This window comes from Amphiprion ocellaris, chromosome 10 (genome assembly GCF_022539595.1).
Source record: "Amphiprion ocellaris isolate individual 3 ecotype Okinawa chromosome 10, ASM2253959v1, whole genome shotgun sequence".
Taxonomy (NCBI): domain Eukaryota; kingdom Metazoa; phylum Chordata; class Actinopteri; family Pomacentridae; genus Amphiprion; species Amphiprion ocellaris.
In genome coordinates, this window is record NC_072775.1 from 19083678 (window position 1) to 19211040 (window position 127363).

At 39.7% G+C, this 127363-nt stretch overlaps 7 protein-coding genes across 10 annotated transcripts; 3 read left to right on the forward strand and 4 right to left on the reverse strand.

The window, feature by feature from the left end:
* Positions 1–45644: 45644 nt before the first annotated feature.
* mylk4a (myosin light chain kinase family, member 4a) lies at positions 45645–57007 on the reverse strand. 3 transcript variants are annotated; one of them, XM_023270480.3, is made up of 15 exons: positions 56170–57007; positions 53495–53632; positions 52933–53029; positions 52148–52586; positions 51000–51352; positions 50559–50664; positions 49969–50062; positions 49490–49599; positions 48985–49126; positions 48805–48875; positions 48566–48694; positions 47982–48134; positions 47809–47887; positions 47428–47482; positions 45645–47207 (listed from the first exon to the last, which is right to left on the reverse strand). In XM_023270480.3, the coding sequence occupies exons 1-14, from the start codon at positions 56698–56700 to the stop codon at positions 47429–47431; spliced, it is 2496 nt and encodes an 831-aa protein (XP_023126248.2). In that variant the 5' UTR covers positions 56701–57007; the 3' UTR covers positions 45645–47207; position 47428. The 3 variants fall into 3 exon arrangements, with proteins under 3 accessions (XP_023126248.2, XP_023126249.2, XP_023126250.2); XM_023270481.3 differs by having other exon boundaries at positions 51000–51349; positions 56170–57006; XM_023270482.3 differs by lacking the exon at positions 53495–53632 and having other exon boundaries at positions 56170–57006.
* Positions 57008–68206: 11199 nt separating this feature from the next.
* On the forward strand, positions 68207–75954 carry wrnip1 (WRN helicase interacting protein 1). Its single transcript, XM_023270484.3, has 7 exons — positions 68207–68829; positions 70307–70501; positions 71356–71594; positions 72780–73003; positions 74430–74585; positions 74970–75049; positions 75177–75954. The coding sequence occupies exons 1-7, from the start codon at positions 68236–68238 to the stop codon at positions 75456–75458; spliced, it is 1770 nt and encodes a 589-aa protein (XP_023126252.2). The 5' UTR covers positions 68207–68235; the 3' UTR covers positions 75459–75954.
* Positions 75940–78627, reverse strand: LOC111568709 (chymotrypsin-like elastase family member 3B). Its single transcript, XM_023270485.3, has 8 exons — positions 78527–78627; positions 77662–77750; positions 77332–77414; positions 77001–77126; positions 76660–76796; positions 76365–76507; positions 76117–76269; positions 75940–76014 (listed from the first exon to the last, which is right to left on the reverse strand). The coding sequence occupies exons 1-8, from the start codon at positions 78564–78566 to the stop codon at positions 75997–75999; spliced, it is 789 nt and encodes a 262-aa protein (XP_023126253.2). The 5' UTR covers positions 78567–78627; the 3' UTR covers positions 75940–75996.
* A 6009-nt stretch (positions 78628–84636) lies between these two features.
* dhx30 (DEAH (Asp-Glu-Ala-His) box helicase 30) lies at positions 84637–93613 on the forward strand. The gene is made up of 19 exons (XM_023270479.3): positions 84637–85442; positions 85644–85780; positions 85875–85985; positions 86095–86349; positions 87112–87261; positions 87347–87499; positions 87940–88410; positions 89169–89552; positions 89665–89743; positions 89857–89961; positions 90064–90239; positions 90368–90574; positions 90667–90748; positions 90837–91030; positions 91556–91715; positions 91844–92001; positions 92302–92405; positions 92482–92621; positions 93268–93613. Exons 1-19 carry the CDS (start codon positions 85199–85201, stop codon positions 93525–93527), a joined length of 3570 nt encoding a protein of 1189 aa, XP_023126247.2. The 5' UTR covers positions 84637–85198; the 3' UTR covers positions 93528–93613.
* On the reverse strand, positions 91439–99312 carry LOC111568712 (alanine aminotransferase 2-like). The gene is made up of 11 exons (XM_023270490.3): positions 99148–99312; positions 98959–99048; positions 98760–98868; positions 98081–98214; positions 97739–97982; positions 97567–97646; positions 97334–97470; positions 94761–94935; positions 94506–94661; positions 94265–94377; positions 91439–94093 (listed from the first exon to the last, which is right to left on the reverse strand). Exons 1-11 carry the CDS (start codon positions 99250–99252, stop codon positions 94003–94005), a joined length of 1434 nt encoding a protein of 477 aa, XP_023126258.1. The 5' UTR covers positions 99253–99312; the 3' UTR covers positions 91439–94002.
* Positions 99313–101662: 2350 nt separating this feature from the next.
* On the forward strand, positions 101663–112230 carry LOC111568702 (ranBP-type and C3HC4-type zinc finger-containing protein 1-like). 2 transcript variants are annotated; one of them, XM_023270472.3, is made up of 9 exons: positions 101663–102126; positions 106573–106747; positions 108132–108227; positions 108327–108468; positions 108569–108659; positions 108737–109022; positions 110566–110666; positions 111197–111304; positions 111398–112230. In XM_023270472.3, the coding sequence occupies exons 1-9, from the start codon at positions 101863–101865 to the stop codon at positions 111446–111448; spliced, it is 1314 nt and encodes a 437-aa protein (XP_023126240.1). In that variant the 5' UTR covers positions 101663–101862; the 3' UTR covers positions 111449–112230. The 2 variants fall into 2 exon arrangements, with proteins under 2 accessions (XP_023126240.1, XP_023126241.1); XM_023270473.3 differs by having other exon boundaries at positions 111200–111304.
* Positions 112231–113340: 1110 nt separating this feature from the next.
* On the reverse strand, positions 113341–118394 carry gpaa1 (glycosylphosphatidylinositol anchor attachment 1). The gene is made up of 13 exons (XM_023270476.3): positions 118312–118394; positions 117846–117969; positions 117546–117725; positions 117290–117401; positions 117037–117184; positions 116830–116931; positions 116505–116701; positions 116186–116382; positions 115899–116052; positions 115696–115767; positions 115402–115595; positions 114357–114527; positions 113341–114259 (listed from the first exon to the last, which is right to left on the reverse strand). The coding sequence occupies exons 2-13, from the start codon at positions 117917–117919 to the stop codon at positions 114016–114018; spliced, it is 1845 nt and encodes a 614-aa protein (XP_023126244.1). The 5' UTR covers positions 117920–117969; positions 118312–118394; the 3' UTR covers positions 113341–114015.
* Positions 118395–127363: the final 8969 nt, after the last annotated feature.

The following is a 127363-nucleotide window of genomic DNA, read 5'->3' on the forward strand; positions in this document are numbered from 1 at the left end:
ATTATTTTTTCAACTCCTTACGGGCCTTTTTTATTCTATTCTGTTGGCAACAGAGTCACTGCTTTAGTTTGTCTTAAAATGAAGCAGCCATAAAAGAGTATAATAGTTGGTCTGATATTAGCAGCGTTATCATTAAGTCTGGAAATACTGAATCACAAAATAAGTAAACATTAAATTTTAGCATCTGATGCTAAAACAATCGGTGGCTTTCTCTGTGTGCCAAAAACTACCACAAAGAATATATTAAAAGTCATAATATACCTGCAAGAACATTGTTTTACTGTTGTTTCTCACTTTGCTTCCCCTCCGTGTTTCTGAAAACACGTTCACAACAGCATATTGGACGGACCCAGGCCTAGCAGTGCAGCACCCTGTCCATTCAAACAGAAGGCAGGTTGGTTGATATTTAAATGGCCTCTGTTTGTTTTTCTTCTGGTCCCATGTGTGCATGTGAGCCCAGTATAAAGGACCGTGTCCTTTTGAAGGGGATAGCACCAGGAAAGTGAGGGGGAAGGAAGCTTTGCTTTGGTGTTTTATATATCAACGGAATGACTTCCCTCAAATAAAGACGTGTTCCATTCTGCCGCTCGGCCTGGAACAAGCTGCTCGTTTCCTGTCCTGAAAACTCTCGGTATGTTCGAACAATGCTGCAGGCCAGAATAGAGGAGATGTCCCGTCTTGAAGATCTGGTGTGGTGCTTTTGTTTGACCGCAGGTTCAGGCTGAATCATATGTTTACAGTATTTGTGACATTTGAATGAACCGACACAATTGTGCCATTTGAATTAATATAAATGCTGAAACAATAGATAGCAGCTTTTGAACTGTCGTCTGGAGCAAAAAGGCAAAGATGAAAGTGTTTCCTCTGAGGCTGTAAAGTCTCTTTTTAAACTCACTTTTGAAATTGTAGATGCACAATAAATCTAATGATGGGGATGAAGATGTCTCTGCTCATTAATAAATCCTGGATCAATTGATCTTTCTCTAAATATTCACATTGCTTCAAACTGCAATGTCCACACATCTGACAAAGGCTTCTCTTTGCGTCCGTCCGCTGGGATCTCGCCATGCAGAGTTTCTCACTCTGCGCAGCTCCCTCATCAAATTACAGCCCTGCTCCCTCCTGTCATGTTGGCAAACAAAGGTCTTAAAGCGCACTCCCAGTGTAATTGCCTCTAATCTCAGACATAATGTGGTCTTTCATGTCAACTGGTCAGAGAGAAAAGGGAGCTGTTGTTCTCCCTGCCTCCTTTTTTCACCCCTTGTGCTCACCCACTTTCACTTTGAGAGGAGCAGTTTAAAAACTGTTTTTCCTCTTCTGCTTTGTTACGAGGAAGGAGAGTTTTATTCTGACATAAAAACATTTTTGATAAAAAGTATTCAAAACAATCTTGATTTTTTTAAAACTGAATCTTGGTGAAAATAAGCATTAGATTGACGGAAAGGCAGAGAAATGTCTATGGCAGTGCAGTAGTTCTTGGTGAGCTCCTCCACCTTTGGCCTGAATTCTCTCCGTGGTGAGCATCAGGCAGTCTGCAGCTGGAAGTGTTTCTGCGGTTTGGCCAGGTGTCTCTCTGCGCTGCCTGGGACAAGGCCTCAGCGGGGCCTGGGACTGGAGTCTGGGAGCAGGCTGGAGGCACCGAGCGAGCTGGCTGCCCCTCCGTGATCTAAAATGTCCCGCAGACCCACCTGACTGGCGGTCAGCTGTAATTGATACAACACGATAGCAGCGCTGGAGGGGGAAAAAGAGAAAATTAAGATGTGTGTGAGCATGTGGGGAGGAGATGGGGAAACATAGAGGCTGTGGAGAGCAAAAAAAAAAAAATGCGAGAGGAGGAAAGAGAAGGAGAAAGTGGAAATTTTGGACAAATTCTTCAACTAAAGAGGCCTGTTGGTTGAAAATATGGAATGCGGACTTTAATATGGTTTCCAGGGGCTTTGGCAAGCAAAGATGAACATATCAAGTGAAAAACACAGTATCTGATATCTGTGCTGTTCTCAATGGAGAGCGAGCGCAGGGTAAGAGGAGCTGCAGTGTTTCGAAAATCTTTCAGCTGGACTTTTTTAAGGGACCCAGCTGTGCGCCCTGGAGGTCCTGAGCTCTAACTGGGGCAAAATCAGCACAGTGAGGCCAGGCTGCAGCCTCAGAGCCTGCTTAGCCATGACCTGATGTTCCAGGAGCCTCAGTGAATTGATGGGCCCCAGGAGAGTCGTCACAAGGGCCAACGAACAATCACCCATTCATCCCAGCAGCAGCAGCAAGAGGGCAAAACGCTCTGCAGCCTCGCAAATCTTCCAAAAAGACTTTTTAATGCAATCTAGTGATATATGGCATTTTTTTAATTCCTGAAATGTTGCAGGAAATTTTTTTATTTTTTGGTTTACTTTAAATTTCATGAAATATGCTAATATTTCTGCAAGAAGTAGGTTATGTGATAGCCTACTGGGTAAAAGTTTTACCCATTTTCATTTTGAATTTTTAAGAACGTTTATATTATCCCGTGAATAAGCAGGTATATTTTTGGATTCTGTGGCTGAACTGGCCTCATCTGCTACACACTGCTGTTACATAAGACAGCTGAGCCAGTCCAGACATCTAAACTAGTCCTTATGTGGACAAAATGGGTGTGTTCATTATGCCCCCTAACCCAAATCCATTTACTACGACTGGATCAGCCAACTTTTCTCCAGCCTCGGTTGCTTCGTTTTCAAAGTCTGTGTCAAAGATGAAAGGGGCTCGGAGGTCACTGGCGCATCAGTTACATTTTTCTGTGACTTATACCCGTCAGTTATTTATAGAGCAAGAACAAATATACAATGGAAGGAGAGTAGTGGTTTGGGTAGGAGGAAGGTTAAACCCAGGAACATCTGTCCTTTCAAAGGCATCTCATCCTTGGTATGCTCACAATCCACTCCAGGAGTGTTGGCGCTTCACTGGCAGTCAGAGAGCTGGCATGCTAGTCAAAACATAGCTGAAAAGGAGGGAGTGAAGAACCTCATCCAGGCCCAATCTTCCATATCAGCAAGTACAATACATGTTCCCAAAGTCACCTGACTCTTGACAGTATAAGTTAGGTCATACTGAACACACAACATTCTCCTTTCTCAGGAAGACACTCGTAACACAACAACAGAAAAAGAGCAAGAAGAGAAATGACAGTTTAATGCAGTCAATACCTGGACAAACAGTGCATGTAGCAATACATAAAATATGATTCATTACAGGATTTATCATTTTTATGTGCCTTTGTTTTTCCTTTGGACAGTCACACGAGGTGTTCTCAAGGCCAGAGCAGGGCGGAGGGCAACCTGAAGAGGTGTGTGTGTGTGTGTGTGTGTGTGTGTGTGTGTGTGTGTGTGTGTGTGTGTGTGTGTGTGTGTGTGCGTGTGTGTGTGTGTGTGGGCGTGTGTGCATGTCATTGTGTGTGTGAGAGGCCAACACAGTCTCTGTTTAGTCTGTCTGCGTCAGAGATGCTTCATTACACACTTGTAAATTCAACCGACACTCCCAGTCCGACCTCTCACTTTCTATTGCTCTAATTCTTTCTGACATGTGTGGAAACAAACACACACACACACACACACACACACACACACACACACACACACACACACACACACACACACACACACACACACACACACACACACACACACACACACACACACACACCGACACACACACACACACACACACACAAATTTACTCCCAAGCACATGGCAGGACCATGACAACGTCTTTGTGTATGTCTTATTTTCTGATGAAAAGGGGATCATTACATTGCCGATAATTTAACAACCCTTTTGGACACAGTTGGAAACTCATAGGACAAAACAGTCATTGTACAGTACATCAACATGACACAAAGACATCATAATTTATCAAATATCAATATCAATATCAAAGGATTATCAAATATATATATCAAATAATATTTCTTCTCACAAATGTATCAATTTCAGCTTGTAATGGTCAAATTCCATCCTCAGACTTAATTGAATTAAGTATAAATAATGTCTGTTGTATTCATATTATAATTATTAAAAATAATAATCATTGTAATTTATGTGATCAGCTGTGCAATCATAGCTTTTTAATTTTGTGTATGAATTAGTGAATCGGGTAACAATAAAACTGAAATAGCAGAACGGTTAAAAAGAATTAATTGAAGGAGGGGATTTTCTTTTCTCCTTGTGGTCCTGCTGTGTTTTACTTTCTCAGTCATGCATTGCAGAACAAATAAGAAAACTGTGAGGATGAATAGCAGACTAAATAAACTCACCGAATGCAGCAATATCACATACTTGAACTGGCTGAGAGATGGATCATATCTGAAACTGTGAACTCTTTAACTCTTTAAAACCTCTGTGAAGCCTTTTCCCTCAGCCTGATATCATAGACACACCTACACTATCCTTCAAAAGTCTGGTGTCAACCAGACAGTTTCATGTTTTCCATGAAAACTCACATTTTTATTCAGGTGCTAACATAATTGCACAAGGGTTTTCTAATCATCAATTAGCCTTTCAACACCATTAGCTAACACAATGTAGCATTAGAACACAGGAGTGATGGTTGCTGGAAATGTTCCTCTGTACCCCTATGTAGATATTCCATTAAAAATCAGCTGTTTCCAGCTAGAATAGTCATTTACCACATTAACAATATCTAGACTACATTTCTGATTAATTTAATTGAATTAAAAAATGCTTTTCTTTCAAAAATAAAGACATTTCCAAATGATATATATATATATATATATATATATATATATATATATATATATATATATATATATATATATATATATATATATATATATATATATACATATATATACAAAGAAGTGATGGGAAACCGAAAGCAACATTGGCTACATGTTAGAAACACAGGAAAAGAAGCAGGACACTTTTTTTTTAGTTAATTTGATGAAACTGATCGTGTTTCTTTTTATTCTTCTTGTATATTTTGAAGATATATAATTTAAATGTTTTTGTAATTGTCCCATCTATTACAAAGTGGTCATCCATTGCAAATGTGTTATAGGACAGCAAAGAACTTCCCATATGTAGGGATCCCCATATACCAGTATATTTATAGTATAGTATAGTATAGTATAGTATATATTTATATACCAATATATTTTTGAGCCCACATCTAAACTTTTCAGAGGACAAGTAACCTGTTATGTATTTTTTCTGAGTAATAAGAATAATGGCATTAATTTATTTATACAGTAATGATTGTGGATTAATGTGACGTGTAGCTTAGCGGAGTTTCACATTAATGAACATCTTAAATTGGGCGTGGATATTTATACTGACGCATATAAATTAACTACAATCTATTTTCCACAAATTTCAGCACGCATTTCTTAATTTAATAAATGACTGCTTTAATTTTTCCAGTCAGATTATACCAGCGGTTTCAATAAAAGGGTTAGTACTTAATAAAGGTACAACCCTCAAAATCTAATTAACTTAATCTCCGATCTACCTTCCTGTGTTTTTCTGCGCGGTGCTGCGAGCTGCTGTTCCCATGTGTATTAAAGACAGTAGACGCTGCTTCCTGCTGCTCAATTGTTCTTTCTGATCCCGGTTTGTCAGAAGTGACAGCAAGAAGGAGAGGAGGATGGATCTGAGTCTGAATGAAGTCCTGATAGACGGACCTCTAAAATATCCGCACACATTCCGCTTTCAGGTGTGACCTCTGTGGAGAGAGCTCCTTCATGTACACACCGTTTTAAAAATGTAATAAAATACGCTTTTAAAGCTACAGCGGGACTTATAGAGGGCTGTGTTAAATTATCCGAATTAGTGAGGAATTGATCAATTCATGACATTCTACATAAATAAATAAAAGAGGGCTTCAATTTTTGGTGAGCTGTTGAATTTTTACACAACTTTCTTGTAATATTATTGTCAAAGAGGGCAACATTAGCTTTTAATCGTTCATGTCCACTGCACAAAAATACTTAAAATTGTTAGTTATTATCAATACAGACTGATTATGCATAAAGCACATGTAGTAATTCTTCAGGCTAAAATCATAATATCAGATGCAGTGCATGCTGGGTAATCTCACCCTACAACAATGTTTTTTATATGCTGTTTTAAGCATGTAGACTTGATCTCCAAATTTGTAATTTGACAGAACATAGATGCATAATCCATAATCTCATTATATTTGATAATACGTTTCATTATATTGCACAGTATACAGATGCTGTTTGAAGATAATTTATACTTTTATACTCTGTGGTGTTCAAAAACAATACAATTTGTGAGTTTCTATATTAAAAGAAATACTGTATCAAGTGTGTAAAACCAGGAACGATGTAAAACATTAGGTTTAACTTTTCAGTATTAAAGCATCATGTATCAATGTATCACGAAAAGAGGAAAGTTCAACAAAGTTGTCAAATGCATGTGCAGGAAAAGAATCCCCCTACAATTACATTTTAAGAGCAGGGGAAGCTGTAGGCCTGAGCCCCGTCATTTAACCGGCATTAAATAAGCACAAGCCCCTTCACAGTCAGATATGCCCTCACACTGTTGCACACTAAATGATGACTTTCATGGCCGTGAGCACAAAAATCCGGGGTCATGATCAGGGTACGTGAAGAACAGTCATGCTATTGAAAGCTGATATATTAAATGCGGGTTAATTATTAAGAATGTAGCGTATTATCACTCCAATCCACATTCACCTCTGCTAAAAATATGAAGAACAATCTTGAAGTATGGCGCAATCAATAAAAGATGCGTATTTTTCAGCATGAGGAACAACCAAGGAGCAGCGTGTTGTTACTTGTTGGGCAGTGCAACACAACGTAATATCAGACTGTGAATGATGGCAGCTGATTTTGTTACAATATATACATGAGAGGTGACTTCTGGATTAAAACATATAGCTGCTGAGAGTAAACAGTGGTTTTAATTGGAGGGAGTAATGTGTAATGTTCACGGAGAGGTTTGCAAGATTTCCATTGAACTGGAATGTGATATCTAACATGTCATGGAATTGCTATTCTTTATCTGCCTCAGCCTGCCTTTGATGCTGTGCCAAATCTGTCAGTGTAATAAACCTCTAAGAACCTACGGAGATATGCATTACTGAGGTATTACACTGATTCAATGACAAACAATTATTGTGAGGGATTTTAACATCAAAAGCCAAAATGTGTTTGACAGTAGAACACCAGCATCAGACTGTGACTCTTCATTTTCTGGATTAATAATTAATTCATCTTTTTAAGTACTCTTTTGTTTGGTGACAATTTTTTTTATGTTGTTGACCACTATTATCCATTATTTTTAGTCCATTTTCCCTTTAATTTCTAATCTTAGCATTTTTTTTCCACAACTGAATATTTATTTTCTGCTCAAACACACACCCTGATGAGGTTTGACCCACTCATGTTGCAGCTTAGAGATTTAGGCTGAACTTTAGAACCTTAAGGTCAACATCAACATTGTTTTAAGGCGGCAAAGTGTGGGCAAGCAGCGCCGAGGCTCTGTGACACAATAATGAATTTTGAAACACTGCTCATCAAATTGATAATAACTGAGGTTGTGACCTCAAAAAAGTAAAAATAGAACCTTCTCATCCTCTGTTGTTGCTTTATCATATATTATTGTTTTGTCTGCAAAGGTGTCATGGAATAAGTCCTTTGCCAACTATATAGGAAAATATCCCTCTATGCCTTCAGATCCTACGCTTATGGTGTCAACTGTGCAACGCACCAAATATTTAGAGTAATAGCTGGTTACTGTGCTATCACGAGCACTACGAGCTGTCAATCTCTGCCCCGGAGCTAATTAAAGAGACTGTGGCGTTTTATTTGTTTGCATACACTCTGAGGGCAGACTGGGAACAGTCAGGCGTGGGGGCATGACAAGCACGCCATGCCTCCTTAAATCACTCCCCTGTGCCAGAATGCTGACACCACACCGAGAATCCTGACAAAAACATTTGCAGTGTCCCCATTGTGGGCAAGACACACACAGAGAGAAGGAATCCCGATAGAGATGATTTATAGGCACTTTATTTAACGAGAGACTTCAAATTCATGCTCCTGTTTGCTCCTCCACTCCCGTTTTCTGTGTAATATCACACAGATTGACGATTGAGTCCCCTTGCTTGTACCCCCTCTCCACATAATGATATGTCGACAGTAGAAATGATGTAAAACATTATCAAACTACTTACAGTGCTGTCCGGGGCCTGCATCTCATCACCTACATGTGTCTGTCCTCGTCCTTTGCATTCTTTGTCTTTATGTGTCACTTGTGCCGTTGTTCATGTGCTTTTCTACCTTCTGGAAGTCCTGTGAAGTGACACTAAGATGGAGCTGGCATGGATTAAAAGACACACACATTTTAATTGTGTTTGCAGTGGACCCTGGGGCATTAGCTGCTGTGGCCTCATGGCTCTCTGCTGCCACCTGTCTGCTTCTCAAGGCGCTAATAGAGTGCTGATGTTAGGACAGCCTGCAGAAAGTGCTGAGTAATGCGAAGAGATCTCATTAGCTGTTTGCTCTCTTTTTCTGCTATCAAATTTTAGTCACTAGTAGGAGAGAAAAAAGAAGAAAGCTTTTCTCTTTTTTCAAGTTTCTACATTTCAGAAACTTATAAAATTTAAAACTGGCACAGCTTCCTTGCATAAAAGCACAGTGTGCTTTACTCAAATTTTATGATTAATCGTATAAAGACTATGACTGCACATTAAGTGAAATATTTATCTTTCTTACTTTTATTCCAGCATGAAAATCAAAATGCTAAGTAACCAGACTTACTTCAGATAAATAATGTGATTAACTCTCCAGAGAGCAGCAGTAAAATTGTCTCGTTACTGATCAAATCTCTATAAACGAGTGTTTGCAGAGTGAAACGCTGCTTTGCATGATTTGATCGCCCAACAGGAAGCCACTGAAACTCCAACATAAATAGTAATCAGGCCATGAGTAAACCAATCAGCAGCGTTGTTTCAAAACATGCACCAATCAATTAGCAAATGGATTTCCTTTCAAATGTACAGACCAAATCAAAGCATCTCAGGAAACAAGTTACGGGCAATCTACAGTTTGTTTTTCGTAACTGAGGACCTCATGGCAATTTACAGCCTCAACCTTGTGGAGTTTTATTCACTTATAATGTGTTTACATTGCAGAGATTGTAATCATTTGATCAATCATACATACATCCTGTTTATTGAGAGTTTTCAGTGCGTACCTTACTTTTTTACAGCCACCACCTGTTGAGCTTGTTTTGATCTGACATTTTATGTCTTGGCAAAATCTTGGTGTACACTGTGCAGATTGTAATCAATAGCTGATTACCAGTGTTTAGATTTAAAACAATGTTCACTTTCTTTACAGGGTTGTTTTACAAGCTTTTAAAGACAGCCTGTCGGCCTCATATGTACTCCAGTTCCACTCACACAGCTGTCTTCCAGGCTACAAGCAGAGCTCCATCACCTGCGTCCAGCTGCAAACCACAAACAGATTGCAGTATTCCCCTCGAGGGGGATTTTATGCAGTCAGGTCATCATCTGCACGGAAGATGAAGAGGCAAAATATTAAGTAAAACCTCGCTGCCCATCAACAATGGGTGGTTTGCCCAATTTTAAGCCTCTGTGCCAGTGAGGACTGACACAGTAGTAGCTGAGAATGTTGTCTGAGCATGTGACAACATTTCCCAGACCACTAAACATTGAAAACAGACCAACGAGGCAACATATTGTTTTGATTTAGTCATTTGACAAATAGCTTTGGAATGAGTATCCTCGTCGAGTCGTTTGTGAGCGGTTGCCATATAAGTAGTGGTTAAAAGGAAACATGGTTTCTTATTTTAAGACCAGGAAATGAGACAATGACAGCAGACAAACTTATCACATATTGAGATGATTGTGGGGACCGTGGAGACAAATATTTTGTGGTGGCTGATTTTATTGTTTCTCCGTGCTAAAGTCTTCTTGTGGTCATCCCATTCACAAGATTCCTCATACATCTGCTGCACTGCGGCACTTCATGTCCACATGTTTACAGGACAGGATCTACTCAGCTCCCATTAGCATTATTTTCACTCTTTTCTGACTGTGATTTTCTGTAACATGTTGTGTGTGAGTCCATAGTTATTACTGGAGTTATTTTGGATGTAGGAGGAGCCATATGAAATTTTTGAGTGTCGTCGTCAGCTTTGTAAAATTTGTAAATTGCACTGAATTTTATATTACACCTCACACACATTCCCTGATGTGCAGTATGTGTGAACACTTATTTTAATTAGCTACATTCGGCACCTGGGCAGAGTTTTTCTCATCAAAACAAAGTTATTACCCTCTATGTGATTTTCCTAAATCCTGCAAACTCCAATATGGAACTTCTGTCAGCGAGGGTGGCGCAGTTGAGTAAACAGGATTACTTGCTATGGCAACACCTGCAAGCAGCACGTGCAAGCAGGAGAGAAAAATGATCCTGGTTAACGGCTGCAGATAATGACACCGCTATATTTATATTTGTCTTTGGCAAGAGACAACTCTGCCATTCTACTACCAACCTCAGACAGCTTTTTTTGTCCAAGCCTGGCCAGTATGCGACTCTTAACTCAGCGTTAGTATTTTGAAACTCTCCAGTTGCACTTCACTCTAACAGGGTCAGCGGTGTCAAGAGTTTAAAATTACTTGAATGAGAGTTTGAGCTCCCTCACTGACAGAATGTCAGTGTGTAAAAGTAATAATGTAGTTGGCACATACAGAAACACTGGTGATGACAATAGAAAGTGTTTCATTATTTAAATGACACAGATTAGTTCATGTACTCCTCCTAGAGGACACATTCCTTGATGATATACCACTTCCAGAACATCATGTTTGTGCCTAAGCACACTGGTTCTGTTTTGCACATTTAACAGTGCGGCGAAACGTTGAATGACATTAATTCTAGATTTATATGTTACACTGACATTTTCCTGGGTGAGCACCGAGCGTAAGAAAAGCTTGAAAGCCAGGAGGTGGCTGCCAAGTGTGTGGTTGCAGAGAAAGACCTGACACACCAACGGAGAGTAAAAGGAGTTTACAAATGCAGGAACGCTGTCGGATTTCCTCAGAGCCAAAACAAAAAAATATTTTGTAGATACATTAAAGGAGTTTGTCTTTAATTAATGGAGGAAATTGTCAGTGTGTGAAGAAAACCATAAAAACACACACCCTCAAAAACATGTTTCTATTTCCAGTGAGTAAAATTAAAAGTAAAGCTCTGCAGGTCCAATCAGTTTTATGACGCATTTTAGGGGCTTTTAGTTTATTGTTTTGGCTGTTCATGCGACAGCTTTATTGTTTTAGTGCACTAATCAGCCTCATTTCCATCAGCAACAGGTAGCTATTATGACAAAAAAGAGTGAAAGAGCTCAGTTAGTTCCCTGGAAAATCACTGAAGTATCACACGTTTGTCCAGACGACGATCCTGATTTATCCATCATCCCCGTCAGGACTACTGATAATGCCTGTCCCTCCCCTCCCAGGCCTCAGGTCACATTCAGGTGGAGCTTCTGTTTGACGCCACAGGGCCACGATCCCAACTCAGCAAACTTCTTTTTTTAATAGCTGTGTGACCCAGAGGCCCCAGACAGTACGCCGGACTGTGTACCGGGCCGCTCTGCTTTTATAGAGGCGTTTCCGGTCCCTGACTGTACGCATTGTGCCAAAAAGATGACTACTATCAAAAGAGACGGGGAGTCTGAGGTGAAAAAGGGCAAAGAGATGGACAAACAAAGGGAGTGAACAAGAGATAAGGTGTCAGACAAAGAGATAGCGAGAGCAGCAAAGTGAAAAACGTGTTATCGCCCGGCCTGTTCATCACACACTCAGGTCAGAGGGGTGTGAGACATGAGTTGGCAGAACTAAGAGCAGGGGCTAGTTGGAATATGTGTGGGGCCATAGGAAGTGCTGTGTGGAGAAGATAACAGTGCGTGAATGTGTGTGTGTGATGGAGAGGAGAGGAGGCAGTGGAGGTGGGGGTGAGAGAGAGTAACAGTGTCCTCAGCCCTGCCCTGCTTTCCTCTATTCACTACCCGCATCCTGTCTGTGTGCTGCTCCTTAATGGCGTTTAATGAGCCACCGGTGAATCCTGCTCCTTCCTGCCTTCACACAACATGCCAGGCAGAGCGAGTGAAAGGAAGAGAGTGAGAGGCAGAGAGAGAGAGGGAGAGCTGTACCATCAACATCACAGGCTCCAGTGGTGGTCACTTGTTCACCTCTACAGGTCTGCAAGGAAACACAACCATCCATTAAGGTACCGTGATGACTGAAGTGATACAGGGAGGTCACGATGAGGGAGTCCCGCCCTGAGAACTGTGACTATTAGTCTTAACTTATGTTTACTTTGTGTCTACTTGTTCTGATAAATAAAAAATGTATTTGTGTTTTTCCATCTTCCAATTTTTCCATTTTAAAAACCGAACAGTTATGTTCATACAATTAAATTTGGTAAACTGATTGTCTTAATGTAAGCAAAACAAAGATTGACTAGTTCACAATATTATATTGCATTTTGACAAAAAGTCATTTTCAGCACCTTAAAGTCCCTCTCTGTTCATTGATTAAACCCTTTTCCATTAAAAGTAATCCTATCAAGCTTTAAAATATCTTAGACTACACTGTACACTCTACACTGTTGCTTTGTTTAGAATCTGTGTTTAAAATAGATCCATAAAGTCCCTGTTTCTCTCTCTTTACCTACTCCTGACCTCTCACTGCAGCTGAGTACACCAGCTCACCTTGATACTTATAAAAAAAAAAACTACTCCGTTACACGATGGCGAGTTGTAATATTGGAGTGATTCAGTCTTACACATTTATTCAGAAACCAGTTCTGAAGACAGATGAAGTTCCACAATGTAGAAAAGATTAGTTTGTTTCATTTAAACATTGCATTGAAACCCGAATCCCTGTTTTTGAGACCGCAGTTTCAATTTGGAAACACTCAGCCATGGTGTTGCCATTCATTATATGAATATTTTACCCCTGATATCTCTTCTAGCATATAATAAACACCATATGAACATGTTAAAAGGAGAAAAAAAAGTTGATCTTGACTGAATTGGGTCTTTAAGCCAATCCCAGCGATTGTGGAAACAAATGAATACAATCATATAATCATATAGCATATTAGTCCAAATATATGACAAACAGCTTGTACATTGCTTTCAGTGTCATCCATGACAATACCTTTCAGTACAATGGTTTAAGGCAGGGGTAGCCAACACGGTGCCCGCAGGCGCCTGGTTGCCTGCAGAGATCATGTGAGTTGCCCGTGATACATGTTCTAAAAATAACACTAGTCACCATGAAATTCCTTATAAAAAAAATATAGTTGTTTTCTTTTTTAAATCAAAAATACTTACATTAATGCAGATTTTAAATTACAATATTTATTATAATTTAAAAAGAAAACAAAAATGTCTTCGGTGTAAATGAACTTTCACCTTGTCCGAGTCAAAGTTCACTGCGCATGTCAAACCACCACGTCATTCTTTGCTGAAGCTTCCGGGCGCAGACACTTTGGGAAGCTGGATGTGGTTTTTACCCCCAAAACATGACAGAGAAGTGAAAGAGAAAACACTATTTTCATGATGACTGGGAGGAAGAGTTCTTTTTCACGACAGTGAAAGATAAATGTATGTGTCCTATTTGCGGGGCGTCTGTTGCGTCGGCAAAGCGGCACAATGTGGAGAGACGCTACTTTAGCCGCTACATAGCTTCCATGCTAACTAGCCACCTGGTAGCGCACATAGACTGTATGCGCACTACGGACAGGAAATGCCCGGCGGACGGGTTTCGGATGTACAGTAGTGCAATTGAAGTTTTCCATACGTGTGTGTGTGTGTGTGTGTGTGTGTGTGTGTGTTTCCTACCGTCATTGTTGTGGAAATCGTTATTAATAATTATTGTAAGGAATAATTAACATAAATGTGATCAGACAGTCTTTTTACATATTATTTTCATTATTATTATTATTATTTAAAGATGATGGCACAAGTTTGCTATTGAGGAAGTTTGTATCAAACAAGGTGCCCTTCGTACTACTCAGTACCCTTGAAGTTGCTCTCAGGTTCAAAAAGGTTGGTGACCCCTGGTTTAAGGTGTAGGGCATTTGGACCTGGTTGCTGAAATCTGCAATGGATGATAAATGGCCTGCCAAAATGCAGTTGTAAATAATTAAATCATAACTGATACATGTAAATAGTCAAGTCGACTAATTAGAAGACCGTTCTTAGCTTGCAAGTGCATTCTGTGGAACATAATGATCACACCATTCTCCTATGAAGTGGACAAAATATGGACAGGGCTAAGCAAAAGCTTTGCCTTCAATGCTCCTTCAAAATTGTGATGAATGAAATAGTTTTGCAGGAACATTTGCATTTCAGGTAGACAGACTGTCATTAAAATGAATAATCCACTCATTCAGGGCCATGTTACTGCACAGTCATAGCTGATGGAGATACCAGACAGGAAGGACAAAGCAGCCTGAAATGATCAGCCAATGACAGGCTTATATCCACACTCTACTTTCAGTGAATCCTAGCGATTCAAAAAGTTTTGTTTTTTCCAAAGTGTCCAGGAACACCAAGTTGCCAGTCCGATTTGCTCAAGCGAACTTAGTTTTATACGTATTTGATGCACAATGAGTACATCACTTAAATTATATTATTTGAGTCAACGGTCAGTAAGAAACAAGTAAAGTGGAAGCTAATGCACTTCAAGTAAGGATAGGTGTTACCTTTAATGGTCACTTAATGATCCTATCATCATATTTTATTAACATAGCATCTTAAAATCTGTTTTCAAGTCATTGTCATCGACTATGTTGTCCACAACTACTAACTGAAGTATCTAAAGAAAAGTTTGTGTGTGAGTGATAATGAATGTTTAACTGAGGAAAAGTCAACAAACATTAACGTACTGACGTGTGATACATCAGACACACATTGTACAGGTGTAACATTTGCAATTGCTTTCTCACGTACAAAGGTATGAAGCACTACTCTCATTTGCTGCCTCCCGACGCTAGACTTTCCCATTGTGGCTGGCAGGATTTCATAGCTCAGAGTTGTGTCTCGTCGTTGCGATAGATGACAGGTGAGAGGGTCCCTCTGATCCCTCTGACACTCTGTAATCGAGTTAAGAATGCTGGATTAGAGGCTCCTTTTGAAAGGGGCTGAGGTCAGCTCTCCATTCTGCCTGATGGATAGCTTCAGAGAGCAAGAAAAGGCCTGACATTAATTGCAGGAATGTGCATGCATGTGTGTTCGAGAGGCAGAGGGGGAGAAAGGGAGAGGCTCACAGTTGTAGTTCATGTGGAGGAGATGGTGTGTAGCCTTGAGGCTGCTCTTATGGTCAGGACTGAAGCTGAGCCCCGCCCACCTCAGTTACTGTTGCTATGGCTTCCAAGCTTTCCATTTTCACTGTGGCACATCAGCAGTTAGGAGGGATAAGGGTGGCAGATTTACCACTATGCACATGCTTAAATGCCCCGGTTAAAATGTCAGCATCCTCATCAGATGATAATAAAAAGCAGCGCTGTGTGTTGCAGCCTGTTGCAGGGTTGAACTATTTAGACCCAGTTTTATGGCATTGTCTTATTAAAAAAGAAATATTACATCAAAAGCACTATAAAGAAATGTATTGGAATAAGCAACATAGTTATATTTATGCTTCGTTGTTTGTAATTGGAGACACTGCTGCACTTTAACAAGAGAAAAAGATTACAAGTTGAAGAATAAATAATGATCTGGCAGCTGTAATGATGTCTGTTTTTAGTTGCTTTGTAAACATCCCCAACCAAAAAAAAAAAGGGACTGAGCTACTTATTGTTCTGCTCAATTCTTAGGCATCACTACCCGATGGCACAAAGGACTTTTGTTTTTGGCTCATGCTTGAAAGCTGTGACTTGGTCTACTCCCTAACCTGGTGAAGCTCTGCTGGCCAACCCCACCCAGTTGATAATGATAATTGCAGGGATATCCACGCCCAAAAAATGGAAAAGCTCTGTACTGTGGGTGACCTGTGCTGAATGAAACAGTTCAAGTCGCATCAGTCAGTCAGTGACAGAAAATATATAGCTCATTTATAGCTCACTGTTTGACAGTTTACTAAAATCCATCCACACTGTTTCAGCTTTCTAGACTTTTAACCGCATTTGAGTAATAGAAGGAACAGTTGTCTTTTCATTCCTTAAAATTCATTTCTTTGGGAAGAACTTGAAAACAAATGACACAGACTTGCCAAGCTGGTGCTATCGTGTTGACAGCAGCCAACAGATGGTGGTTAGTTTAACATTAGTCATAATAGGCATGATGGTGATGATGATGACAATAATAGCTCCAGCAGCAGACGACGACTGCAGTTGCAGGTGGGGATACAAGGATGTGTCTCTATGTATGTGTGTGTGTGTCCATGCAAACACCTGAGTGTCTTGGCAACCCTCAGAGGAAGGGTCCCGGTCATCGGACATCCCTGTTGCAGGGCCCCCTCCCTGCAGCAGACCCCCTAATCAGTGGGAACAAAGGGGGGGGGGTATGTAACAGCTCCAAAATAGCATGAGGAGTAGGAGGAGTGGAAGGATGTAGGGAATCTGATCCAACGCTTCATAGTGCATGTTTTAGCTGTAGCTGAAGTAGACTCAATAAACAATATGCTTAATTTTTAATTGTCATGCAAATGCTTCATGTATTGGAAGCCAAGAGAGTAAAGGAGAGTAAAAATGGAGGAAGTAAAATTAACAAAATGTTCACTGTCATGTGTGTTGTTATGTTTTTCTAGTGTTGGGTTATTTGAATCTGAAAGGGTAAACTAATGCTCCAAGATATGAATGTAAGTCAATGTAATGTCCTCTGAAGAAGTGGAAACGCTACTCTGTGTGTGTGTGTGTGTGTGTGTGTGTGTGTGTGTGTGTGTGTGTGTGTGTGTGTTTGTGACTTCCTCAGCTGTTCATTATGAAGTGACAGCCTGACAAACTGTGGCTCTAGTGGTTGCATCAGCTTCCTGACCCCACAAGCCACAGAGTTTTCCTTGATTGACTTACCTCTTAGACGCCACACAAGATGAGAAAGCAGTGGTTTCTGGGGAGACTTGCACCGCTCGCTGATCTTGACATGAATCTGTTGTGTTAACAGCATGTGCACGCAGATGCATTTTTGCAGACCTGGTAGGTGTTTGCAGAAATCCAATTTGATGATACGTGCAAGCCTATATGAAATGTATTCCAAGCAGCACGCTTTGTCTCCTGTGGGTCTTTTTCATGATAAGTCTCTGTCCATATGGAGAAAGGCCCATCAAAAGCAGGAGATGATAAAGTGGACAATAAGCGGGGGCCACCAGGTACCCCTCCTCTTGGGGCCACAGATTAGGCCTCCTGCACTTCCTTTGGAAAACAGGCACCGGACCCAGAGGAAGCTCCTGTCAGCTGTGCTCCCTCACCTCCCTGGCCTCTCTCGCTCTTAACTCCTAACTCCCTTTCTCCACCACTGTCTATCTTCCTCATTCTCTCCCTCTTTGTCTCTCTCTTTCTCTCGCTCTTGTTCTTTCTGTCTCAGAGATGAAACGCAGGCCTCTCCATCCACAACTTGCCACCGTACTCCACCCGGATACCACAGGCCAAGCCTCATCAGGCTACTGCAGCATGTCACACTGTCACTGTTTTTTTCCTCTCTTTCATACTGCCACTTGTGGAGCAGTAACTGAGTGTAAAAATGGATCGCTTTGTAGATAGAATTCATTAATATATCACAACGGGAAAGAGGGAAAGCGATTACAAAGGAGCTCAAATCTGTAAATAGAAGCTCCTGCTGCGAATATCCTGTGTTCTGTTCTCTGGTGGAGGTCAGGTGGTCAACACTGATGGACACTCCCTGGACTGCAGAACCAAGTCACAGTTCAAGTCATCAGAGCAGATAGCCCTTTGTGGCACCCCGCCTTCTACTGTCTTGATTATGTTAGGACTGAGTGATTCTTTGTCTGTTGCCATCACAGTTTTTGGTGGTATGATATAATAGCTGCAGCATATTTGAAATTAATCAGTCTGGATTTTTGGTTGTAAGACTGTGCAACTTGAAAGATGCAATAACAAAAACTGTGGATTTGTATGCAATAACTACTGCAGCATTTAGCCATGTTAGACAGAGAGAGGCCATGCATGTAAAAAGTGCATGCAGAAGGAGACTGATCAAACGAAAAAGCACATCATCTGACAAGCAAGTTGACATGGAGGTCTCAGTGTTTGCTGCGATGCAATGCAACATAATATGACAAGATGCAGCATTGATCAGTAAAATACATTACTAACAGATTATTTTGCAACATGAACATACAAATATACTTAAATGTTTGTCCTTATTTCTTTGCAAGGACAATATGGCCGTCCTCACAGCACAAGTGGCAGAAGCAGCCAAAAGAGTCCTTCAGCTGTTGTCCCATTCACCTTACTCCCCTGATCTGCACCATCTAACTGAAATCCAACTTGCATAGTCACCATTTTCAGAGTGATGATGAAGTCAGTGCTTTTGAGCAGCATCTGGAGGCTTAGGATGTGGTTTTCTTCCGTAAGGGCACAGCCAAACTTGAACATCGGTGGACCAAGTGCATTGAATTCAAAGGAGACTATGTTGAGAAATAATGCAAGAACAATTTTTCTCCTGTAATGCTTTTTTGTGTGAGAGACTGAGAACTCTCTGAAGTAATCTTGTATCTGTACAGAGCTTCTGTAGCACAATAGAAAACATGTCTGATCACACAGTAAATACCAGCTTGCTGTGTATCGAGCTGTATAACTGCATACTTATCAGAGTGCCCCTGATGACCTCTGTCCACCACTGAAAGTTCCTACAATGGGCACTTAAGCCTATTCAACCATGGACCATGCAGCAATAGAAGAAGGTTACCTAGTCTGATGAATCCCATTTCCTTTACCATCAGCTCAATGGTAGCAGGATGTACTGTGGAAAGAAGACGAGCTAGTAGAGCCATTGTGATGATCTGGGCGATGTTCTGCTGGGAACCCTTGGTTTATGGTGTTTATTTGGATGAAAATATTGCTACAGACCATGTACACCCTTATCAGTAACAGTGTCCCCTGATGGCCTTGTACAACTTGCAGGACTTATAAAATATGCTGCTAACATCTTAGGGCCTGACATTACAGGACACAGTCATTTTTCTTCTTTCAGTTCTGATAACCTTCGTCTAAAACCTCACTTAATTTCTTAGTAGGAAGACTAAATTAAATTATTATCTAAACTCTTTGCTGTTAGCATCCATCATAAATTACAGTCCGACCTCTTGAATCAGTTTGACTCACTATTGCTGCCATCCCCAGTGTTCCTTTGCAAAGACAAATTATTAAAAGTATTTTGGGTGAAACCATGTCAGGATTGCCTACAAATAAAGCAACTCAGATAATCAGGTTAAACTGTTGGCTTGCTTACAATGCGTCTGATAGCCAGACTGCTTGTGTGTTCACATTCCCACATTGCAGCAATTACTTTGATGAGTACAGACTTATTATTACCAATAAAACAGATGGCCTGAGCTACAAAAATAGCACACGTGTTGCAGTCAAGCAGTTTTCCTCAAAGCATATGAGTTAAAGTTGGTAATTTTGTTGAGTTTGCAGTGTCTTAACCTTACACATGAACACACTTTCACTGAACCTTGCAACTGTGCCTGAGTCTAATTCCTGTCTGGTGCGGACAATGCCAAAAATCCTGCTGAAGTCGCAGGCTCTGGTGATTGACATGTTTAGTGTCACATGTGTGGTTATTCTTCCATCCAGGGGTTGCGTTCTGGTCTTTGTAGACATGACAGGCATTTCAGAAGACTGCGGGACTGTAGATTTTATTTCCAGCAGAACCGCCATAGGCAATTTGGATCTGGAGCTGGCCAAGTAGCGCGCATGGTGTGGCGCACATGGAAAGCCTAAGTAGGTAACTCTGTCAGGCTTCCCTTCAGACCTGGTGGACAGTGATGGCTGGCACACAGTGCCCTCTTCACCGCAAACACTGCCACAGGTAATGTTTTCCTGAAGTCATGCCAGTGTTTTAAGAATTTCCATGCATTGAGGAAAAAGACCCAGGCTTGACTCCTGAAATACAAGCAGTCTTTTCAACCAAGACCGACACTAATGTAGTCTTGCTGTTACAGACAGCAAGCAGACTAAAGCTCTCCTGTGTTGGGACCAAAGAGGTGAGAGGATTAGGGCTTGCCACAACATTTAATGACACTGAACCTTGTTTGATTCAATCAAGCGTGGTAAAAAACAGACACAGACAACTCTGACCGACACCTCCTGCTTTTGACCCTGCCATGCGATGTGTGGTTGTGTTCATTCTCCGAGTGTGTGTGTGCGTTCTTGCATAGATGTGTCTGTGACTTCTGGCATCTTGCCACACCGTCAGCAAGTTAAGACAGATTGATCTCGAAGCAAATTTCATCATGTTTTCCCCTGACAAATTTGACAAATTCACAGGAAAATCCCATCATTTGCAATCAACATGCCACTCGGATGAGATTAAAGGTGAGACACTGGTCCTTTCAGAGAAGCACTTACTTAATGTCTGACTCCTGAACAGCCCAAAAAGTGACTAAACAAAGTTTTTAAAACATTATGCAGTAACACTATAAACGCTATGCCCACTGTGCTATTTGTTACTCAGCCAAAAACTCTTGCCACCTTTTGCACACATTTCCAATCTATGACAAAATTAATAAAATGACCCTACAGCTACAGTAACGTGCCAACTGAGTATGAACTCCTGACGAAGATATGACCCGCTGCCATTCCTTCCATTTAATACGAGCCAAAAGCCAGACCTCAGCCAGACACCAATACATGTTATTCCTCTGGAGACCAGTTCAGTGATTTGACAGGGTCTGGGACTCAGTCTGGTCAGGCCACAGTGGAGCGAGCCACAGAGGAACCACATGTGATAAACGGGTCTTATCTGGAGGTTGTGGCGTTGGGAAGCTGACTCTGTTTCCCTCCGATTACATTAGCAGGCAGGAAAATGGGACGCAGGGGGAATGGCTGGAATTCCATAGAATGAGAAGTAGACACTCAGTTTCACTTGTTTGCCGATTGATAAAGAGACCAGAAGGAGGCTGGAGACAGAGTACTAGACCCTCTCTGGTTACATATAAGGGCTGATCATTACGACTTAATGGTTTTAATCTGATAATGCATAGTGTGTAGGGAACTGTGAAGAGGAAAGATGAAATGCTAATTCAAGTTCAGCTCATCCTGCGTACACAACCCATTAGCTTTTATTTGTAAGGGCAGTTTTTGTAGAGGGGGACACTATATATGCTGCTATCTGCTGACCTTAGTTCCTGGTATAACTCTTTAACTGTTTAGAGCCAATATCCTGGTGCCCCCACAGGTCCATACTGGGTGATTCATTACTAGGACACCTGTGCCACTTCACTGCACTTGACTGGATTGTTTCCTAGCCAGACCTCTGCAGGGGTGCACAAACTGGGGTGTCACAAGGTGGTATATCAGCAGCACTAGCTCCCACGATAGAACAGACTTACAGTAATGTAGTTGCACACAATGGACTCTTAAGTAGTTTTGGCTACTAAAAATCATTGTTGCTGAAGTAGAAAAACATCTCTGTTTTCAGGAGTAGGTAAAACTTCTTTCATATACATGGAGACAAAGATTGAAGTCTAGTGGAAGCACTGATTTATAAACCCACTGTGCAGAGGCAGTAAAACCACAACAAGCAGCTTGCGTTGATTATATTAGGCATGATACAATATTTGGTAATTACACAGCAAATTGCAACCAGCATTTGAGCATCAAAGTTTATCCTTGACCTCAAAGGTTTGAAGAAAAGAATCTAATTCCAGATGTATTTACTAACTCTTTCAATCACGTATTCCAGTCTTCGTCCTCAGATAACATTTGAGATCAAGAAGTTGCGGCGCAAAGTTGGGATTTAATACTGTAAACACTTCACTGAGTATGCATACAGTATAATTCAGGATTTTTTATTTTAGATTTTATTTTTTTGTTGAGCATATGTGCAAGTTTCAAGTTTCTCACTTCAAGAAGACCTGTGCTTCAGCTGTTGTGATTGGTTCTTAGAAGGAGTGACATTCTTTCAGGATTTTTGATATAGAAAATACAGATATATAGTATGATATTGAGGGAGAGGGAGAAAAGGGAAGAGAAAGCAATTGTGATAAGAAGTAGGCAGCAGCCCAGACAAACATGGCGTGGCCCTTCCTTACTGACATCCTGAGGAGGAAGCTGCGCTGCTCTGGCCCCTCTGCTGCAATCCCTCAGAGACAAGCTCCTCCAACGGGTCATCGAAGCGAGCCAGGATCAACGCTTATTAACACTTTCCCTTCCGCTTTTTCTCTCTCTCCGACTCTATCGCTGATTCATTTTTCTATTGAACTCAACCTAAGATCAACATGTACGTGCCGTCCGCCTTTCTGAGCGTCTAGATATCTTGCTATCAGTATCGCTCTAGCTTGCCGCTTTTTTGCTCCCACCATTGTCTCGTCTCTGCAATCTGTCTCTTTTTCCATCATTTCCATCGACCCCCCCCTTCATTCCCTTCCTTTCCACTCACTGCATCGCTTATTTTCCACACCTGCTTGTCATAATTCTGAATGTAAATCATATAGCAAATAGCTGCAGATATCCACCAGACAGGAGAGCAAGTAGAGGGAAAATCCTACTCCTGGCTTCATAAATCACTATTCAGACAATCAAGCTAATTGCCGCCCAAATGGGTCCTAACGAAGCTCTAATTGAATAAGGTGGCTGGTGCGTTTAAGCAGCGCAGTAAGCTGAACTCTGGAAAGGATATCTTGGAGTGTGTGTGTGTGTGTGTGTGTGTGTGTGTGTGTGTGTGTGTGTGTGTGTGTGTGTGTGTGTGTGTGTGTGTGTAGGTGTGTGTGTGTGTGCGCAGACCAGGCCTGCTGGCACCAGACACAGTGGTAAACGGCTCAGTTTAGCATTACAGTGGTGACTCCCTGCGGGCCTGTCCTCTACTGTAGCAGCAACCTGAGGAATTGCAGGCTCTCGGAGAAAAGGCTGGAAAATAAAGAGTGAGACCAGAAGAGAACCAGGCTGTGCCAGTAAAATATGTACACTGCAAACACCCAAGAGTAAGCCATTCACACACAAATTCAGTGCATTTTTACTGCAAAATGCAAACGTTTCTGTGCAGTTTAAGTCATAAGTGTATGTAGATTTGATTTGATTTTTTCTTTGTTTTGCAATGTGTTCCCAGCTTTCAAACACAGGAGTCAGTAGACATGCTTTTAAAAAGGTGTGGCCATCAAAAACACAGTCCAAAAAAACAATAAGAGAGCCACTTTTTTCACTGTGTTGTGTGGGTATGGCTGCCACGTATTGTTAGTCCCTGTGCACTTTTTTCTCACATCTATTCATCCACTATCGTGGTTATCTGCACTCTGCATGCCTGTTCAGCACAGCAGGAGTCCCCCCGGGAGAACAAACCCACAACGGAGGGTATATGGATGAAGTCCCACAGTCCCGCTCTCCATCTCTGTCTGCCTCCTCATGTCCCACTGTGTCCCTGCCTATATGCCCCGTCAGTCTGCCTTATGACCTGGTTGCTGATAAGACCAGAGGCCCCTGCAGTGCCCAGCGCCTGGTGCCAGCACTTCCCTCTCATACAAAGTCAATCGTGCTGTGTCACAGATGGTAAAGGTGATCAAAAACAGCCGCCCTGCTTCAAAACAAGAGCACAAGCTGTGAGACAATAGGCTCAGTGACACAGTAGTATGGCCGTCTAAACCCAAGTGTTGCTACTTTCTCACATGGGAGATTTTAGTTGTTTGCTGCTGTAGTAGTCATGATGTTAAAATAGAATATTGTGCAAAAGCTACTATGGTTTGTGATCAAATTTATCTTCTTCACATACCACCTCACTTTAGCATATGCAGGAGTTAGGAAGCAGTGTGATTATTAATTTGGGTTGATATCTGGCTCTCCAGCAAGTAAATGCTCCTCTATGTTCACCAGCTAGCCACTGACTGTATATACCAGCTGCTTGATGCTAAGCTGGTAGTTCATTGGTTTTATAGCTTTTTCACTGAACAAAAAATTGCCTACTGCAGTCAAAAACAACACAATGAGAGGCTTGAGAGGGAAGCAGGACAATAAAGTTGCAGCCAACCAAAAGTCAACAGTAGATACAGATTCAGGTGATCATTCACTGTAGGCTTATCAGAAAAAATGAACCGTTTATTATTGTCACAGTTTTTACACTGTCAGTGAACAACTGTATCAGTACTGAAGCATTGTATTATTGTGACTGTTGGCATTAATGCATGACAGATCATGACTTTTTTTTGACACTTTTCTATAATGCATTACTGTTCCTTAAGTCAGTAATCACATTACAATTGCTAATTGGTTGCAGTTAATACTTTTATTTTGAAGCAGAATAGCCCACTGCTTGTGACACCTTACAGAAACTAGTTCTCACCAAAACATTCTCCATGAACTGTTCTTTGGGTTGCTTTTCATCAGCTTGCCTGCTGGCTTTGTTGTTACTCTTTTCATTGAAGAGCATAAAACGAATGATCTTGTGTATGTCTTCCTTGTCAATTTGTGGGATTTGTGCTGATATTAACTGGCATTAGGTCACAGCGCATCTCAAATGATGCTGCAGTCATGCAAAAGTAATGTGACAAAGTAACAAATTAATTTCTACAGCTAAGAAGAAAGTAATGTATTTATTTTTTTAAAGAAGTAGTAAGTAACGTGTAATCCTATGCTTTTTTTTTTTTCAGCAAAGAGTCCAGCTGATCATTGTGAGCTTTTATCTTACTACTACCATGGCTGTTGACCCCTACATTCTGCTTTTAGTGAAGCGATTTGACCTTAAAAGTAGTAGTAGTAGTAGTAACTTATTTGGCTTATTTCTGCTCCAGATCAACACCTATACAAGGAGGCATACACCCTCCTATAGCTCTGGCAGAAACATGTTTACATACAACCCCTCACTCATTCTTTCACTCATTCATTCAATAATTCACTCAAGAGCACACCTATTAAGAGAGAGAGAGAGAGTCTGTGTGTGCTGTCTGGCACAGATGAGTGTAGTCCCTGTTACCATTTGTCTGGACATATATAACAAGGCTCATCAATCTTCTTCAGGGACTGTTCAGAGTTTGGATTAAAAACACCTGGGCCTCGCCAGGCTGACTCATGAGGTGGAAACACGCTCCTACCTCGTCAGAACAACGAAGAGCGCTCAGGCTAACACAGCCTCACACAGATAGAAGACGGAGGCATGGGCAGGATACAGAAACAGACTGGTGCTGCGGGGCTCTGGGAGCTGTCTGAAATATTATCCCTTCTTCTCAGAGCACCGCTGGAGAGACGAGAGGGAGCAAGACAGCTTAGCATATGAACTTCTTCATTCAAACACATAATAAATCTGTTGGAAAAGATTAGAGGTAGAAGGAAGCAATAGCTGTGCACCGGCAGCAGTCAAAACTTATGCGTATTGATGATAAGCTGGTGACTCACTATACAATGCACCTCCTACTGGCTGAATATTGAAGCAAAACATTGAAAAGTCCCAGAGAAGGATATTGGCTTCCTTTGTGGTCTGTTTGCCTTCCTTAGCTGTTCTTGGCTCTCACAAAGATTAAGTCAACTACAGAAACAAGAAAGGTGAGACCTGAGGTAGACTTAAAAGTGTGCCCGTGTTGAAAGGTTGGTATAATCCACAAGAGGAAGGAAGAACTGGCAATCTGAGGGTGTTGCATAAACACATTCCAGAGCAAAGCTGAAGCAGTGCAGACAATAAATTTGTGTGAGGAGGCATTTAATGAAAAGACAGATGATAGACAGGGTGTGTAAGTGTGCATCTGTGAATTGTGGGTCCATGCATGTGAAATCATACGTGTGTGCGTGTGGCTGAGAGAGGTGCTTTGACCCCGGTCAAGTCACTTGACTTCTCGGCACCTCTGCCTCCCCCAGCTGTATCAACACATCCCTGCTGTACCCGCACAGGCAGGCAGTGGGCCGGCGGTGTGTCAGGAGCCTGGCTTCAGCCCATCACGCAGAGGCTGACTGGGTGTTTGTGTGAGTTTAGGTGGAGGGGATAGAGGGTGGCTGTACCCTTCACCACAGCTCCACTCTACGGAATTCAAATTATTCCTCTCCACCCTCGCATCCCCCACTGGCAACCATGCCCTGAGTAAACAAGCAGCCGGGGTCAGGGGCAAAGCAATCAGCACCACTGGGTAGCTCTTAATGGATTGCTGTGTTTGCTGACAGGTGGTTTAGTAGTGCCTCAAAATTGATATGGAATCGGTTGAAGGCCCTTTTAAGATGTTTTTTTTATTTTACAATGCAGCAACATTAAAAAAAAAACTCCTTAGATGTTATAAATTATATCAATTTGAGGTGTGCTTAAATGTTATTTAATGTTTATTTACCCTGTTCCACTGTGTCCAAAATTATTCTTGCCTTGTTCACTTATTTACTGTCCCTAAATAACACTCAAATATTTTATTTTGTATCAATATGTTTGATATGAACTTTCTATTCAGTCAACAAAAAAAATATTTTTAACTGTCAAGAGTCATCATGAGCTCCTCACTCTTTGATCGTCAATCAGAAAAAGTTATTAAACACTCGATGACACATTAATCAGGGGTTCTTACTGTAATTCATCTAGTCTGCATCATTCATCAGTGCTTTGTAGTTCTTTTTAAATAGCTATTGGTTGAACAGTCTACTGAGGTCTTAATGGTAAATTAGACAGCTTGCAAAAAAGAAGGTAAACAACCGCTTTAACCTGTCAGCTTCTGCATTTATTAATGTTCTACCACTGCTCTCTAACAGATAGCGAAGGGTTTCTTACCATTTATTAAGCTGTACAAAATATGTAAAACAATAAGATATACCCATCAGCTCTTGAAAGAGCTAAACTTCCGGATTCTGTACAGAATAAAACCTCAATCTAAATCTTATCTTTGTGGACATTTGCTTCCTGTCTTCCCCTTTTACCTTTCCTGTCTCTCTTTAACTATCTCTATCAAGGAAGCCAAAAAAAAGTGCTTTAAAATCACATCTTGTTATGTTAAATTACCTGTCTTTGATGGACATCATTTCCCATAAGTCCTAGACTGCCACTGGTTAAATGTAACCTGTGAGTGGTTGGAGAAAAAAAACAAAAAACAGCAGATTACAAGAGTTAATCATTTTAAATATCATATATTGTAGTAGATGGCTGTTGCTTTTAGGAAGTTTACCATAATCCCCAGGAACACCTTTTCAGAATTGCTAAATAAATGCTCCATAAACTGGTATACAGAAACATGGTGGAACAGTAATGAATCCAGATATGACAGCAGGACATCGGCTCTATATATTTCATGCACTTATTAATCATCAGTGTTTTATATCATCACTGACAGGTGAATCGTTGCATAACTGTAATTTACACATCTGTAAGCTCGAGAGCAAAGGTGAATCATTGTATTGTGCGATATTTTTAGCATCATGCACTGTGCATGCTATAGACACTTTTTTGCTCCCTTGTTGAAATCCTCAAAAACATTTTGCGCTTACAATTTAAGTACTCAAATAAAATTACAGGAAGGAAATGACAGCAGGAGTTATCTGAAACCCATGTGAGGTCTTGGTAGTTTATAGTATTTTTCATATCGTGCTTTACTTCAGGCTCACTGCGGAAGGTGGCCGGAAGAGGATGTGGATATGGGTGGAGGGACAGAGTGGAAGATGTGCGCTCTGTGTTTGTCTAGACATATAATCTGAATAACAGCAAAGGACATGTGGTGTATCTCACCTTTGGATGACAGCAAGGAAAGACACATAATCACAAGATATAAATGCATAGGGGATGATAAGAAGGAACTACGCCATTCTGCCATCTGACTTACCTCACTTGACCTTAGCATATTTTAACTTCTTTTCCATCCTGGCTGTAGTTGAACGGATTTGTTAAGACGATAAGACACTGTTTCCATCTGCAGGGGTGACACCACAGGAAGATTAACCTTCTAGACAGGCAGCTCTGCTTCAGCAGCTGTTAAAGATATGATGTATGTTTGATTTCTATCCACTGGGTGCCTTTTCGAGTGGATTTAAGGATGTTGGATGCCCTCAGCAGTGACATTAAAAGAAAAAAAAAAGTCTACTACTTTGCTAATCCTCTCTGAATCTCTAATATCATTACTGCGGTAAATTCATCTTGGGGGAGGAAGAATGAATGGGCCTCTTTGTTTTATTATTATTATTTCTGGCACGGAGAACCACACACACGTCTGTGCAGCCCTGACTGAAGGTCTATACCCAGATGGCAATGGTGCTGCAGCTTATTGTACAACAAACATATCTTTCAGGCCTTCCAGCCAGCACCGGCCTCACTATGGGCTGGGACATGGGCCAAACAATGCATTACCTCTCACCGCATAACCTCCACTGCTTCCATCCCACATAGTTAGCCTCCTCGGAACAGGAGCATCCCAATCCCAGGACTAATTTACTGTCTGAGGGATGCTATGGGTTTCCTGCTCCAGAGTACACGGAAGCTGTAGTAGGACAGCATGTAGACAATTATCCTTTAGCACAGTGGTAAAAACTACAAGGAAAAGGGAATATTCAGACATTTCCTTGCTTATCAAATATTGTATGCTTGCTTTTGGATGACTAATGACTATTTGGAGTTGAAAGCCTCGAGGCCTTGAGTGCTTGGGTGTGTGGTTCTGTACAGTCTGTGTTCTGACAGCTGGCAGAGGAAAAAAATAACCTGGCAGAAGCCTGCTCTCCACAAAAAAAGCAGTCAATAACAGGAACTCAATCAAACTGCCCTGGTTTCCGGTAAGCTATGTACTCTGGACTGCCTGGTCTGACAGAGGCTGGCTTGCTGAAATACTGCTGGCAGCAGGTCGGCCCCCACCGCAGCACGGAGCACTCTCAATTGGCTCTGTTGTGCCACACTCATTTGTACCTCATCTGAATGAGGTTTTCGTCTTTTATTCAGCTGGGTTACAAAAAAAAAAAATGCCTACTGCAATGATTTGCCAAAGTAAGTAGAGGGCCCAAGCCTCAAGTCAGGTTAATGCAGCCTAAAGGTTTGAGTTATCCTGTGCTTGCAACAGAAACATGAAGTGATTTTTAAAAAAACATTTCTGGAAACAGATGCTTGCCATAAGTAGAGGTGTGTGCATAAAGTTCTGACCAGTCTCCCATGTGATTGTCAGATCACTCCTGCTGCACACAGTAACCTCTTTTACACTGCCAGTGTGTAAGTTCAGCATTTTGCATTAGAGGACCACTTCCTGCAGTGTAGAAAGTTGATGTTTTGTTGCGTTTTTACCTGTAATCTTTTGAACAATGTGCTGTTTTTTATTTATTTTTTATACAGATTTTTGCAGTTTTGTTAAATGGCAGATAACAACTAGCAAAATAACGGAAGAAAAGTATTCATGCAAACAAAAAAAGGTCAAAACTGTAAATAAGGTCTGTATCTTCACAATGTGTGACCATAAAATTATACAGTTTTGCTGTATTTAAATCACAAAAAATATGATTTTATCTATCATTTCTTTCACTATTTTACAGTTTTTAGATGTTACATTATTCCATCATTTTTTAAAAGAGTTTTCTCAGTTTTTTTATGGATTTTTCCTCTTTTTTTAACAGTGTGCCCCCTCACAACTGTTCATTTGTAACTCTGGGTTGAGTTAACCTGATTACATTCAGGTTTACCACATTTTCAGTGACAATGAAGTGGTAATTGGTAACTTGAGTCTAATAAAGCAAAGTTGATACAATAGAAAAACTTTTGTTAAAAATTCATGTTTTTCTTACTTTGGAACATTATTCCAAGATGGTTATCCCTGTTTTTAATGTTGTAGTGACAACTGTTAAGATTTTCCTTAGCTGGAAAAGAAAACAAATGAGCATGCTACTTAAAATACAAGACGTTAAAGATAAAAATTTAAAAAACTAAAAATGTCATGCTATGATATGAAATTTGTACAGATTGAAAGGTGTGCATGAAGTGGTGAAAATTCTCACATTTATTTGCAAGTACAGTGGTGGTCAGGAAAGGGTTGAAGGTGGACTTGGTGGTACACGTGGCACCTTAATGTCACAGCCAGTAAACCTCCAGAGTGACAAGCAGTGTTGGCTTTCCACAGTTGGATCCACAGCTCCTGTCATCACCTCCACCTTGTTTAGTCTAAGTGTCACTGTCTATCAGCTCACCGTTACACAAAAATATTCTCATTTTTCCCCCCAGACAAGGGAGGAGACAGTGCTGTGAAAATCAAATCCAGCAGTGAGAAATAAGAGCAATGTTTATAGGAGCATTTAATGTATTAGAGTTTTTTTCAGATTTTACACAAAATGACTTCTCTTTTTACAACAAACTGCAGTCCTTTCTTATTTAATGTTGACTTTAGATTTGCTGTAGAAGATAACACAGGGCGTAGTAATAGTAGAGCGTTAAAACCCTGAAGATGTTTTCTCTTTGCTATTTTCGGTGATTTTCAGATGCAATATTCCATCTTCGATATTTACTAAGACCTCTAGTGGTCTTGAGAAACCACATTCCAGAATTGCCCCAAAATGACTTGTGTTTACGTTCAAGCCACAGAACTTTGTGATGGCTGTAGCAATAATGGCATGGGAAGGAGGAAGTGAATTTACATTCATGACATTGCAAAGTCCACATGTGGGGAGGTTGGGGTTGATGGATGGATCAACAAAACACTAACTTATTTTGCTCTTCAGTTCCCATTTTAAATAGATAACAAATACATTACCTTTCAAAAGTTTGGGGTCACTGTTATTTTTGAAAGAAAGGCAGTTTGTTCAATGAAGATAGCATTAAAATAATCAGAAATACAGTCTATACATTGTTAATGTGGTAAATGACTATTCTAGCTGGAAATGGCTGATTTTTAATGGAATATCTCCATAGAGGTACAGAGGAAGATTTCCAGCAACCATCACTCCTGTGTTCTAATGCTACATTGTGTTAGCTAATGGTGTTGAAAGGCTAATTGATGATTAGAAAACCCTTGTGCAATTATGTTAGCACATGAATAAAAGTGTGAGTTTTCATGGAAAACATGAAATTACCTGTTCATGGTGTCTCTAAAGTCTGGACACAGAGGCAAAAATACATATTTTCAAGAAATGAAATTTTGAACAACATTTTATTCAATGGGATAATGAACAAATAACATTTTCAATATGATTTCCATCATTTGTGATGCAAATGTACATGTGCTTTGTAAAATTCAAGTCGATGCAACTCGATGATATAAATTTACATTGTCGTCGATTTTAGCATATTCGCTCTTTATGCATTCAGTCACTTTCATGTGTCCTGACTTTAGGGACACCCTGTAGTGAACTGTATTGCATATGACAGTTTTAACAGTTTAAGGGTATCATACAGTATCCCCAACTACTAGTATGTTAATTTGGGTCATATTAGAGGGTAGGAAGTTTAATTTGGAGGACATATTGCCTTTTGGTTGAAGTTCATCCCAAACTCTCATGAGTTTGTGCCTTTACATGTTCAGAGGGTTGTGTTTGATGACACAATAAATTAAGGTGTTCATCCTCTCAACTGCTTTAACCAGCTGTTTCAGCTATGACTTGGCTCCTTCACTACCTACAATCCAACACATTCTCAGATGGCAAATTAGCTTCAGACATTTTTATTAGTCCTCCTGACGCATTCTTTATGTTTTGGAGTCGCACTTGTAACTGCTGTTGTACTTGGACCTGTTGTCCCACTAGTTGTCAGACAATGGGTCATGTGGGACAGAATGGTTTTTAATGACTTTGGCCTTCCTACTAAAAATAATAATATCTTTTGTGTCATCTTAACTGCAGAGATAAATGGATGCAGCAGCATCACAGGACAGCTTTATAGCAAAGAGTTTTTTTTTTTTTTAAAGGGGGGTGTTTTTAAAAAAAGAAAAAATCCAAACCCCATATTGTGGTTTAGAGAAGGTTTTATCTGAAACACAGCTTTCTTTTAGATAACTGCGAGTATGATAGATAATGAGTTCCATGAAGTCCTTTGTGACCGAAGTAAAGTTTAAATAAAGAAAAAATGCACAATGTAGTTTCATATGCAAAATTATCAAATAAATGTAAGCACTCATCGTATTGTTTTCTAGTCATATGATCATTCTTCTGTTGTCGCACTGTAAAGTGACAAAATGTTACGCTACTGTCTTTTTAGATTATGGCAAAATTACAGAGTAAGGCTCAGATTGTTCATGAAGGTGAAATTCCATTGAATCATCGAGGCAGCCAGCAGTTTGTGCAGTTATATTATTTTGAACCAGGGTACCCAGTGTCCCATTTAAAACAGCAATGCTCTGGTACGTTTAGTTCCTTCTGTCCATCTTTTAAGTAACCACTAATCCTCTTTCTGTGCCTCTGCTATTGTTAGATATCGCTCTATATATGTTTGTGTTTGGAAAATTTCAATGTGGACACTATCACATTAACATGTTAACAGCACACTTTCATTGTTTTAATTTTTTTTCTTTCTGGAACATTATATTCATCTAGTCTACTAGGCCAGCATTCACATAACCACAACTACTGAACAAATATACAGACTTTTTCATTCTAAATTTAGCCTACTGTAAACTTTTGTCCGTGGAATGTCATCGATACATCTAAAGATACACTTTTAGTTCTTTGCTTTTGAGGCTTTCTTTTAAGGTAATGTTTGGTCCGTAGAAAACTCAATATTTCAGCCTATCAAAAGCATTAGTTCATTTAAAGACATAAAAACTGTTCCATGTTGTACATCCTGTTGGTATAAAAGCCAATGATGGTGCTTTTGCAGTGCAAGAGTTTTCTTTTCACTCTCTCTCTCTTTCTCTTTTTTTATCTATTATTATTTTTTTTTTTTTTTTTTTTTTTTTGCAAAAGATGAAGAACAAGACAATTTGCCCACGGACTGAAAACCAGAGCTGGTGACCAGAGCTTCAGGTAACTGAACAGCTGCCACTCATACAACGTGGTTTGGGCTTCAGGCTTAGTGATGACCCCTCAGGAATGGGCCACAGCTTCTCTTGTCCCTTTTATCAAGCTCCCAGAGTTATTAACACCTACTTATGAGATGTCATGTAGGCGCCACCCTCTGGCAGGAGACCTCATCTGCACTTAGCAACTATTTAATATCACCAAATATTTTTCAGTCTCCTCTCATGTTCTTATCTCCTGATTCCTGCTTCTCCTGACCTGCATAATAAAAGACACATAATCAGTGCCAGATCAGAGAAGATTTGGGATGCAGCTTCCACCACTGTCCCACACCATCACCTCTAACACACACACACACACACACACATACACACACACACACACAAACAAGGACCACCACGCTCTATCTGTACACTTTCTCACACTCTTTCTTGCCCCACCATGTTTAGAGCCACGGCTTCAGACTAATTGAATAAGCAGCGACCCTGTGGACCGCCTCTCTGAGGGATTAGGATATGATCTCGAAAGAGCGCTCCTCTGAGGGCAAACATAGGCAATCTAGAGCCATTTCATGCTCTGCACTCCAGCACACGAAAGGCAAGCATGGAGGCCACACACACACATACACACACACACACACACACACACACACACACACACACACACACCAGGATAAAGTAATTCATGGGCTCTCAAATAAAGCATGCTTTAAATTCTGGTCTTTCTCTTATGAAACACAGCTGGTTTTCTTCTCTTTTTTTGTCGCTCCCTCGCCTCCCAAAACGCTGCAGAGACTATTAATTATCAAAAGAGACCTAAATTCAGCATGATCATATAACACCAATTACATGTTAAATAATTGCAATTCCTTCAAAGGCAGCATACTTTGAATTTTGAAATGATTCATTGTTTCTGTATTGTTCCTGTTTCTTTGATTGCATTTCAAATCTTAGTCATTTTTGCATCACCTAGCAGTAACCCTGTTAATGTTTTCACTCTTCTGGCTGTGTTCCAAGGCTGTGTTTCTTCAAATGACTTGTCTGAATCTTGTTTCCAATGATGCTTACTTCCATTGCATTTATTAAAGTCTGCTCAATGGAATGCTTCTTCCAGAAAATAATCTCTAGAGCTCTTTTGGCACCCCATTTTATTTTTGTTAACATACTGCAGTTTGTGAGTATTGCAGAAGGATTTTCTAGTCTTCACTTCAGTGTTTAAATGTCTATGGGGATCCCTCTTGATTTATGAAATTGTCCCAAACTCATGATAAGTTGTGACAAAATGTGCACCTTATTGTTTAACTGCAGCTGTATTTAACTAATGTAATTGTGGTGCTGTCATGCAAATATTCATTTTTTGGGTTATTATTGGGATAAGTTCTGTAATTCTTTTTACCTGCTTGCTTTGGTTTCTCGCCCTCTCTCTCAAATATGAAATTCGTAGGCATTCACATCACCTTAAACACCATTCCTATGAGCTCTAGGGTTCAGAGGAAGCAAGTCAAACAGTGTGGGTTTTATTACATGCCTCAGCAATCCAGGAAAGGGGAAGCACATGTCTCAGTGAAATACGATCGAATTTAGATTATCTGTGGATATTTTGCCCCATTTTAACCTCTCACATAAAATGAATCATATAAAAGTCTGTCCTAATTCAGTGTACGTTATTTGTTATGCGGAGCGTCTTCTTCTTCCCGGGGCAGCTCGTGCAGTAGTTTATGTCTGCCTTTCTTTTTCCAGCTGTCTATTAGGATTGTGGCTTCCCCTGTGGCGGTGTATTTCTCCCCCCTGGCAGAAGGAGAAATATGCCATTAGTTCACCAGACCTGCCATTGCTGTCAAAATGTGAGTGGGGAGTAGATCTATTAGATACCGATATTTCCTGGTAGAGCAGCCTCCATCTCTACCTTCCCTTCTGGCACATTAAATAGAGAGACAAAACCCAGATGACTGGTTCTGAATCTATGAAAACATGGACTAAGTACACTGCTTTGAATGTGGATTCTAAAAGAAAATAATGAAAAAGCCACTGGTGGAAAAAATTGCTTCTCAAAGGACAATTCCATTGAGAAGACACAGTTTGCTGTCATGGTTTGCTTTAGTGCAAAGTGCACGTTTTTCTTTCTGCTTTTTTTACTGATTATTTTTTTTTGTTTCAAATCTTTTTGCAGGGTGTTTGGAGAAATCAGTGTTTTATTTTGAAGTTTTTATTCCTACTACAAATAAGGTTAATCATTTTTTTTTGTGACAGTACCTGTTGCAAATCCTCTGTGCCACTTCACCTCATTTATCTTTATCATGACAGTCAAAATTGGTTGGAAGGCATCTACGCTCTTCAGTACTGGGTTTTACTTCCACTATGAAGCCAGTCTGATTCCTTAAGTAGCAGACGGAATGGTGCAAGAAAGATTTGTAATAAAAGCCAGCTCAGGTAAATCACTTTTCAACCTGTCATCACCGGCAAGGGTAATATTATTGGAAACAGGTGGCGTGTATAACATGTGGATATTGGCTGCTCGTTTCACAGTCCCTTAAGACTTGGGCACTGGTGAATTCCACACTTCTTTGTGAATTATCTTCAAACCTCATTTTGGCAAACACTTTGATGTCTGTTTTTGCACCTTTATTTATTTGATAGCTCATCTTTTCATGTATAAACTTAAATTGCAGTTTATATCACCTGAAATTTGTCCACAAGTCAGAGGTGGAGGAAGTATTCAGATCTTTAAGTGAAAGTAACAATGCCATATTGTAAAAATTCTCCATGACAAGTAAATGCCCTGTGCTGAAAATTTTACCAGATTAAAATGGCAGTAAGTATAATTAGCCAGATGTTACAATGCAGAACATTTGCCTCTGGTTGCAATTCAATATCACATTAGCGGATTATTGTTACTGCATTCAAGCTGCATTTACAAAGTGGTCATGGTGGAGTTCATTTTCATTTCATTTCAATTTGAATCCGTGGGTTGGTCAGATTAGTGTTTATCCACTACTGATGGTTTTTATGCCAATGTGTCTGTGTTGTTTTAGGTAAGGTCTGATTACACAAAATATAGCTGTTCCAACTAAGTGCTAAACTCAACAAATTAAGTCCGACCTTTCAACTGCCACCAAAATATCTTTAGTTTTATAAAACTCTGTGCCCAGGATTTTTTTTAAATTACAAAATATATTGTACATAATCACAAAAAGTTTTTTTTAAAAATAGTAGATTATTACCAGTTCAGAATCGACAGAATTGACAGACTGCAAAAGAAAAAAAAATCTATCAGGTCCACACTGCGTGTAGGCACCATGGTCCTATTATCACACTTGAACTTGTTTTATTGCACTTCCCCAGGTTGTTTTCTCCTGACGAGATCCTTGCTTGTGTTGTATCTACTCTCAGATGTGCGTTGCTGTGGAGAAAAGTGTCTGCTAAATGAAACTGTAGAAATTGTAGAATCATTTTTTTTTTGTTTTGGATAAATAACTTAATCCTAACATAAAGTTAATATTAAAGAGTTTACACTAACACAGGGTCAAATCACTCCACACACTCACGTGGCTGTTTGCTAATTGGTACTGAGTAAAGTTAATTCATCACTGACCACATTTTTATACATTTTTTTGATGTGTACAGTGTATTTTATTGTGCAGGATCATGTAATAAGCAATAAATGTGCTAGAGTCAAAAGCGCAAAAAATCTTTAAAAGGAAGAAATATAAAGTCTCAAGGAAGGTATTAATGCAACACTTGAGTAAATTTGTAATTTTTTGCAAACCAGAGAGCTTGGTAGGGCAAGTAAATGAATAATGAACTAATTCCATTGATTGATCATCACAAATTAAACAAACCCAAAATAGTTTTCTCAAATAAAACAATCAAATCTAATTAGAGGGCTTCCAGTGGAAAAACTCAAGTTACAGGAATATTAATTCAGCAGTTATTTGACTACCCCCTCTGTCTGGGCCAAAGCCTTATCCACTAAGCTCAGTCTCAGGGCAGTCCACTGTTTGTGTGAGCTCTGAATCTGCAGGCTTTACAGGCTTTCCTCTTCCCCAGGCAGGGCGGAGAGGCTGCTGACTCCACATTCTCATCCCTCTATCCCTTTTCCTCCATCCCTCCATCCCCCAGTGTCCTGTTTACTCTCTGCAGCCCTGCGGCCGTGCCACCTCGGAGACTCTCCAGACCACCAAGGTCCTGGCGGCCGCCTTGGATTGGTCAGTGACGGCCCTCACCATGGGAACAACGGGGAGAGGTGCTGCAGTGGGTGGGGGAGTGGCGTGGACAGAGGCTTAGTGGTGGGGATTTTTTACGCTGTGGACCAGGCCAAAGGGTGAAGATATGATTAAATGTGGCCAGTCCTTGACATTTGAAATATATAGATGTGTTGCTGCATTGTGTGGCCAGGTGACCTCTTATATGATCCTCCACTGCTCTGGATTTTTGAGCTTTACGGTAGTTGGTGGCCATTTGAAATCCATGAAGCCATGGTGGGAAAGAAATGAGATTTTACAGTGACGTAGGAACAAACTTAAGAAGATGTTGCACCTTCCATTTACGCAGGCATTAAATAAGAACTACTTCTTCTCGCAGGTTCTACCGTTACATTTTGTCTGAGCTCTGGTTGGCATGAGATTTTCATACCATCCTTCTTAAATTTCCTCCATAGCCATGAAAGTAATGGGAGATGTTATTTTTGACACTCTGAGAAAACGGGAGGGAGTTCATATTGGCCTGTACTGTACTGGCATTCTTTCCAGTGCACCGATCGCCCTCTGCTGGTAGAGAGCCACACTGTTCTCCTTTCCTTGTCAGCAATAATGTGGTGTGTTTGTACAGAACTACAGTCTACCACAAAAGCAACCACAGCAAGCTCCATCATGACATTTATTTTTGCATGGGTGGTCCTCTTTACATTGTTGAACTCAGTGACAGCAAGCTCTTACAAATGTACAAAGAAAGCGCTGGTCCAGTTCTGGCCAGTAAAACGAGTTCTGCTTAGGTCAGTCTGTCAGCGACCCATTAAAGCAAACAGCGCTGGCCAAGCAGCACATACAGCTATTGAAGGTTTTCTCAAAACGCTCACTGGCAGGACATTGTATTTTCTGCAAGAAGGCTGCCATTGTTGAACGATGAGGGCACGAGGGAGTTAGTGGAATCTGTTTTGGATGCGTTGTATACGAGGTGTTCGAGGGCTACTTTTAGGGGGCAGACCGGGATGAAGAGAGACTGCCAGAGAAAGGGAAGCTGGGAGGGGATACAGGTGTGTGTGTATTAGCCTCAACGTGAAACCACTCTGCACTAATTTTCTGCTGAGTTTCTGGAAAGTGGGTACCCACTCTGAGGCAATCAGCAGTGTTTTCCCCATGCTGATGTGTGCTGATGTGAGCTGTGCAGGCCTGCACGTTCTGATGGAATCTCCCTTTCAGGCTGGAGAGTGGGGGTCTGCTGAGACAGCACATAAAGGGAAAGTGTGAGGCAAATTTTTTCGAAAATCATGCTTGTGTTTTATAGTAAGCAGGACAGCTTCCCAACTTTCTGAAGGGTCTGCATAAAAATGGATTGCTGCATGGACAATATATCTCCTCAGATGTTCCATACTTAGAAGTCTTCTCTTTTGTCCAACAAAGAAGCTTCCCAACTTAAGAAAGCACATTTAAGTTCAGATTTTGTGTCTCCGCCAAAAAAAGGAAACACACAGCAAAAAAAAAAAAAAAAAAAAACAGGCTTCTGAAAAATGCACATTCCAGCGGAAAATAAATGACAAAATATTGCTTTCAAGCCTCTACAAAACTCCCCCAAACTGAAACAAAACCTGGAACACTGAGGGGGAAAAGGGGGAATTGTGGGCCCTGACTCCAAAGTGTTTGTGTAGGGTCTTCAAGATTTTGACAGCCACAGGATATGTGTGGGCCATTGTTAGTCACTCCAAGTGCTACCTCAGTGGTACAGCTTCCTCCTCTCCCACCAGCTTCCATGCCCACACACACACACACACACACACACACACACACACACACACACACACACACATTTACATAAAGTGCAATGCGCACATCAATCACAGTTTTTCATATTCCTGTCGCATATATTTCAAAAATACGTAAACTCAAAGTTCAAAGGTTACTTTAAAGTTCTTTCTTGTAACTGCTTTCTTTGAAATTTAAGATGTAGTGAGCTGACCATATTTGCTTTTCTATTGCAATTGCATTGTCCTTTATTATATTTGCTTTGTGGGCTTGTTTCAAACTAAAAATTAAATAAATACATAGAAAATTCAGGATATAAAAATAGAACGTGGGCTAGTGCTTCAAATGAAACTGCCAAAAGATATCATCAAAAGAGTGTTACGTTTATTATTGAATGCATTTTATTCTGACATGTAACATTTAAAATTCCCTTTGTGTCTGGTCTCTAATCTGCACTAAAGAAAACTTACATCTGCTAAAATACAGCCAATGTGCTTATTAAATCTTTCTCTAGGAACGAACAAACGTGTGCATGTGCTTGCAGGTATTGTAATGCATTTTAATATACAGTAAATAGTGTATTTAAAAATGTGTTCTAACTCCTTGATTATATTTAGAAACAAAAGATAACTGTTTATTCATATTTCAGGTGATGATAACAGCTAAAAAGTTCATAGTAGAATAGTTTCCCTGTTGTCAGAAACATCTACCTGACAGTGTTTCCCAGTTGTAATAAATCTCTGGCCCCTACCAGTAAGAACATGAACATCATCCAAAACGCCCCTGAATAGACACAGACACAGTAAATCTTTTCTGCTTGCGCTGCCTGCCACACAACACATAAATGTCTCCCTCAAAATGGGCTCTTTGTGTGGTCAAGTGAATATGGCCCGAAGAATGAACCGCAGCGCTGTGACTCCTTTCCTGTTTCCCCTGTCTAAAAGCAGACTGGCCTGAAATGAAGGCAAGCCCAAAAATGCCAAACCAAGAACAAACCAGCAAGGAATTTTTAGCTTAGCTCAGGTATCAGTGATCCCCAGCAGTGACCCACACTCTATGATCAACACCCACAGGGATGTTATCCTTTAAAAATAAGTTAATGTTGCTGGACAGCAATATATGGCTGCTGTGGTTATATAATGCCACTCGTAATGTACAGTGTTGCAAATGTTGCACTCATTTTCTCAATCCTGTACTTTCAGGACGACACAAACTGAGTCGACACTCACTAAATCATTACATCTCTTGCTTCACCTCGGCCTGACCCTTGTCTCTCAATTTCAGGGTTGTGTCATCCATTTAATCCTGCTATCCTGTCTTGGGCTCCATCGTGGGAAACGTTTCACACTACAATAGCAGCAGCCATACGGGTTGCCATTTGGGTGCCTTGTGCTGTGTTTTTGTTGGCCATGGTAGCTGTTTTTGGGAGTCAGACAGAGAACAGGCTAAGGGTCTTTTCCCCTCAGTACAGTCCCTGCTGCATGGAGACCGAGGCTCTGCTCATCGATCACTGTGCTCTGGGAGGGAGGACAAACTCTGTGGGTGGGATGGAAGAACATAACTGAGACATGTACAATATGGATATGTAAGGCGCTTATGTATGTCTAACACGCTGTATTCTGCAACATATGAAAGTTATGCAAGCATAGATGTGTGTGGGCGAGTCTTTTGAGAGACTAGATAAAGGAGATCCAATAAAACATGACAGGGGTATGTTGTGGGCAGGATAAGTAGATGTTTGCATGAGTAAGGGGTCAAGAAGGGGTTCATTTGTCTGGCTGGACAGGTCTAAAGTGATAAAACATGCACACACAAGCGGCATGTTCATACACCAACGGCTGCACACAAGCTTGTGTTAACACACTAACCTCAAAGACAGAGAACATGCTCCTTCGCTCTGTTTGAACAGGGCGCTTGGCTCCATTTAGTTCCTTCAGCAAAGACTCCTCAGCAAGAGCTAAAGCATAAAAGAGCGAAGCACGTACACACACAGAGGCCTGATGGATTGTGGCTTTTTGGGCCACAGAGGCCTCTCAGCAGGGCTGGCAGAATGAACAGAGACCCCGTGCAGGCCGAGGGGTGAGCCAGAGGGATGAGTAAATAGAAATCTGATGGAAAGGGCCTCACTGTGGGACCACCTGACCAGCAGTAGGGCCCAACCTGGAGATGATATGGAGCCAAGCAGATGACCCAACAGCAGGGAACCTCCAAGATCATTAAAGGCTTCAGCATGGCCATTTGATCAGAGCTGAAACCACCGACGGAAAACACTGGACACAGCAAGCTGCTGTGTTTCCCCCTCATCTGGAAATCAATCTGCATGTGGGTGGGAGCTATTTTCATTTCCAAAGTCATGTTGTACAGTTACTGAAAAAAATGGTTTGCACAATATGGAGCACATGTGGACTTTGAAACTCCAAATCATAATTGTTGAATTATAATTAGACTAATTTTACACATTTTACATGTTTTCGAAGAGCATCAAATCCCTCAGGGGCGGGATAATTAGTTTTAAACTGCCTTTTTTGGCTAGTTTGGGAAAGGGAAACTGACATACTATCACCCTTAGTTTGACATTTTGTGAAATATACATTGGCTATCCATAAGTTCTGTTTTTGAACTCTTGCTGGAAATAATGGCTTTTTAATTGCTGAAATCTCCATGTCACAAGCTTGTAGTGAACCGCTAACTGTGTATGCCTACAGTTAGCTGCAAGCCAAGTGGGCAAAAATTAGACAACGAACCTTAAAAATGATGCCAAAAGGAGCTGCAAATTCAGATGGTAATTCTCTGTAGGTTTGTTATTATAAGTGAACCCTATTACACTGTCAAAATTATTGATAGCAACTTTAAGGCATTTCATTTTTGCTTAATGGCAGCCAGTGTAACCACATGTGACAATTAAAGGATAAATGCTAAAAGATGGCATTGTCATAAAGTGGGCAAATCAACTAAAGAATGTCAGCTACACAAAAAAGTTTCCAAAAGCGGCTGATCATACCAGACTAACTAATGCTGAAGGGGGAAAACCCTTCAGCGCATTGAATTTTGCAAGTCTGCATTTTATTGCTTATGAATTCAGCTTTTTATTAACCTTTCTTTCACAGCTACAAAGTCGTGATTACACAGAAGAACAGTGATATCAGTGAGATCCAGGTGTGGCTGCTCTGGGGGGGAAACTGTGAGGGATAATTGGACATTGCGTTCTTATTGGTGGCAGACTTCAGCTGTGTAAAAAACAGATCACTCACCCAGCATGTTCCCACCACTGGACGTGACGACACGTGTACTGCTATTAACTGAACATAAACGTGGTCTGTCCCCCCTCCCTCCTGCACAAATCAGAACCACCTGCCCCCAGGCCCTGAGAACTGGCCGGTCCTCTCTCCGGACCTCCTTTGAGAGAGAGAGTAAGAGAGCACCTCTTGTTTGGACAAACGTCAGGGCCAGCTCCAGGGGCTCTTACATGAAACGAAGAGTGAAGAAGGGAATCTTACCCTTCACATAGCCTCCTTCAACCCCGAGCCTCGTCTCCTCCCTTCTGAGCAGGGCCCAATATTTTTTAATTACATGCAGGAAACTCCTGTTACAAAGGACACTTTCTTAGTCAGTCTGGAGGGAGGCGGCGAGAAGTTCTGGGGTCACCCTCAGCCTTTTTTCTTTCTCTGTCCTTTCTTACCGAATGCGTGTGGGTGGTAGGGGTATCGACTAACAAACTAAAAAGCGTGCCACCTAGAGATTCAGGTCAGCGCTGACAGTTTTCTTTCCCAAAGCCAAGATGGCACCAGTTCTCTGCATGCAACTCCCTTTTTTACATCTAAACTACAGCTATTGTCTTCGCCCTTACAAGCCCCTGCCTCTCAGAAACACTTACCTCAGCAGCAACTTCTGTCTTACTTTCTTGTTCACTTGTACTGTATTGTAATTCTTGTCAATATTAATAATATCACATAGTAGGACAAAGAGTTAGACATGTCAATAAGCTTTTTCCACTCTCAGCTTCTTTGCTCCGGTGGTCTCTAACTGACAGGAACTCAGGCACTATTTGTTATCTTTAGGTCCAATAAGTCCATCTGGTTTTGGTTTGGCTCCTCAAGATCGCCCCTGGAGATGTGGATGGAGGGGACTTAGGGGTGAGGCGGGGTGGTGGAGGGGCAGTTCTTGGAGCCTCTTTTTCTCCTCTTAAATTGAATTTCTCACCATTCCAACCTGGGCCTTGGACCAGGGATAGAGCGAGAGCTTGAATTTGGCTCCCAACCCTCAGGCTCCTGAAAAGCTATGCAAAAAAAAAGAAAAAAAGAAACTAAGAAAGAGTAGAGGAAAGAAAAAAAAAGTCCTTGGACGAAATCAGTATCACCTGTTTTGCCAAGCGACTCGCATGTTCGGAGTAATGGCTATTAACTGACTGTGATTCTCCGTGCCTGTGTTTGTAATACAGGAATGTATGAACTCTCTCTGAACCACTGCTAACATGAAACCTTTTGTGTCTGATGAAATGATGTGTGAAAATAAACAAACAGTAGACTAAACAAAGCAGCCAGTTTTAGGTAGGAAATCATTATGGAAAGTATTTGAAATTTAATGTCTTCAGGTGTTATATTTAAATGCTGTAAAAATGTTTATTTTTAATACATGTACACTATAGCAGGAGGAGATTTTTTTTCCCTAAAAAGTCCAGTCTCCCTAGCAAAGGTCCATATAATGTTGACGATTATACACATACAGGAGCCAACAAAAAATAATCTATCCATCCAGCTAGCTGTCAAGCTTTCATAAGCTAGCAACATTTGACTAGCTGAATTTTCATCGCTGAATGTGCACCTCACTGTATAAGGATTATCATGGGAAACTATTATTTTTGCTTTTAAACTTCTGCAAATGTTCTATATTACTGCAAAAAAAAAGCCAACCTCCAGTAAAAGATCCACATAATATTGTCTTATGCAAGTTTTAAACTCATGTTACAGCAGAAAACCATCCTGGGAGTGAAAGAATTAGCAGAATTTCAAAGCCGCAGCTGCCATAGACCTCCTTTAGGACCTGATGAGGCAGGAACAAAAGTAACAGTGCGGACTATAAGAACACTAAACAAGCAGTGATTTCATGCCTGCAAACGCCACCGCAGACCAAAATGCACATAAAAGTCAACCTGAATATGCAAGAAATTTGCATGGGCCTGTAGAATTCTGAGGTTTTACGAAATGATGAAGCTAAACTGAATCAATTTAAACTCATGGATCAGCAGTATGTCTGCTGTCAAAACCTCTATGATAAAAAGAACTCCATCCCAATCGAGCTTGAAGGTGGGTCCACCCTGTTCTGAGGGTGTTTTGCTGGTGCAGAAACTGGCAAACTTGACTGTATGACTGGCATCACAAAGTCTTTGAAATAGACCATTTTGAAGATTCATAGGTCTTTCCAGCAAGACAACAACAGCGCAGGATTGCATTCTCAAAAATCTATCATTTTTTAAACTTTACCACATATTTAGTTCAAATTTCTATTTTTTTCTTCTTTGGTCGATGACGGGAGCTTATCACACCTCTTGCACAAGCACATTAACAGACAATACAACCGCAAGAGCCACAACACAAATCCAACCTACTAAGCATTATCTCTTATATACACTCATTTATCACATTTTCTTTCTCTAGTTGGCTTTGATATCTGATGTTCCATTATTATTCCCAGTGTGGTTTTCCATTTTTAGCTGCACATGTATCTTTTCCTCAAGCTCAAGACGATTTCAGGTTTTCATACGGATGGATAACAGTTTGTCTCTCCCATCCATCTCTCATGTCACTGTCTAGTTCATGCTATATAAATCAAAACAGCGAATTATTCTCTCAACCCTTCCATTTTTTTAGCCAAGACTGTCTCAAACTATGGATTTAAAAGAAGTCAACTACTAGGTTTCCATGCTTTTTGGTGGGACAGTTTGCTTTTCTGGTATTTCTGTACAATTAAATACATGTTTCCCATGGTACTCCCCCATAAAGTCTGCACTTATCCTTGACTAACCCTGTGGGTTCTGTAAAATAAGACCTTACTGTCCTGTAAAAGACAGAGCAGACTGAAGGTTTGCTGTACACATCCTCACAAACCCATACTACAGTTTCCTCACTGTCATTGTCTTTGTTTTAATCTTTAAGCCCATCCTTTGTCCTTTGTAAGAATTCCTGATATCCACTTTTTTCCTCTTATTTCTGAGTCACAACCCCATTTCCCCGACATCATCATCCCACACACAGATTATTTTCTCAGGTGACTGTGTTGCACACACTGGCTCCCTCAGACGCTCTTTATTAGGCTCCTGGAATCAGCTCTACTTTCATCCTGAGTAAGAGCGTGTGTTTGTGTGTTTAGCTTTTAAAGAGGCTCTCCGTCGAGATTTTTAAAATTCCTACCAAAAATAGTGTATTTTCCGGGACAGAGTCTAATCTCACTCAGAGAATATTGCTTAAAGTTGATGAGATTGTTACAGAAATAAAATAAAAAATCCTCAGAATTGTTCAAAAAAACTGGGCTGATAATATTTTTTTGTTTATTTTTTGCCTTTCTTTTTTGGCAAATTCCCTAATTTATTTTCAAAGTCTGACTACTGTTCTGTTTAAAAAAGGAAAAAAAGCAAACCATCCCTTTAAGACACAATTTCAATTTAATGGGTGTCTACACACTTCACAAATACATGCTGAATTTGTTAACACTCAGTGATGACTGTTTCTTTTACTAGCACTCAGTGTTCCAACAATCAACATGACATTCATTATGACAATAAATTAAAAGCACATAATGTAGCCCCAACAATGTTTTAACAAACTAAGGCAACAGTAGGTAGATAGTGTAATACTTTCAGTTAGTGAACCTTCACAGAAGGCATTTTAAAGATAACTTTGTTATGTGGAAAAAGCGTCTACAGTGCTGTGAATGAAAAGATTTTTAAAAATTACTACTCCGCGCGTGAAGTTTAAGCTTTAGCGGCTGATCAAACACATAAAAACATGCAACAAAAAATTAAAATAACAGACTTTGCTGATAAGACATAAACTGTGTTGCTGAAGTGTTTCCTTTAAGGTAAAATGTATTTTCTCTATAAACAGATGTAGGAGACATGAGGAGATCCGACCATAGAAGTCGTCCCAGTGGAACCACAGTCGAGTTGTGTATTATTGTTGTTTAAATAAATAATATAAAGTGCACATACTACAGCTTTTGACACCACACAAATTCCATTCTGTCCATACACACAATATACACCCACTATTTTTATGGAGTCCATCCCCTATGAAAATCTTAATCTGAATTAACTATTAGGCAGCTATTTACAGCAAAAAAAAAAAAAAAGTAATTTTTGACAGCATTTATAACAGAACGGGGAGAAATTCAGCACAGAAAATTACATTTTGTTCATATGAAATATGAATCTTGGTGTAGCCTTCCTACAATAGCAGTTGAGGTATGTATCTAAACATGTAAAGCTGTCACCTATCAGCCGAAAAAAAAAAAAGAGCAGCAAAAGATAACAACACAGTGTTTTTGGTTAGAAATAAACAAGAATGGGTGAATATTTCAAAGTGAAGTAGATATTAAAATGTGCATATTCAGCTTTCAAGGCCATACAAATTCAATCTCAAGTATATGATGATAATATGTGTCTTATGAAGCTACGTCAGATTATGACTTTAGCACCATTTGGAAGTGCCATATACCACAAGATGGAAAACACTCCATTAAAACACTACCAACAAACTAAAAACCTCAGCAGCTGATTCAACTTTACCCTGACACAGTTCCAACAATAAATGAGCATTAATAATTTCACAAAGGTAGCATATTGCATGGTAATTTTACTGAACTGATTAAAGTTCTAAGTTGCTCTTGTTGTTTTACACTTTGTTTTTCTGGCATTACCATTTTTTAAAAACCATTCAAGAAAAAAGGTTTTCATGAATATACAGTACACAGTGGGACTATCTAGTATTAAAACCCAATTAACTAAAACTGTTTTCCTTTATATATTGCATTAGTATATCGCTTACAGCTACAAAACACAGTGGATCACATGTCAAGAGAAGGTTTTTGGGGAGTAACTAGAATTTCAGTCCACCTCACAGATGCACAGATTGTAATTGAGGTCCATTACATGGACAGAAGGGTTGGTCCAAGTGGCCACAGCTGGAGCTGTCACATCATTGCAGATCTCTAAAAGGAGACATTAAGAAGATGGTTTAACCTCAGATCTGAGACAAACAGGTATTCTATTGCTTTCTTGCTACTCGGCCCAAAATTTGAGACATGCTTCCCCCTTGTGGATGATTTGAAGGTATACCTCTGAATGCGGAATTTTGAAAATCATATTCAGATTTTTTTGTATGCAAACATGAAGACTTTAACGCGTGAAGAGCAACACGTTCAGACCCACCTCAGCTCTCAGTCGTGGGCACACATGATGATCGCCGTGATCTACACATAGTTTTCTGTAAAACAGGCAAAAGACATTAGATAACATTGCATCAATAATGAAGAAATATTCAATAGATATCAACTAGAACAATTACAATGACAGAATACAACTTTTCTTGGTCCCTAAATGTCATTCTTAGGTCCATTTTTGCTTAAATAAACTGCATATTTTACTAATTGACGCGCTTTAAAATGTTAGGAATAGCAAGCTTTCTTGTACTTTCTCAAATTACTAGAGGCCTATAGCAATTAAAGTGGAATTATATTGGTATCTAAGATTTTTATTTATTGCTTTACAACTATTTTGGAGGATTCAGTTAGTCTAAGAGGTGTCCTCTACCTTTGTATAAAGACGGTGATGAAGCGCAGAGTCAGAGAGCCAAGGATGCCTTAAGGACTCAGAGGCCCCCATCCTCCAACTGATGAGAAACACGATAACACAAATATTTTTCAGATTCTACATCTCACTGGATATTGATATCAGTTCAGATCAGATGGATTTGGAAAGAATACCTTTTATTTACAATCAGGAGTCTTCTGATGAAGTCTTTGGCTTCTTCTGATGTATCCACAAACTCTTGTTCCTCAAAGTTCCACTGACAGGCTAAGATGTTATTCAGGGTCTGGTTGTCATCATCTCCGAGGAAGGGACACAGGCCACTCAGGCTATCAGGAGAAGAGAGGAAATCTTCACATTAGCTTGTGCATATGTGTGTTCAGGGCTGCACAGTGGCTCGGTGGTTAGCGCTGTTGCAGCTAGAAGATCCCCTGGCTTGTGTCCCAGCCTGGACCTGGGATCGTTCCACATGGAGTTTGCATGTTCTCCCTGTGCATGCGTGGGTTTTCTCTGGGTACTCCGGCTTCCTCCCACAGTCCAAAAACATGCTCAGGTTTATTGGTAATTATAAATTGCCCATAGGTGTGAATGTGAGAGTGATTGTTTGTCTCTCTGTGTAGCCCTATGATAGACTGGTGACCTGTCCAGGGTGTCCCCTGCCTTCACCAGGTCAGCTGACCCCAACCCTAATGAGGATTAAGCGGTGTATAGATAATGGATGGATAGATATATGTGTTTGTGTGTTTGTGTGTTTACTTACAGCATGTAGGTGATGACACCGAGGCTCCACATGTCTGTGTTGAACGACACAAAGTCGTAGTTGATAACTTCAGGGGCAAGAAACTCTGGAGTGCCGAAATTCACTCGCAGTTTCTCCCTTGGTTTATATCTAATCAGGGATATGATTGAAATACAAGTCAATGACATTTTTTTAAATGTTGTGTGGTTACAGCAGTAAAGAAAACTGTTCAGAAAACAAAAGTAAACACTAATACTTACATCCTGGCAAGACCAAAGTCGATGATTTTGATCTTATTAGTGACTCTGCTCACACACAGAATGTTTTCTGGCTGAAATTTAACAGCGAAAAAACAAGGTCACTGATAAAATTTTGTGCTTTTTTAAATTTTATAATGTCTAAAAAGTATCACATCAGATAGATATACATGACTTTGTTACCTTCAAGTCGAGATGTAGGACGGACATTTTGTGCATGTGCTGCAGCCCATCACAGATCTGCCTGATAAACACCACAGCATCCAGCTCCATTAAAGTGTAGTTTTCATCAATAATCCTGTCAAACAGCTCCCCTCCACCAACACTAGTGATAAAGACAGATACGCAAATAAACATTACACACACAAAAAAATTTAATGATTTTGAATCTAAAAGACTGAATTTTTTTCGTGTAATTACCTACACTAACGAGAGCAAATTAAATATTTTACCATTACTTTACATTATAAAGAATACATCAAATTAAAATTAAAGATAATAATAATTAAATATAATAATATTATAATTAAATTTAATGAATTATTTATCGAAGACTTAAAAAGATCAACAAAAAACTCAACTGAGCATTGCTGATGTAGCTTTAATATCACAAGTTTAAGGACAATATGTTTCTATAAGGTGACAAATAAACTAAGCGTGTGCTGAGAGTATAAAAGAAGGAGCATACTATTCAAGTACAAGGATGATGTCATTCCTTGACTCATAAGCTGCATAGAGCTGGATCAGGTTGGCATGGTCCAGATTATTCATGACCTGGATCTCATTCTTCACCACCTCCTACCAAAAACACAGGCGCAAACAGATGCAGAAGCGTACAAATGCACACAGATGCAGGACGCACAAAAACACAGATAGACCGACAAGTACACACACGGACACGATGAGAGGTGTCAGCTGTTCCCTGCTAGGAGAGACTATGCATCTTCTCTTCTAGGTCAAATATTTCTCACCTTGGTGAGAAGCATTCCCCCTGCTTCTGTTCCAAGTGTGGCCTTGTTGTGTACTAGTAAGAACTACAAATTGTAACTGGGCCCCTGCTTTTTATATCATGTGCCATAGGCCTCAGTGTAGTTATCAAAATAAGATTTATTCATTGTAATGACAGTGTATGTTGCTGTCTGTTTTGCGGCTGGACAGGTGATGTACCTTTTCTTTTTGACTCCGGGCTTTGATGACCTTTGCTGCCAAAGTGAGGCCAGATGAGTTCTCAACACACTTGTGTACCTGGCCGAAGCGACCCCTTAAAGATAGGGAACAGGCAGAAATCAGATTTCTATGTCTACACAGCAACAGTTTTCAACTCTATCAAATGAAACACTGGACAAGACAGCGATCGTGCTGCATATGCTTTCCCATGACAAATCAAAAACAGCCCTTCCTTCAAAAGGGGATGTTTTTGAAGAGTGTTGTGCCTAATCTGTTATTTCATTAAATCTGAGCTGGGCTGTGTCTCTTCTTTGAAGACTTGGATTAACACTTAGTGATTAGCTACCAGCTGGCACCAGGGATACAGTTTCACATACCACTCGGGCCTAAAGTAAAAATAACTGCCGTGACTCTGAAGTTATGAACCACTGGAGAGGAAAGGAGAGGAGGGGGGTGGGAGTTACGCAATTAAGCCTTTATGTGGAATTGAAACTTCTTTCTGTCTTTGATCTGTGACAGATCAAGTTGTCATCAATAGCTTTCATTTGTTCTGAATTTCACGGAGACTTGAGAAAAGGCACAACACTCACCCGCCCAGGACCTCCTGCCAGTTGATGGTGTAGAAGTTCCTAATCTGGTTGGGCTTGGCAGACACAATGCGGTGATTAAAAGGAGCCGCTGGAGGAGGAGTGGTGTCTAAAGTAGGATGGGGACAAGAGAAATTAAATAATCTGTTTTAATAAGTTCTAAGTAGTGTGAGAACATATGAGCTTCACTGATAATCAGCTAGGGAGGCTCTTGAAAGGCTACATGACTGCCTTAATCAAGTTAGCACATTGTGGACTAACGTGCTATGATAAACATCAGCTACAGATACAGTTGTCGTCCAGATAACACAGAGGAGTAACTGGGCTTTGCTTTATAAATTCTAACGTCTGAAGGATCAATTTATCTTAAACTTACTTTGATGTTGTCTTTCAGTGGCAAAAATTGGTTTCAATAAAGCCCAAATCTGAGAGGTTGTGACTCACCAATAAAGTAGCGCTCAGCATCATCATCTTCAGCTACTTTCTCAGCATCATTTTCTGATTCGCTTTCCTTCACCTCCCTCTCCAGCCTTTGTTTAAGGTCAAACCGGAATTCAACTCCATCAGCCCTGAAGACGGCCCAGCCCTCCGACTCCAGCTTCTGTTCATCCTCCTCATTGTCTTCTTTCTCCTCCTCCTCCTCCTCTTCTTCCTCTTCCACCACCTGGCTCTTTGTGTGTTCCTCCACTACAAAGTGTTCCTCTGTTACAAAGCGCTTGGTACTTGTGTCGCTGACCTCTGATGTCTGGTCCTGTTCAGCTTTCTGAGATGGTGAGGAGTCTTTGTGGTCATCACTGCTGGATCAAAGTTGATGGGTTTTATTTCTTTTGTGTTATTTTCATCATTCATTGTGAAGTATTTGGTCCCTAAATGCATGCTTAGCTAAAAAAAAACACAGTTTCTACAATTCTACACTTTCATTTAGCATAACATTTATATCCAAAGTGGCATACATCAGAGGGTAGATTTAAAAATCTAATCTAATCAATCTAATCAAGCAAAGCAAAAATATTGACTTTTCCAATTTTATTATGATTAAAGTCATTAAATGAATTACCTCTCTTGACAGCTTAAAACTTATATTAATCATGGTCAAGGTTTCTACAAATGAAAGCCTTGCAAACTGGAAATGTGTAAAAAAAAAAAAAGAAAAACATTTTTAATAGGATCTCTCAGCTACATCTGTATCCACAGGAGATTAAAGATGCTCAATTTGCTAAACTTTAAAAAAGTGAAAATAAATCTGGAAAAAAGTAATATTGCTTTACTCTAATATGTCATTTGCCAAATGTTTGGTAAATAAAACATCAGAAAAGTGAAAATTTTTCATCAAAAGACAAGGTGATGTCATTAAACATCTTGGTTTATCCAACAAATTCTCCAAAATCCTAAAAATATGTAATTGATATAATGTAAGACAAGCACACACAGCAAATTCTCCCATCCGTGAGTATGAAACTACCAAATGTTTTGTGCTTTTGCATTTAAAATGAATTCAGACCATATTCAGAGTTGCAGATTAATTTTCTGTTGGTTAAAATGCACTTACTGACTAGTAACTGCAGCTCTTAATAGGTTTAAACTTTAAATACCTTGTTGCAGTCACTTCTTTTTCAACTTCTTGGGAGGGAGGGGTCTCTGGGACTTCAGCTGATTCTTCTGAAGCAGAAACAGGCACTTCCTCCTTTATTTCTGGGAGTTTTTCTTCTTCTTTCTGTTTCACTGCATCCTCCACATCAGGTTTGGCGTCCTTCTCTGTAGCTGTCGCCTCTTCCTCAGGCACCTTTTCCCCCACCTCTTCCTCTTCACAAACAGCCTCATGTTTGTCAGCCACAGCATCGTGGGAGTCTTCACGCAGGAAGTCCACCAAGTTGCTTTCAGGGTCATCAGCCTTTTGATCTTTAGGGGGGACACCAGCCTCCAGGTCCAGGTATCCAGGGGTGAGCTGGTGACCTGATTTCTCTGCATTCTCCCTGTTGAGTTTCTGCACCTCTTCCAGAAGCAAAGCCTGCTTCTTCAAAGAGATATTTTCTACGGAATGTTCAAACAGAATTTATATTTAGTGTCTCACAGCCTGTTAAATATTCATCACAGATTCCCTCTAATTTAAAAAAAATAAAAAATTGTGAAATCTTATAGGGAACAGCATGAGGTTGACCAATATTTCACTCTAACCTACTGAATCTAGTCTCTGTGTCACAGTGTGAATGCTACTGTCACATGTAATAAATTATGATTCTTGTACAGTCAGATGTTTCTCTCATGTAACGCATATTAGTGTATTTATTTACATTTTGCTGCTGCTGTGTCTCAGATTATTTTGACTGGCAAAGAGACACTGGAGTTTGCAGAAGTAACAGTATGTTGATCTCAGCACCTGCTGTATCTGGAGGCTTCATCTTCTTTTGAGCTTTCAGACCCTTAGGGCTCAAACAGGACTTATCGGTCCCATCTTTGGCTTTGTGGTCTTTGAACTGTGAAATACAAAAAAATTTTAAAAATTAAAATTAAAAATTAAAAAAACAGCAAAACCAGAATTCTAGACAGTTTACCAACATTGAATTTGACCTCAAAGAAATTATATCTGCTAAAATCTTGTTGAGTTTTGTCCACCAAGACTTTTAATGTTTCTGTCTAAAATAAACAATTCAGCTAGATCACATTGGTACTATTTAATACTAAAATGAAAGGCCCAATGTTTTCTTCTCTTTTCTTTGTTGTTGCATCTCTGTTGTGGCTGCGAAAACCTTACATGTTTTTTTTCCATCAATAAAATTATCACAATAATATCTACAGTATGAAGGCAGACATTTAAGCTCAAAACACGAAGAACAAGTAACCAGCCTGCAGCCAGAAATGCAAAAGCACACATACTTACAGAGTATAAATAAAAACACAAAATCCTGTACAAACAAAGTCTTTCAGCACAATAAACCTACAAACTTTCCACATTTGCGAGAGGCGAGGAAATGCTTTGGTCCGTGTAGCTTTATCTTGTGAGAAGTCTGCAGAGAACTGGGCTCGCATGCAGGAGTTATCTCTTGTTTCCCTTTAGTGGCTTTATTACAGGTAGTTCTCTAGTAAAAAGACAAGATGGCAACGCTTAGTTGGGTTATAAGAATGCACATAGAATGGAAGAAAGATCACAGTTTAAGCATCAATGAAAAGAGACAAGGTTATATGATGTTATATGATGATTAGAGCCACATGTAATACACAGAACAGGACGAATCAAAACTAAATCAAATACGTAATTGGAAGAAATGACAAACAGCTCAATATGTTGAATTTACTGTCACTTATAAAACAAACAACACTCTGTTTTCAGCTTACAAATTAGCACATTTATTGCATGTCTCCGTGCACCAACTGGGTTGTATAATGGCATGCCTTTGATTATTCATGGCTGATGGATAGACAGCAGCAGGGCAGTGAATTTATAGCTTATCACTTGTCGCACTCAGCAATGGAATGCAATGCTGACCCTGAGTGGAAAATATTACAGGCGACTGCAGGCTGTTGTTCAAATTTCTCAGCTGAGGAAACTCACTAAACACTCTCTGCACAGGTTAGCGTGGAAAAAAATCTGTCTTGAACCTGGGGGTGTCTAACACATGTTTCCTAGATGCTGTTGTGAGGCAAACAGCAGAGGAGATATTTCAAGTGCAATGTTTCCCCAGTGACAGCAGAGCAGCTCAAACCTCTGATTGGGAGATTGGGAAGTGCGTGTTCAGGCCACAGTAACAGGAATTACTTGTAAAATATCTCACACCTCCGGAGGTGGAGGAAGACGGAGCAACCACCTGACAAGCACTCTGACGACAACAGAAATTCCCTGAAACGTGAGTCACAGTGAAACCTTCAGAGTGGTATGTGGTCATTAATCACCAGGGTACTAATCCACCCATAAAATTATGATCCATACCTTTAATGGGCTCGAAATCAATCTGTCACATCTTAATTTAACACAAGTATGGATATAAAAAACTGAGTGCACCATTGTGGACTGTGACAAAAGTATTTTTGATAATGTGATAATGTCACCACCACTCAGGTGAGCTTGCTCTTTGCTTGTAGAGATAAAATCTCTGCAGCTACGCAAGTGACAGCAGTGTGGTGATATCTGTAAGAGCAACTCATGCCTCTGAAGTCAAGCAGCACTTAGTGACCTTTATATAGAGTCATGGCCTGTCAAATGATTGGATAAGAAAGACAGAAACCTCAGGTTTGATTTGGAGGTAACTTCACTGTCATACGCAATGTTTTTTAGCTCTACAGGCAAACAAAGTTGCATACTAGAGTAAAACTATGTATTCTGTGCATTCCAGGCAGAACTGCAACTTTGAGGGATTATGTTAAAAATGTCAAAACAGCATCATGGAATACTTGCAGACTATAGTTGCACTGATAGCTCAGTGGGAGCAACAGTTACCTCCATTAGACTGTATTTTCATATCTACATGTTTACTTTTCTGAACCTTCAGCAGCTTTTCTAAAACCACATTCAGTGTTAAATGCAGACATTTACTGGAACCCTTAAATCAAAGCGTCTCTGACAGCTTTATCAGCAGAACTCCCAATGAAGTTTTACGAAGAGCTATTTTGTGCTGCAGGAAGTTCAGTAATTTGCAAAGAATCACATGGCACAGACTTCTGACAAAACCCACTTCACAACATAGGAGCTAACTATTGGAAACCAGAGGTGTAAAACACGCTTCACCCTAATTGGCACACAATTAACTTGGACAGAAGTAAGACAAGTAGTGCTCACACAACAGATCAACAGAAATGTGAGAAAGACTAACTCGTCACAATTTGTGATTCCTGGTAAGCAGAAGGGGTTAAAGCCCTTTTGGACTACAAACGCTGCCGCCCTGAGCCAAAAACAGCATTTCTAAACCAGGCCACTCAAATTTCACCCCTGGCCTCACTCTGGCCCACTCATGCCCTGCTAGGGGGTCCCACTGTAAGCCTGATGCCAACGACGCCATGTTGCACTCAGCACAAGTAGAGCTCCAGCAATCATAAATGTCAGCTAAATAACGATTTTATATGAGCTATCATCGACATATTTAGTTGTGCAGTAGCTTATTTATCAGTATAAAATTAGTGTCCCTAATTACTTTATCTTTAATCAGCAGCTGGCAAGTTTATGCATGCCGAACCCCAGACACTGCCTCTCACCCCGGCTCATTATAAGAGGAATTTAACACACAAGCCAAGTCACATTTATAGGCAGGAGAACGGTTGGAGTGGTCAGCTTTGCTGCTATGATCGTTTTCATTTCCTCAGCCAAGAACAGCAAGATCCCGCTATGATCTAAGAAATCATAATCAAAATAGAAAAAATAGAAAAGAACAAGACTAGATATTCATGGTGATGGATGGGCTATAATGAGTGGTACATTTAGACAGATCAAGATGATAAATGAACACTTCAGAATCCAAACTAACAGACTATTAAGTAATTAATCCATATCAACAGATACAAAAGTTGTATTATATATTCTTCAAAATCAAGGTTTTACCAAAACAATATACAGTAATGTAGACTTTTGACAGGAGGTAGACACTTGAAGCAGATATTTGAGGTATCTTATTACAGCTTGTCTCACCTTGTCAAGCTTTTTAGCTATTGTATCTGAAGATGATTTCCTCTTAATAGCTTGCTTTCCCTTCGAGTCTTTGGGTTTGGAGCCTTTCCGAGCTACTTGGCCTTTGAACATCAGCTCCATAACCCTGGAACTCTTCACTGTCTCCCCGATGAAGCTGATCACCTGCTGCATGCTGAGGACCAGTTTTTCCATCCCTTCCAGTTTCTGAGCCTGCTGCTCAGACCGCTGGTTCACCACCGACATTATGGTGCTCATTTCCTGGCAGATCTCCCTCACCTCCCGCCCCATCACCTGGGTCTGGTTCATTACCCTGGGAGGGAGATGGATCTCCTCCTTGTCTACCTTCAGGTTCTCCATATCCTTTTCGATGAAATCGATGTCCTGAGACATCCCATCTAGTCGGTTGAGGACCTTTTCTTGAATGTTGATGAGCTTGTCCATCTTGCTGCTCAGTGACTCTATGCGGTTTTGAATGAGGTCAAAGCCTGCACTGTTGACAGCTCCCGCTGCATTTATTCCCAACGTACTCATGGCTTTCAGTGATATAACTATCACCAACTTGGGACAAAAATAACTAATAACGTCCGTGATACAGACAAAAATTCTTTCTCAAATATCGTAGCCAGCTCTACGAAAGAACAGAAAAGTAAAAAAACAAAAGGAAATCCAGGAAAAAATATTCTAGATCAAAGGTCATTGATCAACAGATGACAAATCAAATAAATAGAGATTTTGAATCTCTAAAACTATAACTCTTAAGCAAACTGATTGTTGTTAAGCCACACTTGTGTTTCCCTCAAAGTTTATCCCTGGCGGCTGCTCCTCTTGAAATGGTATTAAGCATGGAGTGAGCCCGTGTCCCTAAATGTAAATGGACAGCCTACGTCAGCAGGGGTCAAGTGTTCGGTGGAGGGAGGGGGGCTTGGCAGTGCTTGGGTTATGAGACATTTGAGAGCCTTTAAGTGTTAAGCTTACCACCGTCACTCGCCTGCGAGGTGTCAAAGTGGTCACTGTACACAGTTCCTCTTCTGTGTGTAAGACAAGAAGAACAATGCTCATTGATTTGTACAGTTTTTGAACTAAAAATGCTGCTAACTTGTTGAAACAGATGGACATATGTAGTTCACATTTTTGAGTAATATGCCCACAAAAATTAAGTCCACAGGCAAAATCTTATAATTTCTAATAATTTCATAATAGAATATATGCAAATAAAAGTTCAGTATTTTATTAAAATGTTCTTGGCACTGAGGAGTCTGTAAGGACTTGGCTGCAAGTTATTTGGCAATGCTGCACATGGTTCTGTCTGTGTACAATTGTGAATGGGAACCATGTTGCAATGCAGCTTCCCACCGTATCTCCTGAATGCCTGTAACTTGCACTCTGTCTCAGGGGAAATGTGAAGAAAGCCTGTGGTTCCCGGCCAAGGGGGACCTACAGTAAGATGTTCAGCCCTCGAGCTGAAAGAGGAGATGGGTGACGCGGATGATTTATATGATGCCTTCTCCCTGACAAAAACATCCACTGATAACCTCCTTTAAAAGAGTAGGGGATCAGTTTTAACTGAGCCCTTGTAATATGACCGTAATCCAAGTTCCCTATAAATCAAGATATGTATGATTTATCGTAACAGCAAACACGTGTTTATGTCAAATCACAGGGTATAAACAGGTAATAAATTCTAAAGCAAACACAGAACAGAGAATAAATGATACAGTCATGATTATTTGAGTGTCTGGAGGCTGCATTGTACTTTTCGCTGGATAATCAAGCTGCTTGTTGACAACTTTGCCTCCACAAACTTCCAGAATTTATTTTGTCCCCATAAATTCACAGGTGATAGAACTGAGGGGAAATCCAGCTCTGCTCGAGTCACCATGAAATATTTTTGACAACAGAGGCACAGACTGCAAACTGAGCCACGGTGACCCCAGCCAAACTCACCTCACTCCAGTGACTCAAGCCAGTCTGGCCTCATGGGTGCAAACACCAAGGAAGGATGTGAACGTGGCAGATGGAGGGGAGTCGACTGGGGTAAGGCGAGGCAAAAGGAAAGGAGTTTACCTGTCAGCTCTCATTTCATGACAAGTAACCACATCAAGTTTCACATGGACCTCTTTTTAGTGTAAACAAGAACCATGCTGTGTTTCGTAAAGCCTCCAGAAGTCTTCTCACACCAGGGAGACTCACAAGAGCATACTGACCCACTGCATATCACTCAAGCAAGATGGCTACAGCGGAAAGAACAAGTAACTCTGACGGAGCAGAAACAGATGAAACCACCCATCAATCATTCTAGGAGAGACATGGACGAACACCTGTCTTTGGATACCAACAGATGACAGACAACGTAGGTCATTCACAGCATGTTGTGTCAATTTGAGGGGCATGAACAGTCAACTTTCTAATACAGTGGTGTGCACAGAACAGGCAGACAGGATTTTCCACAAAAGCAACAAGAAGAATTTAAAGTACCTGTTACAGATATTTTTTTAAAGTGGGAAAGAAATGGGTTATGCAACATGGCACTGTTAAAACTGCAGTGTTGCTGCACATTAAATATTAGTATGGAAGACTATGGTGGGACTATCACATTGCTTAGACGTAGGGGGTTCTCTGAGGTTATTAAACACCACGGTGGATATAAACAGACCTTAGGTCTCTGAGCCTTATGACATAAAGCAAATATCAAGTTTATACACACTTTACAGTGAAACTAAAGCCAAAGAAAGTAACAGCATCATGACCGGTGCTCAAAGTCCTCTCTCACCTTCTCTGCCAAGAGAAAGTATGTGTACGCACAGGCAGCCGAGAAATCTCTGCCCGGTCTACTGGCGCATGATTAAATGTTGTTTAGCTAATGTGACAGCAAAATTATCAGGATGTCTGGAGACATTGTCAAGTGTGTAAGTGTTCAGAAAGCCCATGAAATATACTGAATAGTTCTATGTTTGTGCATATGTGCGTGTCCTGGTTGAGGTCGTAGTTTGACATTAAGGGCTTGAGTGGAAAAAATGTAAAGGTAAATTGATATAGAGCACAGGGAATAGCTCCTTTAAATAGTAAAACTTCAAGCTTTTAATGTCGCCATGTATCCTTTGTACCACTAATGACTGTGAAATTAAAATCTGATACATAGGAAAGTACCACAGACTATAAATCCAGTTTATAACCATTGTATATTAAATTTTGGTGCTGCAAGTAATGATGCAAATTATTTCTTAATTAACCAATTCATTGTTTTGTCAATGTAATGTCAACAAATAGTGAGAAACTTTTTGTCAGACTAACACCAACAGCCAAAGATATTCAATTTACAATGATAAATGGCTAAAAGCAGCACATCATTATAGTCAATAAGCGAGTAATAGAGAATATGTGATGTTTCTACTTCAAAAATAACTAAAACATGTCAGTGACTATTACAATAATTGCAGATTAATTTTCTGGCACTCAATTTGCTGATTAATCATTGCAGCTGTAATAAATCGTTGCATAATTGTGGGAATATTTGATATCAAGGAATGCTAATGGCAAAATGAAGGCCTCAGAGACATATTGCATGGAAATAACTGTCTGAATTCTTAACTGTTCATTGAAACTTGTGGTGAAACATTGTCCCTGCATTGTCCTCACCTAGTCGGTGAAAAGTAGATATGTATTTATATTTATATGCATGTGTGTATGGCAGCCCACAAGTTTTCTGTTAATAAAGTTTTACATACACTACCGGTCAAAAGTTTGGGGTCACTTAGAAATGTCCTCATTTTTGAAAGAAAAGCATTATTTTTTTCATTGAAGATAAGATTAAATTAATCAGGAATCCAGTCTAGACACTGCTAATGTGGTAAATGACTATTCTAGCTGGAAAAAGCTGATTTTAATGGAATATCTCCATAGGGGTACAGAGGAACATTTCCAGCAACCATCACTCCTGTGTTCTAATGCTACATTGTATTAGCTAATGGTGTTGAAAGGCTAATTGATGATTAGAAAACCCTTGTGTAGTTATGTTAGCACATGAATGAAAGTGTGAGTTTTCATGGAAAACATGAAATTGCCTGGTTGACCCCAAACTTTTGAACGGTAGTGTAAATTTTATTTAGATAGATAGATAGATAGATAGATAGATAGATAGATAGATAGATAGATAGATAGATAGATAGATAGATAGATAGATAGATAGATAGATAGATAGACAGATAGATTTCTTTTTTATTCATGCACAGAGAAAGGCAAATATATTCTACCACAGTAGTTTACAGCAGATGTACATGAAAGGGAACCCCAGGGAAGCAAAAATGCTTATAATTATATATGTACAGTTTAGTCTTTAGTCTTACTTATTGTAATTAATTTTTTCACAGTGTCTGTTGGGAGAGCTGGAAGCTATTTAATTTTCCTTGAGTGTCAGTACACACATGGTCAAATGAAAGAATGTTTGTGAGGGCACATGAGGGCAAAAAGGAAAGAAGTGCATTTAAATGTAATTTCTTTGTTCCATTGTTTTTCCTGAAACTGTACATGAGGAGAGGTAAAAGAGGTGAATATTGTGCCCTACATGACCCTCAGCATTAGGCTGTTTGTCTGGCACCCAGACAAGGTGAACTGTTAAAAATGGAGCGCCACCTCCCTTGCAGAGAACACAATGTCCTGGGAAGCATGGGGTATGTGTGCTGTGGCTACTGTCCAGTCACCTCTCCCGTCTCCACTCACACACTTCTCTGGCTGCCAGCTCTGGCTATACTTTCTCTCGGAAACTTGTGGGCTTAAATGTGTGCGACAACCGTGAAACTTAACTCCTTGTGCTAATGTCTGAGAACCCTCTTCTGTTCTTTCCCTGTCATCTCCGGTTTTCTCCTGGCATGTAAACACATTCTACTGCAGTACTTTGACAGACTTTTTGGTTTTGCTTGCATAATTTTATAAAACCACATTAGATTGCATTAGAGATACAAACACACGCACACATGCATGCACACACACACACACACACACACACACACACACACACACACACACACACACACACACACACACACACACACACACAAATATGTTTGTCTTGTTTCATGTAATTAGTCCATATTATGCATCCAAGCTGAAGCAACCAAATATAGTCATAATTCACCAAATATGCCTTTTAAAATTGGACATGCTAGGAACATTACAGGAACCTTTAGTTGGTTTGTTCAGTTTGGGACAAACCAACAGTGGTCGAATAGTAAATTCATTCAAAGTACAATTTTATGTCGCTTAATTTTACTTGTAATGGAAAATAGTAATTTTTACCGCTACTTTATTAATTAAAGGGTTTGCTTATATCTTATATCACTGCTGCTCAAGTTTTTATTTCAAACAGTAGGGGGCATTGTTCACCTGTGTAAAGGATGATGGAGGTGTAAAGTCTCACTGAGAGTCCAAACAAAATCTTTAAGTGCAATATTTAGTGCTTTAAGTTTGCTGTTTTTATTTTAAAGTCTCACATCGTCCCCAGAAATTGTTCTACTGATCAGTGGAAGAGAAGAACCATCACCCATTACCATTGTATACACTACCAGTCAAAAGTTTGGACACACCTTCTCATTCAATGGTTTTTATTTCATTATTGTAGATTAATACTAAAGACATCAAAACTATAAAAGAATATATATGGACTTATGTCATAAACAAAAAAGTGCTAATTTTCAGTATTAATCTACAATGTAGAAAATAATGCAAATAAATAAAAAGCATTGAAGGAGAAGGTGCCTCCAAATTTATGACTGGTAGTGAATGCAGAAAAAACAAAACAAAAACTGTGTCTAAAGCTGTCCAAGTTGACTTGTCTAGGTTCAAACTAGAGGACAGAGAAAGCCAACAAATATTCACATTTGACAAGTAGGATTTTTAAAAAAGTAACCTCAACCTTATAGTGCATCACACAAGTCCACAAAGACTACACTAAAATGGTTTAAGCACTAGGCACCATTCCAGTCCATTCAGCTCAAGTATTCTCAATTGCACTTCAGCAACATCTAAGTCAAGAGGAGTGCTGTTGAGGAAAATATTCCCAGATGCACTATTATTATCAGTCTGGAAATAAGAGAGGTGCTTTACATTGAGGACGCCATAAAGGATATTAAAGGTAGTGACAGAATGCAAAGAAAGCTTAGTCACATACGTGTGGATCTTCTACAGTAAATGTCAGTGTGGATCTCCGAAATGCCAAGAGAGGAATGGAAACAGGAGAGGGTGAGAGGGCTTCAGCTTGTCTCTGAGGTATACTATCACAGCCGTAAGGATAACTACAGAACGTGTGTATTTATAAGCAGTGGTGTATACAGAGTAGTGTTTACATTTATTGCCGGGCAGAAGTCTCTCAGTAAGAATTCTATGTGACACAGGGACACGGGATATACTAAGGATGGAAATAAATAATGGAAAAATGTCTAAGCAGACAAACTGAACTGACCTGTGGTGAGTTGCAGACATTTAAAAGTAAAATTACTTGGTATTGTCTGGCAGATAAGCTTTCTTGCATTGATCTGTAAAGGTTTCAGGTCTGTTAAATTTGCATTGATTTCACCATCGTAGTCATGAAGCCAAGCGACGTCCACAGAGTCTCATAAACTCACTAGGTGGCAGCAAAGGAAGGATTTTCAACCTGTTTCATTACTCAGAAACACTACACTGTGCCCGCTGTGCTCTACCACTAGAGTGAACTCGAGTTTAACTGTACCTTTGCAGCAGATTCTCTTAACCCTGCTCTAATAAATGCCAGCAACTCTTATCTCAGATGTATCCTTCCAGCTCCTATCCATAACATAGCAAAACATCCACGCAACATAACTACCAAGCTCATATTTCACAAAGATATTGACAATTGCATTACTGCTGAAGGGATAATCCACCGTATGTTGAGCTAACTAATTCAATTAAATGTGACATTTAGATGAAGCATAACATGACATAAGTGAGTGCAACAGTAAGTATTTAATTTCACATAAGATTGCATAAAAGGGCTTATAGGTTTCTGAATGAAACAGATGTCCACTTGGTGGCTGCTTTTCTGCTACACTTGTAAAATCTAATTCAATCTGAGGCAGCAGCTCATCCATAAATTCTACTTTTACAACAATAATAATGTTCAAAACTGACTGACACGTTCACGTGGCATTGAATTGTCTTTGTGACACTTGTTTGTTGTCTAAAGGTAAAATAATTATAGCACTATGATTAAAGAGGATTTCCACTAGTTGCCAAATTTGTCTGTGTCATAAGAAGCGGCTGAGAGTCCACTGTTCATGAAATTTGATGCTGATGCCACAATACAACAACATCGTTGTGAAGCTCCTCATGTTGGCAGCTTGTGTATTGTGTAATATAGAACTTGCGCTGAATATTTTTAACTGCTGTCATGTATTGCAGACCTGATTAGGTTCAAGCAACAACACTTTTAAACAACCAAAATCTGGGCATTCCTTTTAAAACGGCTGTAGGAATGCAGATTAGTATATATCTGATCACATTTATCAAGAAAGTCTAATCTATAGTGCATAAAACCTTCTCCCACATAGGTGCTCTTTACCTGCTGTGGTTCATTTTACAGCTCTTTGTGCATCTCAGTGTATAAACTATACAATGGAGACACTTGAAAATGATATTTCACTCAAAAGACGGAGAAAAATACAAGAAATACGGCCCTAATATGCCAGAAAATACTTTATGATATTGCCAATTAGCCTTTCTTGTGAGACATTCTATGAGGACAATGAGATTATCGAGTAATGTAGGCTATTAAGTGTTGCTGATCCACCAGCTGCTGCCCTCTCTTCTGAAGACAGCCCAGAGTTTTTGGTGGTATTTATAGTATTAGTTAGGCGATCTGTTTAATAAGGAGTAATGAACAATAACACAGCTAGTGTTTCAAAGAAATGAAAAACAGAACTCAAAATGCAGTAATTATTTTCTGTAGTCTCGTCCCATTTGCATGCAATAAGCCACTAAATGATGATGAATATGTGATATTCAGCCTACATAAAATAATCATATGCTAGTAGTCCAATGTTTTCCACCAACACCAAATCAGCTTCTGATGCAGCATAACCATGGCAACGTCTAGCATCTTCAAGGCATCTTATATATAAGTCTTAGCAAATCAAGAAAAATGCTGCAAGAACTGAGCTTTGGTTCTGTAACAATACAATTAAGTTCATTTCAAGGGACTAGAACAAATCTAAATACAACAGAATTGTGCTAAAAGGTTGAAAATCGTCTGTGGCCCATCTGACAGATCATTAAACATTACAACAGACTCCAAATACCAACAACTGCGACAATGCAAAATACTGTTCCTGGATAGTAATTCATACAGAAAGAACCTACCAACAACAATTGCAACTGCTGCTATTACTACCGGGTTAATAGTCAAGTTACATTTTTTTGAGAATGCCAGTATGTGCTCGTGTCTTTTAGCTAATGTTTGAGTATTAGTTTACATGCCCAGCAGTTTTGTACCTGAAACGCAGATGCCCTGTGTCTCCTCCTGTAGCAGAGCACATCACACAGCCGACGCCAGAAGTAGGAAACAACCAGACACATGCTGTCGACAAGCCAAATGTTCCAGACTGTGACACAGCTAGCCATGGCTTTCACTTTACTCTTCATCCTTCCTCAGCAACTTCTTCTTTACCTATCTTTAACTACAAAGGGCCTCTTGGAGCTTAGAGAGAGCCGTCTCAAGTGGAGGGTTGGAAGAGCTGACAGCAACTTCTCAGGGTGAGTACTGCCCAAACCTTAATACTACACTATCCTCCATAGCCTCTGTTAATTCAGTCTACTCCCCCACACCAATCAGCACTTGCAACCAAAGGACGAATGGTCTGTCCTCATGACAAAAGAGTGACAGGTGCCGGCAAAGGGTGTGTGAGGTACAAGCTCTCTGTCACTCTATCAAGTCAATCCATCTTCACATGGAAGCAAGCCTTTAATTTTATATGCTTTTTATCCCATATCCTCCTCTCATAAACTATGTGGACCACAGTCCAAAAGCAGAAGAATGTGCAACACAGTACTGGCTGTGAAAACTGAGAGAATCGTGAGAGGGGGTCAAGCCTTGCTGTCAACACAGATACTTGGATATAGTGTAAATAAATAGCCTGTGCTATTAGATTACTGCCACAAATGTCACATGGACTATCACATGAGGGCTTCCACACCATAGTCGCAACTGCGGTAAATTTATAGAAACTTTTAGTCTTTGCACACCTATATTACTTCATCCAATGTAAACACAACAGCCATTAATTTATAGAATAACTACTAAATGTCAATCCAAAAGAACTTCTAAGGAGTAGTGCAAAGCTGGTATCACTGAGGCCTTTAAAGCCCAACAGCACAGTCTTCGTATATTGCGCCACAAATACACTTTGGGTGTGAAACACATAAAAGCCATAATGCCAAGAATGCATCATCTCGCCACCCATGGCCGGTCACAGCTACATGTAGCATGTCTGGAAAACTCCCAAACCTCGTCTGGCTTCACCACCAGGTCTGCCAACAACAATAATGAGATCACTTTTGGATGGGAGCTATGTTCTCACTACTCAAATGGATCTAATGGCTGCTATGAAGAAAAAAAAAAAGGCAAAATTGCTCTTTGATTACTCACAATGTCTCAGTTTGTTTTATAGTTCTTATGTTTCAGCTGCAGTATGTGATTAATTGAATCCCAGACTACTTGTTTTACACTTTTTTGGCACTTCTTAGTGTTAAATTCAGCATATCCAAAGTCATATCCATCACCTCTCCTTAATTTTGCCACTTGTGCAGCATGGTAAGTTGGCATTAAACGTATTATCATATTTTGCCACTTTATTTTCTAATAAATATCAAAAGGACTGTTTCTGATGATCTGTAATATCATATATAATGGAATGGAATAAGGAATAATCATTAAAAATAACCGAGAAATCTGTACTAGTTGTATTATTCAGAGTAGATTTTGAAATAGTTTTGTTCATAATTTGAGCTAATTATGTATTTTAGCATTGTCGGCTGGTGCTCCTACATATTTAAAGGAAAAAGCATAATAAGAAAATATAGCATAGCATGAGTATCTTTTAAATGGAAATTATGAACTTCATGGATACCTCCATTTCAAACTTCATCTCCCAGAAGCAGCGCATGTTGTTCACCTTCTCTAAATAGGGAATTAAGACCAGCTTGGTCATGTTTCAACTGCTGGCACATTGATAAACTGACTTGAGCTTGGTCTTTCTCCCTGAGGGGGACACTTGACTGCAAGCCCTTTCCTTTCTGAGCTTTCTCTCTATCTTTCCGGCCTCGTTGGCCTCTCCGGCATGTTTCTCTTGGCCAGGTCTTTTATCTGAGCAGAAAAGGAGAGAAAGACAGACGAAAGTTGTGGTAAAGGACCAATAAAGTTTGTAAGAAAATGGCACCATTAAGAATTATTATGTATATGTATTTTCTTTTCCTTTAAGTACTAAATTATCTATACAACCTGATTAAATTTCTTTTAAAAATTACTATATTTATTTAGGAATGTAATTTTCAGTTGTTACAGGTTATTATTTATACATACTATTTTCAATGCAGCCTCTTAATTAATGTATTCCTTTTTATTATTTACTTCTTTGTTATTCAATTACCAAACCTCATTTAAACCTACCAGCCTGTGTAATTTAGGATAATATAGATCAATAAACATTACATTAACATAAGAACCCAGAGGTCCTATGTGATCACCACTTAAGTTTCAAGTTTTGTGCTAAAATTACACTTAATACATAGCATGAGTAACACTGGTGATAATGACAATATTCATCACTGTGAGTCCTATGCAAAGGTCCCTAATCAACAAAATCTATTTCTAACTTAACGTTAATTGAATGACCTAAGAGACTTATTTATTAAAACTCAGATACATTCAGGTACAAAGGCCTCATTTACAACATCCTAAGGAAAATAAATTATGCAGGCACAAAAAGAAACTTGGACAACCACAAAATATTAAAACAAAAAGTTAGTAAAACAACAAAAACCCATTATTTAGAGCAATGAAGTTTTCAAAATAGATTAACAATGAGATTAAATTTAAGCCCTTAATTACCCATAGAATAAAAATGAGTCAAGCTTTAGATCATTCTGCAGGTTATTCCCGGTTGCAGGTGCCCAATGAGTAAAGCTCAGTAAAAACATCTGCCACCTGCAGTGTAATCCAATCATTTGAATTAAAAGACGGTAACGAGGTAATGTAAGGTAGTGAAACACGATTAGGAACTTCAGCAAAGGGCTCACAGTGATGAGTGTTGTAATTATTACCAGAAGTTAATCTGATAAACAGGGTCCAAGGGCTCATGAGTCACTAAGGCATGTATAAACATATCACCAGAATCCAGTGTTGACTGAAAAGCTGCTGCAATTAGTGACTTTTGTACAATGCAGTGGGAAACATATTTTATGGCTGTTAAACATCTAATGAAAATGTGAAAAGGAGCTTAAATATCCATCCTGTGTAGACAGATATAAACTTGGATATAATGAATATATATATATATATATATATATATATATATATATATATATATATATATATATATATATATATATATGTATATATATATATATATATATATATATATATAATAGTAATTGTGACATCTGGATTTTTTTTAATCTTTTTGAAATCTTTGTATTAATGAAATAGCGGGTCATAATTGCGAATTAAAATCTCACGTTAATTTATTTATTTATTATGAACGTAATGTGCTGCCATAGCAAACATACTGTATAAAGGGACCAGAAAAAGCCAAATGACCGACCGTCTCATCGGCACGTAAACGCACACAGATATGAAATAAATCAAAGGAAGTCCACGGAAAATGTTGAATGGACATAATTATATATTTGCATTCATTCTGCTAGCTTGTTAGAAAAAGGATGTCGCGTCTGGTTTACGTGTGGAGCTTCAATTTGGGTCATAAACAACTTTAATAACTTTTATATCGAAGCTGTGTTTTGGTCACGTGACTACAGGTCAAAAGTTGAGCGGGTAACAACAACATGGCGTCCGACATGACAGACGCAGCTCCGGACTCGGTGCAATGTCCCGTTTGTTTCAAAGACTTCACGGCCGGTACAATTAACGGACACCTCGACGTGTGTCTGCTGAAGAGCGACACCGACAGCAGTCCGTCCACAGCACACGACAGCGAACCTCCGGTAAAGAAAACTCGCATTACTGCGGAGACTGCGGCCACCACCTCCTCTTCTTCCTCCTCCTCCATGTTTTCTCTGTTTCACACCAACAAGGGGAAAGTGTCAGTTCAAAATGAACGGAACGGTTTGTTTACAAGTAAACAAAGTCCCTCTGGGTCTGGCAACAAGGGGGTGAAACGTTTACTGACTGAGGCTGAGCTCGGAGCAGAGCCTGCGAAGAACCAGCAACTTGGGCAGACTGTGAAGGCAGCTCATGATTTGTCTCCCCGGACGTTGTTCACTGTAGACAAACCTCTGGCGGACACACTGAGGCCCAACACCCTGGAGGAATACTTCGGTCAAAGTAAAGTTGTAGGTCAACAAACGCTCCTCCGCTCACTTCTGGACTCCCAGGAAATCCCGTCTCTCATCCTGTGGGGACCACCGGGCTGTGGAAAGGTGTGGAGCCGACAGCGGAGATGAAGCATCCGGTGTGGTGCAGCATCTCTACTGTTTTTTACTGTGTCCTGTTCCATATGTGAAGTAGATGATTACTTGTGGTTACACTGTCTCTGAATTAGATGTTCCTTTATCACTGAAGCCCCACCAGCTCCAGGGATGCAACTAATTATTTTCGGTATTAGCTAATAAATTGATCATGACAATTTTTTAGGTTATACAATTACAGAAAATAATCCACCCAGTAGATTTGTCAGAAATTCCTGTTGGTTGCTTTCCTGTCTATCCAATAATCCTTTAAGCTCTCATGTAATGCATCCTTCTGATGTTGTTATTACCCCAAATAGCTATTACTGAAGCTTAAAAATATGAACAGGATTATTTTTGTAATGGGTTAATCTTTTGATCTATTTATGTTTTCATCTAGGGTAAGGTAAATAGTAATTCTGTTCATTATTGTTTTAACTGCCAATTATTTTGTCTATTAATGAATGCCTTTGGCCATGAAGTGTTATAAAATAGTGACTGCAGTCTGATATAATGTTCAACAGCTCAACAGGATCTGTTCAAATTACTTATTTTATTTCAATAACTTTTCCATACAGTCAGTTTACAGTTTGTTCTTAAAAAGAAAAATGTCACATTATTTCATTTGAGAAACTTTGTAAGCAGTAAAGGTTTGACAGTTTTGCTTGAAAATGGACATGACTGTCAAAATCAACTGATTGACTAATCATTATTTGATCTTTAAAATGCAAGAAAATAACAGAGCTGTGTAAATTATTGAAAGTAAGGGAAGGAATAAAAGATGTAGAATTCTCATATAGTATGTTAGAATATTGCTGAAAAATATATCTTTCAGTAACTGGATAATTGTAACTTTCAGAGGTCAAGGTCAGGTTACTCTTATTACAAAGAAAAAATAGAACCACATTATTAAACATATTCTCGTGGAACATTTTATAATAATTGTTTAAAGATGTGGAGTAGAATGACATTTCAGCTGTTGCATTGCAAGCATAAAGATAACTAGTACATAACTGTACCATGTTTTTTGTTTTATTCTTCAGCAAAAACTTGAAATAGAAGTGAATGACATAAAACTTTTAAGCCCTGTTGAAAGAGTGAGTTAAGAAGTCTGTGGCAGTGAGCTCTGTACTTGTAACTGTTCTCTTTATCGGGTGTGAACAAACATGTTAATGATTTCTTAAGTATGCCAGGCTACTAGCATGGATTGTTGTGTTGCAGCTCGCCATCCTCAGACTTTGTCAACATGCTTTCCGAACACTTTACCTCTTTAACTCGCCCTGTCATTTGTCTTCCAGCGCTCAGGTTTCCCCATTGAATGGTTATTTTTGGAGTTAGAGATTGCAGTGAAGAGATTGACAAGACACTCAGAGGAAGGTGTATTATGTGACCTGCCTCTCCTTCACACATTTTTTTCAAATAGTTTTGTTTGTGATTTGTTGTCTTTCAGACCACTCTGGCCCACATTATCGCCAGCAACAGTAAAAGGAAGGGAACGGCCCGGTTTGTTACACTGTCTGCCACCAGTGCATCCGTCAATGACGTCCGAGAGACGATCAAGCAGGCGCAGAATGAGCTCCGACTGTGCAAGAGGAAGACCATCCTGTTCATTGATGAAATCCACCGCTTCAACAAATCCCAACAGGTGGAGTATTGAGCCAGAAAAGTAGTCTGATTACAGTTTGTGTCCGCTTTAGATACAAAATCCATCCACTGGTCAAAATAACTATTGGGGACACAATGACATAATCTGTACGTCATACTACAGGTAGTCAAGTAATGTTTGGATTCATCCTCCATTTTTTCACCACACATATGAAGTAACACCAATGTCTGTGTCTTTATCAGTGGATTTTGTTGTAGTGTTTTAAGATGGTCATGTTTGACAGTGTTCTTTCTATTGATAATCCCCTGTTAAATTATCTGTGTATGAATTAAAGGTATGGATATCTTACAACCTAGCCTTTCTGCTTGACTTAAACACACCATTGTGAAAATATGTTTACTCAGAATAAACACTTGGTTGTTCCCCCTCTTCAACAATACTATACTTATAAAAATAATGTAAACAGTTTTCATTTTTTTTGAGTAGTTATGCCAAACAAATATATAAAGCATTTTTTCAGCTAAATTGCCAGTATGCAGCAGTTACTCAGGGTTCTTCTTGCATCTGATAGTTTTCCCTTCAACACAGTTGCTATCAGGAAGCCAGTCTAGGAAGTCCTGTGTTATGTAAAAGTTAATCCTCACATCAGATAGTAAAAAGAACCTGTCCAGATCCTTGTTTGTGACCCAATAAGCATGAAAATACACAATATAGTAGTGGCTGTGTTTTGTGGTCATGCCATCATTATAAACAAATCCCCCAATATAATAAAGAATTAGCAAAGTAGTAGAGTACTCACCCGTAATATAGCATAAGGCAGAGTCTTTATCTTTTTTGCTTCGATGTTTGCAATTGCCTATTGGTTTTCACTCATAATGTGTGCATATCTGTAGGACACCTTCCTTCCCCATGTGGAGTGCGGGACGGTAACTCTGATTGGAGCAACCACTGAGAACCCGTCCTTTCAGGTGAACGCTGCCCTGCTGAGCAGATGCAGAGTGCTGGTCCTGGAGAAGTTGTCTGTGGAAGCAATGGGCTTGATCCTGGACAGGGCTGTGGCCAGACTTGGGATCAAAATCCTGGGACATGATCCAGCAAATCCCAAAGATCAAGGCCAAACACATGGAAATGAGTAAGTGCTCCCCTGCTGCTCCTCACTGTAGTGTCACACATGACAACTCAAAATTCTTTAGTCAAGTGGGAGGTTTTCCCTTTTTTTCTGTTCCTGGCTTAGTGGATTCAGTTCAGTAATATATGGGAGGCGTGTGCTAGTAGTTGATGGAGCCGCAGCAATCCCCTCACCTCTGATCTGGACTCATATGTTGACAGAGGAAATAGACTCGTAGACAGCTGTTTACTACTAGCAGCAGATGATGTGAGACGCGTGTCTAAACAATGTGATAGCTATGTTGTCTGGGATGCACTGAAGTCTGGGCCTGCAACACGTATTGAGATTAAAGGGTTAGGCAGCTAATTTGAGGTTTAGACTAGAGTGAAGCTGGCTTTTATCCTGGGTACATCACAATGGCAACAGACACTCTCCAGCAGAGGAGCAGGTTTAGTTCAGAGGTTTGGACCAAAATGTGTCAACAACTTAACATCTCTTCAAACCAGTCAGCTGTCTGGATGAATGAGTTGTTTCTATAAAATCCAGACATTGACAAAATTACTATACTTACAATAAAATGAAAAGTCACTTTGGGGCTGCACAGTGACTTGGTGGTTAGCACTTTCGTCTTGCAGCTAGAAGATTCCCGGTTCATGTCCCGGCCTTCCCGGGATCTTTCTGCATGGAGTTTGCATGTTCTCCCTGTGCACACGTAGGTTTTCTCCAGGTACTCCAGCTTCCTCCCACAGTCCAAAAACATGATCAGGTTGATTGGTAATTCTAAATTGTCCTTAGGTGTGAATGTGAGTGTGATTGTTTGTCTCTATATGTAGCCTTGTGATAGACTGGTGACCTGTCCAGAGTGTCCCCTGCCTTCACCCGTAAGTCAGCTGGGATAAACTCCAGCCCCTCTGCGACCCTAATGAGGATTAAGTGGCGTGTAGATAATGCATGAATGGATGAAAAGTCACTTTGCATTCTATGATTTTTCTCATTTGCAGTGACATTTTTGAGAAGGAGAGCAATTAGGTATTGATTTGGCAACAATGCCGCCACATAGTTGTACATTTTCTGACTAGTTAAAAAGGAAAGAACTCTCACTGTAACATTTTTATTTGTGATTCAATATATATTAATTTTATTCCTTACATATATGTTAAAAAAATTTAACACTGATACAGTATATCTGCTATATATTATTGTTTTTAGGACAAGTATTTTCATTGAACAAAAAGCCTTGGACACTATAGCCTACCTTTGTGACGGTGATGCAAGAACAGCACTTAACAGTCTCCAGCTGGCCGTTCAGGCTCAGGTGAGCTTGGCCCGACCAAAGGTGTCAGCCCAAAACGGTTCTCCTCAGGAGATACTGGTGACAGAGGAACATATCAAGGAGGGTCTCCAGAGGTCTCATATTCTCTATGATAAAGCTGGTAAGCTCACTCTACCTAGCTTGTGAATGTTACTGGTCTTATTATGCAAAGAAACTCCAGTGAACCTTGATTCTATTAAGTTTCTTTTATGGAAACTGGCTGACCTTTAGTGTAGATCACTGTACACCCGGCTGTGAATAATAATTCAGGTTTATAATACTATAACATATTCTTAAACCGTTTCTGCTCTGTCTTTTTCCAAACATCCTGCCTCATTTCAGACAAATCTGATATTCTGAAAATGCACTTCCACTCCAACTTTATATTTTTTTTATTGTAGAAGGAAAAAAAAAGATCTGCATTTTAAATTTAGTGTTCCAAGCTATTTTGCATACCAGCGTATTTATATATTGACAGTTTTGTCACAGACTGGACAAAAAGGTAAAAGCATGGTCCAATAGTAAATGCGCCAAGACAAGCACCAGATCAGGGCCAAGGGGTTGGAAACTCTGTTTTGAGTCACAGATTGAAGCACATTCCTGTTTACAATACACTTGAATCGATGAAGTGAAGCTGCAACTTCAAATTTCTTTGACTTTAAAACATTGGCAATAAAACCTGAGACAAAGGTTGTTTCAATAAAACAATAGGCATTTTAAAAGGATTATTTAGGGCATGTGTCAGACAGCACAATGACACATTGCCTCATATTTTACAAATCCACATCTTTAAAATTCTCTCAGTATAACACCTGCTATAATTCCTTCACCTAAATAACTTTATGCTTTGAGCTTAACAGCCGTATCACATTACTTTCCAATAACTGTGATCACAATGTCTTCATGTTGCTTTCATGTGAAAAGCATTGGGTGATAAGAGGGGAGTAAAAAAATCAACAAAGCATGTAACCTGGGGTTATTTATATCCTTGCTCAAAGTTGATTAGGAGCACCATAGATATGTTCTGGTTTTTTGTAGAGCCCTCGAATTGCTGTAATTTGGTGTTTTCATAACTGACGGCTAACAAATACAGAGATTCAGTGTTTGTTTTGTTCTCTTAGTTACAACTTCAGTACCATCAGCACTGTGTTTATTAATAGGTTGAGTTTTTCAAATCTACATACTGTAGTTTTAGCCGGTCATCTACGCCTTTTGCTGAGCATTCATGGATAACTGCCCTTGTAAGACTTGTTAGTCCTCCACGCTGCCCTGTTACATAACACTCAGCTGTCCCAAAAGATTGAGCTTTACTGTTCCCTGCTTCACAGTGTGATGAAACTGTCCCTCAGCTTGGCTAATGACCTTATCAGATGCACTATTCACCCCTTTATTTGGTCTGATCAGTCTTTATTTTTGGTTTCTTTGTATTATGAAGCGTTTCCATTTATAAGACAGCATGTATGTAATGTCCTTCAAACCTTGGTGAAAGCTTGGGAAAATGATGCCACCTGAAGAATGACCTTCTCTCCTGTGTGTGTTACTTGAAGGTGAGGAGCATTACAACTGTATCTCAGCGTTACATAAGTCTATGAGAGGCTCCCATGAGAATGCCTCTCTGTACTGGCTGGGTCGCATGCTGGAGGGCGGAGAGAATCCACTCTATGTAGCTCGCAGGCTGGTCCGCTTCGCCAGTGAGGATGTGGGTGGGTGAATTTATGTTTCACAGCAATTCAGATTTTCTTTATTGTTTTAAAATTTTCCAACTGTCATCATACAATATACAGCTACCAATTACTTGAAAAGAGATTGCATTATTCAGACCCACCTATCTCACCATACTTGTTGCTTATAAGATTTAGATTCAATTATATTGTTTGTGGTGATCTAAACTCTTAAATATTTTCTTTTAGTTTTTAAAAAAAAACACTTTATGGGAACATGAACCGCGTAGAGTGAAACTTTTACAGGAAAGAAAATGCTTAGTAGACTGAAATGCACATACAAACTGCTAAATGAAATAATGATTTAGAAAACTTGTGTTTAATATTTTAGGGTGACTGAATGTGTTGCATCTTTGTCTTTCTCAGGACTGGCAGATCCCTCCGCTCTCCCTCAGGCTGTGTCTGCCTTCCAAGCCTGCCACTTCATTGGAATGCCTGAATGTGAGGTAGGATCACCTGGCCAGTGATTGTTTTAATTGTAACGTATTAACCCTAGTTGTCAGTCTGTCTTCCCAAAGTTGCGTCCTTTTAGTGTTTACCTGTGTTGCCCTTCTTTCTTTCATTTGCTGCCAGGTGATTCTGGCCCAGTGTGTGGTCTATTTGGCTCGAGCCCCCAAGTCTGTGGAAATCTACCAGGCCTATGATAATGTGAAGGCCTGTTTGAGAAAACACAAAGGCCCTTTGCCTCCTGTCCCTTTGCACCTCCGCAATGCCCCCACCAAGCTGATGAAACAACTGGGCTACGCTAAAGGCTACAAATACAACCCAGCCTTCAGCCATCCTGTAGAGCAGGAGTACTTACCTGAAGAGCTGCGAGACATTAACTTCTTCAAATGGACGCCTGCTGACCCATAAGAGTGATAATTTTACTTTGTAATATTTTGTGATAATTTACTCTGAATAATGTAAAGCCAAAGCTGCTTAAGAAAAATGTGTTTTGGGAGAAGTTTGATTATAGCTGTTGATCACTTACAGTTAGAATTTTGGCTTATGTTTAAATAAACTAATCATTTGCCAAAAGTTCATTTACATTTGGAGTCCATCAGTCAGTCATCATGTTCTATTCAAATTACTGGACAACTTTACATTTCATTTATGTTCAGAAATGTTCACATAATTGTCCTAAATCCATTTTAATACAGTGGATGAATATTCACAGTTTGTTTTGTATTTCCATTTACTTTGTTAAATCTCTCAATATTAAGATATACCTTTGTACTATCCTTGACAATTTTGCACTCACTGTTTAAATTGCTTAAAATGTGTGTTTCTTTATTTGACAAATACTTTACATTTCTCATAGCCTTGTATATATTTGAATGAAATAAAAGCCAAGTGTATGGACATTTCATTTATTGTTCTGTCACGTCATGATCAGTTTCTTCAGACTTCCTCAGTTTTGGGACATTGTCTGCAAGGAAAGGTCACCAGATTAAGTTTGTACATTCCACAGAGCCTTCTGTATGGATTTATGTGCAATGATTGATTTTGGGTTTTGGTTTGCTTCCCTCACCTCACTGATCCAGGGGATGAAAGAAGCCACACGGGTAAAGACTGTGGGCTTTTTAGGGGTGTTACATCCACGTCCATCAACAAAACTAGTCACTCCTTCGACGTACCATCTGCCATCTCTGCTCCTACAGTTCAGAGGGCCTCCAGAGTCGCCCTGGAAATTGATGGCAGATCGATACAGGAGCAGGTAACAACAGCATTTGCTTGTTTTACATAAATAGAACATTAAGTTATGTGCTTGTTACTCACATGGCATGCTGATTTGCTTTCTCCTCCTGCACAGACCATTGTTGTCTTTGCTGAGCTACCCCACCAGTCACTTTGACTACAGACACTGTGATCCACCACAGGAAGCAGAGCCTGCTGCAGCGTAGTTGCCTGAGGCCCGCCAGCTAAAGAGAAAATGGTATGCTTATTGTAATAACAACTGGGAATTTGAATAATATTTGATGCGTCACCACAGGTTTCAGAACAATTCATTATTTTGAATTACACAAACATACACTACACCCCACATTAGCCAGATGTTAGCAGCAGGTCTTACAGTAGAGACGACCCCAGCCCGTGACATAACAGGGCTGGTTGTGGGTAAGAGCAGCATCGTGCCGTGGCAGGCAGGCCAGCTGAACCTTGTCATTGATAACAGCACTCTTCTCCAGTTTAAGCAGGGCGATGTCATTCCTATGTAGCAGAATGAAACAATAAGTAAAACATGTAATTTGCTGTGAGTCCACATTATTATGTAAAGTGCATTTTTTCCCCCACAGGTTTACATTTAGGTCAAATCCATTTTCTTCTCTGCTGTTTCAATAGAAATCGTTAGAATAAACACCTCTTCCAAGAACACTAGAGGTTCTTCATAACAGACCTGGAGCAACAGCTTACCCACAAGACACACAGTTGTCATTCCATTTAGGATGAATGATCATTTTTGCCACCATGATGGACTGTTCAGGTCCCTCCTCCTTGTTCATATCATGCTCAGCAAGAACCACCCTGTATGTGTGGAATCTGGATTGGAAAAGAAAAACTTTGTTCATAACATAACAGAAGGAATGGTCAAGGTGACTTTGCAGCACCTCAGTTCTGTGGACACTGCTCTCTGGCTCAGGATGGAGCACATTAATTACAATTACTCAGCTGCCTTCCATCACGTTTTAATTAAAACAACTACTTATATCTGAGATGCAAATGCAACATAGAAGCTTTTCCTCACGTAATGCAGTGTGCAGCGGTCAAGACCCAGTCTGGAGCAATAAGAGTTCCTCCACAAGTGGGGAAGAAAGACTCCAGAGAAACCTAAGTGTTAAAGAAAACTGACAAACTTACTACAGATAAACATTCTGTAGAAATGCATAGAAAATAGCATTAATATTAACCATGATTAGACACAATATGTCTGATGAGAAACTAGATCAGTAAACTGTTGTCTTTTAGGTACTATTAAATTCAGTATCTTTGAAAGTTAGTTTACTTTGTCACCTTGTATACTGGTTTCATGTTGGCATTATTAGAAGGAAATAGACTTGTGTTTGTGCTGACTCACCTGCCATGGCCAGCTATATGGACGGGCCTCCTCCCCATTCACCACACGGCTGGTGTTTGGCTCATAGCTGGGTTCACCACACCCAGACACTTTACCACCATGAGAGACAGAACCAGGACAAGCTAAATAAGAGGGTCGCCAATGTACATATACCTTTCTCTCACAAACACAGCAGCCAAAGAGAACTCTGCAGTCTGACTGGCCACAAAGGTGTGCTTTAATCTGTGTTAAATGCACAGTTCAGAAGCAATGCACTGCTATTCTAAATTAATACTCAGTAACTAAATGAATTATGAGTATTAAATGATGGCTTGCATGGTGCTGTAACAAGACAATCCTTATAAAAACAATAGTAAAAAGCCCCCTGTGTGTTATTCTTGATAACTGCACAGCTTGTTGTGGATTATCTTTGGCCAACAGAACAGATGACCCTGCACAAACCATTGCACAACTTGGACAAACTCCATTAGTGGCACAGTATCAAATGAAATAAAAGGCAACTGAAGACATAAATAAAACTCACATCACAACAGTTTCATATACTTATCTAAATTGATATTCTGTGCTATATAAGGGGTGAATCAAAATAAATAAAAAGAGGCTGAATGATTCAGAGTTCACAAAGAGGCCATGCTCCATGGTAGCTGGAATGAATGGAAATAAACAATTCATAGCTACCCAAGAGATTTTATCCTAGTTTTTCCAGTTTGCCGAATTTGAGGTCTACCAAAACATGAAGGAAGAAAAAAAATGCAAAGGGGTCATTTCATAGAAAACCATAGAAAACTGAAAAGCCAGCATGCTTCATATTTACAATAGGCAGGAACTACAATCTTCAGCTATGATGTATTTAGTACAAACTCACCAGTTGTGACAGCCAGCAGGAAGACGAGTGCAAGCTCCATCTCTTCTTCATCCAAAAGAAGTGAGTCATCAACGAGAGCTATTTATGGGAATCAGTCCAGACACAGCCTGGGAGTGTTCCTTCCATTCTACAGATGGTGACACCACTGTGTACTTACAGAAAAAAGTCAGATTAAAGCAATAAGCCCAACTGTACATATTATGTGCAGACTGAGATATTTCAATAATGCAGTACAATATAGATTCTTAAATTATGAAACCATATCAAAAACAATAATCAACCTTATGGCGCTTGCTATGTTTTGTGTAATGTGGCTAAAAGGTCAAATGGAAGTCAATTATCTGTCCAAAAATTTCAGACAATTACACAGCTATAGGAACTACCTTTTACAAATTTAAATAGTATGCATACACAGCTAAAATAATTCAATCATCAAGAGATTTTTCAACATTTCAAATGAATGTGTAAACAAAAGAAAATGTTCTGGGCTTCTTAAAATCTACTTAACGCAGAAATTCTTCTGAAAATTGAATGTTTCTCAAGGGATTGGGTTTTGCCTTTGAGAATTTAATAGTTATGCAATTAAAGAGCCGCAAAAGCTGTGAACGGATTGGTGAAGTGTGTAACTAATATTCTAAATGCTTTTTTCAATTAAGGTCAATGTACACTGAAAGAGTTTAGTTAGTTCTTTTGTTAAAACTGCAAAAATTAACCAAATATTCCAAATTAAGGGAGAAGTCATGCACCCCTTAAAATCTACTTAACTTGCTAATTTTCAAGGGTTTCTGAGTCTAAACAAAGGTATAAATGCAAGAGAATAAAGCCAGAAGTGAATGGTTATAGAGAGGTTGTTCCCCTTATATAAAAATAAATAAATCCAATTTTTTAAATCCTGAACTTTTTGCTTTTTCTGATTGCTGGACAGATTAAGGGTTGATTTAGCTGTTTGGCAGTGAAATTATGAATAGATTGATGTTTTGAGTCAATGTCACAATCATGTCACTGTCATTAATGTAGCACTTTTAAAACAGTAGAAAACCTGTAGAAAAATAACACTGGTGCCACAAACGTACCTAACATGTTTAAATATTAAAGTTAAAGTTAGTTAAGACAATGAATTTAACAGGGAAAAAATGTAAATTGTAAGGTTAATACCCTTCAACATTATATATATATATTTTAAGTACAAATAAATATATACACAAATATAAATAGTAATACAAATGTATCTGACTGAATGAAAAAATAAAGTTTAAACCCACAGTATGTGTAACTATGACTGTGTAGATTCTGTGTAGACTCAGATCACAGTAATCTTAAGAGCTATCTTTCTCTTAGGATTACTAATTTTGGAAATTTACCAGACTAACTTGAAAATTAAAGTTAAGACCACTGTTCCCTCTAAGCTGCGCGCGTGCGCAATTGCGCACTGCTGGCACGGTCTCCGCGCACAGAAAATCTGCGCTGCGCACAAAAAATAAATAAATCCAACCTAAATTGTAAATAAAATAAACACGTAACAATTCATTCTGTGCTATTTTTCAATGTGAGTCAGTGAGTGACCGGTGACTGGCTGCTGCAGCCAATGATGCGATTCACATACGTATTTACCATAGACTGTATATAATGGTATTTACGCAGCTAATCAACGTCAGGCGTCCTTATGTGCAGCCACTGTTGTTCTCATAGATATGAATGAGTAGATAGGACACGCCCCTTTGAGCTGCGTGCTACAGCGAGGCTAAGCTAGTAGGGGCAAAGTTTCAGTGCATTCCGTTGATGTAGACGGCGTGAAAACGGAAACAAGAAGTATGCCGTCTCACTGTGCTGCATACAATTACACACTACGTCGTACGATTGAGACAGACAGTCTGAGGACTGAAATCTTCTAAGTTCCTGAGTAGTTCTCTGTTAGTTTGAACCTTCAGACACTGAGGACTGAAAACCTAAAAGTTCCTGAGTAGTTCTCTGTTAGTTTGAACCTTCAGACAGTCTGAGGACTGAAATTTTAAAAGTTTCTCAGTACTTCTCTGTTAGTTTGAACTTTCTGGTTAACAGAAGCCTTAAAACTTGTGACCATGAGTCTTGATTTCACATTTAGACCATCCATCTGAGTTCTTCTCAGACCTTCACCTGTGGGTTTTTTAGAAATCCTTAACAAACTTTGATTCTCTTCACTGAACAGTAAAGTTTGTGGAGATCAGAAGGTAACATTAGTTTGATCCATGCCTTCAACTACTAGTAGACTTTATCTGGAAAGCAGTTTTCTGAAATGAGGTCTTAGTAAATCTGTCCATAATCAAACCAAGAACATAGAAAGAGGAAATGTTTGAAGAAACAACTTGATGTTTTCATTTCAGACTAGAAAATGCTTTAAGCCCTTTATCTGTTTTTGCTCTTTTTGATCGTTTTATTGTCTCTTCTGTTTAATTTGATCTTCTAAAGTCTAACTGGTGTCTTTTGAAATGTTTTTTCGTCTTTAGTTTGATTCTTCTTAAACGTTTAGTTTTGCTCTTTTCTCACCTTTTATTCTTTTCTAATGTCTGATTTGATTTCCAAATGTTTTGTCTTTTTAATGTTTAATTGTTTTTTCAAATGTTTTATCGGCTTGTTTTTTTTTTCCTTTCCCAATATTTAATGTTTCGATTAAATCTTCAAGGTTTTTCTTTTTAAATGTTGTACCACCTTTTAATGTTTAATTTTCTTTTTAAATGCTTCATTGTATTTTCTGTATAATTCCTATCTGAAGTTTTATTGTCTTTGAGATATAATTGTCTAATTAAACATTTAACTTTTTAATTACGTTTTGTCTTTTTTTTGGCCTTTTTCAGCTTTTTATTGGATAGGCATAGTGAGAGACAGACAGGAAACGGGGGAGAAGAGTCGGGGGGAAGACATGCAGCAAAAGGCCAAAAGTGGGAATCGAACCCAGGCCACTGCGTCAGGGATCAGCCCATGTACGTAGGTCACCCGCTTAACCCGTTGAGCTATACATGCCCCAATGTTTTTTCTTTGTAAAGGCTTAATAATCCAATGAAATGTTTTGCATTTTTTAAAACGTTTAATATCCTACTTGTTTAATTGTATTTTTTAAATGGTTAATTCTGGAAGATATTTTATCTGTAATTTTGAATATTTGTATTTTAAAAATTTTGTTTAATTTCATAATGACATGTATTGTACCTTGTTGAATGATCTCATTCAATATTTTGTCTGTTTAATAGAATTTAATGTAATTTAATGTTTAACTTTATTAAACAGACAAAATGTTGAATGAGATCATTCAACAAGGTACAATACATGTCATTATGAAATTAAACAAAATTTTTAAAATACAAATATTCAAAATTACAGATAAAATATCTTCCAGAATTAACCATTTAAAAAATACAATTAAACAAGTAGGATATTAAACGTTTTAAAAAATGCAAAACATTTAATTGGATTATTAAGCCTTTACAAAGACAAAACATTTAATTACAAAAATAAATGTTTAATTAGAAAATTACATCTTGAAGACAAAACTTCAAATAGGAATTAAACAGAAAATACAATGAAGCATTTAAAAAGAAAACTAAACATTAAAAGGTGGTATATGTATATATAATTTAATTGTATTTAATGTTTAACTCTATTAAACAGACAAAATATTGAATGAGATAATTCAACAAGATACAATACATGTCATTATGAAATTAAACTAAATTTTTAAAATACAAATATTCAAAATTACAGATAAAATATTTTCCATCATTAACATTTAAAAAATACAATTAAACAAGTAGGATATTAAACATTTTAAAAAATGCAAAACATTTAATTAGATTATTAAACCTTTGAAAAAACAAAACATTTAATTAAAAAATTAAATGTTTAATTAGAAAATTACAGCTTAAATTTATTAAATCTTTTTAATAATAAAACTTTTTAAAAGTTTTATTGTATTAATTTTTTTCCCTTTGATTTAATTGCTTTTTGTTATGTAGTTTATTTCTTTAATCTTCTTTTTCTGTCAAGATTTTAACCCCAACCTTAAAAATGAAATAAACCCTTAAATCACAATGAAAATACTTCTGTTGTCACAATCATGAGTTAGTCAGTTATTCAGTTTATCAATTCAACTTTATTTGTTTAGCACCTTTTACACAGATGACAAAACTAAACAAGCAGAGAGAAAAAAAACTATGCTAAAACTATGATTAAAACTCAAAAACATTAAAAAAAAAAAAAAAAAAATTAACATGGTAATAAGATGTGTTGTGTCCAGGGGATGGAGGGAGTTTATTGAAGTCTTCTTGGGCTCACATGGGAAATCATTTAAAATATAAACTTGATATTCAGTCTAAGGAAACTGCAGAGTGACAGAAGAACCAACAATATCTCCTGTTTTCTCCTTTAATGAGTCGACTCTTCTTGTGCTTTCAGACCAAAGAACTACAGACTCTTCACAACCTGCTCAAACTCTTGGTACAGGACCTCACCACACAGGTCAAGAAGGTTTCTGTCTCATTTCTACTCTGAAGCTCACCTTCTCCTGCTCAAACTGCTGACAAATGTTTCTGCTGCTCTAAAGTCTGGTCTCTAGAACTTCCTAAAAACTCTCAAAGTCTCTTCTGCTGCAGGTTGCTTTGTAGAACTGTTGCAGAAAACCTCACTAAACCACATGGAGGGGCCTCAAGATAGTCGTCCAAATGAAACCAAACTAGCACAACCCAAACACTAAAGTCTCCTGCAGCCTACCACAGAACCTCTTTAAACAGAGAATCAGGACAGGAATTCTTACCTTCTAGACAACCAACCTTGGTTCACAAACAAGAATACAGAATGTGTCTGACCAAAAACCTCTGAAGACTCACTACAGTCAAGATAAAGACACAACTCAGCTGCATCAAACCCACTAATCACTGCACACATTAGCACCATGTGCTAACTGTGGCTAAAGAACCACATTTACCCAGACAACTATCCAGTACAAAGCCCTAAAACACACCAAGAAACACATTAAAGTCTATTTTACTGCTGGAAGCTGCAAGCCAACGCCTAAAGAACAAACTGAAGCAACGGAGCCAAACCCGGTTCAGTGGTGAAGCAGAGGAAATGTTTGTCTGCAGCTAAATAAAGCAGGAAGATACTGAGCTGCTCAGGTGTTCCTGATAACACTGAGCTGCTCAGGTGTTCCTGATAACACCAAGCAGCCACCTGGACAGCCAATAGGAACACAGCTTACTGGAAGTCCAGAGGGCTGGGTTAGTGAAGGAAATTTAATTTAAGGTTGAAGCAGAAGGTTAACAAAGAAAGTTGAAAACCACCTTCTGATACCTGAAATCTCTGAGTTTTCACACAAAGAACACCTGAACATGTCAAACTGTCTTCATAGTAGAACCATCATTGTAAAAACGTCATAGTATGGTGTGTTGCTCAAAAAACATTAGGACCCGGCTGTCAGGGGACAAACATGTAAGAAACATGAGAACAGAGAGAATCCAACCAGTCGGTCACAGTTTATCATCCCCCAGTCATCTCCTGAAGTCCATATGGTGAGAGACATCAGTATCTGGTTGTTAATTTACCAGAGGATGCTTATAATCATGCTGATGTGGTCTGTACTCTACAGTATTTTAGTGACTCGATAAATGCCTAAGTTGTTTTTTTTTAAATGCTTTATTTTTTAATAAACATTTAACAGCCCATATGTAACCAATAAATGGCCTTTGTCTATCTTAAGAAAAATTCACTCAGAACTCTATGTTAACAGTACTAAATAAATCAATAAATACATGCATACACACAAAAATAAGTTAATACATTAACTGTGTTAAGATAAGATTTAGATTTTAAAAAAAGTTGTTTATGTTTTTGCAGAATCCAGTATTGCTCACTGGTTGGTCATTACATTTTGTTAGTTTGATTTCACTGTTTAAAATGATGCCACCTCTTTTCAGACAGAACCTGTGATAATAAAACAATACAACATTTTTAGTTCCGTGTTAATAAAGCACTTAAAGCTTTAAGTATGGCTAAATGCTTTTTTCAAAATTAAATATAGCACTCCTTAGGTGGTAGTGGCCCCAAGTTCAGTAAAGTTGTAAAGATATTCACAGATTCGGGCTTCCAGCATCAATAACTCATTAGATATAGGTTGTCAAAACGTAAACGGTGCCTCTTTCCCATTGTTGCAAGGCAGACAATGTGCTACAAGCCCGGTTTTATCAAAAGTAGCTGTCTTTCAAGCTACAGGAATAACATTGGTGTCTATGGAGTGAACAGGGTCCGTCTGCAATTTGCAAAACCGCTGCAACAGTAAAGAGAGACAAATATTCAATAACTTCACTCTTATACATTGTAGTGTCACTAAAATCACTGCAGCCTTCAACTGGCTCCTGTTGACAAAGTGTTTTAACAGAAATGTAAATGCTGTAGTTTGATTCTTTTAATGAACCATGTAACTTGAATGGATGTGATGCTGGTGTGACCACAGTGGACACGTCTGATGTTGCTCACAGTGGTCCAAGGGACGTTCAGGGAGTTTGTGTGTTTGCTCAGACTCATGAAAAATTACAGGGAACATTGGTTAAGACCCGACAAAATTATACATTAAAAACCTACGAATCCAAAGACTCTCTGAGGGATTAGTTTTAATAGTTTTGTCAACATTCATTTTTACTTCTTGCCATGAGGTGTCGCTGTGAATCCGCTCGTTTACTTCCGCCGCACATCGGCAGAAGAAGAAATTGTAGTTTAAAGATGGCGCTACCCGGTGTTTTACTCGTGCGACTCAGAGCGCTGTGTAATGTTGGCAAATGTGTTCATACCGGCGGCAAAACAACGTCCAGCTGGAGCAGAGAGATGCGGTGGTACGGATCCAAAGCTCGGAGCTTTCAGGAACACGGTACATTTTATTCACAGAGTAAACGAGGTGAGTGGAAATACCGGTTAGCTAACGTTAGCCAGCAGGTGACAGCCCCCAGCCAATGTAAACCTCAAGGACATCCATGTGTAAAAAACATCCCTCGTGCTAATGTTTCGGGGTCATTCTTTGATATGTATCTAAATGTTTGGTGATATAAAAACATCATGCACCTTGCTGTCTGTCTGACACGTGTTTCTTGCTGTTTAGATAACCTCAGCTCAACCCTCCTGAAGGAGTTTCCAGATCCTAAAAGCCTCCTACACAACACCGTCTCCAGGTCACTGGGGGTCAGCGACCTGTCCCAGCTCATCCAGTACAGCTGCAAAGAACATGCTGGTGTCAAGGTCAGACCCAAAGTCATGATGAGAGGACGTCTCTGCACCCGTCATATCTTTGTATTAGTGGTTAAATCAATTTTATATTGCATCATTCCTGTAGAAAGTCACTGTTTCACTGACGTGGCCCTGCAAGATTGAAGAGGAGGGTTATGCTTCCAAGAAGATTGATGCAGAGCGATTTGCTGCAGCTGCCGCTTGTCTCAAGCTCAGAGTAAGCTGCAATGATTTTTTAAAAAAAGAAGAAGGATTTGCATTTTGCCATGCCAATCTGAGATGTTACTTAATCATTGTTTCCTGCTCTTTCCTGTCTGTGTGAATAGGAAATGGGTGTAATCGGTCCAAATAATCAGCTCCCCAAGAGGAGAGTCGGACGGGGTAGAGGAGGGTTACATTCAGTCCTTTATGATGATGAAGAAAACAGCTGGACGGATGATGTATCAAGAGTCGGAGCGATTGAATTGTCTCCTCACAAGGAGGACACCTCCAATGTCTCTGAAGCTCTTTCCCTGTTTCCACAACCTAAATCTCTTCTGACCAGGGTCATCCAGGTGGCCACGTCATCCAACAGAATCAGGGTTGGTAGCTGTTTACCTTTTGTGCAATGAAAACTAATCACTTCTGTCTTGTCATTGATTGTAAGTGATGAAGTGGAAACCAAGTCCCAAATCAAGGGCCGCAGTCTAAGACTTGACTGTGTTAGAACGGGTTAACACCCCAAGAAAAAAGTAGAGATACTGAGGTGTGCACCCTCTTTTGTGCTGTGAGAGTTGGTCATTTTTCCATGCCTATAGGGCGTATGATAGGATTGACAGTTTTGACACCATTATACTTTTCTAAATCTATTGGTCAGATCATGACATCAGGTTATCATATTTCACCCCTAGATCACTCCCTACAGAGGACATTAGGTTATCATTAAACCATGTTTTATAGACAACATGCCCAGACATGTTCAGATTTCATACATATTCTACCTTTATGTATTGTTATGTTTCTGATACACTTCTTTTAAAAGTTATATTGCTTTAACTTTACATCATTATGTTTTGAATACACCACATAACTTTCTACAACACATGGAATTTGTCTTCACACCAAAGTTACAGGTCATACATTGTGATCTTCCAGCTGTACGTGTGTGTGTGTGTCCTCCACAGACACACACCATCGTCAAAACAGTGATTACTAGAACCTTCATCATTATGTAGTTCATACACGTCTGGACTCTGTTCTTCTGTTTAGCAGCATTTGCCAGAATTCTATCATCTTTTACTTTTAGCACATCCTACCCAAAAAATGTTACACTGAATAAGTTGCTCTGTAACGTATTACTACAGGAGCTAATACAGTTCAGAACAACAGGAGGGAAGCTAAAGAAGTGTGAGCTTCGTCTGCTCTGGCCTGAGGAGAGGACATTCACAGCCACAGCAAGCAGTCGAGTGACAGCAGAGAGGAGAGCTGCAGCTCTGGCCTGCATGAAGCTGAAGGTGAGGACAGCTTTGGAAAACTGTTATGCCTTTACCTACATCTCAGAACTGTGTTTTAAAATCTGACTCATGCTACCTGGTCCAGGAGTTGGAGCTGCTGGATGAGGACAACAATCCGCTGACTCATGCCAAGTACCATCGAGAGAGCGTAAAGGAAGCCGGAGAGAGGGAGAGACGGCCACTTTCACTGGAAATCCCAGAATACCTGGAGCAAAGCATGAAAGATTATCTTTCACAGGTCAGTTCAGATCTCATGTGAGAGGAAAGGGTGGTTTGGAGCTTTTTTCCTATTATGTGCACACAGTCAGATAGCAAAAATGTGTGGCAATATATGTATACTTCTGTTGTGGATTTGTTTTTTTTTTAAGTTCTTGAATTGGTAATGCAGTAACTTTAACTCTCTTAACCTCTAAGTCACTGTTAAGGTTTTTTTTCTTTTGATTACAGTTGAAAGGAAATTGAATTAACACTTAACTGGCCAATTTGGTGGTTTCACCCAATATTCAGAAATTGTGTTTATTTTATGAAATGCAAAAAAAAAAATCCATCAGTTAAATAAATTGAATTTTGAGCACTTCAGTTGTTTAGTGAACTCTCAGATTTGTCCTGGGACCTTTTCATGGTTACCTTTACCTAATTATGTTAAAACTAACGCCTCTTTTTTTTTGTTGTTAACAGTACCCAGTGGCAACAGAAGTACAGAAACTATGGGAGGAGGAAGAGGCAAGAGGAGAGCAGACAGTAAACGAGGAGGATGATGTGGATGAGGAGGACCTTGTGACAGATGCCATCACAGGCAGACCGTTCAGGCCTCTGTCTGAACAGGAAGCTCAGCGGCTCAACATCCACTTGCAGGAGGACTGGGAAAGAGCGAACCCTGGACTGAGTGTGGAGCTCCCAGTTGATGCCCACCGTCAGCGTGTGACCTCGGCTGTGCGATCCTCCAGAGTGGTTGTGATCGCTGGTGAAACGGGATGTGGCAAAACAACTCGGATCCCCCGCTTCCTGCTGGAGGAGCACGTGAGAGGTGGCAACGGCGCCGAGTGCAACATCCTGGTGACTCAGCCTCGTCGCATCAGCGCTGTGTCAGTGGCTCATCGTGTTGCTCAGGAGATGGGTCCAGCTCTTAAACACTCTGTGGGATATCAGGTAGATACAGGTTTACATAGTACTGTGTTATACTGTATTATGTCAGTTAGAGGAGAGAATAATTTGATCATTTGAAATAATTAGTCGAGAATTTTCTGCTTTTCCTTGTGTTGTGTGTTGTAAACGGGCATTTTTGGCTATTTTCAGACATTTATAGAATAAAGGGCAAAATTAAGCATTAGAAAAATAATGTTAGTTGAGTTTTTTTCCAGTGCAGTTGCCATAAAAGCAAACACCTTTTCTGGTTTCATAAAAACAGACATGGCAGGTGCAGAAATGTCGGAAAGCTTGATATCTTGATTTACTTTTTCAGATTTTTTTTTCTTAAAAATTTATTAAAATTGCTTTCAGGCATAAAATACATTTTTCTTCTAAACTTTGGAGTTTAATTTAAAATGATCTGTTATGTCTTGTTTTGTCCAAACTACCTCTTAAGTCTCCAAATACACTTTTTTGGGAGAGTTTAAAATAAATGCAGTCTTGTGTCTGATTACAATTTAGAATACAATAATTACTGCTTACCTTGACCATTTTAATTATTATTCTGTTTGAGATACATGTAAAAGTGATACATGTATGTTTTTTTTGCAGTGTTGGTATTGTTATTTAGGCTTTTGCTTCTGGTTAGTAGCACTCTAAAGGACTTTATGGCGTTGACACCTTCTTTTGTAATGTTATTGTAATTGTAATTATTTACATAAATATTACATGAATAAATAATATGGAATTTTGATACACTGTTTCTTCTCCGTTCATAGGTGAGACTAGAGAGTCGGCCACCAGAATATAGCGGAGGAGCCATGCTCTTCCTCACAGTGGGCGTCCTCCTGAGGAAGCTTCAGTCAAATCCAACCCTGAAGGGAATCAGTCATGTGGTGGTGGATGAGGTGCATGAGAGAGACGTAAACACAGACCTGCTACTGGCCTTACTGCGCACGAGCCTAAACGAGAACCCCGACCTCCGAGTAGTGCTCATGAGCGCTACTGGGGATAACCAGAGGTTGGCTCAGTACTTCGGAGGCTGCCCCATTGTTAAGGTTCCTGGGTTCATGCACCCAGTAAGAGACAGATACCTGGAGGACGTGCTGAGAGAGATGGGACGACCAGCACCAGTCCAGGACAGAGTGCAGACAGACAAGCAGGTGAAACAAAAGGATTTTTTTTTTATTGTGATTTTTATAGCACTTAAGTATATTCAAGACATTTTCTTTTCTTGTCATATGTTTCATGAATTTGCATCCTGTCTTGTTAAAGGGAGGAAAAGATGAGGCCACACCAGATCTAGACTTAGTAGCTGATGTAATAGAACATATTGACAGACACGGAGAACCTGGTAAGTAGCACACTGTCTATAACTCACCTTTAAAAAAAAAATGCCTTTATTGTAGATTTAGAAATTTTGGATTTATTTAGAATTATCAGAAATCCTTGCCTTTCATTCTTTAGGTGCAGTGCTGTGTTTCCTCCCCGGATGGCAGGACATCCGGATAGTTCAAGAGAAACTTGAGGGAAAGCCATACTTTTCTTCTGGTTCTCAGATGATCGTGCCATGTAAGAAAGTACAGACAGATTTAGCAAGACGAGATGTTGTCTTCAATGTTTGTGATAATTTCTTTCCCCAGGCATAATTACACTTTCTTCCATTTTTCTCAGTGCATTCTAGTTTGTCAGTGGCTGACCAGCAGACAGTGTTCCAGCGCCCCCAAGTGGGCCAGAGGAAGATTGTACTCGCCACTAACATTGCTGAGACCTCCATTACAATAGATGATATTGTTCATGTGGTGGATGCAGGAACTCACAAAGAACAGAATTATGATCCACGGACTAAGGTCGGTATTTGCCTGTAATTTCTATTTAATATCAGAACATATCACCAAAATACATCGTGTGGTTTGTGGTAAAACAATGGTAAACTAGTAACGATCTGACTAATAATCCATCAGTCATGGTTTTCCAGGTCTCCTGTTTGGACACAGTTTGGATATCCCGTTCCAACGTCACACAAAGAAAAGGCAGAGCAGGACGATGCCAGCCAGGACAGTCCTACCACCTGTTCCCAAGACAACAGCTGGAATCCATGACTCCCTTCCCCATCCCTGAGATCCTGCGTACCCCGCTCGAGAGTTTAGTAGTTCAGGCCAAAATTCACAGTCCTCACTGCAAGGTATTGAAAGAAAACTTTTTTTTCCCTTTTTGTTTCTTGTTTAAGCTATTTTTCATTAATATATTGGTCTACATCATTTTTGCTATGTGGAGGCTGTGGATTTCTTATCCCAAGTATTGGACAGTCCAGATCAAGAAGCTGTGAGAGACGCTGTCCGAAATCTCCAAGATATAGGTGAGTGACTCACAGTGGCTTGCGTTCTGTACTGAGTGCTGCCATTTTTGGGTAGGATTGAATCAGTTTCCCTGTTTTCCTTTGGTAGGCGTCCTGGACAAGACAGAGACCCTGACTCCTTTAGGAGAGCGTGTTGCCTGCATGTCATGTGACCCGCGGCTGGGGAAGGTGCTGGTCCTGAGCGCAATGTTCAGATGTGTCCTGCCCATGTTGTCTGTCGCCGCCTGCCTCACCAGAGATCCTTTTCACAACAGCCTGCAGAACAGAGCACTAGTCAATAAGGTGAGATGCCTTTACCAGGGGTTGACTGATTTTATTTATTTGTTTTCCAATAATTATTAATAGTCAAAGAGGCTGATAAATGATATTTGGAAGCAATATACTTTCGCAGAAAAAATAATCCTCATGTCAAAATTTTGAATAACCCCATCTCCAGCACAAAAGTTTGTTGAAATGCTTTTGTTTATTTATGTTGTCTGTGAAAGAGGGCTTTATTTTACATTGTCCTACAGTGTTGACTGGCTTGTACTCGTCAATCAGATAGTGCTGTAAGTGGGACAGAGTCGTGAAAACAGATAGATGCAGCTTCATCAGAGCCAAAGTGTGGATTTTTAAATCAATTTATTCTAACAGGGGTCAGTTAAAGAACATAATATTGATCACTGGAAAAAATGCCAAGCTGATAATTGGTTCATTTCTTGTCTTTACAGTTTTATTTTTCCACACAATTTAAAGAAAAAATACATTTGAATTAAATGGAATACATTATTTCGTCAGTATTCAATCATCTGTATTGTGTTTGTCCAGGCAAAAGAGGCTCTGAGCGGCTCTGGCTACAGTGACTATCTGGTGTTCAGCAGAGCTGTTCTGGGCTGGAGGAAGGTTCAGCAGGATGGCGACAGAGAGGACAGAGATGAATTTCTGGACAGATACACTCTGTCCAAAGGCAGCCTTCGCTTCATCAATGGTTAGTTTGAATCACAGGCCTATTTAAACATTAGCCTAGTTCACTTTTAGGAATGAACACTGCCTGCTCTTTTTGTTAACATGCAACATTCACAAAATGTTTCCTTTTCTCGTTTCGCCCTGTTACAGGCCTCATCTCTCAGTTTAGTGACAACCTGCACGAAGCAGGCCTGGTTTCTCGTGCTAATGAGTGCCAGCGTTCCACTTCTCTCTACAATGAGCACAGCCACCAGGATGAGCTGCTTAAAGCTGTGCTGCTGGCTGGACTGTATCCCAACCTCATTCAGGTAAATGGCAGCTTCGCAGAGTGGCTTTGTACGGTCTGCTTCCTGCTGTGCTCCTTGAAAGAACGGGCAATTATTTCTGCATGGGCTGACATGGAAAAGTATTTCTGTAGTTGTTCAACTATATCCTTGTGATTTACGACATTGTTCATCTGTTGTAAATTAGCATTTACTAATATTAATTTCAATTTTTCATTGTGGTTGGTCTTGCCTAATGCTTCTACTGTACATCCTTATTGCTGCAAACGCTGCATTGTGAGGTTACATTCCAGCTTAACATGAATTCACCTCCTTTGTTTCCAGGTAAAAAAAGGTGTTGTGACCAAAGGAGGACGCTTTCGTCCCAACAATTTGTCTTTCCGCACACTGAGTGGGTCAGTGCTGCTTCACCGCTCCTCTGTGAACAGGTTTGAACACTCTCAAAAAGTGAGCATTTCCTTACAAAATATTCATGTTAACTTTATGTTTTTCTCTCTGTTGAAGAGGAAAAGAGCCTCTCCCTAGTCGTTGGTTGACCTTCTTCAGTGCAGTCAAGTCTAACGGGAATGTCTTCATCAGAGACTCCTCTACTGTGCATCCACTTGCCCTGCTGCTACTCACAGATTGTGATATCACAGAGACAGGTAGGACTATGAAGAACAGTTTAGTAGCACAGGAACTGCAGTGTTCATTAATGGTTGAAAGTGTGTGCAGAAATGAAGGACACCCTTACTTAACCCTTAGCCTGGTCATCGAACAAGACGATTATTTTGTTCACTTCTATGTTCGGTCTAAAATCATGACCATGTTGACTGTTTTCTGCTGGGGTGATATTTTGCCTTTTAGAGGAGCATCCCACCAGTTTTGCCATGTCCACTATTTGACAAATTAGCAATTTATTAAAATATCAAAACCAATGTATGTACTGTATTTTAATTCCGCATATTTTTCCACCGTGCTAAAATCAGACTCCTACACTATCTATACTACTCCACATTTGTGTCAGAGATTTGCGCTAATTCAACCTCAAGCCTTCGTCCAAGAAATATTCAAAATTACAATGAGTTTCTGTCCACTTTTGCCATTTCTGCATGTGTTTCTTTTGCTGTTTTAGGCTGTGGCACTGAATGATTACTTGTCCTCCTTAATCTTACCTACAATGCTGATTTTGGTTCAGTTGTTTTTCCAACCAGAGAAAAATGACTTCTTCTATGTTAGTGTAAAAATACTTTTGCACTTCCTTTTATTATATATACTTATTACATTACTCTGCTCCTTTTTATGTCCCAGTAAATGGAAACAGAGTGGAAGTATCATTTCCTGGACGCTCTCTGGTTCGCTGTGAGCTGTCAGTTGAGACGTGGGAGCTGCTGTGGGAGCTCCGCACTTCCATTCAGACCATGCTCTACCGAAACCTGAACAATCCCAGCAACACAAGCACAAACTCTTATCAAGACGGAAACCTCATCTCCTTACTGGTGGAGCTGCTCAACAATACAGAGTCAAACCCTTTTGCTCAGAATCACAACAGCGACTATGAGGTGGATTAATCGTGATGAGTGTCTTCTTCATGTTCATGATGGATGTGTTAGCTGGTACAGAGGAACCAAAGAAGATAAAGATTTCTTGTATAAGATGTTGGGAGTATTGGAGTCAGCTGTGAATGCTCTGAATTATTTGGAAGTCTTTGAGGAGCAGGAATACGCGGTGGGCCGCCATTGTTTTTTTTTTTTAGGTAAATGATGAATGAACTCCATGTAAAATCCATTTGGATTGTTGACTTTAGATTGTATATCATTGCTTTCTGAAAAGCAGAAGTTGGATGTTACTCAAATGAGTAAAGAACAAGGATGATTGGCCAAAGGGCACTGAAATAGACCGTATGCAGAAAATAATATATTTATCGCATTAAACACTAACATGCCAAAATGAGAAAAACGGTTTGATTGTTTTGTTACTTGCACTGAATCAGTGAACTGTGAAAAAATGAAAGTGAGAGCAGAAACCAGGAACATTTCCGTTTGTTTAGGAAAAATCCTTCATAAACTTGGTGTGAAAGGTAGTCAGACGTTTCAGTACTTGATCTATGATGTCCTGAGATGCCATAATGCAAAATCTGCAAAGACAGAAGAAGGTTAAAGACCTGAGGTGTGAGATGCAACCATTTGCAGTGTAACACTGCACTTAATGTCCTTTTGAAATAGCCATCAGTTAACAATATAACAGCACCCATACCATATCAGATCTTTATGTAGTAATAAAATGGAGTTTATTTTTTATATTGTACCTGATGTGGTAGGTGCCCTCTTTTTGTCCGTACTCACAACCAGGACTGACTAAAACTCCCATCTCCTCTAGAAGTCTCATACAGTAGAATGTATCTGGTTGCATTCCTTCTTCCTAAAATAACCAAAGATATCACATTTTAGAACTCATCACAGATATGGGACATTATTTTTTTTCAGTACTGTCCCTTTAAGGGTGTCATATTGCTCTTGTGTACTTCCTGTTGCGGATAGTATCATTACTTTGGCTTTTTGAATGGCTCTAGGTGGGAGAAACACTCTTGGAAACACAAAAGCTCCTCCTTCCACTGGTTGGCAGCTGAAACCTGGCAGGCTGTTGACAACCTCGTGGGCTGTCTTCACATTTTGAACCAGCATGTTCTTGATGTCTTGTGTCTGCTGTAGAAGACAAAAATGACATCCTAGAGTAACTACAGGAGCACCGCACAGCATTAGCTAGTCTATAACCAAATAGCATTACTTAGCTGCATTTCTCACCTGATTATAGAGGGGGTATGACGGGTCTCCTGGCCGTGGAGGGTTCATCATCAGATCCATGGCGAAATGAGCCAACACAGGCGTAGTGCTGTCTTTGCAGATTAGATTGAAGATATATTTCACAACATTGGGGTCCAGATTTACAAGCTCAACATATCCACCACGCAGCCCACACCTGGTGGAAGACAATTACCTGAAGTTAACAGTACAGTCAAATTAATAGCAGCTCACAGCAGATGGAAAGACAATTTTTTGGAGGTCTTTGAGGACTTTTCTGTAATACTTTAAGTCCTCTAATGTAGCATTCATAAGAAGTATATAAGCATTTAATATGTGGTGTGTAACACTGTTATGTGTATGTAAGCATACATAACTGGAATGTAGACAACCTTAAGTGGGAGCTGATGTGTAAATGGATAATGACTGATAATTCTCTACAAATACTGAACATTAGTAACCTTTTAAAAGTGTCCAATTACAACAAATTATAATGCCTTATTTTTCATTTATGTCAATGATAAGTTGGAACATAAACAATCAAATATTACCAACTTCTCATCCTGGCTTGTTGGTCTCATGATGAGATTATTTAATCAAGTGTGTCATTTTTATTTTTATTTCTGGCTGATGGCAGTTATCTCTTCTGTTCCTGGTCTCTTTGACACCTGACAGCCTCATAATTATAATGCTGTCACCTGTTGAATGTATTTTAATATACATTTTCACCCTTTTCACTGTCAAAACTACTGTAGGTTGAGTATATCTTATTGTTAAACTTGGCTAGCTTGGCTGCTCTCGCTATAGTGACATCATGACCAAGCTGTCATGTTTGAGGCAGAAAAACCTTGTTACAAAAAGCTATTCTGAATGTTATTGCAGTGCATTAATAGAGAGCTTTTTGTTTAGTTTTTCCAGAATTCTAGTTTCTGCTTCATTTTCCTTTACACTACTGTCCAAAAGTTTTAGAACGCCCCACTTTTTCTAGTTTTTTATTGAAATTCAAGTAGTTCAAGTCCAATGAATAGCTTTAAATGGTACAAGGATAAGTGGTGAACTGCCAGAGGTTTAAAAAAAGGTAAGGTTACCCAAAACCGAAAAATAACACACATTTCAGAATTATACAAAAAGGCCTTTTTCAGGGGACAAGAAATGGGTTAACAACTTAAAGCTGCTTTGCAGCAATGGAGGTTGATCAAGCCTTGAAAGTTGGTGTTACCAAATCCTACAGGTGTCCCAACTTTTCTTGATTACTTACAGCCTCCATCTGCATGAAAGTAGTGTTGGAACACACCATGGCACCATACCCTCGAGAGCATTATTTGAATAGTATTGTGCTGCAGAAAGTAGTGTGTTGCTACAAAAACAGCGAAAGACAATCAATAGAAGAGAGAACAGAGTAGAGTTTTCTTCACCATCAAAAGGCACTCAGAAACGGGGGGAAACTCTGACAGGAAGAGGTCTGGAAAGCCCAAAGCCACAACAGAATCAGAAGACAAGTTTCTGAGAGTCAGCAGCTTGGTGATAGGAGGCTCACAGGACAACAGCTTTATAGTGTTCGCACTTAGCAAGTCTCAGTTTCAACTGTGAAGAGAAGACTTGGAGTTGCAGGTTTGACAGGTGGAGTTGCAGCAAGAAAGTCACTGCTAAGACATCAGAATATGGAAAAGAGGCTTGGCTGGGCCATGAAACACCACCAATGGACTACTGAAGACTGGAAGAAGGTTTTATGGACTGATGAATCAAAATTTGAAATCTTTGGTCAATCACACAGGATTTTTGTACGCCGTCAAGTAGGCGAAATGATGGTTCCTCAGTGTGTGACATCAGCTGTCAAACATGGAGGAGGAACCGTGATGATCTGAGGCTGTTTTACTGGATCCAGGGTCTGACTTGTACAGAGTGAGAGATACTCTGAACCTAAACAGCTACCACAGTATTCTGCAGCACCATGCAGTGCCCTCTGGTATGAGAATAGTTGGTCAGGGGTTCATCCTACAGCAAAATAATAACCCAAAACATAATTCCAAGCTATGCTAGAACTACCTGAGGAAAAAAGAACAAGATGATAAGCTTGAAAACATGGAGTGGCAGCACAGTCTCCAGACTAAAACCCCCTGGAGCTGGTTTGGGATGAACTGGACAGAAGAGTGAAAGCAAAGCAACCTACAAGTGTCACACATTTATGGGAACTTCTGCAATAGAGTTGGGAAGAACTTTCTGAAGAATATTTGATTTCCATGGTGGAAAGAATGCCACGAGTGTGTCCTGTTGTTATATCTGTCAAAGGGCGCTACTTCCATGAGTCAAAAGCTTAGAATATATTTTTGTTTCTAAACTGTTTTGTGTTTTTTTTTTAACTTTATTTGTTTATTTGTTCTATGCTTTCAATTCAGAGTACAATGAGACATTAACATGTATAATTTCCAATAAAAAACTGGAAAAATTGAAGTTTTCTAAAACTTTTGACTGGTAGTGTATGTTAATTCACTGAGCTTGCCAACCTTGTTGTTCTTTAACCTTTAAGACAATCATCTATTGCACACTTTATTTATCCACGAGGACTGAAAACTTACTCTCCCATGAAGCCTTTGGATACTGAGTGGAAGGATGCCAGCTCCACTGTGTCTGAAAAAGGAGGCCCCATCTCAGCCAGAACCCTTTTGTACGAGACAAACTCACTGTTTTTCCCATAAACACAGTCCTGATAGACCTGAGGAGTTACATATGAATTCATAAGTTGATTTGCGCAGGTGAATTCACATTTCACAGTATGCTTGGGCAGATAATAAAACTTTCAGACATTAACCTCATCAGCCAGAAGGAAGAGTCTTTTCTCTGAAGCAAACTGGATCACCTCTTGTATGGATTTTCTGCTTTGAACATAACCTACAGACAATGTTGCATGAAAACGCCCTTATAATATGCATTCTCTAATAGAAAAACCACTGGGGTGAACCATGCTGACTGAATTTTGCTACCTGCTGGGTTTCCAGGGTTGATGACATACAGAGCAACCGGGTTACAGCCTCCCTTTGCAGATTCCAGCGCTCGCTGTAGCTCCTCTACCTGCAAGGCCCATCCGTGCTCCTCACTGAGGAAGTAGGGGATGACAGCTGCTCCCAGCGACTTTATGGACATAATGGTGGTCACATGGCATGGCACTGGAGTTAGTATACCTGTTCTGAGTGGAGCCTCATTGTTCACTAAGACCTGGATGATGTTCTAATGAGCACAAAAAACACATTGTGTTACCTTGATGGTGAGGAGGATGAGTCTGAACAGCACATATATATACAGTATGTCAGCAACAAAGATGTTACCGTGAGTGACCACTGCGATCCAGGGCTGATGAATATATTGTCAGGGTTACATGGAACCCCACCATCGCGACTTCTTATGGATTCAGACATTCTCTGGACTATTTCTGGGATACCCGTTGGAGCAAGATATGAACCTGAAGAAGTACCAAAGATTCCGTAAAACTCCCACAGTCCCAAAGGGTTCACATGCTTTTTCTTGCAACTGTATATTATGTTTTTTTGGACAATTTTTTCAGTGTTGGAAACATAAATAAACTACAGGTGTCTTGCCTGTTGGTGAATTTTCCACTCAAATACAGCTGATTCTCTTCTCCAGGGCTCTTTAGAATAGTATCCACTGCAATAACTACAATACTAATCTGTCTCTGTGTTAGTCTGTGCACATCAGATAATTAGTAACATTGATTGTATTATAAGACACCAAAGTATGCCTGTGCAAATTGCTTAATTTTCACGTTGACATAGGTTCCAGATTGTGTCTATGCTACAGCACCATAATAGATTTACTAAATCTTTTGGCTTTTGTGAACCACCCAAGATTTTCTCTGGCCCCATCTGGCCAGTCAATAAAACATTTCTGGAGGCCCCACTGTTCACGTCTAGAGGTAAGTCGTAAAGTATTTTCTGTGGAAAATCAGGGAACTGACTTATTTTTTTTCTCATAAGACCACAGACATACCTACACTCCCTCCGTCACATCTCCCAAGTAGCCACTGAGCCCTCTGTCTGACATCCAGGGGTAGTTTGTGGCTGCTCATAAGCTCAGGGTAAACACATGCTGCAAGAACCTGTGAAATACAGTTCGACACGGATTTTTAGTCCAATAAAAAATGAATTAGATGTATGAGATTGCATCACCATTGAAGGTCACAGCTTACTTGTCTGACAAATGTCAGAGGCTTCACATCCATGCTGTGTGGATCACCCCAGCAGACATCAATCAGTTCTTTGTAGGGCTTTCTCACTCCCTGTGGACAGGCACATTAAAAACAGAAGATCCAAGTATCCTTCCACAGATTGCCAAACTGACTGTGGTATCCATATATTGCTGATCTTTTCATCTTTACCTGACTGAGTTCTTTCTGGATCTGGTTTGCTCGTCTGGCCAGGACCGCATACTCTAACTGCTTTATGCTCCTAACGTTTTGGCTGATTTCCTGCAGGACAGACATCTCTGTGATTTGTCTTTCCTTCTATCACACCAGCAGCTGTGGTGAGGTGATCTGAGGAGAGCCACGAGTGCAGTTAAATGGAGTTAAAGACATACATGGATGCAATTTGCTAATATGTGCCTTATTAACAGAAAGCACAAGGACAGGCCAGTCGAATATTTGTGCAGTACTTTTGTTCTGTAATTCAGTTACTTCAGCAGCACCAAGTGAATCTATTTGTTATGTGTTAACCTTTTGTCCTAACAAACCATGACTTGACATATTTGAAGCATCTTCTCTCCATACGAGTACACCAAGGCTCTAGCCTATTTAGAAACAGTTTATGGGAAGTTCTTTGAATTGTTGATATGAATTAATCATTAATCAATGAATCTGTTTAGTTTGATCCCTAAACTGAGACAAAGCTATGTATTACACATGTAGGGAACAAAAATCACTCAAATCTCAACTACATATTACAGCTTCACAATCATTATCTTGCCGTATCTCAAAATAAACACCAGAAGATTTGGTGTTATTGATGAGATAATTTAGATCAGGTTACATAAGTTTTATATTTCCCTCATACAGACAACTTTCTGCTTTCATCAAAACTTGATAGATTTGATAAATTACTGCTGGCTCATACAAACAACTCACATCACTCCTCTTCTAAAGTTCCCATAATTGCTCCCAGTTAGTCATCTTTCAGGATGTATTTTAGATGCTATTACATTACTGTGAATCTACTGATGGACCCTGGCAATATAGTTGAATGCTGCCAAAATAGCTTTAGCATTTACACTGTATATGAATCAGAACCTTTGACCAAAACCCACAGTTTTTCAGGGTGTTTGTTTTTCTTTTGTTCAAGAAACAGCAATAATGCATCTTTAATTATCCACAAGTGTCAGAAACCAAAAAATCCCAATAAACATTGTGAATATCTCACTGTTAACACCATTTCAATCAATATTTAGTACAATGGGGTTTTTTTTTATCTCCCATAGATCATGGTTCGATGAAGATAATTCACTTGCTTTTCATTTTAAAAAATGCATGTTAAAACTTTTTTTCAATGCACATTGGAATGACATACATATAAAATACAACAGTTTTACATACCATTTATTTTTTTGTCAATTTCATTTTACATTTTTAATTTTTTTGCAAATCTGTGGAATGATTTTTTTTTTACTTTAAAATGCAACAAAACAGTATTGTTAATGTCTGAACCAAGATACGACAGACAACAGCAGTGTCCACGCAGAGCCAAGTGAAACATTAGTTTTAGGAGGAGCTCATAAATCAGCTTGTACTGTCGTTAAAATTCTGTGTAGCCTGTCTTTATGCAGCATTTTGCTCTTTTCTTCTCAAGTGTTTGTATGCCCTTTTAAGTGTTGCTTCTATATTAACAACTTACTATTTTTTACAATTATATTTGTTGTAACAACTTGCAGGGTGCCAGCTGCCACTGTCTTTCACAATAGTTTTCTTGCTGATTAAATAAACAATAATAAAAAAAAATAGACTAGAAAAGCAGCTTATGGTTATGGTCATGCTGAGTTCACTACTGTAATGCTCTTCTTACTGGCCTCCCTAATAAGACCGTCAAACATTTGCAACTCATTCAAAATGCTGCTGCTAGAATACTAGCAAAACACATTCCTTTGATTCTTAGATGCCTACACTGGATTCCCAGTAAATGTAGAATCAATTTAAGGCCATACTTATGGTCTATAAGTCTTGATTGTACTGAGCTCAAAATATATCAGAGATTTGTTTTGCCAGACAGTGGTGCTCAGAGTTCAGACTAGACACAGTGAAATAGTGCTTAGCCAGTATGCTGCTCACTGCTGGAACCAGCTCCCCTTAGAACAAGATCTGACACAAATGTATCCATACAGTTCTGTTTCTCACTGATTTAAATGCATTAGTCTTTTAATTATTTTTTAACTTTGCGCTAAATTACCTGTGCTCTTATTAACTTGTTTGTACTTTACATACTTATCTTCAGCATGTTTAGATTTTTCATCTTTTATTCTTTTTTGCTGTTTTAGATAATCAGTTTTAATTATCCTATAAATTGTGTGTGCATGTTATGTTATGTTATTCAACTTGCCTATTTTTTTTTTTTTTTTGACAAGGATAAAGAGACTTTATTGTCATTGTGCAGAAGTACAACGAAATTTGTTTGGAAGAACACGACAATTAGCAGCAGTGCAAATAAGAATAAAAATAGCTAAAAATACTCTTAAAAATAGATTAAAAAAATAAAAAATATATCAAACAAAGTACTATATACAAAGTAAAGTGGTCAAGTGTTGCAGGACTGAGAATATAAAATAGTGCAAATAGTGGAAGCTTTCCTTTCTGTGCATTTTTATGAGGTCGGATCTTTTACGGCCAAGTTTCTCTACGGAGTGAAATAACAGACGTACTCCTGTGCTTCCTGTTTTGTTTTTCTTGTCTGCTCGGCTCGGGCAGATATGGAAGAATTTGTGCGGCGAGGAGAGAACCACAGCCTGCCCGTGAATAAACACGCCGTCTTCAGACACCGGTGGGGCTTCTAAAGCGGCAGAAGAAGCGGGCAGCAGCAGCGACCCTCACTCCGCCTCCGGTGTCCGCGACATGGCTCTCAGCTCGGGCGGCTGGGCTCCTCCAGCCCCGGTCCCTGCCTCGTCCCAACAGGCTGCATGCGGCGGGCCTACGCCGATGGCTTGCTGCAGTACTGTTTTAATGTCAGTCCGTGTTTCGGTGTGCCATTCCGGGATTCGACCGCTGTGCCTCCCCGGAGCAGGCAGCGAGGCTCTGCGGCTTCAGCTCAGCATGGACCCGAGCCGGGCCGGAGAGTTCCGACTGGCGCTGCGAGATACAAGCGGAAACCGCAGTGTGGTGAGATTTCACGCATACACCTGTTTGTTTAGAAGAAATGCTGTAGTTGTCCGCTGAGGTATGCTTGTGGGGAACCGCCGTGTCGAATCGCATTTATATTTTATAGCACCACAGGCCTGTACACGCCATTTTATGGAGCACTGGGCCAGAGACAGGCAGCTCCGCAGTGTAAGATTTGAGGATGAAATCACACAAAATTATCCAGTACAACAGGAGGCTGCAACGCAACACTGTACTGTAGCTGTCATAAGGATCCAGTGTCTCAACTGCATGTCAGACGATTTCCAGAGTCTTCAGAATTCAACCCCAAACAGTGCAGCCGATATATTTGCATTAAAAAGTTTCATTTTGCTGTAAGTTACCAGGAGTGTGGTTCAGATGACTTTTAGTTTCACTTTCATTTTCCAGACTTACCACCTTACAGCATCCTGTGGAAATACTTCAACACTGATTATAGTGAACAATAGCTACAGCGAGACTCTCCTGACTATCTTTTTCTCTATTGGCAACACTTCAAAACAAACAAAAATGAGTTTGCAGTCTTGTATTGTCATGTGTAACTTAAAAAACCCCATGATATCTTGAGGGTTTCAGTAAAACACAGCTGGATTTTTATTTTTGGTCCTTGAAGATGCTTCACCTCTCATTCAAAGGGCTTCTTCGGTTCTGGTTACCTTTGTGGTCCCTATCTGGTTTTGCTTCCAACTTTTCTTTTAGTTTTTTTTTTCAACTAGTGTGGAGTCTGATGAACTGACGAAACCTTTTGGGTGAGACGTGAAATGTCTTCAAGAACCAAAAAGTCTAGTTGCTTTTTAATGAAGCTCTTAGGATTACCAAGACCTGGATGATTGAGGGGTCTACACAGACACATTGCTTTGCACTTTGGGATGAACACTCTTCAAATGATACAGGAGTATGAGAGGATGTCAAGAAAGCTCTCAGACTACATAAACCGCCTCCCTTTCAGCGTGAGATACAGACAACTCGGTCTCATCTAACAACTTCTGCTTCAGCTAAACTGTCAAAGGCCATAGAGCAGAACAGATGCTGCTGAAGGCACACAACCAACTACTAAGTAACAGAATGTGATAGGTCCACTTTGCTATGAATATACTTAAGGACAGGAGTGAACAGACCCTCCAGGAACTGTTCAGCCTGCCTACCCTTACAGTTATGGGGGAAATTTTTAGGTTTTTTGAAATGGCAAGTTTAGCACAACATGAAAGGCAGGAATTCAAATATTACATTCTGTGACGAGTAGCAGAACATATACACCAGCAAGAGAGAAACAAGGGGACTAGAGGGCACTGCAGAAAAGTGTGTGGAATACCTATCCAATAGGGTCCTAACCAAACCAGAGAAGGCAACTGGGAACTGAAGAGGCCTTTTGGTTGAGAGGTGAAACATCTTCATGAACCAAAAACAGAAGTCCAGTTGCTTTCACTGAAGCTCTTGGGATTACCACGACCTGGATGACTGAGAATCTGAGCAGAGAAGCTCTAATTTCTCACTCTACTTATTATGGGAAGCCTATATTACTCCTTTGAACTCTGCACCTTATGATTCAATGGGACATTTTAGCCCCTGAAACTGTACCCACAATGCTTACCAGAAAATAGTAGGACTTAGAATGTAAAAACTGAGGCTGGACCTTAAAGAAAGGGGGATTTTGTTAGTAATTTTCAGCTGTGGCTTCTTTCTGACATTTGTGGTGGTGAATACAGCCTTTCTTTGAGATAAAGAGAGCTGAAGTTAAGTACCGTTGATATAAATAACTATGTGGAGCAGTAGTGAGATTAACAGGAAGTCATGGCACTCCACTCACTGCTTTGAACACAGAGGTACATTTTCCTAGACGCTCTGAAACCATCCGCTTCTGCTTGGGTTTTATATGCTTTCAACTGTGTTCAGGCTTTCCAAAAACAGTTGTTCACATCACTGACAAGGAAAAAGGTAACAGTTTTATCTTAAAATCACCCGTGTCTGTATTTGTATCAAGAAGCAGAGCCTCAGTGCAGCTGAGAGTAAAGAAGTGCCTATTAACCCGAAGAAGAGCTAGACTAAGCAAGAAATACGGAGTCTGGCTGGCTTTGTTTGAGGTGATGTAAAACTGTAGCAGTGCAGCAGATTAATTCTTTTAATCTATATTTCAAACAGCCCACCATTACTCTACTCTCAGAGAACTGTGGCTGTGGATTTTTGTTGCATGTTAAGATGACATGCAACCAAGCACAGACTGATACTGAGTAACAAGAAAATCTGCATTCTTTGCCCCGCTGTTGGGAAGTCTTCTCTCCATTTATCATTCACCCAACGGCTATGTGTGGTAATGACCTTTACAGCCTTGCAGGGGTAACAGTATGTTACCTGAGCTATTAATTAAACTATCAGTTGACAATATGGCAGTTAACTTTTAATTAATTGGTAAGTAGCCGTGTCAGCATTGCACATAGATCTGGTTTAGAGATGTTGAGATGGCACTGTGGTTAGGATGGAATAACTGATTATCACGACTTCAGTCACCTTTCGAACTGTGTTTTTGTGATTTATTATTCTATCAGTTAATTATTTCATCTACAGATATGGTTAAAAACATGTATTCATGTGAATATCTTAAAATTCATAATACACTCACCCTGTTTTTTTCAAACAATAGTATAAAATTAGAATAAATTAGAATTTTTAGTGATATAAAACAGAAAAGCAGACATTTTAGCAATTTCTTCAAAACATTCTTCAAACATTCTTTCATGGCAAGCCAAGGACTGAATCTGGTCACAAGCTCACGTGTCTTACCTTTAGGCCAGTACTGACCAAATGTGAGCTTTTTTGTGACAGCAAACTGGTACTTTGAAGGGGGATGCACCACTGGCTTGGAAAAATACACACTTTCAAGCCACTGATTTGGTTTTAGATAACTGTAACTTGCATTTTTCTTAGTTTTCTGACATTCTACTGATCAAATATTCAGTTGAGATGAACAATAGTAGTAGATGCAGCCTTAGTTTCCTCTCCTTACTCACTATGTAACGGTTATTTTAGGCTACTGTCTCCAACCAGTGCTTCCAGGCTTTGACACTGTTGGATGCAAAGGACATTACAGTTCAAGGACAAGTTCTCTCTTCCCTGGCTGTATTATCGCTGATGAGGGTGAATTGCCACATCAGACCAAACTGTAGACACATAAACTCAGTCATAGTTGAAGTTGACCTGACTTTGCACCCTGCCTGCCTCACCACATCCAAACTTAACTCTCAAACGAATCTGTCCTTTGTGCCGTCTTCCTAAATTCTGACATGCTCAGAATCTGCTGTTCATCTCAAGTCAGACAAATTTCCCCCTGACAATTGAGACGCTTCTTGATTTGCATGGTTTTTACTTTGATCCTGGCTTCTTTTTGCTTGTCTGTCTGAGCTGTAAGACTTTTCGTACACAGTCATATCAGAGAACTCATGCACACTGTCTGGCAGGAGGCAAATCCCTCTTTGCTACCTTTGTCTCTGCACAACAGACTTCAATGTTCTAAAGATTCCCCTCATTGCTATAGTGTATGTTAGAAGAGAGATTGTGCTGCCAAATGAAGTCTTTTTCTGTCAGAATGAGGATTTTACTTCTTTTCAGCCATATTTTAGGGATTTATTTCCTTTCTTCTGCTGTAATACCCTTGCAAAGTCTATTACACTGCATCTTCATTTCACAGTCATTCTTTATCCAAGTTCATATTAAGTTTAATGGTGAATATAAACTATTAACAAAAGGTCTTCTGCAGTTTTCTGCCATATGTGTGTACACTACCGTTCAAAAATCTGGGGTCACCCAAACAATTTAATGTTTTCCATGAAAACTCACACTTTTATTCATGTGCTAACGTAAATGCACAAAGGTTTTCTAATCATCAGTTAGCCTTTTTACGCTATTAGCTAACACAATGTAGCATTAGAACACAGGAGTGATGGTTGCCACATTAACAATGTCTACATGGCATTTCTGGTTTAATTAATGGTATCTTCATTGAAAAAAAAGCTTTTCTTTTAAAAATAAGGACATTTCTATGTGACTCCAAACGTTTGAACTGTAGTGTATGGAAATTCCTAAAGCTGCTTTTATTTAGCTTGTTTGTCAACACTTTGAATATAATTCTGCTTTTTCCCCACACACAAAAAAACACATTCACATCAACTTATCAGCTAGTTATTTGCCAGGAAACTCATCTGCAGCATTTTTTTAAATAGTTGTTTTGCCAAACATTATTTAGTTCCAATGTTTCAAACCTGAAGTTGTGCAAAATATTAATGAAAACATTGAGACGTTAAACAGTTAATCAGATGAATACAAATGATAGTACTTATTAGTGGAAGCCAAAACTGAACTTTGAGTTTTTTTAATTCATTGCATAAACTTTGCATGTGTTTGTAAAATAAATGAAAATTGTATTTTTACCCTCAGTTCATTGAAGAGTTTGACCTGCGCTCGGTGCAGTATGAAGTCAAATCTTCTCGCTGCCATGAGATGCGTCTCGCTGCTCCGCCCCACGACTGCATCCGCTTCAACTTCCGCTGTGACCGAGAGGCCGAGGAGTGGGCCACTGTGGTCATGTCGTCACTAAGAGAGGCACATAGAGGTCAGTTGGACAACTCTAGTTTTTCTTCTTTTTTTTAAGCAGCCCACTGACACAGTTTTGAATGATTCTAATGATTCTAAATGATTCTAATAAGTAATGATTCATGTCACAGTTAAATATGTATGTAATACTTTTATGTGACAGACTTCATTCAAACAACTCATAATCAACATTAGCTGCCCCAATACCCGAAGAGGAAAACTGAAAAATTTCACTATGTTTCTGTGCCTTTTCATTCCTGTTAAGCCAGATCTGTGTTCAGTTTTTCTTGTGTTTGTTTTTAAATGACAGATGCTGTAAATATGAGTTAACTGGGCTCCCTAGTTACATTATATCTGTTTCAATTCTTCTCCCGGTGTTATGATGTTTACTTGTAATAAAACTCCTTCACACTCACATCACTAAACATGGGCTGAGTGACAGTATTTTGAATGGCATCGGCCAAGACTGGATAAAATCTGACAAACTATACATCATTTGAAGGCACAAAACCTCGCAGTTGAAATGGTGCACACCATCCATAAATATCAATACCACATCATCATCAACAACAACAGCAATATTTCCTTACTTTCAAAACAAGACACAGCAAAAACTGCAGTCTGTCACCTATTCTGTTATCTATAGTGGAAGATACTTGCTTTAACACTATGTGCTGCTCACTGTTTTAACCATATTGGTCCAGTAGTAATGCTTACAAGTTTTGAGTTCTTTTAAAAAAAAAACAAAAAAAACAAGATACTGAAGAGTAACATCAAACAGAGTGTCCTCTGGTTGCCTCATGCACTGTTTGATTTGCTCGTCATGTGTCTGAAGCCTCGCCAGTTCGATTCTGATGGGCAACCTTTATTGTACCACTCTCTCTTTCCCCAGGTTCTCTGTCACTTCCTATACTATTGACCACCCTATAAAGGAGAAAATGGTAGTAAAAATCAATTTAAAAATATTTAAACACAAAAATGGTGTTCAAAAAGACACCATTTTTGCTCACAAGCAAAATAAAAAGGGTATAAGAAAGGAGCAAATTTGTAAATGCATAATGTTAAGGAAACTGGAAGCATATCTTAAGCAATGGCCAGGTTTAAAGTAAAAAACAAGTACTTAAGGTGCTCTGTGGGTAATGTGAAGGCAGGACTTTAAAAAGGAGAATTAAAGCTAAAATAACAGCAGTCCAGTGCTGAGTAAGCTGCTTGGAGGCTGTAGAGTCACCTTTGTGCAGGTACAAGAATCTGTCATGTTAGATTGTTGTGTTCTGCAGGCGTTGGACCTTTACCTGCCCAGTGCAGCTAAAACAAACACTGATAACAGTTCTTATTAATGTGAGGTAACAACCATGTGCTTTAAAGCACCTTAGTAACACAATTCCTCATCTCTCCTCTGACAGTCGCAAATATTAACACATATGAATCAGATGGCAAACAGAACAACACGGCAGCAGCATCGATGGAGCAGTGGAGCTCAGCCTCGCTGCCGCTCACCGGTGAGTGTCTCTGTTTACTGCTGTGCATCTTCTCCTTCTCTGCTCTGCTCTAAAAATGTCACCTGATTTGTCATTTGATTGCCGCCTCCGTCTTTTTAGAGGAGCTATGCTTGGAGCTCGCCAGGGCGATTGAAGCGGGTGACACTCAAGCTGCTTCACAGCACGCATCCGCACTGGCTCGACAGAAAGCAGTGCTGACGATACAACTATCAGAAAAAAACTACGCAGACGGAGAAATTAGGTGAGAATTAAAAGTGTTGGGCTGAAGGTTTTAGCAGTGACTGATATGTCCTCCAGGTTACAGTGTGTTTGAGCCTTACGGCGTCATGTCTGTGTTGCAGTTTATCTGTGGTAGTGGAGGATGTTTCTTCATCCTGTTGCGTTACAGTCAAGGTGTTTCCCTACATGACTGTGGCTGCACTCAAGCAACAGGTCAGAAAACTCCTAATTACTCTTTACATAGCATGTCGTTGGCTTTCATTCACTGACTCACCGCTCTTCTTCTTCAGGTGTTCCTTGAGTATGGTTTTCATCCTCGTGTGCAGCGCTGGGTGATTGGTCAGTGTCTGTGCACCGAGCCCAGGTCATTAGCGTCCTACGGGGTGCAGAAGGACGGTGATACGGCGTACCTCTACCTGATCTCCGCCAGACAAGCCCGCATCACCCGCCAGCTGTTCCAGCAGGACTTGGAGAGCGCCCTCCTCGCCCCACCTCTACCCCCAGGCAATGGCCCCACCTCCCAAGACTGGAGGGGCTACAGCACTTTGCCCTCGAGGCTTCCTCACAACAACCAGGGTGAATCAACAAACCCTTTCAGATGCAGTTTAGGCAATATAATATATTGGATTTGGATAAGTAGTTCAAGTGTTTGAGCTACAAAAGTGCTCATATCTGTATTGGATGAATAGTGTAGGACTCACAGACCTCTTTTACACATTTACACATTAAAGGCTTTTCCCCAGCCTGGGTCAGCCTGCTCGAGCTGGTCCATGCCAAACTCTGATGGCATGTGTTTTCACTGCAGCGTCACAGCGGGGTGTGGCTGCGCTGCCAGTTCCTTAACCGTGCTTTTATACTGTATGATTCACTGCTTTTGTAGCTTCTAGCTGACGTTTGCTATTTGGAGTTTAGTTTCACTCCTTTGTGACTCTGTAAGTTCAGATATCAGCTTTATTTCGCTGTTTATTATCAGAGCTTTTACGTTACTGCTGATGTGAACTGAACCTTTCCTTTTTTTCTTTTTTTTTATTGCTGCTTCACACCAAAAACTTTCTACTGGGCAATCACAGGGATGCTGTAATTGCAAAAACATTAGCTGAGCTATACTATATTAGTGGTTCAAGTACAGTACTTTCCGTGTGGTGCAGTGGAAGAACACTTGGAATGAGCAAGCATGGCAAAGCTGATTGTAGATCTGGAAAAAAAAGCTTAACAGTCCTCCCGAACAATGCAGCAGGACAGCAACACTAAACATCCAGCTAAAGCAGTATTAGATCATGTGTTTGACTTGACCACCCAACTCCAGCAGAACATCATCAGATGTCAGTTTTGAAATGACTTCATTTAGGTTTATGCTAGTCTGTCTCACTGGATGTAGGCTGCAGGTTTAATCCTGCCATTTGCCACTCATTTCAGACGGCATTATCCTTCCCTTCTGTTATCTGTGTGACACTGTTTTCTTCGCTACCAGAAACGACGACGTCCACCTGTGGGCAACGACGAACCACGCTGAAAAATGAAAGTTTTGCAGAGGATTTGGATCATGCAGTAAAGGCAGCCCTGCTCATTACTCTCAGTAAACGATCCCCTCTAATAGCAGTGCTCATCTCCTGCATACAAATGTTCCACTCTTCACTATTTTGAGGGAACACCAAAGCCACATCCTTCACGTAGCTCCACCCACAATGACTGTGATTGGTTTAAAGAAATACAAACGAGCCAAAGTGCTTTTCTCCCCCCCTATAGCAGATCGATAGTGTGGTGCAGCCAGACCATTATGTACTACAGCATGGGCTGACAAAGCAGGTCTAGGTTTATGTTAACTTCTCTAATTACCTTCTGGCCTTTAGGGGGGGAGCTATGTATAGAAAAGGCTACAACCCCTGCAGTGTAGGAATTGTCAGGCTCTAAACATCATGGGTACGCTGTCAAAACTGTGTTGCACCAACTCTTAGCGTAAGAGTTTCATCCCTGCAGCATGGTGTAGAAATTCCTGCATATTGTTTTGAAGGTTTGGAAATTTAAGGAAAATATTTCAATCACTTTTTTTAAGTCTTAAGATTTGCATAGGATTGCTTGATAATCTATGAACTGGGTTTGTATTCATTGATTTCAACAGGTACAGGTGGAGGGAGTGACAGACCAAGTGACATTAAAGATGTTCTCGACATTGAGAAGCTGCAGCTGAATGATCATACCAACAAAGCCAGTAAAACACAGGTATGTGGGCAGTCAGTGTCATTTATATGACTGTGGATACATCATGACACTTACACTACCAGTCAAAAGTTTGGACACACCTTCTCATTCAATGCTTTTTATTTATTTGTATTATTTTCTACATTCTACAAAGATCAACACTATTTCGTTGACAATATAATTCCATATGTATTCTTACATAGTTTTGATGTCTTCAGTGTTAATCTACAATGTATAAAATAATTAAAAAGCCATTGAATGAGACGGTGTGTCCAAACTTTTGACTGGTAGTGTAACTATAAGCAATAGTTTAGTCCTGAGGATAATTCAACATTTATTTACTTAAAATCAAAGTTATTAATCTATTTATTTATGATCTCTGAGTCCAGTTTAGTGGCATGGTAAATATAGCTGAACCCTATTAGGCTTTAGACCAAATGAACCGCCACCCATATTTTCACCAGTTAAACCAAAGTATGCCAGATGTTACATAGTTACCTGTGTTGCTGTCTGAATTGAGAATCTAAAATTGTATACTTCCATTCTCTCAGCAGACAGAGTGGGCTTGTCCCTCATGCACTTTTATCAACAAGCCATCTCGTCCAGGCTGCGAGATCTGTGCCACAGCCAGACCTGACACACAGAGCTGTATCCAGCAGGTACTACGTGATATCTAGCAATCAATACATTTGTGTGACTTTTTTTTTTTTAAAGTTCCCCTTCACTGACAGTTGCCTCTGTTTCTTACAAAGGAGAAAGGAAGGAGAGAGGATCGAGGAGATTCTGGTTTAAGCAGCAGCTGACTGCCCATCATCGCTGTCTGGTTTTCATTTCCCACTCACTTCCACGCACACATAAACACACAGAGGGATAAGGCTAATCTTGCCACATACATGTTGACAAAATACTCATATAAAGACTGTCAAGTGCACTGAGAGTCCTCTGACGGCCGGCTGCTGCAGACTGGGGTGTTTGAGGCACTGTCGCATGACACAGAGCTGCACTGGTCGAGGCTCAGATGATGAACTGCTGACAGAGAGCTTATGGACCTAACATGACATACATCTGCATTTGGCCAGACTTCTTTGCTATTTATTTTACTGGGTATGTGTGTGTGTGGCGCAAACAACACAGACGGCCTAATATTTATTTTAGGAGGAGAGTGGATCATTTCTTTCCATTTGTTTGCAGCTGAAGATGAGGGAATGTCATACTCTCAGTGTCTGCCAACTGTGAAGTGCGAGGAAAGGTGAAGCCTTGTGCAATACCCTGTTCTGTTTGTAAGTGTGGCATCTGTTGGCGCCAAAGTGAAGTGTGTAAAAGAAAAAAAAATCGTGGCTGAGACGAGAAGGAATGTCTCATTTACAGGGTTGTCAAGTGCTTTTATTTTTTTATAACATTGTATTGAGTGTATTATTTTTACCAAGATGCATTGAGTACTTGATGTACATTTTAAGCAAGTGATCTAATTTTACTCGGTTCCCTCTGAGCTGTGACAGCAATGGAATGACCTGTTTTCAGTACATAATACTGTTAAAACTTGCATTAGCTGAATAAATAAAAATGGGATTAGACAAATCCTGAATGTCTGATTGATGGAGGAAATTATTCTACGCCAGACTTACAGTGCACTGATTAGTTAGTCATTTCTATCCATGCGAGAAAATGGATATGGGGATGTCAATATTCCTTTTGAGTTTGGGCTGAAATGTCAGCAGCTTTTGGATGGATTGCTGTGAAATTCGGCAGACACTCATGGATGTCTAGAGGATGAATCTAAATGATTTCGTGATCCAGACTTTGGCTGTGGTGCCATGTTTTTAGGGATGAATTGGATGATGTCATTTTCACCTAGAGTAACACTTTGATTTATAACTCAATAATTTAAATGAACATTGACTTCACATTAGCTTCAATAATACCTTTCAAACATGTCAAACAAGGATTTATTTTTTTGCTTTTTTGCACAGTAAATGCATTTCACAGCAGGTTAAACTCTTGTGTAAACGCAGGTATTTATGTTTCTAGTATTTTATAAATTGTTCTTTGAGTTATATTTACTCCGCCGGCGAAGTTATGTGACGATCGGCATCCGTTTGTCCGTGCGCAACATAACTCAAAACTGAGTAACGGATTTGGATGAAATTTTCAGAGGTCAGAAGTGACACAAGGACCAAGTGATTAGATTTTGGCAGTGATGCGACTTATGGATTTGATAAAGATTTGTGTATCATTGTGAGATAAAGTCACAGCATCACTGTAACTATAACAAGTGAACACTACATCAGCTGCCAACTGACGATCATATGATTGCGATCCTACTACAAATCCACCGCTGTGGACTTAACAGGACTCATCCGTTGGAAATCATACAAGAAAAAATTGATTAAATTGTGGGGGTGTTTGAGTCCCATCAATTCCCGCTACATATTGAGGTCACGCGATTCAGTATCCGTACACAACATACACATGCAGAACATGCCTGTGCTCAGCACAAGGTCATGTATTTACTAAAGATTTCATCCATCAGAAACAATACAAAGACTGAGCAGCCTTGGCCGAGTACTGCGCTCTCTGAGTGCTTTTCTTGTTGTATAGGCCGTGACTTATTAAAGGAGTGACCAGTGCCAAATTGTAAAGTATACATATACATAAATATCACTTTCATTATACACAGTATGCAAGTGCAGTAATATACAAGTCAGACTGTTCAGGCTTTATTTTGGCAGTTATAAATAAACATGGTTCAAAACAAAGTTATCAAAGCGGGTATAAAAATATTAGATGTAGTGATGGCTTGTTCAACAGACGCAGATATACAGGTATCTTTAAAGGAAGATCAAGCTCTACAGTTCCTTCCATTATACCACTGACAGTGAGATGATAGTGTTGTCAAAACATCTTACATCATTTAAGTCCTATCCGATTTTTTTAAAGAAAAAAATACAGCACAGTATTGTTAATATGTACCACAAACCAAAAAATAAACCAAAATGAAATACATGAAGACATTCTTGAACAAATTCTGTTTTTACATAAAGCAACCCAACCATGACATTTATAAGTAGTTGAGAAAAGACCTTCCCTTCTCATTTTTATAACCGTAGAAGTGATATTGAGTACAAATTTATTCATTTTGTTGAAATGAATAGAAATGTTGCCAATGTTGATGGATTAAATACTATAATACCAACAAAATGTCCAAAAAATGACTCAATGTATTCTTTCCAAGGCAGCTGTAGATATTCCTCATGTTCCAAACTCTCCAGTGGATTTAACTGTTGATTCTTCACATTCTCCCAATAAAAACAAACCTGAGAACGCTTCAGAGGGCGGTCGTACACTAGAAAGCCCGTGGTGGATCTGTAGGCTACTTCCAGAAGAGGATGTTCCAGAAAAGCAGCCAGCATGGGTACACCAGCAAGGCTATGAGTGGGTAGACCAGAGAACCATATAGGAAGTGATCCAGAATGCCCTGCGAAATGACTGACAGGTACAGCAACCAACCGTCTAGGAAGCTGACGGGCATTTCCTGGAGCTCTTGGAAGAAAAAGACTGAAAAAAGAAGCGTGCAGGCCGGACTGAGGATGACCAAGACGAACGCTGACAGAACCCTAAAGAGAGAGCAAGAGGAGAGAGGGGAAGGTTTTACTTCTGCACGACTGGAATATGACAGTACAGATGGAAAAATTGTGTGTGCGGGTACATTACTTGGGCACGTGGGGGGTGACGAAGGCAGCTGCAGGCACCAGAGTGAGAGCCAAGATGAAACCCAAGGAGAAATTGATGAGGGCAGTGCAACCCAGCAGCACAGCCAGGTACAGCAGCGCCACCAGTTTCAGCACCCTCCAGCCCTGCTCTGTGCCCTCACCTGACAGCAATCTGCGCAAAACGACAGCACAAACCGCTCACTCTCAAAGCTCACATACTGTCTCAGAGTGCACGGCAAAGTGCTGTGAAGGTGTAAACTCAATTAGAATTAATCAGACTCTGGGCTTGTGACAAAATGTTCAGAATAAATTTCAAAATCTGTGGTTGCCTTCTTTGCAACAGCAGTTTTCTCAGTAGACAAGAATGTGGGTGAGGAATACCAAAGTCATGGGTACAATCTTTACTTGGACCACAGTTTTTCTTCTTGCTAGAGTATTTTTGTTGTTAGTTTTAAAATGGTGATAGGTTGTTATATGTACACTGCCGTTCAAAAGTTTGTGGTCATTTAGAAATGTCCTTATTTTTGAAAGAAAGGCAGTTTTTTTCAATGAAGATAATATTAAATGAATCAGAGATACAGTCTAGACATTGTTAATGTGGTAAATAACTATTCTAGCTGGAAACGGCCGATTTTTAATGGAATACCTACATAGAGGTACAGAGGAACATTTCCAGCAACCATCACGGTTGTGTTCTAAAGGCACATTGTTTTAGCTAATCATGTTGAAAGGCTAATTGAAGATTAGAAAACTCTTGTGCAATTATGTTAGCACATGAATAAAAGTGTGAGTTTTCATGGAAAACATGGAATTGTCTGGGTGACCCCAAACTTTTGAATGGTAGTGTATATATTAGAGATGAAATTAGGTCTTAATGTTACAGTTGAATCTGTGAAAAAACGCCCAGTTTTGATCCTGTTCTCAGCGTCTTTCAAACAGTGACTTCAGTCGTTTTTTAATGTCTTTTCAACCTAAAAAAAAAAGCTCACTGGGTAAGAGTAAAGAGCTCTGAATACCACATCGAAACAATTATTGTCAATAGCTACCTGTGTGTGTTATGAGGCAAAGCCAGACCTGCTGTGTAAACAGCAATAGCAGTCAGGACCACAGCCTCAGTCTCAGACACTGGGAAGTGTTCAACAGCCATCTCCTGAAAACGGATCGGCAGCATGTACAGAGCTGCTCCAGTCAGGTGGCTGATCACCAGAGGAGTCAACACTGACAGCACTCCTGGACTGGACTGCCGGGAGGAAGCACATTTTTAATAAAATGGCAAGTAAACAGATTTAAAGAAATAGTTTCAGTTGTGAGATGTTTATTGCCGAGTGTGCATGTCTAACCTGCTCAATGTCAGCAATACCATCCTCTGTGGTTGGTGGTGGAGTTGCCAGTTGAACCCACAGGTCCAAGGCCTGTATCACAGTCAAGGGAAGAACTGTAGAGATTCATCAGTTATACTCTACTTGGAGCTGTCATGTAGCCACTTTTTTCATTTTATTTTTGAACTACTAAAACTGTTTTAAAATTGTGGGGTTAAGGATACACGAAGCAGGAGGATAACTGCAAGCAGGCCGAAGGCTGGCATGTAGTATCCGATAGAGACAAAGTGAGAGAGTGACGGCATGAGGTAGAAGAAGTAAGACTGGTGTAGGCGCTCCAGGAGGTTATTCAGCTTACGGTACATTCCTTCCAGCAGTCTAGAGGATGTTTATTGGGGGGGTGGGGATGGGTCAAGATCAAAGTTAGTGATTAATGAAGAGCTTTTGAGGGATATATCTGAAACAGAGCACATACAAAAACACTGAACCTATAAGAAACACTTGCACTGACCTGCCGATGGTGGTGGCGTCTGTCTTGTACTGGCGGAAGCTGTTGATGCCCTTGATGGTGGCAGCCTCAATGTGGTAGCGCAGGAACAGACCGTGGTCTCCCCAGGGCCGCCCACTGGCCTGCTTCATCACCATCAGCATCATGGTCTGGACTGCGTGGCTGTAGCCAGACACACTGTCCCAGTCATTCCTCTGCAACTATATAGACATCCACAGAGAAACGCAAAATGACAGCCATTCTACACCACCCACAGGTTATCTTAGCTCTGTGCTACCCGAACATGTGGCAGGAGATAAAGTGTTTGTTTACAAGCCTTTACCTTGCCCTGGATGGTACAGAGGACCCCTATCTTCTGACAGAAGGCATAGAAGAGGTTTGCTAAATCCAGGTTGGGTAACTGGCCATTGAGGCCTTCCAGAACTAGGTCCATACTGGTGACAACATCACTGCTGAGCTCCAGGGACAGGGCTGCCTGGATTGAACCACCACGGCCTTGTAATGGGGACCAGTCCATACCTAGATAAATCATTCCAGCGTTTTAAATCAGTTCTACAGGATGGTGGTTGAACTGTTTTCTGATTAGTTCAGTACTTTCAGGGATATTTGATGATGTGTGTTGTAGTTGGCTGCACGCAGGTGATCACCTGTAGTGTTGGTGTGGTGGTAGCCCTCCAGCCAGGCCTGCATACCAATCAGATCATGGTCATTCACAAGGAAGATGATGTCTTTGGCCCAATAAATCTGATCTGTTGAAAGAACACAGCATTAGCTAAACCTATAAATGCAACAATAATGTTATTCAGCTGTCGTCTGACTGTGTTGAAGGAGAGGACAGGGGGTGCTGTACTCACTTCTGAAGTACTGAGCCAAGCCAAGTAGCAGTCCCACCGCCTGGTTGTTGTTATCACCCGGGGTGCAGGGGGCACTCAGCACCAGGGCTTCAGTTCGAGGAGCTCTTGGAGCCCGAAGGATCCCATATACATTTGTGCCTTTTACCATCTGCCAGGGATAAGCAGTAGAACAAGAGGGAGATGAGCCACAGTATATTCATGAAAATAATCTAAAAACCAGTTAAAATGTTCATGTTTTCTATAACAAACTTACATATCTCTCTTTGTTTTCATCAGGGAAGGGTAGTGTGCGAGAGAACCTCTGAGTGTATACTTCCAGTCCTCGGGCCTGCATGGTCTTCACCAGCCATTCCACTGGCATCCCACTGCACAGAAACAAGTGGTCAAACAAGCAGTAAAGGAAAATACTGTTGGCCTTGTATGAAGGCTTAAGTCAGGAAAAAAATGAGAGACCTTTCAAAGTTCTCATCATCACACTTCTATTGTGAACCAGCTAACAAAAACCTTACCTAACTTTCTTCTTATGAGCTGCGAACTCCCTGCCTGTGGCCACCGCCCTCTCTCCTGAAGGAAAGCGCTCCTCCACCATGGTAGACCCCATGGCGTTCTCTGACATGTATGTCCGCAGAGTGAAGGGCTCAAATGCTAACCCCATGAACCAAGCCACACCCGCCATGTAGCAGACCACGCTAGGATGAAAGTAAGAGAATTCATATAAGGTGCACTTAAGGTGCTATAATAAAATACAAAATTTATAATGAAAATGAACGGAGAGAAACAATGGAAAATGGAAAGAGAGAAAAACTCACCAGATTGGAGCATTGAGGCGGGTCAGCAGGTTGATCAAAGCCCGTCTTCTGTTTGGATCAGACAGCAGCCCCATGTTGTTGTCGTCCTCTGTAATGTTGTCCTGAAGTCTGGATACCCCGGACCCTGAAAACAAAACACACACAGCTACTATCAACTGTACATAACGCGTGAATAATGCTGATGCAGTGGATTTCAAAAGAATCTTATGATTATCGAACGGTCCAAAATTCAAAAATGTGTCAGCATATGGATTTTCATAAAACTTGGACAACGATATTGTTTTCTGTCATGCATTGTGATCCATTGACAGCTGTGGTTAGCTTACTGCTAGCTACTTAGCAAGCCGGTTTTCCGGGATCGTATGATGAATAAATGTTTTCAACAGTCGTTTTCTTTCAAGGCATAATGGTACTAGCAATTATACAGATATGCTTCTATAATTCATAAAATGTACATGAAACATACCTCTGTCCAGTGGTCACATCCACCTGCAGAGGTGGGGCCAGAACACAGCAGCCGCTGCTAAATGTTAACTTCCTTGTTTCTGCGGGAACGTTAATGCGGCGGACTGACTTCCTCTCAGGATAAAATAAAATAAAGTAAAATAAAACAAAATTGCCAGGAAGATATTAGGTAACTTTAACAAATACTGAATAAATTAGCTACTTCATCATAATTTAAGAAAAGAAAGCAGACCTTGCTCAACACCCAACTGCTAAAAACTTTAAAAATCCATTAATTTCTGTTTAAGTGCTCAACATATTTGAGATTTCATATATACACAAGTTAAAAGATATAGATGTTAAGGAACAATAAAACTGCTAAGCACTGGTGGGTTTTCTTATTTTGTATTGTTGTAAGTACACTGTGTGTATATATAAGGCCCTTCTTATTTTCTTTTCCCCCTTTAATGACCTAATTGCTGTGGGTCCTTACCAAACATGCTAAAATGACTGACTGGATTACACTGCAGGTGCCCTTTTTACTCACTGTCCACCTGTAACCTGAAATAACCCACAGAACAACCTAAAGGGTCCGTGTACGGATCTGGTAATTGGATTTTCCGTTCTGAAACGGATATTGAAAAACAAAAAATGAATGGTTATTTGATTTTCGTTTTAAAATACAAAAATTAAAATTGAAATACAAGGCGCTTTTCCTTTTCACGAACAACAAGGGATATACAATTTTTTCAAAAAATGCTTTTATTTTCGTTTTATATTTACAATAACAAGAAAGTAAAATGAATAAGAGACAGAAACGAAAACAGGTCCGTTTTTTCATTTTCTGAGACCGGAAGTGGTCATCTGCAAGTGTGGAGCCACACAGAGTACGGTGCATAGACTGTATATACATTTTTTTCGTTAGTTTTCATGGTCAAAATGAGAGATAAGGTGGCCGATCTTAAAATAAATCAATATAGATTTTTTTTTTAATAGAGCGTTAAAATTTTGGGGGCGGGGCTACTTGATTGACAGTCCGGTCGGGAAAGATTGACAGGCCCTATGGAGGAGGCAGCAGAGACTCTGCTCTCCTCGTTTGGATTAATTCTGATATAATAACTGTTGGTTTATTCATCGGTGGAGCAGCACAACATTTTCCACAGACAGTTTTCCTGCCCGTTGGCTTGTTTTAACCAGTTTTCTGCCTTCGGCTGATTCTACCAGCAGACACTGAAAGGACTCTAATAGTTCAGTAAGTAAATGTTTATTTTCGTATCGGTGCCGCTTTTAATGCACTTTATATGCAGCTTTAGTGTCAGATGTAATGTGTGCCATGCACTCCAGATGTTGGTGGAGTTTGTTTCAGTGTGTGTTGACCAGAGAAGAAAGTTAGCATAGTAAATATTAGCTTTAATGGTAACGATGCTAACCGAGCTAGCTGCTCAGTCGCAGCCTGATTAAAGCTAACGTAGCATCAAGCTAATGTGTTGACTTTCATGTAAACAGCTGAAGTGTGTTGTGTTCCTGTAATGTGGTTCATTAAGTTCATAAAACTGTGGCTGGTTGACATTAATGTAACATTCAGGAAACTTAAATGTGATTAAAACAGTAACGTTAATGTTCTAGTTGTCAGTAATCAGCTTTAATTTGACAATAAAACAGACGCTGATAGTTTTAAATGACATCAGTTTCATTAATTTGTTGAAAATTGTCTCATTTGTTGTTGTGATGTTGCTGCTGATTCATTAAAAGCAGATGATCCGTGTTGAAGATAGAGAGTGAAGTTTCCGTTTCATCCACAGTGTGCTTTAGGGCGCTGGGGTCGGACTAGATGTTTGAAATACTGACCGACAGCTCAGATTTAACTGTCTGTAGTTCCGTTTTGATGGGTGTTAAACTTTCACTCAAAGCCGCCAGGAGCTGGATCTTTAAAATAACCGCCGTCTCGTTACAGAGTGAAAGTAGCAGTTCCTCCTTAAGGTCAGAGATTGCAGCATCTGAGGGCCTCTTCAAAAGAAGACGTAGTCTAAAAACGTCATAGTATGGCCTTTGGTTCAACAAACGTCATAGTATAGCATGTCGCTCAAAAAACGTCATTGTATAGCATGTCGTCCAAAAAACGTCATCGTATAGCATGTCGTCCAAAGAACATCATAGTATAGCATGTTGCTCTAAAAATGTCATACTATAACATGTCGCTCTAAAAACGTCCTAGTATAGCATGTTGCTCGAAAAACGTCATAGTATAGCATGTCGCCCAAAAAACGTCATAGCATAGCATGTGGCTCTAAAAACGTCATAGTGTAGCATGTCGCTCTAAAAATGTCATAGTATAGCCTTTGGTTCAACAAATGTCAGTGTATAGCATGTCGTCCAAAAAACGTCAGAGTATAGCATGTCGCTCTGAAAACGTCATAGTATAGCATGTCGCTCAAAAAACGTCATAGTATAGCATGTCGCTCTAAAATCGTCGTAATATAGCATGTCACCCAAAAAACGTCATAGTATAGCATGTCGCTCTAAAAACATCATAGTATAGCATGTCGCTCTAAAAATGTCAGAGTATAGCATGTGGCTCAAAAAACGTCATAGTGTAGCATGTCGCTCTAAAAATGTCATAGTATAGCCTTTGGTTCAACAAGCCTTTGGTCCACAAGACGTTGTTTTTTCCTGGCATTCTGAAGTAGGTGAGGAGCAACACCAAAACAGTCCAAATGCTGGTTTCCAGAGGGTTAGACGAGTATTTATTTGAAAGAGTAAGTTTACTACAACACAACATGTGAGGGGATTAAAAGCAAATGGGTGTTAGTAAAATAAAAATAAATAAACAGAACTAAAAGTGAACTTCATGTTGACATTGATGGGCATTCCAACTAGGAACAAAGTAAAAGATAATCAATACGAAAAAACAACTCTTCCTGTTCACCTCTTCAAGCCCAAAAACACACCACAGTAGCACCCTAAACTAAAACTACCAATGGGTTTCTTGTTTTCCTTTCTGAACAATTCAAAGGTTCCTCTCTATTTCCCCACACATCCACCAACCACTGGAACACATCTCCAAAGTTCTGCCGGGCCAGCTCAGCTTCCCCTCAGAAGAAGTGCCTCCACCTGCCAGATGAAGGAGCCTTTTGAGAGGCAGCTGGCATCGTGATTGGACTGTACTTTGTTCTGTTCCAATCCAGCTTCAGGTCCAGAGACGGCAGGCGGGACGAGTCAACGGAGGCCGGATGGACGAAGGCATGCAGCTGAGTACAATCCAGAAAACAACAGAGGAGGAGTGCAGCAGCCCAGGGCCAGAACAAACAGAGTAGCATCGTATGTCTCTTAGAAAACATCATAGTATAGTCTTTGGTATGAAAAAACACCATCATATACATCGTATATTGTACAAATAACAAGTCAAAGGAAAGAGACATACATTGTAGAATTGTAATTGTGGGCTGACTGATTTACTGATTATCAATATTTTATTTTTTACTGATTTATGGTAATAAATACATTAAAAAATGGTGCTACTTTGGCTCTGAACCTTAATCTACCTGTTGTCGCTCTGTTTTCTGGAGTGATTTGATTGGTTATACGTAATGAATAAAACTCCTTTAACTTAACATCTGTAAACAAAACAAAAACGTATCAACAAAGTTTTCTGTTAAAGTTTGTGTTCTTGTAAGTTTAACTCCAAGATTTTAAATACTTTCATTTACTGCAAATGAATATCGACTCCAAATGTCTCACTAATAATCATTATCAGCCTTAAAAACCCACAAAACACCCCTCTATACTCGACCACACTTAGTACAGTCCGGTTCCCCCTTCTATAAATCTGCTTGGAATCGTCCACTTCCTGTTTGTCAAAGTGGCCTTCTACCTGGACAGGGTTTGTTGGAGCTCATGCAACAAACATTTTGGGTAACTGCACTTTAATATGGATGGATGACACTGAATTAGAGTCTGTTTTTATGAGACGGAGTTAAGATGTGTAGCTCTGTCATTAAATAGGAAATTATTTCTCAGAATTCACAGAGAAAAGTCTGAAATGTTTGCTAGGTTAGCGTCCCACATGTTCTTTGGCTCAGCTAAAGCTAACTCTCTCCAACTTCTGGATCTCTTGAGTTGCTTGTTAAAATATCTTGCTTAGAGGTACTGAAGCTCAGAAAGTCTGAGATGTTTGTTCAAAATAAGCTCATTCTCAAGTCTTATCTGAACTGTCCTCTTTTGTTTGAACTTTCCCTAAACGTAGGAGTTAATGAAAGAGCAGCACATCCAGACTCAGTCTCATTTATGTAGAGATTAAATTTCAGTGTCATTCATTGATGTTAAAGGGATAGTTCGGGATTTTTGACATGAATCTCTATGGCATCCCTATCATTAATAACGTACACTCTCACTGTCTTACCCCCGACAGTGTCCCGTGAGCCGAGTTCTGGTCCGGTTCTGGTCGCGGCGAAAGTAGTCCGGCAGGTTTCCAGGGTCACTTAAATAAAACGTATTTCTTCTAAAAACAGCATGTGTTCAAAAGAGTGATTTATTTGCATCACAAAACCCATTTCCACGAAAAAGTCACACCACGTAATCACTTGGCACTACTTCCTGTCCCGTCGTATCAATGTGTTGATATCAACACATGTACGCAGCAGTCAGCTGGAGGACAGCGCGCATTGATACATGTGTTGATATCAACACATGTACGCAGCAGTCAGCTGGAGGACAGCGCGCATTGATACATGTGTTGATATCAACACATGTACGCAGCAGTCAGCTGGAGGACAGCGCGCATTGATACATGTGTTGATATCAACACATGTACGCAGCAGTCAGCTGGAGGACAGCGCGCATTGATACATGTGTTGATATCAACACATGTACGCAGCAGTCAGCTGGAGGACAGCGCGCATTGATACGACGGGACAGGAAGTAGTTTTTAGAAGAAATACGTTTTATTTAAGTGACCCTGGAAACCTGCCGGACTACTTTCGCCGCGACCAGAACCGGACCAGAACTCGGCTCACGGACACTGTCGGGGGTAAGACAGTGAGAGTGTACGTTACTAATGATAGGGATGCCATAGAGATTCATGTCAAAAATCCCGAACTATCCCTTTAAAGTGCAGTTTTTCAAATGTTTGTTGCACATGCTCCCGACCAAACCAGTCCAGGTGGAAGACGATGTGAAGAGAAAGCTCCAGAGGATGAATATCACACATTTACGTTGGAAATAAATGTCCTTTAATTTGACATTGTCACGCAAATGATGTTCAAATCTTTGCGTGTTTAGTTGATTTTGGTTTCTAAATGTTTTTTGACACTCGGCCCCAAAGATTAAAACCTTCTACGGCTCACAAGCTGCAACAATTCACACATTATCAACTATCTTTCTGACTAAACTAAGATAAAAAGTGAAAAACTGCTCTAAAGTCTGCTCTCTAGAACTTCCTAAAAACTCTCAAAGTCTCTTTTGCTGCAGGTTGCTATGTAGAACTGTTGCAGAAAACCTCACTAAACCACATGGAGGGGCTGTCTTTCAAGCTACAGGAATAACATTGGTGTCTATGGAGTGAACAGGGTCTGTCTGCAATTTGCAAAACCGCTGCAACAGTAAAGAGAGACAAATATTCAATAACTTCACTCTTATACATTGTAGTGTCACTAAAATCACTGCAGCCTTCAACTGGCTCCTGTTGACAAAGTGTTTTAACAGAAATGTAAATGCTGTAATTTGATTCTTTTGATGAACCATGTAACTTGAATGGATGTGATGCTGGTGTGACCACAGTGCACACGTCTGATGTTGCTCACAGTGGTCCAAGGGACGCTCAGGGAGTTTGTGTGTTTGCTCAGACTCATGAAAAATTAGAGGGAACATTGACTATGGCGTTTTTTTTGCGCCAAAATTCATGACGATTTCTTTTTCAAAGAAAACCTTACCATAGTGTTTTTCACAGCCTCGTTTACATTATTTCATCATATGGCACGTTTTTACAACATGTTGAAAAATCGCATTTTTTTTCGACATAGTATACTATGGCGTTTTTTTGCGCCAAAATTCATGATGATTTTTTTTTTCAAAGAATACCTTTCTGGAGTGTTTTTCACGGCCTCCTTTACATTATTTCATCATATGGCACATTTTTACATGTTTGAAAAATGTTTTTTTTTTTCGACATAGTATAGTAAGGCGTTTTCCGTCCATCCATTGTCTATACACCGCTTAATCCTCACTAGGGTCGCGGGTGGGGCTGGAGCCTATCCCAGCTGACTCGGGCGAAGGCAGGGGACACCCAAGACAGGTCGCCAGCCTGTCGCAGGGCCACATACAAAGACAAACAAGCACTGAAAAATGACATTTTTCGACAGTATATTATGGCGTTTTTTTGAGCCAAAATTCATGATGATTTTTTTTCAAAGAAAACCTTTCTGGAGTGTTTTTCACGCCCTCCTTTACATTATTTCATCATATGGCATGTTTTTACAACATGTTGAAAAATGACATTTTTCGACATAGTAAACTATGGCGTTTTTTTTGCGCCAAAATTCATGATGATTTTTTTTTCAAAGAAAACCTTACCATAGTGTTTTTCACAGCCTACTTTACATTATTTCATCATATGGCACGTTTTTACAACATGTTGAAAAATGACATTTTTTTTTCGACATGGTGTACTATGGCGTTTTTTGCGCCAAAATTCATGATGATTTTTTTTTTCAAAGAAAACCTTTCTGGAGTGTTTTTCACGGCGTCCTTTACATTATTTCATCATATGGCACGTTTTTACAACATGTTGAAAAATGACTTTTTCCAAATAGTATACTATGGCGTTTTTTTTGCGCCAAAATTCATGATTTTTTTTTTTCAAAGAAAACCTGTCTGGAGTGTTTTTCACGGCCTACTTTACATTATTTCATCATATGGCACGTTTTTACAACATGTTGAAAAATGACATTTTTTTTCGACATAGTGTACTATGGCGTTTTTTTGCGCCAAAATTCATGATGATTTTTTTTTTTCAAACAAAACCTTTCTGGAGTGTTCTTCACGGCCTCCTTTACATTATTTCATCATATGGCACGTTTTTACAACATGTTTGAAAAATCGCATTTTTTTTCGACATAGTATAGTAAGGCGTTTTTTTTGCGCCAAAATTCATGATGATTTTTTTTTCAAAGAAAACCTTTCTGGAGTGTTTTTCACGGCGTCCTTTACATTATTTCATCATATGGCACGTTTTTACAACATGTTGAAAAATGACTTTTTCCAAATAGTATACTATGGCATTTTTTTTGCGCCAAAATTCATGATGATTTTTTTTTCAAAGAAAACCTTTCTGGAGTGTTTTTCATGGCCTCCTTTACATTATTTCATCATATGGCACGTTTTTACAACATGTTTGAAAAATCGCATTTTTTTTCGACATAGTATAGTAAGGCGTTTTTTTTGCGCCAAAATTCATGATGATTTTTTTTTCAAAGAAAACCTTTCTGGAGTGTTTTTCACGGCCTCCTTTACATTATTTCATCATATGGCACGTTTTTACAACATGTTTGAAAAATGGCATTTGTTTTCGACATAGTATAGTAAGGCGTTTTCCATCCATCCATTATCTATACACCACTTAATCCTCATTAGGGTCGCGGGGGGGGCTGGAGCCTATCCCAGCTGACTCGGGCGAAGGCAAGGGACACCCTAGACAGGTCGCCAGTCTGTCGCAGGGCCACATACAAAGACAAAAAAGCACTCTCAGATTCACACCTACGGGCAATTTAGAATAATCAATTAACCTCAGCATATTTTTGGACTGTGGGGGGAAGCCGGAGTACCCGGAGAAAACCCACGCATGCACAGGGAGAACATGCAAACTCCATGCAGAAAGATCCCGGGAAAGCCGGGACGCGAACCATGGACCTTCTTGCTGCAAGGCGCAAGTGCTAACCACTACCCCACTGTGCAGCCCGAGTAAGGCGTTTTTTTTTTAGCCAAAATTTATGATGATTTTTTTTCAAAGAAAACCTTTCTGGAGTGTTCTTCACGGCCTCCTTTACATTATTTCATCATATGGCATGTTTTTACAACATGTTTGAAAAATCGCATTTTTTTTCGACATAGTATAGTAAGGCGTTTTTTTTGCGCCAAAATTCATGATGATTTTTTTTTCAAAGAAAACCTTTCTGGAGTGTTTTTCACGGCCTCCTTTACATTATTTCATCATATGGCACGTTTTTACAACATGTTTGAAAAATGGCATTTTTTTTCGACATAGTATAGTAAGGCGTTTTTTTTGCGCCAAAATTCATGATGATTTTTTTTTCAAAGAAAACCTTTCTGGAGTGTTTTTCACGGCCTCCTTTACATTATTTCATCATATGGCACGTTTTTACAACATGTTTGAAAAATGGCATTTTTTTTCGACATAGTATAGTAAGGCGTTTTTTTTGCGCCAAAATTCATGATGATTTTTTTTTCAAAGAAAACCTTTCTGGAGTGTTTTTCACGGCCTCCTTTACATTATTTCATCATATGGCACGTTTTTACAACATGTTTGAAAAATGGCATTTTTTTTCGACATAGTATAGTAAGGCGTTTTTTTTGCGCCAAAATTCATGATGATTTTTTTTCAAAGAAAACCTTTCTGGAGTGTTTTTCACGGCCTCCTTTACATTATTTCATCATATGGCACGTTTTTACAACATGTTTGAAAAATGGCATTTTTTTTCGACATAGTATAGTAAGGCGTTTTTTTTGCGCCAAAATTCATGATGATTTTTTTTTCAAAGAAAACCTTTCTGGAGTGTTTTTCACGGCCTCCTTTACATTATTTCATCATATGGCACGTTTTTACAACATGTTTGAAAAATCGCATTTTTTTTCGACATAGTATAGTAAGGCGTTTTTTTTGCGCCAAAATTCATGATGATTTTTTTTTCAAAGAAAACCTTTCTGGAGTGTTTTTCACTGGCCTCCTTTACATTATTTCATCATATGGCACGTTTTTACAACATGTTTGAAAAATGGCATTTTTTTTCGACATAGTATAGTAAGGCGTTTTTTTTGCGCCAAAATTCATGATGATTTTTTTT

What these genes read in the sequence shown, in the direction of transcription:
- dhx30 (XM_023270479.3), top strand. Translation starts at nt 85,199, where the DNA reads ATGAGGTGTCGCTGTGAATCCGCTCGTTTACTTCCGCCGCACATCGGC. An exon ending in TGACAGACACGGAGAACCTG is followed by an intron (nt 89,744 to 89,856) that starts GTAAGTAGCACA and finishes TTCATTCTTTAG; the next exon opens with GTGCAGTGCTGTGTTTCCTC. An exon ending in CCGAAATCTCCAAGATATAG is followed by an intron (nt 90,749 to 90,836) that starts GTGAGTGACTCA and finishes TTCCTTTGGTAG; the next exon opens with GCGTCCTGGACAAGACAGAG.
- LOC111568709 (XM_023270485.3), bottom strand. Translation starts at nt 78,566, where the DNA reads ATGGAGCTTGCACTCGTCTTCCTGCTGGCTGTCACAACTG. An exon ending in GACAACTGTGTGTCTTGTGG is followed by an intron (nt 76,797 to 77,000) that starts GTAAGCTGTTGC and finishes TCTGCTACATAG; the next exon opens with GAATGACATCGCCCTGCTTA. An exon ending in AAAGCAAATCAGCATGCCAT is followed by an intron (nt 76,270 to 76,364) that starts GTGAGTAACAAG and finishes ATCAATTTCCAG; the next exon opens with GGCGACTCTGGAGGCCCTCT.
- LOC111568712 (XM_023270490.3), bottom strand. Translation starts at nt 99,252, where the DNA reads ATGTCTGTCCTGCAGGAAATCAGCCAAAACGTTAGGAGCATAAAGCAG. An exon ending in TCCAAAGGCTTCATGGGAGA is followed by an intron (nt 94,936 to 97,333) that starts GTAAGTTTTCAG and finishes GTCTTCCACCAG; the next exon opens with GTGTGGGCTGCGTGGTGGAT. An exon ending in GAGGGCACCTACCACATCAG is followed by an intron (nt 94,094 to 94,264) that starts GTACAATATAAA and finishes CTGTCTTTGCAG; the next exon opens with ATTTTGCATTATGGCATCTC.
- mylk4a (XM_023270480.3), bottom strand. Translation starts at nt 56,700, where the DNA reads ATGAGTACGTTGGGAATAAATGCAGCGGGAGCTGTCAACAGTGCAGGC. An exon ending in TGCTGAGCGCTACTTTATTG is followed by an intron (nt 50,665 to 50,999) that starts GTGAGTCACAAC and finishes ATCCTACTTTAG; the next exon opens with ACACCACTCCTCCTCCAGCG. An exon ending in TGGCAGGAGGTCCTGGGCGG is followed by an intron (nt 50,063 to 50,558) that starts GTGAGTGTTGTG and finishes CCTATCTTTAAG; the next exon opens with GGGTCGCTTCGGCCAGGTAC.
- gpaa1 (XM_023270476.3), bottom strand. Translation starts at nt 117,919, where the DNA reads ATGGGGCTGCTGTCTGATCCAAACAGAAGACGGGCTTTGATCAACCTG. An exon ending in ATGAAAACAAAGAGAGATAT is followed by an intron (nt 117,185 to 117,289) that starts GTAAGTTTGTTA and finishes TATCCCTGGCAG; the next exon opens with ATGGTAAAAGGCACAAATGT. An exon ending in GTCACCCCCCACGTGCCCAA is followed by an intron (nt 114,260 to 114,356) that starts GTAATGTACCCG and finishes CTCTCTCTTTAG; the next exon opens with GGTTCTGTCAGCGTTCGTCT.
- LOC111568702 (XM_023270472.3), top strand. Translation starts at nt 101,863, where the DNA reads ATGGCTCTCAGCTCGGGCGGCTGGGCTCCTCCAGCCCCGGTCCCTGCC. An exon ending in TACGCAGACGGAGAAATTAG is followed by an intron (nt 108,469 to 108,568) that starts GTGAGAATTAAA and finishes TCTGTGTTGCAG; the next exon opens with TTTATCTGTGGTAGTGGAGG. An exon ending in ACAAAGCCAGTAAAACACAG is followed by an intron (nt 110,667 to 111,196) that starts GTATGTGGGCAG and finishes CCATTCTCTCAG; the next exon opens with CAGACAGAGTGGGCTTGTCC.
- wrnip1 (XM_023270484.3), top strand. Translation starts at nt 68,236, where the DNA reads ATGGCGTCCGACATGACAGACGCAGCTCCGGACTCGGTGCAATGTCCC. An exon ending in GCTTCAACAAATCCCAACAG is followed by an intron (nt 70,502 to 71,355) that starts GTGGAGTATTGA and finishes GCATATCTGTAG; the next exon opens with GACACCTTCCTTCCCCATGT. An exon ending in CTTCGCCAGTGAGGATGTGG is followed by an intron (nt 74,586 to 74,969) that starts GTGGGTGAATTT and finishes TGTCTTTCTCAG; the next exon opens with GACTGGCAGATCCCTCCGCT.